The following is a 144,179-nucleotide window of genomic DNA, read 5'->3' on the forward strand; positions in this document are numbered from 1 at the left end:
CAGATCTTAATCCCATTGAGAACTTGTGGTCAATCATCAAGAGACGGGTGGACAAACAAAAACCTTCAAATTCAGACAAAATAAAAGCATTGATTTTGCAAGAATGGACTGCTATCGGTCAGGATTTGATCCAGAAGTTGATTGAGAGCATGCCAGGGAGAATTGCTGAGGTCCTGAAGAAGAAGGGTCAACACTGCAAATATTGACTTGCTGCATTAACTCATTCTAACTGTCAATATAACCTTTTGTTACTCATAATATGATTGCAATTATATTTCTGTATGTGATAAAAACATCTGACAAACACACATAAAAACCAGAGGCCAGCAGATCATGTGAAAATATATTATTTGTGTCATTCTCTAAACTTTTGGCCATGACTGTACTGACAGGGAATTTAGATTGTGAGTCCCAATGGGGACAGTGATGATATCTGTAAAGCGCTGTGGAATTAATGGTGCTAAATAAGTCAATAAATAAATCTTGTGACCAAAACTTTTTCCTGACAGGAATTCAGAGATAACGGTCAGAAACTCTCAATGCAAGTCTATGAGAGCTTCGTCCTGGTTCTCTTAGACTTAAGGCCCTTTTACATTTAGCAATGCACCAGCGATCCCGACCACGATATGACCCGGTCAGGATCGCTGGTGCATCGCTAAATGATCGCTAGTGAGCTTTCATACAGAAAGATCTCACAGCGATGCAGCAGCGACGCAGCGCACAATACTCACCTTTCACACACAGCGATCCTGACGTCCTCCCGCCCGCCTCCACGCGTCGCTCGTCATCACAGCAGGAAGCCCCAGCAGGAAGCAGACGACGAGAAATGGAGCCGAACATTCTCGCGCGATCAGCGATAACCAGCGGGGGAGCCGGTCGTTGGTAAGTATCACACATAGCGATATCGCTAGCAATATCGCTATAACGTCACAAAACCAGTGACGTTTTAGCGATATTGCTAGGGATATCGCTTAGTGTAAAACCCCCTTTAGGCTAGGGTCATTCCAGTGCATTTTCTCTCTTCCAAGAGAATCAAAGTTTGACAATGCGCTCCAATTTTCTTGGATGTGGAGAAGATGGAAAAATATATTTCTTCATCAACTCCATTCTGTCAGTCCGTGAAAATCGCATCACACTCGAATGTCATCTGAGTGCAGATCTGAATTACTGCACCATGCCCTCTCCTGCCCACCATCCATTCATCCCCCACTGTCAAAGCTTTCCGCATCTTCAGGATGCAGACAGCGTTGAATACATTGGTGGAGGAGAGAACTGCCCACCCAATCTTCCACCAATCAGCGTGTGAGACAGAGGAAGTAATGATGTAATTTCATTGCGTCAGCTGTGCGCTGCGAAGTGTTAGTGCACCGTAGGCAGGAGCAGAGTGCCAGGAGAATGGGAGCAAGTTTTTTTTTCATGTAAATGGGATGTTTGTACATACATAGGAGACTATCTGTGGGCTCATACTGTATATAGGAGGCTTTGTGGGGCTCATACTGTATATAGGAGTCTATGTGGGGGCTCATACTGTATATAGGTAGGTGATCGGCTCATGCTGTATATGGGAGGCTATGTGGGGTTCATGCTGTATATGGGAGGCTATGTGGGGCTCATGCTGTATATGGGAGGCTATGTGGGGATCATGCAGAATATGGGAGGCTATGTGGGGATCATAAATCACTATGAAATGCCAATATAATCATGAATAAAATACCACCAACAATACATAATTCACAAAGTCCACCCTAGGAAATGAAAATAACCGGGCTCCAGACCAATTGGTATTATAAAAAAATATATTTTTATTTATCAAAACATTAAAAATATATATATGAAAAGAGAGATGTACATATCAAAAAAGGGATGTCATTATCCCATGAAGTTTCTCACAACTATCCACCACCAAAGGATTTTATCACTATCAACAAAATTGTGTATGAATGCCGCTTCAAAAATTGGGTCTAATGAACAGCACCTATATATCAGTATGATACGGTAACAAGATTATGAAATGATCATACCCACATATCTCATTACTGTAATAAACTGGAATCGCCCCACATTTGATAACCTAAACTGTAACAAAGCACATATAATCCACTGTCCAAAGACATATGTGATCGCTGTTAGAATGGCAGTGACATTTTGTATCTGCGGTATACAATACCGCCAACAGAAAAGGCCCAAAAGTCGGTCTTATGTGCATGATGACAGACTCAAGGTATCATGATGGGAACCAGCCATGTAGCAGTAATCACGGAGCAGTGATCACATAATCATATGAATAAAAGCGGCCCTACCATGTGATGGATGCGGAGTCACCCGGGCGTCCCTCTGCCCCGACGCGCGTTTCGCTTTTGCTTCAACGGGAGGCACAATGAAAGGAGGGAAAATGCCCGTTTATATAATCCCCTCCCAAGCTGCAACCAATTTCAACGCTCATCTATAAATGACGCATGCCCAGTAGCTGCCATAAAGGTTAATAGTACATATAGCATAAAATAAAACAAATGACAGGCTGAACCACTGAATCATAATGATACATGCTTGTTTCCAATATTATAGCGCTATAACAAAAGAGCAAAAAACTATAAGCCTCAGATAACAACAGCACATAAATGGATTTTAAATCTCTTCTTTTTCTTTTCACATCATAGCGCTACTCTAAAAACTGATATAACACGAGTAATAAGTGGCTTATACCTGCATCTAAAGAAGATGAAAATTCATATATGACCGACATACTATAACCCATAGAAGTAAAAGGCTGCTTAATAGGGCATGCTTCAAAAATAGATTACACCCCCCACCACAACCTGGTAAAGGCAGCGCATGCGGGAGTTGAACTTGGCTCCCTATCATCAACATGAGAAGTGTTCGTGTGCTCATATGCCGACCGCCACCGATCATCACCAGATGACACAGGTAAACGGAAAGGCATAAAAGAGCATCACACCCTTCTCTGGTGAGCCAAGACCCACGCATGCGCTCTCACCAGGAAATGTTCAAATTAAAGCTCCTCCAGACTAACTGAAGACCCTATACAATTAAGGACATCATAGATGAAACCAACAGTATTCACATGGGGTATGAAATATATGAAAGATGGCACAGAATCATATCATGCTAAAAGATATAATAACGAGGATTATTTAAACAGGAAAAAGAAGTTTTCTTCAGATCTTCAATCTTCAATTAGGACACCACAATCTTCTCTTCCATTATCACACTGGAATAGTCACTCACGACGAAGAATAAACTGAAACTAAAAAATACCAGGATTAATATCAGAAAATAAAACAAAACCCACCCTAAAAATCACCCCCATGGAGTAAACACATGTGATTGGCCATAATTATAAGAAAGCATTTTCCCTCATTTCATTGTGCCTCCCGTTGAAGCAAAAGCGAAACGCGCGTCGGGGCAGAGGGACACCCGGGTGACTCCGCATCCATCACATGGTAGGGCCGCTTTTATTCATATGATTATGTGATCACTGCTCCGTGATTACTGCTACATGGCTGGTTCCCATCATGATACCTTGAGTCTGTCATCATGCACATAAGACCGACTTTTGGGCCTTTTCTGTTGGCGGTATTGTATACCGCAGATACAAAATGTCACTGCCATTCTAACAGCGATCACATATGTCTTTGGACAGTGGATTATATGTGCTTTGTTACAGTTTAGGTTATCAAATGTGGGGCGATTCCAGTTTATTACAGTAATGAGATATGTGGGTATGATCATTTCATAATCTTGTTACCGTATCATACTGATATATAGGTGCTGTTCATTAGACCCAATTTTTGAAGCGGCATTCATACACAATTTTGTTGATAGTGATAAAATCCTTTGGTGGTGGATAGTTGTGAGAAACTTCATGGGATAATGACATCCCTTTTTTGATATGTACATCTCTCTTTTCATATATGTATTTTTAATGTTTTGATAAATAAAAATATATTTTTTTATAATACCAATTGGTCTGGAGCCCGGTTATTTTCATTTCCTAGGGTGGACTTTGTGAATTATATGTGGGGATCATGCAGAATATGGGAGGCTATGTGGGGATCATGCAGAATATGGGAGGCTATGTGGGGCTCATGCTGTATATGGGAGGCTATGTGGGGATCATGCTGAATATGGGAGGCTATGTGGGGATCATGCTGAATATGGGAGGCTATGTGGGGATCATGCTGAATATGGCATGCTATGTGGAGTTCATGCTGTAAATGGGAGGCTATGTGGGGGCTCATACTGTATATAGGTAAGTGATCGGGTCATGCTGTATATGGGAGGCTATGTGGGGATCATGCTGAATATGGGAGGCTATGTGGGGCTCATGCTGTATATGGGAGGCTATGTGGGGATCATGCTGAATATGGGAGGCTATGTGGGGCTCATGCTGTAGATGGGAGGCTATGTGGGGATCATGCTGAATATGGGAGGCTATGTGGGGCTCATGCTGTATATGGGAGGCTATGTGGGGATGATGCAGAATATGGGAGGCTATGTGGGGCTCATGCTGTATATGGGAGGCTATGTGGGGATCATGCAGAATATGGGAGGCTATGTGGGGCTCATGCTGTATATGGGAGGCTATGTGGGGATCATGCTGAATATGGGAGGCTATGTGGGGCTCATGCTGTATATGGGAGGCTATGTGGGGATGATGCTGAATATGGGAGGCTATGTGGGGATCATGCTGAATATGGGATGCTATGTGGGGTTCATGCTGAATATGGAAGGCTATGTGAGGCTCATGCTGAATATGGGAGGCTATGTGGGGGCTCAAACTGTATATACAGTAGAGAGGGGATGAGCTCATGCTGTATATGGGATGCTATGTGGGGCTCACGCTGAATTTGGGAGGCTATGTGGGGCTCATACCGTAAATAGAGGAATGTCAGCTTACTTAATGTTGATCAATATTAAGTGATACAATTAAAATTAATATAAAATAATTATAATCACTATGGTAATATTAATATTGAGCAGAATTAATTTCAGCCTACTGGATTGACCAATAGTCAATAGTCAATAGTCAAGGTCTCTTATGTGGCACCTTTTGAAAATTAATAGCCCACCCCTGGTTAAAGGGGTTGTCCAGTCTAGAATGAAAAGGCTGCTATCACTCAATGAGATGCGAGAATTCATCAGTGCCTGCGCCAGGAATGGCGGTCAAGTATGCGATATGTGCACTCCCGGCCCGAGTCTGTTACGTGGGTGCTGCCGCTCAATACAAGTGTATTGAGCGAGGCTGCACCCACTAGACAGGTTCAGGCCAGGAGAGTGCATATTGCATACTTGACCACCTTTCCTGGCGCAGGCACTGGTGAATCCTCACAGCGCACAGTGCTTGCACTGGGAGGATTCACAAGTCTGCAGTTGCACACAGTGATTACAGGCTTTCATTAGAGCTTGAACAACCCCTTTAAAGGGTGTGCCATCTTGTTTTGATTAAGGCCATGTGCGCACGTTGTGGAATCTGCTGCGGATCCGCAGCATTTCAGGCTCTGTGGATCCGCAGCAGATTTAGATGCGTTGTACAGTACGATTGTTTTCAATGGTAAACTGAAAAACGCTGTGCACATGCTGCGGATTTGCTGCGGGTTCAAATCCGCAGCATGTCAATTCTTTGTGCGGAATCCGCAGCAGTTTCACACCTTCGCCATTGTAGAGGTGTGAAACCGCAGGGCTAAACCGTAGGCTAATTCGCAGGTAAACCGCAGGTCTTTTGACCTGTGGATTTACCTGCTGATTTTTCCAAAACCGTGCGGAGAAATAACCTAAAACTACATGTGCACATAGCCTAAAGGTTGTGCAACTTATTCTGATTCTTCACTTTTCATAGATCTTTGCTTGTTATCAATGAATTAAAATATTCTCATTTACATCCAATGTGTAAAAACCTAGATAGACTTATTTAGGGCTTGTTCTCACTGCCGTATAAGATGACCGAGTGCTATCTGATGTTTTATCGGATAGCACACTACTCAATGTTATACTACTGTATGTGGCAGTGCAGATCGGCATGAGAAAAAAATTGCAGCATGTTGCTACTGCATTCGAGAATCGGATCACACGCACCCATACAAGTCTATGGGTGCATGTGAAACATCGGACTGCACTCGGATGTCTTCCGAGTGCAGTCCAATTACCAATTGAGGAGATGGAGAAAATACCTTTCTTCATCTCCTCCACACTTGTTCTGCGATTCTCTCATGCAAGAGAATCCGAGCACAGTGCACTGACACTCGGCTCAAACTCTGACAGCGTTTGAGCCTAGGGTGATTTGCATAATGGGCCCGATTCTCCCGCATGAGAGTATCGATGGCTGTGTGACCACTGACCACAGTTTAAAGAAGCACACCCATCAAGGTTTTTATCCTCTTAATATATTGCAATAATCATATGATATGGCAATGTGTACTTACAATTGCTCATTTTGCCCTTCTACCCAGTTATTTCTTCTCTTTTCCATTAGTTCTGTGACATTACATGTTTAAAAACTGACTAGCTGAATTCTTCTAAGCTTTATGTAGAAACAGATCAATTTTCCCTGAATGAGTCTTGAGTCACTGCAAAGGCCCCTGGCAGTGGGGAGGAGCGGAGAGCAGCTGAGTCAAGAGTTGAGGAGGAGAATAATAAATGCAAAAACAAGAGACCTCCTGTTTTTACATAGAGCAGAAAAAAAGAGGAAAATTTGCTGAGTACTAAGGCAAAGTTAGCAATTTTAAGAACACAGTTCTATATAATATGATGGCTGCAATATATTAAGAGGATACAAACTTTGATGGGAGTGCTTCTTTAAAGGGAATCGGTCAGGACACCCACGCCAGTGTTAGTTCTTACTGCCTGGTTAGGAGTTGGAGGTGTAGTTCATCAATAGAGCTGGCGTTTGGACATTTGTTCAGGAGATTGTTACTTGGAGTTTTGTTTATGTGCACATCCTCATCCTCTATTTCTCCTTCCTTTAACGTCCTTGTGTTCCGTTCTGTTGTTTCTTCCCTGTGTTCCATTCTGTTGTTTTGTGACTGTATTTTGTGTTATTGTTATTATCATTTAACCCTGTACATTTTCAATTGTTTGGTTAGTGTTATCCTATACACTTTGGCTTCCCACCTCCCTGGGTGGGAGAGGGGACAGATAAGGGTTGATATAGGAGCATAGCAAGGCACGAGAAACCGGCGTCTTGAGAAACCGCCGTCTCTACCTTCAGGAGTAATTGGGGGACAGAGTGATAGACTATGGATCCTCTAGTTTTAGGGACCTAGTTAGCACCCACAGTCCCAAGGCACTGTGTGACAACTCCCATCAGCCATTAGGCCATTTCCTCGACATTCTTCTTTACCCCCAGTCTATCTTCTTAGTGCTTCTCTCTGCCCTCAGGTTGTCTCCTCAGTGCTCCTCTTTGTCATCAGACTTTCTCCTCAGCGCTCCTCTCTGCACTCAAGCCATATGCTCAGTAATCCTTTCTCCACTCTGGCCATCTCCTCAGCGTTCCTCTCTGACCTCAGGCTGTCTCCTCAGTTCTCCTCTCTGCCCTCACGCTGTGAACTCAGCACTTCTCTCTGTTATCAGACTTTCTCCTCAATGCTCCCCCCTCTGCCCTTAGGCCTCTTTCATACATCAGGTTTTCGCCGTCAGGCGCGATCCGACACTTTTGACAAAAACCAGATCCGGCGAAATGCAATGCCGGATCCGGTTCCCCCCCATTGACTTGCATTTGCGCCGGATGGCCATGCGTTTCATCCGGTTTTTGCCAGATCCGGCAATGTGTCGCAATCCGGCGTCTGGAAAAAACGGCTACTGTAACGTTTTTTGTCTCCGGCGAAAAAGCCGGACACGCCGGATCCGGCGTGTCCGGCTTTTTCACACAATGAAAGCCTATGAGCGCCGCAATGCGCCGGATCCGGTTTTTGGGGTCTGAGCATGCTCAGTAGCTCTGCCCACAAGACACATATATAAAAGCATGACAGTGGGACCCTCAGCCACACCCAACATGCCACCCAAGACAGCAACCAGGCGCAGGAGAAGGCAGGAGACCACTGCAGCACCATCAGCACCACCACCACCCCAAATGGAGCAGCAAAGGGAACATGCTGAACAACGGGAGGGGAGTCCAGCAGCAGATGAGAGACGGTAATTATCAAATTCCCCATTCCTCAAAACTAGGGCCATGGAATATCAAGATATTCATTGGCCCTTTGTTTCTCTTTATTCAACAGCCGCCCAAGAGATGCAGCAGCAGCAGTGGCAGCACTGGCAGCACTGGCAGCAGCAACAGCACCACCCACAGCCATGGAGTCTGGCCAGCAAGAGGACAGCACATCTTCTTCTGGGAGCCCTCCCTCGCATCGTCAGCGTTTGACGGTAAGTTTTTATTTCCAAAATCCATCATCTCTGTAATATATGTCTATTCATTGCCTTTTATTTCAAAACAGGAATCACAAGTTGAAGAGGAGCTCTCAGAAGAAGAAGGAAGGGGTGGACAGACACCTGGATTGGGCTCACAATTGGTAAGTTTTTCGCATCAAACGCAGAAACACAACATCACACTACACACAACACATAGAAAGCAATGTTCTGCAGACCACACACAGCAAACAAATGCCAACATCCAAACACATACATTTTTTTCTTTTCTTCTCTAGTCTTCCCAATTTGGTACTCGGCCAAGAGGTCCTCGCAGTGCCTCCCAGGGTCGTCGGCGACAGCAACGCGGCGTTCACCAGCGTGTAAGTATAATATTTAAGTTAAATTTTGGTACACTTTTTATTTCATGTCTTAAGTGTGGTGACTAATTTTGCTATTTTTCTATTTTACTTTAACAGCCTTCACAGCGTGCTCCCGACTCAGACGGTGAGGATGGAGGAATTGATGTTGACCAGCTCATCGATCTCGTCAGAGAAAGGGAGCCGCTATGGAATATGGCTGACCGCCGCCATGCTGACCTGATCGATACCCGACGACTCTGGGAGGAAATCTGTTCGCTCCTTGTGGCCCGCTGGGAGGACCTCGATGCTCGGGCCCAGATTAAAGAGCGTAAGTATATACAGTACCGGTTGCTTGATGTAAACCAGTGTCCTCGTGGTCCCCACGGATCATGTGTTCAGGATTTCTATTTACTATGGAAATCCTGAAAACATGACCCCTGGGGACCAGGAGGACTGGAGTTTGGGAAACACTGATGTTGTATACTAACCACTTTGTCCTTTCTCGTTTCAGTGGACAGAATTGTGAAGCGGTGGCGCTCTGTGAGGGATCGTTTCAAGAAGGAGTTCAATAAAGAGATGCAGGCCCTGAGTGGATCTGGAGGACGCAGGAGCAAGTACAAGTACGCACGAGCCCTGTCGTTCCTCCGGGATACAATGGTCACCAGAAGGTAAATATTACACAACACATGTGAAAAAAAAATGTTTAGATGTAACAATTTTTTTTCAGCCAGGGCCATGCCATGTCACTATTTTAATTGTTTTTTTTTCTCTTTATTCCACAGCACGGTGAGCAGCACTCGGGAGCCTGCACGATTGGACCCTTCTGAGGCGATCCCTGAGGAGACCGGCACCGAGGGACACTTCGACCGCCCCGGTACATCTGCACCTTCCCTGCCTTCCCACACATTCGACCCATCTGTCCCATCCACCAGCACAAGAGCATCGTGGCCGCCTACATTACATGAAGCTGCTGGTGAGGAGATCGCTTTCCCTTTACCCCACCCTTCTGCCCCTGCCACCTCTAGTACACCTGCGGGTACAGGTGTACAGGCTTTCAGCAGATCAACTCCAGCATTCTGGAGGTGAAGACACTTCTGCAAACCATGCATTCAGAAGCAAGATCTTCGCCAAACCACACCTATTTGAGGTCTGTTGTGGAGCGCATGGCAACACTATCTCCTACCCAGCAGATGCATGTAATGCATTCGTGCCACGGTGCTCTCCAGCACGTTACCTCCCACCCTCCTCCTCCCACCCCAGTAGTTCCTCCACCTGCACCCCCTCAGCCACTTTCCATCCTCCCCCTCCTATTACATCTACACCCCCTCCAGCCACTTTCCATCCTCCCCCTCCTATTACATACCAGCAACCTCCCCAGTACCAGCAACCTCCCCAGTACCAGCAACCTCCCCAGTACCAGACATCTCCCCACTTCCAGCAACCTGCCCCGTACCAAACTCCTTCCCCGTACCAAACTCCTTCCCCATACAACTTTCCATCAACATCATCTGCTCCTACAGTCCCTGCCCAACCCTCCACTCCACCGCCCACCACCTCTTCTGCCTCCCACATGTCCACCCATTCTGTAGCTTTTTCCACACCATCACCTCTAACTGTTCCTTCCCCACCACGATCCCAGTCCTCTCTCCACACTCCCATTGTCGAAGTGTCCCGCAGCCCCTCCAGCAGTATTTCCACCCCACACTACACAGATTTATGATGTGTTTTGTAATAAAAATGCCCAGTTGGTTTCAAACCTTTATTAAAAAAGTTTTTTTAACTTTAAAAACAGTTTACAAAAAAAAAAATATTTTAAATAAAAGTTAAATTATTGTTTACACTGGTTGTCTGTCATTTCTTTCTGCGGCGAAATATGTTTAAAAAAAAGGTTAAATACAGGGTATTTCAAAGGTAAAAAGGTATTCAAAACCAGGTATATAACTGTGGGTAAATTTTAGCTTTTTGCCACAGTTGTGTTCCTGGTTGTGTTTGAAGCAAAGTATTTCACCTAAAAAGTTGTGTTTATTGTTGGTGATTTCCTAACAATGTACACAACTTTTGTTAAAAGGTGAAATACTTTGCATAAAACACAACCAGGTACACACCTGTGGCCTAAAGGTAAAAATAGTAAGACCATGACAAGATAGCCAACTTTGGTTGGCAAAGGTATATACTGTTGGTACAGAAGGTACACAAGTTTGGTTAAGGGCACAAATCTTTCACACTCTGTCATCCTGCTAGTGTACTCTGCCTTGAGGTGACATAAAGTATAGTGCAAAATTGTCCCTCATTACTGAAACCGTCACAGAACTTCTAGTGGTAATGTCATGGTAATCTTGCAAGGTGGTTTCTTCAGAGGTGTCCTCAATGGAAATGGGTTCCTTGCAGATAACAAAATTGTGGAGTACCATGCAAGCTTTGATCACCTCGTCCACAGTTTCTGTCTTGAGGTTGATCGCAGTCAATAGGACCCGCCATTTGGCTGTCAGAATACCAAAGGTACAATCAACCATTCTTCTTGCTCTTGTGAGGCGGTAATTAAAAATGCGTTTTGTTCTTGACAATCCTCTGCTACCGTACGGTTTCAAAAGGTGTTCTGACAGCTGGAAGGCTTCATCCCCTACACAGACAAATGGCATAGGTGGAACAGATGTTTGCGGCAGCGGTCTAGGGGGTGGGAACTGGAAGGTGTTTCCATACAGTTTACGCCCCATGGCAGACAGTTTGAAAACTTGAGAGTCATTGGAGCGGCCATAGGCCCCAATATCAACAGCAATAAATTTGTATTCCGCGTCAGCGATGGCCATGAGGACAATTGAAAATTATTTCTTGTAATTGAAATATTCCGATCCCGATCCAGCTGGCTTTACAATGCAGATATGTTTCCCGTCCACAGCGCCCAAGCAGTTCGGAAACTGACATATCTGTTGAAACTTTTCTGAAATTTCAATCCACCTCTCTGTTGTGGGCTCTGGTAAAAACTCTTCAGCTAAGGAGTCCCACAGTGCACGGCATGTGTACTTCACTATTCCAAATATGGTGGAAATCCTGAGACTGTACTGGAAATGCAGTGACGAAAGGGATTCTCCAGTTGCAAGAAATCTGTGGGGAATTAAAAAACAATCAATTAGTTTAAAATCACAGCATTACATACCAAAAGTCAGCTCTAACACTTGGAGATACAAACTACCACCAACAAGATTGCAGTGAAAGTGTGCTCTGATGCGAGCATATCCAATAAATGTGGCTTACCTTAAAGTCACCATCAGACGCTCTGCGGGTGAAACAGAGAAGCGGCAATAGGTGTCCGATTTTCTTATGAGGTGTGCAATGCGCTCCACAAAGTAATCAAAATTCTCCATTTTCATCCGAACATATCCAAAAAATTTATCCGGGTTTCGTCTAAGGTCCATGCAGAGTGTAGAATAGACCCCACACGTCATTCTCTTGGCTGTGATGGGGTGGATCCACAAACGTCGTCTACGATGCCTGATGCGCTGCTGTCTCGCTATCTCCTTCTCCAGAACAATCACCCTCAAACGATTCGCCTTCGCTGTAAAATCCGCCAAATTCTTCAAAATATTTCCAATCACAACATCCATCTTCGCCAGTAACTTGCTCTTCTCTCCAACCTGCACTTTCTCCTTTACAACCTGTCAAAGAAGGGCTGTAGGAACACGCTATATATAGTTTTTCAGTAGCCAATCCCTTTCGGAAGGCCACAAGGGGCGATTTTAAAAACCGTATCCGGCGTAATCCGTCGAAAAACGGATCGAAAACCGGATGAACCGGATGAGACGGATCCGGTTTTGGCTGTCAAGAGCAAGACGGATCCGCCAGAAAACCGGATCCGTCACATCCGGTTTTACTAAACATTTGCCGGATCCGGCGCTCCGGCACAAAGCCGGAACGCGCCTGATGCCGAAAACCTGATGTGTGAAAGTAGCCTTAGGCTATCTCCTCAGTGTTCCTTTGTCCTCAGGCTTACTCCTCAGTGTTCCTCTCTACCTTCATAAAGTCTCCTCAGCTCTCCTCTTTGTCATTAACTTTCTACGCAGTGCTCCTTTCTGCTCTCACACTGTCTAATCAGCTTTGCGCTCTACCCTCAGGACTCCTCCTCAGCGTTCCTGTCATGCTCGCCATGTCTGTCATGTCCGCCATGTCTGTTTTGCCTCATGACCCCTGGAGCGGTGTGCACACGCATCTCATGTCTGCTATCCTGCATGTTGCCTAGAGCAGTGTGCACACTCACCTCATGACTGTTGAGCTGCGGGATGCCTGCGTTTCTGCTCTGCCTTCTGTGATCGTCTCTTCATGTCTAGAACCCCTGATCATGCTGAACCCCTGAACAGGCTGCCACGAGAAGTGGTGAGTTCTCCTTCAATGGAAGTCTTCAAACAGAGGCTGGACAGACATCTGACTGGGATGATTTAGCGAATCCAGCTTTGAGCAGGGGGGTTGGACCAGATGGCCCAGGAGGTCCCTTCCAACTCTACGATTCTATGATTCTATGTGTCCTTCCTATGTTCCAGCAGAGGCTGGTTCTGCATTCATCTCTGCATGTCTGGAACTCTGATCATGTGACCTGCCTAGGTTTCAGCACTGGTTCTGCTATCATCTCTGCATGTCTGGAATTCTGATCATGTGACCTGCCTAGGTTTCAGCACTGGTTCTGCAATCATCCCTGCATGTCTGGAATCCTGATCATGTGATTGCTCCCTGTGATTCTGGAGGTTCTGAACTGGAAGTTCTTTCCTGGTTCTGACCCGGAAGTGGAGGTGCTATGCCCTATATCAGACCGCCCCTTCCTATGCTCAGGGCCTGAGTATTTTGTTGCTTCCCTGCATGGCTGCTTGGTCTGCTGGGTCGCTCCCTCTATTCTGTGCCCTTGCACTTTTCTCTGTCGTGCGTCTCTGCACACGCTCCGTGCTCGTACTCCGTCTCTTGTCTCGTGTCTTGTCTAGTGTTTGTCCTTCGTGCTATGTTTGTCTGTGCCTTGCTTTGCCTTGTTATACTTTCTATGTTCCCTGCCTTGCCTGTTTTCGCTATGCCTTGTTCCGTACCTTGCCTTGCTCTGCCTTGTTCCTCCCTATGGTCTCAGTCTTTGCTTGCTCTGCCTCGCTCTCTCCTATGGTGCTCTGTAGTGCCCTCTGGCACACGCACCATTCCTCCTCTTTCCTATTGTGCTCTCTTGCACATTTCTAGGCTAGTCCCAAGGCTCTCCCTTGGCCCGGCTCTGGGCTTCGGCCTACGCTCCACTGCTAGCTCCGTTCTCGCTCTGATCTGACTCCGTGTTTCTCCCTATGCTTCCGTTCCTGGTTCCGTACTCTGCCTATGCTCTGCCTGGTTTCTTGTCTTGCCTTGCTCTGTTGCTTCGTGTGCCCTTTGCATTCGCCTGGCCTTCCTAGCCTCCTGTTTGTGCCTCAGCCGTGCCCACCCTAGCCGTGCCCGCCTGCTTGTGCCTCAGCCGTGCTCGTCGGTCAGTGACAGCTGTGTCACCTGCCATGCCTCAGTGGGGTTCACTGGAGTCTTGCCCGTCTGTCAGTGCCGCAGCCCGATCAGCTAGCCAGTGCCCCAGCCGTTCTCTCTGTGCTTCCTTGCACTTCACACTGTTTCTGCACTGTGCTCTGCGTGCTCTCTATAGCACGCGCAGGTCCTCGCCTGCCCTTGGCATACCTCCCCGTGCTTCTATAAAAGTACGCACAGATTTTTGCCATGTATCCTGTCGTGCCCTCTTGCACACACAGGCCCTAACCCTGTTCTCGTTCTGTGTCCCTGGCATGTCCTCGCACGCGCAGGCCACCGTCCTTGTACCTGTCCCTGGCGTGCCCTCTGCATGTGCAGGCCACTGTCCTTGTGCCTCTCTCTGGCGTGCCCTCTGCACGCGCAGGCCTCCGTCCTTGTACCTGTCCCTGGCATGCCCTCTCCACGCGCAGGCCTCTGTCTTTGTACCTGTCCCTGGCGTGCCTCTCTCCACGTGCAGGCCTCTGTCCTTGTACCTGTCCCTGGCATGCCCCTCGGCATGCGCAGGCCTCCGTCCTGTGAACCTGATCCTGGCGTGTCTCCAAGCACGCACCCTGCCTTGAACCCTGGCGTGGCTCCAAGCACGCACCCTGCCTTGAACCCTGGCTTGCCTGCCGGATTCCCGAAGCCTGCCGACTGCTGCCAGAGGTCCAGAACCAGATGACTGCAGCCTGATGTCCGGAGCTGATGTCCGAAGCCTGATGCCTGGATCCTGTCAGTCGTTGCCAGTAGTCCGGAGTCCGATACCATCGCACCCCCTCTTGGATCCTGGCGTATCTTTGCAAGCACCCTGCCTTGGACTCTGGCGTGTCTCTCGGCTCGCACCTTGTCTTGGACTCTGGCGTGCCCTAGCACGCATCCCCTCTAGGAACTCTGGTGTGATCCCTAACACGTACCCTGCCCTGGACTCTGGTATGTTTTCGTGCACATGTTATGTCTGGAACATTTGGCGTGCCCTTGCACGCACCTTGCCATGTTTCACCGTTTGTGCCCTGCACCTGATTCCCTGTTTATGCCTTGCACCTGAATAAAGTGTGAAAACATGTTTTGCTGAAGAAGCCCTGTGACTTCGTTTTATGTTTGATATCCTGTCCGTCCTGTTGCCAGACACTCAATAGTGCCTCCCTGAGCCGGCCGTCTGGTCCAGCTGCCGTGGTGGCTCACCCCCTTGGTCTTGCCCCTGACATTCCCTGTACAGGGGGTGGGTTCTCACTAGGTCAGCTCGCCCTAGGCGGGTGGGCGCCACGGCCCAGAGGGTCCACTCAAAAAGGAAAACGACTCAGCGTAAGCTGACGTTCGTCACAGTTCCTCTTTGCCATCAGGCCATTTCCTCAGAATTCCACTCTGCCTTCAGGCCTCCTTCTCAGTGTTCCTGTCTGCCCTCAGGCCATCTCCTCAGTGTTCATCTCTTCACCTTCCTCTTTGTGCTCACGCCAAGGCAAATCACAACTTTAAACATCACAATGTACCTTGGACCAAGGATGGGGAGAAGCATCTTAAATAAAGGTTATTTCTTACTAAGAAGACAACTATCAGCAACCTATTTTAAATGTTAAAGTAAAGACCTAACTGTAATGATTCTGATATACCAATTAAATTAATACCTTTGGTGAAGAAAATCGCCTTAGGCCTCTTTCACACTTCCGTTTTTTACAATCAGTCACAATCCGCCAGGTTTTGAAAAAAACGGATCCTCAAATTTTTTTTGAGGATCCGTTTTTCCCCCATTGACTTGCATTAATGGCGGATTGTGACGGATTGCTGTCCGTTGCATCCGTTTTTTTTGAGGATCCGCCAAAAATTGCTGTCCGTCACCATCCTCAAAGATTTCAAAACGGAGCTTGTAACGTTTTTTTCTCTGGCGGATCCTCCAGACACTCATTTAACCCGAAATTCTCTCTGGGTGCCGGAAAAAAAAAATCTCTCTCTCTCTCTCTCTCTCTCTCTCTCTCCGCATTTTCAGGATCCGTCTAAAAACGGATCCTGTGCCATCCGTTCACATCAGTTAACAACGGATCCGCTTGTATGACTTTTTGGTGGATTTGAACTGATGCAAAAAACTGAAGTGTGAAAGAGGCCTTAATTGTTCATCTTTAATCAGAATTTTTCTGATAATGAAATTTTGGTGCACCGGAGCGGGACTGTACATTGGATCTTCTCCTTGCCCGCCCCTTCCCCTGCTTCTGGTGTTTGAACTACAGGTCACTGATTTTTTTTAGTGACATGCCGCCTTGAAATATGTCTGGTGGGTCAACAAGCATTTATTAAAATGATGTATGAATAGATTTACGTAGGTATACTTAAAGGGGTTGTCCACTACTAGGAAAACCCCTTCTTGATCAAAATATTTGGCGCTGATAAAATAATAAAGCCTAAACTCACCTCCCATGCTGTCGTGGTTCCCACTGTGTCGCCACTCGAGGTCCTGTGGCTCTCATACGGTTTTTGTGACATGTGATGCCAGTGTCACGAGTGTGTCAGAGGCTGCAGACAGTCGCACAGCATCTAGCTGCAGAAGGTCTCTGAGGTTCGCTTTGCAGATGCCTTCCTAGTCCTTCTGACTCCTGGATACAGTGGCTACCTCCCCCCCGGCTCTAATCGACACACCAGGAATTGGGTGTTTATAGACTCGCTGTCTGCTTCGAGGAATCAGTTGTGATATTTCAATTTCGCCCTGTTGAGGCTTGGAGCTATAGCAGTCTGTATAGAGGCTGTCTTCCTCTTTGATGCTGTTGGAGGACGTCTGTGTTATCTCCCTGAGTCTAATCAAAATAAGTGTTCCCCTTGTTTGTCTATCACATTCAATGTATTTAGTTGTAGTGGAGATTGACTAGTGACCCTGTCCTTCCCTAAGCAGGGCTTATTGCCAGGGTCAAGCAGGGATTAGGTTCCTGCTTGGCGATAGGTGCAGAACCTATATAGGGACGTTTAGGGTAGACAGGTTGACTTTAGATCTGCCTAGAGGTCCTAACATTCCGCTTCCCTAGTGTTGAGTCCTCTTCCCCTCATCCCTTCGTGTTGCACTTAGTCTTCCCATACTATGCGTGACTGCCGGCGCCCAATCTGCACTGGTGTTACTGTCCCTAAAAACCAAATGTGAGATGATCAACTAAACACAGTGAACATATATGTCACTAAAGTGATCACCGCTGTAGACAGTATCAAATCAAATATTTTATATCACCGTAATATTTTATTATTGAAATTATTGAATTTATATATCTGAAAAAGTGACAATATAATTGAGTGAGAACTGGTAAAAGACATAACTTGACATGACACGACAACTAGGGTCAAGCAGAAATCCCCGCCTTAGAACAGGATAGTAGAAAAAATTAATATCAGGATCTTAGTATTAATCACCCTGCAGGATTATATACAGGAAGGCCATTATAATATAAACTATCATAAATAGATGTAAAATATACAATAGGAAAATGCCCAGACAAGCACAAAACACAATGGTAGTCAACCAACACTATTGTGTTCACTACATACAAAATTAAAGCATAGATGTGCCTATATCAACATATAGTTATACCTGCTGTCATGGTTCCTGTATGTAAGGCAGGGAGATGCTGCAATGTCCCACTCAGCTGCACCTTAACACGCGTTTCACCTGAGCGGCTTTAATTTTGTATGTTCACTATCTATGAAGCCCAGCTCCATCTTGAACTACAGTGGGGAAAAAAAGTATTTAGTCAGTCAGCAATAGTGCAAGTTCCACCACTTAAAAAGATGAGAGGCGTCTGTAATTTACATCATAGGTAGACCTCAACTATGGGAGACAAACTGAGAAAAAAAAATCCAGAAAATCACATTGTCTGTTTTTTTTTCATTTTATTTGCATATTATGGTGGAAAATAAGTATTTGGTCAGAAACAAAATTTCATCTCAATACTTTGTGATATATCCTTTGTTGGCAATGACAGAGGTCAAACGTTTTCTGTAAGTCTTCACAAGGTTGCCACACACTGTTGTTGGTATGTTGGCCCATTCCTCCATGCAGATCTCCTCTAGAGCAGTGATGTTTTTGGCTTTTCGCTTGGCAACACGGACTTTCAACTCCCTCCAAAGGTTTTCTATAGGGTTGAGATCTGGAGACTGGCTAGGCCACTCCAGGACCTTGAAATGCTTCTTACGAAGCCACTCCTTTGTTGCCCTGGCGGTGTGCTTTGGATCATTGTCATGTTGAAAGACCCAGCCACGTTTCATCTTCAATGCCCTTGCTGATGGAAGGAGGTTTGCACTCAAAATCTCACGATACATGGCCCCATTCATTCTTTCATGTACCCGGATCAGTTGTCCTGGCCCCTTTGCAGAGAAACAGCCCCAAAGCATGATGTTTCCACCACCATGCTTTACAGTAGGTATGGTGTTTGATGGATGCAACTCAGTATTCTTTTTCATCCAAACACTACAAGTTGTGTTTCTACCAAACAGTTCCAGTTTGGTTTCATCAGACCATAGGACATTCTCCCAAAACTCCTCTGGATCATCCAAATGCTCTCTAGCAAACTTCAGACGGGCCCGGACATGTACAGGCTTAAGCAGTGGGACACGTCTGGCACTGTAGGATCTGAGTCCATGGTAGCGTAGTGTGTTACTTATGGTTGGCCTTGTTACATTGGTCCTAGCTCTCTGCAGTTCATTCACTAGGTCCCCCCGCGTGGTTCTGGGATTTTTGCTCACCGTTCTTGTGATCATTCTGACCCCACGGGGTGGGATTTTGCGTGGAGCACCAGATCGAGGGAGATTATCAGTGGTCTTGTATGTCTTCCATTTTCTAATTATTGCTCCCACAGTTGATTTCTTCACTCCAAGCTGGTTGGCTATTGCAGATTCAGTCTTCCCAGCCTGGTGCAGGGCTACAATTTTGTTTCTGGTGTCCTTTGACAGCTCTTTGGTCTTCACCATAGTGGAGTTTGGAGTCAGACTGTTTGAGGGTGTGCACAGGTGTCTTTTTATACTGATAACAAGTTTAAACAGGTGCCATTACTACAGGTAATGAGTGGAGGAAAGAGGAGACTCTTAAAGAAGAAGTTACAGGTCTGTGAGAGCCAGAAATCTTGATTGCTTGTTTCTGACCAAATACTTATTTTCCACCATAATATGCAAATAAAATGAAAAAAAAAACAGACAATGTGATTTTCTGGATTTTTTTTTCTCAGTTTGTCTCCCATAGTTGAGGTCTACCTATGATGTAAATTACAGACGCCTCTCATCTTTTTAAGTGGTGGAACTTGCACTATTGCTGACTGACTAAATACTTTTTTTCCCCACTGTATATGTTCAAGTTAAATGGAAAGGTGGGACATTTAATCCTTATACAAGATAACATGAGTGTATAGTGAGTGCTGTAGTACTGGAGTGCCAACACTACGGGAGGTGAGTAAGGGCTTTATTTTTTTTATCGGGGCCAAGCGAGTGGTATTAGAAGAAGTTAGAGGACAACTTCTTTAAGGAAAAAACATGTGAAATAACCAGGGCTTGATTCTATAATAACTTAAGGGAATTGTCCACTACTTGTACAACCCTTTCTCATTCATCAAGTTTGGCACCGTTAAAATAAAAACAATTATACTCACCTTCCATGCCAATGCTGCACAACATACATTTTTTGCCACGCTTTTGACATGCTTTTGTTGTGCATTTCCCCCACTCATTAGTATGGGTGAAATACACTACAAGAATTAACATTATGCAGATTTTAATCTGCTGCCAATCCTACAAAGAAAAAATAAGCAGCATGTGCTTGAGACTTCAGGGATCTCATTCACTTTGCTTGTACTGTAAAGTTTTGCTTATTTTGCATGTACACAGAGCCTTAAGGGGGTTTTACACATAGCGATATCACTAGCAATATCGCTAAAGCGTCAACGATTTTGTGACGCAGCCGCAATATCGCTAGTGATATCGCTATGTGTGATACTTACCTCCGACCAGCTCCCCCGCTGTCTGTCGCTGATTGCGCGAGATCCCGCAGCTCCATTTCTCGTCGGGCGCTTCCTGCTGGCGCCGACGAGCGACGCGTGGACGCGGACGGGAGGATGTCAGGATCGCCGCATCTGAAAGGTAAGTAATGACCGCTGCATCGCTGCTGCATCGCTGGTGAGATCTGCCTGTGTGACAGCTCACTAGCGACCATTTAGTGATGTACCAGCGATCCTGACCGGGTCGTATCGTAGTTGGGATCGCTGGTGCATCGCTAAATGTAAAGGGGCCTTTATAGTTAAAGGGAATCTGTCACCCCATTTTCGGCCTATAAGCTGCTGCCACCGCCATCAGGGGCTTATCTAGAGCATTCTGTAATTCTGTAGATAAGCCCCAGATGTAACCTGAAAGACAAGAAAAACAAGTTAGATTATACTCACCGGGGGGCGGAGGCGGGTGCGGTGGGTGTCGCAGTCCGGCACCTCCCATCTTCTAGAGATGACGTCCTTCTTCTTACTTCTGCCAAGGCTCCTACGCAGGTGTACTTTCTCTGCCCTGTTGAGGGCAGAGTAAAGTACTGCAGTGCGCAGGCACTGGGAAAGGTCAGAGAGGTCTGGCGCCTGCGCACTGCAGTACTTTGCTCTGCCCTTGTCAGGGCAGAGCAGTGCGCCTGCGCCGGAGCCACCACGGGAAGCAAATAAGAGGACGCCATCTCTAGAAGATGGGAGGTGCCGGACCAGACTGCGACACCCATCAGACCGGACAGGACCCGGACCGCCCCTGGGTGAGTATAATCTAACTCATTTTTCTTATCTTTCAGTTTACATCGGGGGCTTATCTACAGAATTACAGAATGCTCTAGATAAGCCCCTGATGGCGGTGGCCACAGCTTATAGGCCAAAAATGGGGTGACAAATTCCCTTCAATTAGAGAAAGTCAGGGACTGAATAGTTAATAGATTATAGTCAATGAGGGGCACAGTGCTGCATATCACTTTATATTTTGACTGGTGCGTGGCTAATAATATATTAATGGTGGGGTAAATATCTGTATTCAGGGGCGCTGTGCGGGGGAGACACATGTATCTATACAATGTATGTGACCTTGTTACTTTTAAGACTGCAATGATCATCGTGACAAGTTGTGACTAGAAGATGTTGACATGAAGGTCTGACCAGATGGAGAAGAAATAGCAGAAAACGACACAGTTCAGACGCGATATCAATGGTATGCTCCTGAATGACTTGGAGTGATTATGTTATCTGTAAAATCCCTTAGGCCACATTCCCACATTTGTGTAAAATGTCCATGTGCTGCCAGATCGGATGGCACGCGGACTTGTAGAGAGTAGAGACACTGACCGATGATGATGAAAACACACCGGCGGCAATACCTCGGGGGGACCTCCATCTATCTCAACCTTCAGGCCTCATCGTCTGTCAGTATCTCTAGTATCTTTACTCTCCTTCTCAATCTATAGAAGTGCATGTCCGCACAGGGATTCCCCACATCCACGATCTGTCTGCTAGTCGGAAGCTTGCTCAAGCCCGTGCCGCAGTCTGGATGATACGTTCACAATGGTGAATATACTGCAAAGTTATTTGTATTATTTATAAATACATATTTTATTAAATATTTCTGGATAAATTATAAAGAAAAAACGACTTGTGCCTTTTTCTGTTGTTTTTATTATCAGTCTTTTCCTCTATTTCATGTTTCCAAAGGGAAATGATTGATTGAAAGACTGATCACTGAGAGACTTTTAAAATGCATTTGCAGATCACACTGTTTACAATGATATCTCAGACCAAAGAACATACAGTTATGCTCCAAAGTTTACATACCCCCGCAGAACTTTTGCTTTCTTGACCTTTTTTCATAGAATATGAATGATAGCACCAAAACTTTTCCTCCACTCCTGGTTAGTGGTTGGGTGAAGCCATTTATTGTCAAACTACTGTGTTTGCTCTTTTCAAATCATAATGACAACCCAAAACATCCAAATGACCCTGATGAAAAGTTCACATACCCTGGTGATTTTGGCCTGATAACATGCACAGAATTGACACAAATAGGTTTGAATGGCTACTAAAGGTAACCTCCTCACCTGTGACCTGTTTGCTTGTGATCAGTGTGTGCATAAAAGCAGAGTGAGGAAATAGATGACATTTGTTGGGTCTATATGTCTTCTTCACTGTCCACCTTTGTGGATCCTACAATTTTAATAGCTGACGAGATACGATACATACAAAGCATATTGTTGCAGTTTCTATAGATTTATTAAACTCCAAGCTACAAAAGAAGATTGAAAAATGCAGAATCATAAGAAAAATGCCTAAATTGAATATTACATTAATCAGATCAGATATTTCATCCTTTTTTTTGATATTCTGTTTGTCAGGATTAAGAAAGCATCTTACATGTCGATTGACAATAGTTTCCTGCTTCTAAAAAAGAGACACATAAATTGCAAGATCCTAAAATAACAGTTGCATCATTAGAGAGTTGTCCAGGAAAAAGTTGCTTCAGTGGGTAATTATTTTTCGGCGCTGGGTTTGCTGTGATTTTCATTGTCTGCTGCATGTATCTGAAGAACTTCTGCAGTACCAATGCACTCTGAAAAAGATTGTGTAAAATCAATGGATTTCATCAGGGGCCCATACTTATCCCAAAATATGTTGGTTTGGTGCCCCTCCTTTTATATTTATGTCTAGCACTTGCAGGTTAGCTCTCTTAGGGCTCATACTCACTAGCGAGAGACTTGCATGATTCTCGTGCGAGTCTCTTGCATGAAAACCTGGCACTGCTGCCGCCACTCGGCCTGGACCGTACGGCTACATGTATTTCTATGCAGCCGCACGCTCCGGTCCAAGTGCCGGCGGCAGTGCCAGGTTTTCATGCAAGAGACTCGCACGAGAATCATGCAAGTCTCTCGCAAGTGAGTATGAGCCCTTATAGTGAATGATGCTAATAATACTAGACACCTCCACATACTTAGATATTTGTTAAATGCCAACTACAACGCTTCACCTAGATACAGGGATATAAAAAGTCTACAAATGTTAAATGCCATGTCTTTGTCATGTAAAAAGAAGAATCAAGAATAATTTCAGAACTGTTGGCAGTGGATTAATTTCTGTACTGTCCAGCCATTCAACAATGAATACTGTAAGGTAGCGCTGTCATTCAAGGTTGGGGACATGCGCTTGGCAGCCAATCACATCCGGCACAGGTTTTCCATAAAACAATAACAATCCATGCGGTTTATTCAGGCATCATAAACCCACAGCAGCAACATAAAGTTCATATAAACAGCATAGCGTCCATGACAGAGCTTCCCTCTGTTAAGCCTGTAGTCATACAGGTTGTGCAATGTCCAGCACACAGGCTCTTCAGCCTCACAGTTATCTCACCCAGTCAGGGTTACCTTCTCATAGCTGCTTCAGCTCACTGCAGACAATCATTCCCATCTCCCTGGGAACTGTCAGATGCTTGCAGCCATTACTCACAGCATTCACGTGCTGTCAGGCAGGAAGTCCCATCTCCCAGCGGGACCTTCCACAACGGACCAACCGGGTCCCAGCATTTTCACATGTGACCTTCCCTGGCCACCTTATATGGTCTGTTGCCACACCCACCGGGTCACATAGCTATGACCTCATCACAGGTCCTACAAGCATTCATACATTCTTTAGTATGGTGTTCTAGACACACCCCTGGGTGGATTTGTAGGTAGCTCTCACATTGGCATGAAAGATCAGCTCTGCTGATCAGCACATAATCAAGCCTTCATCCCGAGGCTACCCACCTTGAGATACATTATGATCATTCAGCATCCTACTCCTTTCAGAACACTGGAAATGCTTATACGCCTGTCCTGGGACATCCACACAGCGCCCCCTAGCGGACACAGTGGTCACTACACCACAATACATACTGTATTAATTTAGGAACAAAGGTAGCACAGTATACAATAGATATTTCTTATTGCTTAGAATCTTAGCATCTTATCTGTCAGCTTTGAAGGGGGAAGTAAAATGTGCTCCAGCTGCACACACAGTGAGCAGGAACATCCTGGTTCTTTTTTCATAACAATGTAATATTGGCATTATAACACTATTGCTGGACACTGAAAATCATGCACTATTAAACAGTGAATAGTAGTTGATGCAATATCTACTATATAATCGTCTAATTCTGTCTGTCTGTTTGTAACGGAAATCCCGTGTCGCTGATTGGTCGTGTCCGGCCAGCCGCAACCAATCAGTGACAGGCGCAGTCCGGACTCGAAATTCGAATGACCCACGCCACCGCCAGGAGGAGGGAGAAACAGAGAGAAACTACATACATACTCTAGAATACCCGATGCGTTAGAATAGGGCCACCATCTAGTATACAATAATAAGCATTAATTCCAACACCAAATAATGACTTATCCTATTACTCCCATAGCGGTTCTGAATTCTTCAAATTTGGCTCTTGGAAGTGGCTTTGTCATAACATCAGCTATCATCTGGTCAGTCTCTGAATAAATAAACTCAATTATACTACTTTCTATTAAATCACACAGGTGTTTATGTGTAACGTCAATAGATTTGGTTCCCACATTGATCCTCTCACTGCATGCAAGATTAATGCATCCTTGGTTGCCTTCGTAAATCACCGTTGGTTGAGTTGATAGCTTACCAAAATCACATAAGAATTGGTTTAACCAAAAATACCTCTTGACTTGCGTGGGTTGCAGCGGATTGGTCTCTGTACTGTCCAGCGTTCAACAGTGAATATATATGTTTATTCAGGCACCAAGATTACACAGCTTAGAACTGGTACTCTATTTCTTGTAGTTTAGTATCTTAGTATCTTATCTGTCAGCTTGCAAAGTGAAAGTAAAATGTGCTCCTGCTACACATAATGAACCTGAACTTTACTGGTTCTTTTTTTAACAATGTATCATTGGCAATATAACATTATTGCCAGAGTTAGAAGCTCATGCACTATTAAACTGTAGTAAACAGTAGTTGATGCAATATATAGAATAATAAGCATTATGCCAACTAAAACTTTTTCCACCCTTAATATCACATATAATGTGTAGAATTCAATTGAAAAAGAAAAATAACTAAAATAATGTGGCTGAATAAATATGCACACCCTTAAGCTAATAGTTTGTTGAAATACCCTGGTAAGAGTCTATGATAGAATAGGCAATTTTTGACCACTCTTCATTGCAGTATTGCTCCAAATTTATCAGATTATGAGAGCAAATTGTGTGTACAGCGTCCTTTAAAGGTAATACACAAATTTTCAATTGGATTCACGTCGGGGCTCTGGCTGGGCCATTCTAAACCTTTTGAGCTTCTTCTGGCAAAGCCATTCTTTTCTTGATTTTGAAGTATACTTGAGGTAGTTATCTTTCGGAAAGGTGACATTCCTCTCATTGTCATCTTTTTAGCAAAGGCATAAAGGTTTTTGGAAAATTGCCTGATATTTGGAACTGTTCACAGTTCCCTTGACCTTGACTATGGTCCAGATCGAGCTGCCAAAAAACAGCCCCAATGCAAAATGCTGCCTCCACCCTGTTTCACCTAAGGTATGGTGTTCTTTAAATGATGTGCAGTATTGGGTTTAATAATAATCTTAATATAGCGCTAACATATTCCACAGCGCTTTAGAGTTTGCACATATTATCATCACTGTCCCCAATGGGGCTCACAATCTAAATTCCCTATCAGTATGTCTTTGGAATGTGGGAGGAAACCGGAGAACCCGAAGGATACCCACACAAACACTTGCAGATGTTGTCCTTGGTGGGATTTGAACCCAGGACTTTGGGCAGACTTGATGTAGGCTTTGGTAAAATATAGCCCGGCTGGAATGTTTTTCTTTGTAAGAAAAGGCTTTCCTCTTGCCACCCTACCCCAAAGGCCAGACATATGTAGAATACAGGAGATCATTGTCACATGCAATACACAACCAGTATTTGCTGTAGGCCTCGTGACAGCTTCAATTTTCTTCTTGTCTTTTTATACATTTTTGATGACTATCAAGTTCTTGGTAATTTCTAAAGCTAAAAACTGGAAACAAATGGGTTAATCTGCGCTGCTGTTGAAGAAGATTGAAGAGATGTAAAATCTAAATGTAAGCGGTTTATTCATCAGCGAATTTCAAAGTTTTACAATTTCTTCACCAAGATTGTGGCTCTTTCCTGATGAAGAAGTTGTAAAACTTTGAAAGGCAGTGACGAATAAACTGCTTACATTTGGATTCTACATCGTTTCATTCTTCTTCAATGGCAGCGCAGATTAACCGATTTGTTTCTAGTTTTTATCTTCTGAATCTCCTTGTGGGTCTGCAGCAGCCTAAAGGTACCGTTACACTTAACGATGTCCCAGCGATCCCACCAACGATCCGACGTGGATGGGATCGCTGGGACATTGTTAGCTGATCGCTGGTGAGCTGTCACATAGACAGGCCCTCCAGCGATCAGGACCAGCGAGCACGCTGGTTACCAACGTAAACATCGGGTTTCTAAGGGCTGCAGGGCCCTTAGAAACCCGATGTTTACCCTAGATACCAGCATGCACTGCAGGCAGGGCAGGAGGTGGAGGCAGAGCGGCGCAGACAGACCGGCATAGCTCTGCTGTCTGCTACTCCGGTCTGACAGACTGGAGTAGCAGATAGCAGAGCTACTCTGGTCTGTGCACCACTCTGCCTCCACCTCCCACCCTGCCTGCAGTGCACGCTGGTATCTAGGGTAAACATCGGATTTCTAAGGGCCCCGCGGCCCTTAGGAACCCGATGTTTACGTTGGTAACCAGCATGCAGCGTCGCTCATCGCTGGCTCCCGCTGCCACACACAGCGATGCGCGCTAGCCAGCGGGAGACCAGCGATGAAAGAACGTGCCAGGACGATCCAGCACGATCAGCGATACCCCGCGGGGGGGCGCGTTCGCTGCTGGATGTCACATACAGCGATCTCGCTGGAGAGATCGCTGATGTGTCACAAAATCAGCGATCTCGCCAGCGAGATCGCTGTGTGTAACGGACCCTTTAAACTCTATCAGTAGTTGTATGCACACAACCAAACCAGGTGAGCACCACTGTGCATATTATCTTAATAATTTTAACCTAGATAAGACTCAGTTTGCGCTTCTTATCCTTTCCAGTTTCTTCGCTTCACTATGTTATTGGTAATGTCACTGTTGTGCCAAATGTAAGTCACTTCTTGGTGACAGTCTTCACTGTGTTCCATGGTAAATCTAATGCCTTGAGAATGTTTTTGTACCCTACTCCTGACTGATACCTTTCAACAATGAGATCCCTTTGGTGTGTTGGAATCTCTTTAACCCCTTACTGTCCGTTGACGGGATAGTACGTCAGCGACCAGTTTCCCACCTCAAAGCCGCGACATGTCAGCTGTTTTAAACAGCTGACATGTGCCCGCAATAGGTGCGAGCGGAATCGCGATCCGCCCGCGCCTATTAACTAGTTAAATCCCACTGTCAAATGCTAACAGTGGGCATTTAACTAAAGCTTCCAGCGCAGGGCCGGAAATGAGCGCATCACGTCACGTGATCAGGGGTCAGCAATGCATTGCCATAACAGCCTGAGGTCTCCTTGAGACCTCTATGGTTGTTGATAGCAGTGAAACCCTGTGGTCGGCGCTCATAGAAATGCTGTATTTCTACTACATAGAGGTGATCTATGCATCACCTCTATGTAGCAGAGGTAATCGTGTTATGGCAGCTTCTATTCTCCTATGGAGGCTATTGAAGCATGCCAAAAGTAAAAAAAAAAAGTGTTTAAAAATATAAAAAAAATAAAAAACATTAAAGTTTAAATCACCCCCCTTTCCCCCTCAATCAAAATAAAACAATAAAAAAATCAAACCTAGACATATTTGGTATCACCGCGTTCAGAACTGCCCAATCTATCAATAAAAAAATTAACCTGATAGCTAAACAACGTAGCGAGAAAAAAAATCAAAACGCCAGAATTATGTTTTTTCGGCAGCCACAACATTGCATTAAAATGCAATAACGGGCGATCAAAAGAACGTATCTGCACAAATAGTATCCCTAAAAATGTCAACTCGGCATACAAAAAGTAAGCCCTCACCCGACTCGAGATCAGGAAAAATGGAGACGCTACGGGTCTTGGAAAATGGTGCAATTTTATTTATTTTTTTTAGCAAACTTTGAAATTTTTTTTCACCACTTAGATAAAAGAGAACCTAGACATGTTTGGTGTCTATGAACTCGTAATGACCTGGAGAATCATAATGGCAGGTCAGTTTTAGTATTTAGTGAACCTAGCAAAAAAGCCAAACAAAAAACAATTGTGGGATTGCATATTTTTTGCAATTTCACCGCACTTGCAATATTTTTCCCGCATTCGAGTACACTACATGGTAAAACCAATGGTAAGCCCACACATGGCCATATTTAAGGAAAAATAAGAAAGTTATGGCTCTGGAAATAAGAAGAGCGAAAAACGAAAATGAAAAATCGAAAAAGCTCCGGTCATTAAGGGGTTAACAACCATGGCTTTTGCAATAAAATGCAACTACGACAATGTCAGAAAAATCCTACTAAAACAGCTAAACTTTATATAAGGTAAATCAGAATCAATGTGGTGGCAGCTGTGCACTGACTACTCTTTAAAGGGATTCTGTCAGTAAGATAAACTACGGTATCTTAAACCATCTTTATTTCAGCTCCATTGTTTGTGATCTTATGGATTGTGTGTTGGGACAGCTGCCTTCTTACAGTTGCATCCTTGTATATTTTGGTATGTATGTATACCTTTTTAAGGGGAATCTGTTAGTAGGATCAACCCTCCTACACCGTCTAAATGTGCATGCAGGTCATAGGAAGCTGACTAAAATGATACCTTGATATCTGCAATTCGATGTCTTATTCCAGAAAAATCCACCTTTTTTCTTATATGTAAATGAGCTTGTTTAGGACTATGGGACAGGAACTGATGTGCATGCGAATCTGCCTCCAGAGACTTTTGTAAATAAAACGGGACTTACCAGTGTGATATGTACGTTAATGGTTTGCTTCAGCAAATGTGTTTGTAAGGAGACAAAGTTTAGTTCTACTCTTCTGTGTAGGTTATATGTCTCACACAGGTAACTCCCCCTTTTATTAAATATAAGCTCTGGAGGCAGATTCTTATGCAGATTAATATTTGGCCCGTAGTCCTGAACAGCTCATTTACATATAAAAATCCATGGATTTCTCTGGAATAAGACATTGAATTGCAAATTTCTTTTTTTCAGCTTCCTATGACCTAATGCCTATGTAGATCACTTAGGAAGGCTGATCCTACTGACAGATTCCCTTTACTATGAGTTTAAAAGTGATTGCCTAATTCTGATCACAATCACATCCACAATTACAACAGTAAGTTCACACTTAATGCAACCACATTAATATAATTTTGTTTTTATCTTCAACCTCAAAATTATTTCAGTTTTTCAATTGAACTGCTACTGCTAACAGGACTGAATAAAGGTGGAAAAATTTCTGAAATTATTTATTTTGGAGTATGATTTTTTTACGTAACAAAAACCAAGCATTTAAACAGGGAAGTTGTAGACATTTTTTCTACCCACTGTACATCATCAATGTAAATGGTAGAAAACACAAGCCTAACAGCTAATACATTTATATTTCAAATACTGTGAAAATAATTCATGAATTATGGTTGGTTACCTGGTTTGTCTTCTTCCGGAACAGGCTCTGGTCTCTGCTTGTGACTGGACCTACTACACAAAAGAAATGAGTTGCTGATCACACATGACTACATAATGGGTATAAACACTTTTTGCATGCATGACATTTTCTCTGTAGATTGTTGGGACCAATGACAGGATGACTTGAACTAGCTTTTCGGTGTCCAGTATGAGGTGTAGAAGAAAGGGCAAGCAATGGCATTGGGGGAGTTTTCCATCGTTACATATAGGATGTTACTTACTACAGTGGTCACTTATCACATAGCAAAAATCTAGTCCTATGTGACATGCACAGTTCCCCCGGAAGAAGAATTGACGAAACGCGCATCGGGGTAGATGCAGCAGTCTTGACACATCATACAGGTATTCAGCATAATGTCTGCACACTATATGTGGTTATATTGTCTTTGGCGTACTCAGAGTTAATTACAGGCGACATATTCTGTTCTTTACATGCACTTAGGCACTTTAGTATCAGGGCAGTTGTTCTGTATTATGATTAGATGGATTTTTCTCATTTATAGCTGAGTTGTTTTCAGCCTTCTTGACTAGAGAGGTGAGTGGGAAGGTTTGTTTGCCTTATTGTATATCATTACATCATATTTTTTTGATAAATGGCACTAGAACCCATGTTTTTAGGCTGACAAGCTTCTCCTTTTAATAGGAATAACTTTCCAGTTTTTTGATACTTGCCATTATGTTATAATTATCCCTGATCCCTGGGGATCATATGAATTTTTGGTGAAAACCACTGTGCTTTATAACAGTATTAACCTGCATTGAATGTGTCAATTTGCTTCTTCATTCTTCTAGTTTGACAAGTAGCATCCATTACATACTTTGTATTTATTTGAGGTATTAATAGAAAAAATCTTTTGATGGTATATTTCTACACATTCTTTGTGCTCTGGTTTTTGGGCTCTGAATAAACATGCTTTGGGATAAGCTTGGGAAGGACAGGGCATGATGCCATAGCTTGTCTAATTCACGCCGTGCTATGGCATGCCCTACATCAGAAATATTACTCCAGTCTCTGGCTGAGGTAAGATTTATGGTGGTGAACTCCTTCTAATGAATCACAGGCCTCTGACTTCAGCATGCCCTCTCATCAACATAGGTGTGACCACCACAGGTATTGATGAATCGGGCCTTAGTGAAATTTGAAAGACAAAGCTTGTACCTGTTGATATTTTTTCTCTGTAGGAACTCATCCTTCGTTAACAGACCTATGTTGTTCTGGGTATAGAGTGTTTCCCCCACAGATTCATGTTGCATATTGGCAGTAGCTGTCTGGATCATATTCATGACAAGGTCTTTTTCTGCAAGAAATTACGAAAGCATGCAAATTGGCAACTGATCTGTCTACTATTGAAGGGTTATTCCCATCTTCTTAGATGACTAATATTTCAAAGTGCTTGTAAAAACAAGCAACTTAACAATTTACTGTCATTACAATTCCCCCTTGCTCTCAGTATAAGAGATTTTTCTTTGATTGCTTACAGAATCTGTTTTGCAGCGCTTACAAGCTTTTTCCAAAAGAGCTTGCTTGCAAGCACTGCTCTAAAGCAGACCAGGAGTACTGGACTGTTAGTTCCAGAGCCACTGTGCATCTGATGTTGCCTGATATTGGTCTAAACTGTTTATCCAGCAGAAGTGTCTGCCCCCCAGTAACCAGGAAGCCAGGGGGAGGCTGAAGAGCGGTATGATCATGAACTTAGAGGATGAGGATATGACTGGGGTGGCTCAATACCCGGCACTGCCGCCGGAACTCGGGCCCGGAGTGTGCGGCTGTAGGTATTTCTATGCAGCTGAGCGCTCCGGTCCAAGTGCCGGCGACAGTGCCAGGTATTGAGATGCGAGACTCGTGCGAGTTTCTCGCAATTGTGACCCCGACCCAACCCTGAAAGCAACATCAACCTTGAATGTTTCAAAACATTAAGTCAATATTTTGATCACATTTCTTATAATTTTATTTCTTCTTATATTTAATATAACTTATCACATCACTGCATCAACTGCAAGGTAATGAAGAAGGGGCAATATACTGTATAAAGTGTAGACTATTATGCAACATTCTAAAAAAAACAAAAACAAAAATATATAATGTGGTCTCCAAAACAGTATAAACCAGAACAGAACAAACCCCTAAAAAATAACTTTTAATAGTAAATGTCTAAAATCATATCCATTTTAGAAGCACTCTCATAGATTAAAAGTTAGATCATAATTCACAGGCTCACATTTGGTGTTCTTCAGAATTCTGGCACAACTTGGAGCTTCTTTTTGATGCAAACCAATTTTACACCAATTTATCATTCATTTGCGCCAACTTTAATATTGGACTGGGATTGTTTTTAGGCGTAAAGTAATAGTCTAGAGTAAGCCAAGCAACAGTTTACCTTCTCAAGATGCAAATCTATCAGACAACGTGCCCCACTATGATAAATTTGGCACATTTCCCGACTACCTGGACTAAGAGTCCCGTTTCATTTAGCGACGCACCAGCAATCCCGACAACGATACGACCGGGTAGGGATCGCTGGTGCATCGCAAAATGATCGCTAGTGAGCTGCCAAACAGGCAGATCTCTTCAGCGACGCAGCAATGATCAGCGATCAAACACAGTGATGCATGCTGGCCATTGGGACGCCGACAATGAAAAAATGGCCAGGGACATTCCTGCACGATCAGCGATATCCAGCAGGGGGACCGGTCGCTGCTACGTGTCACATGTAGCGAGATCGCAGTTGCGTCACAAAATCGGTGACGCATTAGCGATCTCGCTATGTGAGACGGGGCCTTAAGTTTAGTCAGTCTATCTATAGGAGTACATTAGTAAATATGGGTCATTGTTTCTTAACAACCAGTAAAGGTTCAAAGTTTACAAGGTGTCGCCTTCTAAGAATGGTACCCCAAGGAAAAAACTGCAATTTTCACCGCTATAAAAAAAACAGCCGGGAGGTTAAGGGGGCAGTATGATCCTGAACTAAGAGGATGAGGATAACCCTTAAAGTAACTTCAACCTTGGATGTTTCATAACCTTAAGGAAATATTATCAGATAATCCAATATAGCAATGTGCCACCGTTAAACCACGATATTAATGAGTATTTTACATTCTATGGCGAAAAAGTGGAAGTTAGTAGACCAACACATCGTTTACATTTTGGCAGAGGGAATCTCTATAGTCTCTAAGGTAGAATGTCGCGCTGAACCTGATACTTAATTTTTACTAATAGAACATTAACAATCAACAATGTAGAACAGCTGAACTAAAAATAGGCCGAACTAGATGGACATAAGGTCTTCCTTCAGCCTTCAAAACTAAGTTACTATGTTACTATGTTATTCTACTGAAAAATACATGTAATAATATAGTAACATGCCTTTTGTTGTAACTGAACAAATAAAAAAGTAGTGTAGTATAGTTTTACTATTAATTCTCCTGTGATTGCTCTTACCCCTCTGGCCAGCTGACAGGAGCCACTGTTGGATGGCAGACAGAGAATCAGTTTGCAGGATCTGGCAAAGCAACTCCAATATCTATTAACAGAAAAGAGACGTGTTACAATCCTCGGTCAGCGTGACCTGTTTATCATTGGAAATACTGACGATCGATCCAGTTTGTGGGGACATAGCTTCAATAGATCATCTCTTTTTGGTGTAAAGTTCAGATGAGTGACTGGAAAATTTAGGGTCATGCAGAGCCACAAGAACTTTGGGCCAAATATGATCTACATCTAAAATCAACAGGGCTCCATTATCTTACAGATTAGTAAAATGCTGACATATCAAATGACATTTGTCTCTGCATTTCTTAGAACTTGCCAGAAGTTCTTGATCTTGTAAATTAGCACTTGTATTCTTTTCTTTGGCAATACTGGCTCTTTTTGTCTTTCGAGATGCCTGTCGTGTCATAGTTCTTGCAGATGCAGGTATGATACGTCCAGTTTCTGCAGAGTACTGCGTAGATCTTCGTGGCTCTTCTACCTAAGCAATGAATTGGAATTATTACATTAGGAAATTAATTTTACTTCTGCATCCTGTTGTGCATTTGTGTCTGGACATGGTATTGCAAGTATGACTATTTTTTGCTTTTTCATGTATTCTATTCATCTTTTTTTGCACTTTTTTATGCAGGATGGGCACTTCAGTGATGGCTGGGTAATGTGTGGTATCTGGCGTGTCGGTGAACATACCGTATATTATTGGCAGCCCAAGGCTGAGCCATTCCTTTGCTTCCCCAAAGCAAAGGAATGGCTCAGAGACTAAGGTAACAGGACCCCTAATGTACATCCAGCCTTTCCTTCCGATGAGTTATGTAGCAAACTCTAATTACCACTTCCACTAGAATTGTTACCTATTTTTCACAAAAAAATGTAATCAAATGGAAAAAATGTGATGTACTTTAGGGATGTGACCTAACAGGGAGTGCAAGTTCAAAGTTAGATAAAGAATCAATCATTTTTTGCTGACCATTTACACAATACAAGGTGAAAAATAGCGATATTCATCCCTGACATCCTTAATTTTAAATGTAGAACCCAAGGGTAGTCAATGAAACTAATAAAGTGTAACTATAATCGGGGCCGTTTGGTTTCAATTAAGGTGTCCAGCATTTGGCAAATACCCTAATGGAAAATAAATAGACCTCCATTATAAATAAATTGATAAGTCTGATGGTTTTTGCGCCCGTCATGCAACAAATACGGCTTTCTCAAAACTGATGAGTGTTTTGGAGATAAATTCCAGTTTTGGTGACATATTCATGTAGCGATGGTTGTTCTGGTGCTGTAGTCATGTAGTTATGATGATTTTGATGATATATTCATTAGCAAAACCATCATCAGTACATGAATACATGCCATAATCTCATCTGTTATGAATGAGTCACCGAAGGAGGAAAAAACAAAAATACAACCTAAGTCCAGAAAACCGGAGAGGTTGGTAGCTATCGGATTGCAGACCCCTAATCCTATCCACAACAACTAACAGTAGCCATGGGGGGTTCCTACGATGCCCTAGACCCCTCGATCACAGCCGGAGAACTAAATAGGCCTAAAGAAAGAAAGGGGAAATCTAAACTGCCCCAGAGCAGACCCCAAAGCAATAGGCAGCCCCCAACATATAATGACGGTGAAGCAAGATGAAAACACTAACACAGATAGAAAGATAGGTTGAGCAAACGATGGGGCCCAAGCTAACTAAAAAGGACAGGATAGAAAAGCTGCTGTCTGCAATCCGCAAAAAATCCTACCAAAAAATGTCCCAACCGTCTGATAGGAAAAACAGGTCCTGAAGTCGCTAGGACTTCAAAAAGACTATATCAGCACTCAGGTAAATTCTGAAGACAGAGCAAAGAGACAAACCGATCAGAGACAAAAATGGAACTCAGCACATCCCTGACCGGGGATGGCTGAACTCCAAAAAACAAGGTAAACAGAACAAAACTAATAAGTTCAATAGCAGAGCAAAAACTTATCTTTGGGAAGCAGGAATCAGACTGGTCTCCAAGAATCCAGCAGAGAAATCACCAGCGACTCAGAAGGGCGTCGGCTGCCTTATATCCAGTCAGAATTTCCTGTTACCCAGTCATCATCTACCAGATCAGGTGTTTGGTAATCAGCCTCACTACCTTCCTTCACCAGAAGAGGGAGTTCATCAGACATCGACGGTGAAGGGGAAAATGAACTCACAACACTCATCATCATCAGTACATAATTGAAGCATCAGAGCTATTAATAGTACATGAATATGGCACCAGAAATATAATCAGTAAATAAATACATCATCAGAACAACCATCAGTACATACATTTCACCAGAAACACCATCAGTACATGAATACATCACCAGAACTACAATCAGTACATGAATGCATCACTAGATCCACCATCAGTACATGAATACATCAACAGACAGACCATCAATACTTGACTTTGTCACCTGAACTACCATCAGTAAATTAAGATGTCACCAGACCCACCAGAAGTACATGAATATATACCATATATACTCGTGTATTAGCCAAGATTTTCAGCACTTTTTTTGTGCTGAAAACGCCCCCCTCGGCTTTTACACGAGAAATCTAGCGGGGGAGGGGGCTTCCAGAAGACATCAATACTCACCCTCCATCGCTGTTTCTTCATCACTACATCTCTGTCCCCGTGCTGGCAGCTCCATCCTGTGTTCAGCGGTCACATGTTACCGCTCATTAAGGTAATGAATATGCATGCGTCTCCACTCCCATAGGTGTGGAGCGCATATTCATTACCTTAATGAGTGGTACTGATATTGTATATATATGTGTATATATATATATATATATATATATATATATATATATATATATATATGAACAACGACAAAGCAAAGTCCAGCAATAACGTGAGCAATCCAGGATGCTGTTAAAAAAATGTTTCTTTTTATTCATAAATCCATTAAAATGCAATGGTCCAAGCAGTTCAAAACAGCAATAACGCAGGAAAGTCGTGCAGATAGGACTACGCGTTTCAGCGGTAGAACCCGCCTTCTTCACGGTCCAGAATCTAATCTGCTTTCCAAACATGGAACCTTATATATATCCCACTCCCATCAGGGTAATTATAAACATATGTGAGAGACTTAAAAACATGTGCTATAAAAGCAGATCAAACATATAAACTATCCACGTATTGATCAGTATACAACATGCATAAACTAAACTAATTCATTTAACTCTGAATTATTACATCTATTACAGGTGGGAATTAGTATGGATGCTATTTCAGACTTAAAAAATTTATTTTTTGTGAAACACTGATTGTCCCAATATACCACTCACTCCCTAAAGTTCATAAAGAGGTTTTTCCTCCCCCTCTCAGACCTATCGTGTCTGGGATCGGATCATTTAGTGAGAAACTAGGGGAGTGGGTTGATTTTTATCTTCAACCTTTAGTGCCATTAACACCAAGTCATCTTAAAGATTCCAAAAGTATAATACAGATTATGGAAAAATTTCATTGGCAATCTGATTATGTGTGGTTATCTTGCGATGTGGTGGGGTTTTATCCTTCTATCCCCCATCACGTCGCGTTACGATGCATCACATATTATTTGTCCAGATACAGTAATTATGAGGATTCCATTCAGAGGTTTATTGTCTCCTCAATTCAATTTCTTTTAAGCCACAACTAATTTGTGTTTGATGAGAGATATTTCCTCCAGACACAGGGTGTGAGCATGGGTGCCAAGTTTTCACCTTCCCTAGCTAAGGCTGGTTTCACATTTGCGTTTTTTAGCGCTGGAAAAAAACGCTAACCTGCGCATGCGTTTTTTCCCCTATCTTTAACATGGGTGCGCATACTTGCGCGCTTGTAAGCGCATGTATGCGATTTTCATGCGCTGCGTTTTTTTGGGGTGTGCGATTGGATTTTCCAGACGCATCATGTTGCATTTTTTGGCCCTGCAAAAAAGCGCATGCGCACATATGCGCACGTTTTGCGCTAAAAATGGCCATTATAGCCTATGGATGCGCATATGTGCGCACTGGCATGCTCATGTAAGCGTTTTTTTGCATATGCGTTTTTTTTTTTTAACCATGGAATTTAGGGGTTTGAGTTAGAGTTAGGGTTAGTTAAGGGGGTTTAGGGTTAGGGTTAGGGTCAGGGTCAGGGTTAGGGTTGGGTTTTGGGTCAGGGTTAGGGTTTAGTATGGTTTGGTTAAGGGTTAGGGTCAGGGTTAGGGTCAGGATTAGGGTTAAGTATGGTTTTGTTAAGGGTTAGGGTCAGGGTTAGGGTTAGGGTTAGGGTTAGGGTCAGGGTTAGGGTTAGGGTTAGGGTCAGGGTTAGGGTTAGGGTCAGGGTTAGGGTTAAGTATGGTTTTGTTAAGGATTAGGGTCAGGGTTAGGGGCAGGATTAGGGTTAAGTATGGTTTTGTTAAGGGTTAGGGTTAGGGTTAGGGTTAGGGTTAGGGTTAGGGTCAGGGTTAGGGTTAGGGTTAGGGTTAAGTATGGTTTTGTTAAGGATTAGGGTCAGGGTTAGGGTCAGGATTAGGGTTAAGTATGGTTTTGTTAAGGGTTAGGGTTAGGGTTAGGGTTAGGGTTAGGGTTAGGGTCAGGGTTAGGGTTAGGGTTAGGGTTAAGTATGGTTTTGTTAAGGGTTAGGGTCAGGGTTAGGGTTAGGGTTAGGGTCAGGGTTAGGGTTAGGGTTAGGGTTAGGGTCAGGGTTAGGGTTAGGGTTAGGGTCAGGGTTAGGGTTAGGGTTAGGGTTAGGGTCAGGGTTAGGGTCAGGGTTAGGGTTAGGGTCAGGGTTAGGGTTAGGGTTAGGGTTAGTTAGGGTTTAGGGTTTGGGTTAGGGTTAAGTATGATTTGTTTAAGGGTTAGGGTCAGGGTTAGGGTTAGGGTTAGGGTCAGGGTTAGGGTTAGGGTTAGGGTCAGGGTTAGGGTTAGTAAAGTCATGGTTTGGGTAGTGTGAGGGGCCACCTAAAAATGTTGGAAAAAAACGCATACGCGGTAAAAACGCGCTAAAAACGCATACAAACGCATAAAAACGCTGCGTTTTTTTCATGCATGCTCATAAAAATGCTTGAAAAAAACGCAGCAGTTGTATGCTTATGTATGCGTTTTTTCAATGCGTTTTTTTGCGGGAAAAACGCGCTGCAAAAAAAAGCAAGTGTGAAACTAGCCTAACCTGGTTATGTCTGTGTGGGAAGAAAATTATATCTTTAATATTGATAACCCATACAAGGATAATATTGTTTGGCTGGGGAGATTTATTGATGATCTGATATTTGTCTGGAGGGGTAGTCTCTCGTCTGCAAAAAGTTTCTTTTCTTATTTGGATTTGAATGATTTCAATCTAAAATTTACTAGTAGTGGTCATGAGGTATCAATTAACTTCTTGGATTTGAAACTGACCGCAGATCTGGACAATGATGGGGTTCTGATATCTCCCTATAAAAAATCCATTGCATGCAATAGTATTTTAATGGCTTCCTCTAATCACCCCAAACATGTCATTCAGAATATTCCTGTGGGGGAGCTTATTAGACTAAAAAGGAATACTACATCTAGTGACAAATTGGAGGAAGGAATTGAAATGACCTGTAATAATTTAAAAAAAGGGGGTATCCTAATTGGTCCTTGGACAGAGCCAGGAAAATGGTAGCAGGCATGGATAGGGTTAAGCTGTTGGAATCTACTGAGAAAAAAAGACAGTTTGACTCTAAAAAATCTAGGGTGGTTTTCAGTACCAATTATAGTCCTCAGTTTAATTCTATTGTTAAAATCATCAAAAAATATCTTCCCTTGTTATCTCAGAATGATATTTTGAAAAATATTGTGGGAAATAATGATATTGCCTTTGTAGCAAGAAGAGCCCCGACTTTAGCGACATTATTATCACCCAGCATGTTCAAAGATCCGGATAAAATTTCCCCTAGCAATTGGTTAAAAACAACAGGATTTTTTAAATGCGGTGCCAATATCTGTAAGTGCTGCGGTTTTGCTAATAAATCTAAAACATTTACATCTATCTCCAATAAAAAACAGTTTAATGTTTGTTCTTTTATAAACTGCAATACGGAGAATGTAGTGTATCTAATTAATTGCAATATATGCCGCATGCAATATGTAGGTTGCACGATGAACCCCCTTAAAACTAGAATCCGCAAACACCTATCAGACGCTAGTAATTTGCCTATGGTTGGTGCATCAGTAGTATCCCGACATTTTTCAAAAAAACATAATGGGGATTTACGCGGTTTCTCCTTTATGGGCATAGAGCATGTAAAAAAAACATTGAGAGGGGGAGATTTTCATAAAAAAGTGCTTGCAAGAGAAAGTAGGTGGATATTTGAGTTGGGGACTCGCATGCCACAGGGCTTTAATAACCGCCTGGATATCATTATGCACTATTGATATATTTGTATTATATAATGCTGGTTAATATTATTATTCTATGTTTTTGTACCACTGGGGCTATGTGCACACGGTGCCGATTCTGCTGTGGAATTTTCCGCGTAGATTTTGCTAAATCTTTAGGGTAAGATGATCTGCGTTTTGCCTGCAGATTTGTCGCAGATTTGGTGCAGCTTTTGTGCGGATTTCCCTGCAGTTTCCGCCTGCAGATTTCTATAATGGAGCAGGTGGAGAGCTGCAGCAGAGCCGCACAGGAGAAGCGATATGCTGCTTCTTTTATTCTGCACCAGATCTGCGCAGAAAAATCTGCAGCATGTGCACAGCCTTTTTTGTTCTACATAGCCTTAAATGGTACTGTGCATCACGTGCTGTTGTGTTGTTTTTCTGCTGCGGTTCTGCAGGGCCAAATCTGCTGCGGAACTGCACGGAGTCTGCTCTGTGTGCACAGGGCCTTAAATCTTATGGTCAGGTTATTGGACATTCCTAATGTACTTTTCTCCAATATGTTGAATTCTTTCCTTATAATCTTTATGCATGTTGTATACTGATCAATATGTGGATAGTTTATATGTTTGATCTGCTTTTATAGCACATGTTTTTAAGTCTCTCACATATGTTTATAATTACCCTGATGGGAGTGGGATGTATATAAGGTTCCATGTTTGGAAAGCAGATTAGATTCTGGACCGTGAAGAAGGCGGGTTCTACCGCTGAAACGCGTAGTCCTATCTGCACGACTTTCCTGCGTTATTGCTCTTTTGAACTGCTTGGACCATTGCATTTTAATGGATTTATGAATAAAAAGAAAAAATTTTTAACAGCATCCTGGATTGCTCACGTTATTGCTGGACTTTGCTTTGTCGTTGTTCACATTTGTATGGATGGACTCCTACATCCAGATCCGGGCACAACGGAGTTAACCAGGTCAGCTGAGGTTCCAGGTGGTTCACAGGAGTGAGCTGGTCTACATTGTTGGATATATATATATATATATACACTGTATATATTTATATATATAATATTTTTTTGTGTGTGTGCATCCTTATACATATACTTGATTGGGTAGAATGAAGCCCAATCTATGGTCAGCAATGAGTGGAACAGGCTACCATGAGAGGTGTTGAGTTCTCCTTTAATGGAAGTCTTCAAACAGAGGCTGGTCAGATATCTGTCTGAGATGGTTTAGTGAATCAAGCATTGAGCAGGGGGTTGGACACAATGACCGTGAAGGTCCCTTCCAAATCTAACATTCTATGATACCTAAAAGGCTACGAGTCTGATTACAGTCGCAAAAGCTTGTATCTAATGCGGGCCTTTTTGGAATGGGTTTTATATATGTCTCCATCTATTTTATGTCAGAGTCAGGCACAACTGATGACAATATCTAGGTGTGTCCCTTCCAGCACTTGACTTTTCATGGAGCCAGATTAAAAAACAACATTCAACACAACAACCGATGCACCAGGTGTCATGATTCCAAGGAAAATAAGTTATAGCATCAGCTTCTTTCCAGTATGAAGCCTGACAATTAATCTCATAAAATGACACTTTTATAACTTGTTGTCTAAGTTAATCAACAAGAGGCATATGAGCAGCACTGGAGAAAGATTAGGTAACTAATATTCAGTATAGGTCAAAAGGTTGGACACATGTGTTCCTGTCATGATTTTCCTTATTCTTATTGGAATGTGTATGTAAGGAGGTGGCAAGGAACCTCATGTGCCTCCTCTCCCTTAGACACTGTTCGGACAATAATGGGTGGCACCCTGACATTGTATTAATGTTAATCTACTGTGTGGTTTACGAATGTTTTATTATTGTGTGTACTGTAATGTGTAATGTCTAAAGTGTCATATGTATATGCAAATAATTAGTTCAGGGATAGGAAGAGTTAACCATGGGCTGTTCCAACATGCTGACAAGGAAGGAATTTCCTGTTCCTGCAGCAGAGTCGGGCAGGCTTGCCCAAGGCAGGACGCTCGTCTGGGGGACACAAGCTGCCAAGGACTGTCGGGCAGTGTGGACGGGTCCTGGTGTTGAGGACCAACCCCAGAAGGACTGGATGGGAGCTGTGTAGACCGTGAATTGTCACCAAGTTGCAGGGACAGAGTAGGAAGCATTGTATTGTTCTAGTAAAGTTTTCCCATTGGAACAGACTGAGGTCTGTGGTGTTTTTCTGCAAGCTCATCCCCAGCGGCAGGAGTACACCTATGATGGAGGTAACTGACCATACCACAGGACTGGGATATGACTACCACCTCGTGCCACATTGTTACACTGTTACAAGCCCTGCAGCTACAGAACTAGCGAAGAAGAAGCTGCCGCCTCCCCAACAGAGTGTGAGGAAATGGGTGGAGCAGCCAGAAGTAACTCCACCACAAACGGGTGGAGCACGAGAGAGAGAATCGACGTGTCAGGAGAGAGGACGTCATTATCGGACAATATGCAGAGACAGAGTATGTCCTTCTGCGGTGGCATCAGACACCAAGACAGGAAGCGATCTGTGGCCCGGGCAGAGACGGGCCTGTGCTTGGAGGCCTGGTGGATGAATGAGTGGGAGGAGTGGCGCCCTTTCCAAAAAGGCAGGCTGTGGAGGATGAGGAGATCGCGGGACTGGGGGAATCAGAACTGAAACCGGAAAATGCCCGGAAGACCTTGGAGGCTGTCCTGAGAGTGGTCGTCACGACCATGGTTACCAGCTACCGCAGCCGAACGAGAAAATCCTTACCATTACATACTGCCAGTAAGTAACAGCAAGAGCATTACTCTTATATCTGGTACACTTATGTTTATTGTGGCAGCTGCATTACTAGCACTTTAGCATTAGCACTTTAGCACTGAATACACACATGCTGCTATTAAAAATTGGCACACAATTGTGTGGTTTGCCAACAGTGGCATTTATTCTTATATACACGTATACCTCTGATTGTATGCGCTGTTGCCACTCCATGCTCTTTGGTATGAAAATAGCCCCCCCTTTTTGGCTCAAGTAGCCTGTTGATGCATGTATATCTTGACTAAATGTTTTTGAATACATTTGGATTTTTGCACTGAATATTGGTCTATTGTAATCCGAGTGCTATTTTTACTGGTTAAATAAGTTTACATTTGATCCCCTTTTTCCTGCTACGGTAGTACTATTCTGTATTATTTTTTAAGATTTATTTGTGAATAAAAATATTGTTTTGGCATAAGATACTCCGTCTTTTTTCCTATTTTTCTTGCTTTAATTAGCTTGTATGGGTTTTGTATGCAAAATGAGCACAAATGTAAGCATAGCATAAATAAATTTTTGTGAAACAAATTAGTATATTTGTTAAACCTTAGATTCTTCAAAGTACCCCCTTGCACTCTGATCACAGCTTTACACATCCTTGGCATTCTCTCAAGCAGCTTTAGCAGGTAGTCACCTGGAATGGCTTTCCAACAAACGTCAAGGAGTTTGCAAAGGTGCTGAGCATTTGTAGGCTGCGCTGCCTTCACTTCGCATCCAACTCATCCCAAAGCATGTCTCATGGGTGAAAGTGCAGGTCATGTCATCAGATGTAGCAGTCAATCCCTCTCCTTCTTAGTCACCTAGACCTTACATATTCTGGAGGTGCTTTAGGTCATTGAACAGAAATGCTGGTCACACTAAATCAGCTTGTCTGTAAAGGATTCAGGTATGGATCCTAGTTCTCATTAGAAATGGAACCAGGGACACAATTGTGACAGTTCTTACACATTTGCTCATAATGCTGTCACCATATACAATTACGTCTTAACTTAATGTTAACTGTCACTTTAAGAAAGAATAGTTTTACCCAATTCTTGCAATGCAGCATAAGTAATACCTCTTGCTTCTCTGTCTTTTTGTCTGTCGTGCAGACTTTTGCTGCAAGTTCTTTCAGCTCATCCCGCCATGCTTCAGACATGGAACCTGCGTTACAGGAGATTAAAGAGTGATGGATTTACTGCTGTGATTCCTACATGAAATTAGGGGGCTGGTGCTGTCCGTGATTTTCATGGACCCATAGACTTGTGTGGTTAATTTTGATCTGTGACTCGGATCATAAAGGCCATGTGCACAAATTCAGCATTTGGTGAGTTTTTTACCTCAGTATTTGTAAGTCAAAACCAGGAGTGGAACAATCAGAGGAAAAGCATCATAGAAACATTTGCACCACTTCTGCATTTTTCACCCACTCCTTGCTTTGGCTTACAAATACTGTTGTAAAAAACTCACCTAATACTGAATGTGTGCATGGGGCCAAACAGACAAGTCTTCATGATTTTCTGTAGACCACTCAGTGTGTAAAATACAGTCATGGCCAAAAGTGTTGGCACTCTTGAAATTGTTCCAGAAAATTATTTCAATCGCACATGTTTTTGTAATACACACGATTATATCCTATGTATGTAGTGGAACAACACAAAAATAGTGAAAAAAGGCAAATTTCACACAAAATCTCAAAAATAGGTCAGGCAAAATTGTTGGCACCCTCAACTTAATATTTTGTTGCACGCCCTTTGGAATAAATAACTGCAATCAGTCGCTTCCTGTAACTGTGAATAAGCTTCTTAGGCTAGTTTCACACTAGCGGTCGTGGGCGCAGCGCAGGGCTGCCACTAAGCCCCGCCCCTGGCCATGCCCCCTCCAGTCAGTTCCTCCTCTGATCACATGAGGCTGCATGCGATCAGCGTATCCTATATTTAGCGTTGGATGCGCTGGCCTGATTTTGCTGGCGCTGCGCCCAGAGCACAAAAATGCAACACGGCTCGTTTTTGTGCTCTGGGCGCAGCGCCAGCAAAATCAGACCAGCGCATGTTTAGCACATGATCAGCGTATCCAATGCTAAATATAGGATACGCTGATCGCAAGCAGCCTCATGCGATCAGAGGAGGAACTGACCGGAGAGGACGCGGCCGGGGGCGGGGCTTAGTGGCGGCCCTGCGCAGTGCCCACGAACGCTAGTGTGAAACTAGCCTTACACCTCTCAACTGGAATTTTGAACCGTTCTTGTTTTGCAAACTACTCCAGGTCTCATATTTGAAGGCGCTTTTGCCCAACAGCAATTTTAAGATATCTCCAGAGGTGATTTAAATCTGGACACATTGCTGCCACTTCAGAACTCTCAAGTGATTTGTGTCCATACATTTCTGGGTGCTTCTTGAACTATGTTTGGGGTCATTGTCATGCTGGAAGACCATACCTAGGATGAAAACCCAGCTTTATGACACTGGGCATTACATTGCAACCCTAAATTCTTTGAAGATCTTCAGATTTCATGATGCCTTGCACACGGTCAAAGCACCTAGAGCCAGAGGCAGCAAAACATCCCCAAAACATCTTTGAACCTCCACCATATTTGACTGTATGTATAGTTCTTTTCTTTTTAGGCCTCATTTCATTTTTGATAAACGTAGAATGATGTGCTTTACCAAAAAGCTCTATCTTTGTCTCATTTATCCACAAGATACATTAACAGAAATGTTTTTGCTTACTGTCATACATTTTGGCAAACTGCAGGCTAGGTCCTTATGGGTCTCCTGCAATAGAGTTTCACTTTATTCAAATGTCGACGGATAGTTCATGTTGACACTGATGTACTCTGAGCTTGCAGGAACTTCATTGGGGCTACTTTTCCACCATCCGGACCATCCTTCATTTCTATCTTTCATCAATTTTTCTCTGCCATCCACATCCAGGGAGATTAGTTACAGTGCCATGGGTTGTAATCTTCTTGATTATGTGGCGCACCTTGGACAAAAGAACATCATGATCTCTTGAGATGGACTTGGAACTTTGATTTTGTTGATATTTTTCAACAATTTGGGTTCTCAAATCCTCAGACATTTCTCTTTTCCTCTTTCTGTTTGTTCTCCATGCTTAGTGTGGAACATAACAGACACAATGCAAAGATTGTGTCAATTTTATCTGGTTTCAGGTGTGCTTTTCATATTGCCCACACTTGTTACTTTCCACAGGTGAGTTTGAATGAGCATCACATGCTTGGAACAAATTTGTTTAGCCACAATTTTGGAAAGGTGGCAACAATGTCCAGTCTTGTGTGAAAATATATCCAATTTGTTTTTTTTTTTTCTGTTTTTTTTTTTTTTGCACTGTTCCAATACATACAAAGGAAATAAATGTATTTAACAAAACGCGTAATTGCAATAATTTTGTGGGAGAAATACTTTATTTTCTGAAACAATTTCAAGGGTGGCAACACTTTTGGCTATGACTGTACATGTGAACAGCCTTGTAGATTAAGTGAAAAACACTGATAGAATAGGTAAATAACTCACGGACATCTGAATTAGGTCTTAACATAAAGTGTAGTGGAGTACAATCAAAGCCAAATATTTCGGCTTTCTGTGCGTTACAGAATGAAATTTAGCAGGGCAATGAAGAGACATTGGATTGTATCATAATTATGACAATTTCTAGTCTAGGTTATGGTAAAGCTGTAGGCCCATCCACTTCTCTTTTTATTGTTACAAGTGGCAAAAAATTAGAGCCATCAAAATGTTGCAATATTTCTTGCGCAAAATGTGGCTTTTGACAAAATCTTCTCGGCATGAGTATATCTATAAATCTCCTCTGTCTATAATGTTTAGTTGTTAGACAAGATTAGTAATTTAGTGCTACATCTGGACCTTCTGCCTTCCTAATCTATTTCACTATAGGACTGTATGACAACTGTTATTTTTTGTCTAGTAATTTTTTTTTAAAGAAATGCATTAGTGAACAGTGGAGAAAATCTCTGTATCCAATGGATACAATAAACATATAGATGGCCAGTGTGGCCCTTAGATCCGAGGACTTGGAGGTTGTACAGAGCCATAATAATTTCATATTACGAGGGGCGCCTGAAAACTTCGAGGCCCACCCATGAAATCTTTTTTGCATGGTCTTGTTTTGCAATGCAATATGTTATTTAGTTAGTTGAATGGTCTCATCAGCAATCTGGATTTATTTTGATTTTTTTTGTTTCTGTTACAGCATTTTAAAGTTGGATCGCAAGGCTGAAATATGGAAATGGAGAAGTTGGCAAAGTTCACACATCGGCTGCTGCAATTCACTCCTGTGGTTTCCAGCTGCTTCAGCACCCACCCTATTCCCCTGATTTGGCTCCCTCGGACTATCACCTATTCCCACAGATGAAAAAGCACCTTGGTGGAAGGTGGAATTGCAGCCATTGCAACAGCCAATGTGTGAACTTTGCCATCTTCTCCATTTCCATATTTCAGCCTTGCGACCCAACTTTAAAGTGCTGTAACGGAAACAAAAAAAATCTAAATAAATCCAGATTGATCATGAGACCATTCAACTAACTAAATAGCAAATTGCATTGCAAAACAAGACCATGCAAAAAAGATTTCATGGGTGGGCCTCGAAGTTTTCAGGCACCCCTCGTATGTATAATCAGTTTCTGAGACCTGTGCCGAGGGCAGGCTAAGTAGCTAAAAGCTTTGTTGTCTCTTGTCCTCTAAAAAGTTTGGATTGGACAATTTGCTCCCAGAAAAAATTGCGTTTTTGTCATGTATCTATAATATAACGGTGTAAGCGTCACTCTGTCCGAAGCCTTTATAGACTGCGCAAGCGCGACGCACCTGCGCAGTCTGGCTCCAGACAGAATGAGGCAGCCAGCGGTGAGGAGTGTATGGCGCTGGAGATGGCGGTACCGTACACACTGCATCTCTGACGCCATACTTACATACCTGACCGGGAGGAGCGTTGCTGCCGCTCTTCTCTTCGGCCGGAGACCGGAGCAGGAGTGCGGCCAGAATCGCGCATGCGCATAGCGCGATCCGGCGCCATTTTCCTGGAGACACATTTGCAGTGTGTCTTCAGCAATATGGCGCCGGACAGCGCTATGGGCATGTGCGTGCTCCGGCACCAGACTCCTCCCCCGGCCTCCAGCAGAGCAGAACGTGACAGCGCTGGAGCACAGGAAAGAAGGGTGAGTATAATTTTTTTTTTGTATGTGTGCAGTTTAATAAGGGTGAGGGGGACCATACATATCAGGATAAGGGGGGGTGAGATGACCGTGCATACCAGGATTGGAGGGTGAGGGGACCATGCATACCATGAAAAGGGGGGTGAGGGGACCGTGCATACCACGAAAAGGAGGGTGAGGGGACCGTGCATACCACGAAAAGGAGGGTGAGGGGACCGTGCATACCACGAAAAGGAGGGTGAGGGGACCGTGCATACCACAAAAAGGGGGGTGAGGGGACCGTGCATACCACGAAAAGGAGGGTGAGGGGACCGTGCATACCACGAAAAGGAGGGTGAGGGGACCGTGCATACCACGAAAAGGAGGGTGAGGGGACCGTGCATACCACGAAAAGGGGGGTGAGGGGACTGTGAATACCCTGAAAAGGGGTGTGAGGGGACCGTGCATACTACGAAAAGGGAAGTGAGGGGACCGTGCATACCACGAAAAGGGGAGTGAGGGGACAGTGCATACCAGGAAAAGGGGGGTGAGGGGACCGTGAATACCACAAACAGGGGGGTGAGGGGACCGTGCATACCACGAAAAGGGAAGTGAGGGGACCATGCATACCATGAAAAGGGGAGTGAGGGGACCATGAATACCACGAAAAGGTGAGTGAGGGGACCGTGCATACCAGGAAAAGGGGGGTGAGGGGACCATGCATACCACAAAAAGGGGGGTGAGGGGACCATGCATACCAGGAAAAGGTGAGTGAGGGAACTGTGCATACCAGGAAAAGGGTTGTGAGGGGACCGTGCATACCACGAAAAGGGGGTGAGGGGACCGTGCATACCACGAAAAGGGGGGTGAGAGGACCATGCATACCAGGATAGGGGGGCTGAGAGGACCATGCATACCAAGATACGGGAGTGAGAGGACCATACATACCAGGGTTGGGGGGTGAGGGGACCATGCATACCAGAATTGGGGGGTGAGGGGACCATGAATTCCAGGAAAGGGGGGTGAGGGGACCATGCATACCAAGAAAGGGGGGTGAGAGGGACCATGTATACCAGGATAGGGGGTGAGGGGACCATGCATACCAGGATTGGGGGGTGAGGGACCATGCATACCAGGATTGGGGGGTGAGGGGACCATGCATACCAAGATTGGGGAGTGAGGGGACCATGTATACCAGGATTGGGGGTGAGGGGGCCATGCATACCAGGATTGGGATGAGGGGTGCCATGCATACCAGGATAGGAGGAGGGAGTCCTCCTGGATGGAGAAAGAAAAATGTTGTGAAGAAGAAACGGAGAGTGGTGGTCATGGGGGATTCCCTGTTGAGAGGAACAGAGGCCGCTATCTGCAGACCGGATATAACTTCAAGAGAAATGTGCTGTCTTCCAGGTGCAAAACTTAAGGATGTGTCTGACAGGATATCAGGACTCTTCAGACCTACAGATGACTACCCATTCCTGCTAATACATGTGGGGACAAATGACACAGCAAGAAACGACCTGGAAACCATCTGCAGTGACTTTGTTAAACTTAGGCAAGAAAGTGAAAGAACTCGAAGCGCAGGTGGTCTTCTCTTCCATCCTCCCAGTGGATGGCCATGGAACAAGCAGGTGGAATAAGATTCTGTAGGTGAACAACTGGCTACGTCGATGGTGCCGTCAGCAAGGATTTGGATATCTGGATCACGGAGTGAACTACTTATACGATGGACTACTTGCTAGAGATGGGGTGCACCTTACGAAGACTGGAAAGTATGTATTTGGAAGTCGCCTTGCTACACTTGTAAGGAGAGCTTTAAACTAGAACAACATGGGAAGGGAAGCAAAAGACCAGAAAAAGCCATACACCTGACAAATGCTATTGAGAACTCTGCTATTAGAAGTGGAAAGGAAGAACAAAGACGAAAGAATCTAATTAATAAAAATATTGGAGAAAGAGAAACCAATCACAAACTAAAATGTTTCTATACTAATGCACAAAGCATGGGCAACAAACAAGGAGAATTGGAACTACTAACACAGGAAAAGAAATATGATGTCATTGGAATCACTGAGACTTGGTGGGACGATACACATGATTGGAATACAAGACTAGAAGGATACAACTTATTTGCAAGAAACAGACTTGATAAACAAGGAGGAGGTGTCGCATTGTATGTTAGAAATGCGTATATCTGCACAGAGATTGAAGCTTCAGAGACTGGGAGTTCTGTGGAAACTGTTTGGGTAAGAATACAAGGACAGAACAATGGAAAGGACACCATTGTAGGCATTTACTACAGGCCGCCTGTGCAAGCTGAAGATATGGATGAACTCTTTATGCATCAAATGGCCACGTTCTCCAAAAAATGACATAGTTGTCATGGGAGATTTCAACTATCCAGACATTTGTTGGGAATCTCTCTCAGGCAAAACTAACAGGTCAAGGAAATTCTTATCCTCTCTTGCTGACAACTTTATCTTCCAAAAGGTAAAGGAGAAAACAAGGGGAACTGCTACCTTGGATCTAATCCTTATAAACAGAGAGGAAATGGTTGAGGAGGTAAAAGTGGCTGGGACCCTAGGAGGTAGCGACCATGCTATTTTAGAATTTTGGATAACTAGAGGCGGAAGACCTGTGAAGACTCAGACGTCAAGGTTAGATTTCAGAAAGGCAGATTTTAAGGGATTCAGAAAGAGAATTGGAGGGATCCAATGGCTGGATATCCTTAAAGACAAAAATGTCCAGGAAGGATGGGAAATCTTGAAAAATGAAATTCTCAAAGCACAGTTGTTAACAATTCCGAAAAGAGGGAAGAATAGGAAGCATTTAAGGAAACCAGGATGGATGAACACAGAACTTAAGCACATGCTAAAAAGGACGAAAAAAATGTTTATAAAATGGAAAGAGGGAGGCATATCTAAAGAAGAATATAATGCTGTCTGCAGAACCTGCAGGGCACAAATCAGATTATCTAAAGCTGAAAATGAATTGAGGCTTGCAAGAGATGTCAAAAGCAATAATAAAGGATTTTGGGGATATGTCAAAAGTAAAAGAAAAGTCAAAGATGCTATAGGATTTTTACAGGATGAAAATGATGAAATGGTAAGACAGGATGTTGAGAAGGCTGAACTTTTAAATTCCTATTTTGCATCTGTTTTCTCTCAGAAAGGAAATGTAACATCAACTGTTATTCACTGTCCTATTAAGGGAATAGAAGAATCCAGGATATCTATAAACAGAAAGATAGTGAGGAAACACTTAGCTAACCTAAATGAATTCAAGTCTCCAGGTCCAGATGAATTACACCCCAGAGTACTGAAGGAGATAGCAGAAGAAATTTTTGAACCCCTCTCCATAATCTTTGAAAATTCTTGGAGAACAGGAGAAGTGCCAGAAGACTGGAGAAGAGCAAATGTTGTTCCTATCTTCAAAAAGGGGAAGAAGGTGGACCCAGGCAACTATAGCTGGTGAGTCTGACTTCTATACCAGGAAAGATCTTTGAACAAATTATTAAACAACATGTATGTCAATACCTGGATAAGAATGAAGTGATTAAACAGAGTCAGCATGGGTTTGTAACTAATAAGTCATGTCAGACTAATTTAATTTCCTTCTATGACGGTATTACTGATTGGGTGGATCAAGGAAATGCTGTAGATCTAGTATATCTTGACTTCAGCAAAGCATTTGACAAAGTCTCTCATACAATCCTTATTGAAAAAATGACTAAGTATGGAATGGACAAGGCAACTGTTAGGTGGATTCATAACTGGCTTAGTGATCGGACCCAAAGAGTGGTCGTAAATGGCTGCACATCCAGTTGGAAGAATGTCTCAAGTGGGGTACCACAGGGCTCTGTCCTGGGCCCTGTATTGTTGAACATCTTTATCAATGATTTAGATGAAGGAATTGAGGGTAAACTGATTAAATTTGCTGATGACACAAAGCTAGGAGGGATAGCTAATACTAGAGAAGAGAGAGAGAGGATTCAAAAAGATTTAAATAAACTGGAGAAGTGGGCAGCAACTAACAGAATGGTTTTTAACAGGGAGAAATGCAAAGTACTACATCTGGGCAATAAAAATGAAAAAAGCATATATAGAATGGGAGGAATAGGGCTAAGTGACAGCACATGTGAAAAAGACTTGGGTATACTAATAGATCACAGACTGAATATGAGTCAACAGTGTGATGCAGCAGCAAAAAAGGCAAATGCAATTCTAGGATGTATTAACAGAAGCATACAGTCTAGATCACGTGAAGTAATTATTTCTCTCTACTCCTCTTTGGTCAGACCTCATCTGGAATATTGTGTCCAATTTTGGGCACCACATTTTAAAAAAGACATCAACAAACTGGAGCAAGTTCAGAAAAGAGCGACCAGAATGGTGACCGGTCTGCAAACCCTGTCTTATGAGGAAAGGTTGCAGGATTTGGGAATGTTTAGTTTGCAAAAGAGAAGACTGAGAGGAGACTTAATAGCTGTCTACAAATATCTAAAGGGCTGTCACATTGTAGAAGGATCAACTTTATTCTCATTTGCACAAGGAAAGACTAGAAGCAATGGGATGAAGCTGAATGGGAGGAGACACAGATTAGATATTAGAAAAAACTTTTTGACAGTTAGAGTGATCAATGAGTGGAACAGGCTGCCACGAGAAGTGGTGAGTTCTCCTTCAATGGAAGTCTTCAAACAGAGGCTGGACAGACATCTAACTGGGATGATTTAGCGAATCCTGCTTTGAGCAGGGGGTTGGACCAGATGGCCCAGGAGGTCCCTTCCAACTCTACCATTCTATGATTCTATGATTCTATGAGTACCATGCATGCCAAGATTGGGGGGGTGAGGGGACCATGTATACCAGGATTGGGGGGTGAGGGGACCATGTATACCAGGATAGGGGAGTGAGGGGACCATGTATACCAGGATTGGGGGGTGAGGGGGCCATGCATACCAGGATTGGGATGAGGGGTGCCATGCATACCAGGATAGGAGGAGGGAGTACCATGCATGCCAAGATTGGGGGGTGAGGGGACCATGTATACCAGGATTGGGGGGTAAGGGGACCATGTATACCAGGAAAGGGGTGTGGGGGGACCATGCATACCAGGATAGGGGGATGAGGGGACCATGAATCATAGAATTGTAGAGTTGGAAGGGACCTCCTGGGCCATCTGGTCCAACCCCCTGCTCAAAGCAGGATTCGCTAAATCATCCCAGACAGATGTCTGTCCAGCCTCTGTTTGAAGACTTCCATTGAAGGAGAACTCACCACTTCTCATGGCAGCCTGTTCCACTCATTGATCACACTGTCAAAAAGTTTTTTGTTATATCTAATCTGTGTCTCCTCCCATTCAGTTTCATCCCATTGCTTCTAGTCTTTCCTTGTGCAAATGAGAATAAAGATGATCCTTCCACAATGTGACAGCCGTTGAGATATTTGTTTACAACTATTAAGTCTCCTCTCAGTCTTCTCTTTTTCAAGCTAAACATTCCCAAATCATGCAACCTTTCCTCATAAGACAGGGTTTGCAGACCGGTCACCATTCTGGTCGATCTTTTCTGAACTTGCTCCAGTTTGTTGATGTCTTTTTTAAAATGTGGCCCCCAAAACTGGACACAGTATTCCAGATGAGGTCTGACCAAAGAGAAGTAGAGGGCAATAATGACTGCACGTGATCTAGACAGTATGCTTCTGTTAATACATCCTAGAATTGCATTTGCCTTTTTTGCTGCTGCATCACACTGTTGACTCATATTCAGTCTGTGATCTATTAGTATACCCAAGTCTTTTTCACATGTGCTGTTGCTTAGCCTTATTCCTCCCATTCTGTATATGCTTTTTTCATTTTTATTGCCCAGATGTAGTACTTTGCATTTTTCCCTGTTAAAAACCATTCTGTTAGTTGCTGCCCACTGCTCCAGTTTATTTATATCTTTTTGAATCCTCTCTCTCTTCTCTAGTATTAGCTATCCATCCTAGCTTTGTGTCATCAGCAAATTTAATCAGTTTACCCTCAATTCCTTAATCTAAATCGTTGATAAAGATGTTGAATAATACAGGGCCCAGGACAGAGCCATGTGGTACCCCACTTGAAGACATTCTTCTAACTGGATGTGCAGCCATTTACGACCACTCTTTGGGACCGATCACTAAACAAGTTATGAATCCACCTAACAATTGCCTTGTCCAGTCCATACCTAGTCATTTTTTCAATAAGGATTGTGTGAGATACTTTGTCAAATGCTTTGCTGAAGTCAAGATATACTATATTTACAACATTTCCCTGATCCACCCAATCCATGATTCCGTCATAGAAGGAAATTAAGTTAGTCTGACATGACTTATTAGTTACAAATCCATGCTGACTCTGTTTAATCACTTCATTCTTATCCAGGTACTGACATACGTGTTGTTTAATAATTTGTTCAAAGATCTTTCCTGGTATAGAAGTCAAACTCACCGGTCTATAGTTGCCTGGGTCCACCTTCTTCCCCTTTTTGAAGATAGGAACAACATTTGCTCTTCTCCAGTCTTCTGGACTTCTCCTGTTCTCCAAGAATTTTCAAAGATTATGGAGAAGGGTTCAAAAATTTCTTCTGCTATTTCCTTCTGTACTCTGGGGTGTAATTCATCTGGACCTGGAGACTTGAATTCATTTAGGTTAGCTAAGTGTTTCCTCACTATCTTTCTGTTTAGATATCCTGGATTCTTCTATTCCCTTAATAGCACAGTGAAGAACAGTTGATGTTACATTTCCTTTCTGAGAGAAAACAGATGCAAAATAGGAATTTAAAAGTTCTGCCTTCTCAACATCCTGTCTTATCATTTCATCATTTTCATCCTGTAAAAATCCTATAGCATCTTTGACTTTTCTTTTACTTTTGACTAGAGTTGAGCGATACCGTCCGATACTTCAAAGTATCGTATCGGATGGTATCGGCCGATCTTTAAAAAAAGTATCGGTATCGCCGATTCCGATACCGGAAGTCCCATTCAAGTCTATGGGACTTCCGGTATCGGAATAAGAAAAACCCTTTCCTGCCCTTGTACAGCCTCTCTGGGGTCTGTACGGGCCTTTCGGGGGGCTGTGCCGGCCTGCCAGGGGGTCTGTGCAGGCTCCGGTGGTCTGTGCCGGCCTGCCGGTGGTCTGTGCAGGCTCCGGGGGGCTGTGCCGGCCTGCCGGGGGGCTGTGCCGGCCTGCCGGGGGGCTGTGCCAGCCTGCCGGGGGGCTGTGCAGGCTCCGGGGGGCTGTGCCGGCCTGCCGGGGGGCTGTGCCGGCCTGCCGGGGGGCTGTGCAGGCTCCGGGGGTCTGTGCAGGCATCGTCCGATGGGACTACAAGTCCCATCGGGCGATGCCTGCTACCATGACAGTGATTGACACATTAGCCAATGATGGGACAGTAGTAGTCCCATCATCCGGCTAATGTGTTAAATGTAAAAAAAAAAAAAAAAAATTACATGCTACATACATACAACATGCATACTACATACATGCTACATTCATACTACATAAATACTACATGCAACATACATACTACATATATACTACATGCATGCTACATACATACTGCATGCTACATACATACCACATATATACTACATACATACTACATGCATGCTACATACATACTGCATGCTACATGCATACCACATATATACTACATACATGCTACATGCATGCTACATGCTACATACATAACACATATATACTACATGCATGCTACATACATACTACATGCTACATACTACATATATACTACATGCATGCTACATACTACATGCTACATACATACTACATATATACTACATGCATGCTACATACATACTGCATGCTACATGCATGCTACATACATACTACATACATACTACATGCTACATACATACTACATACATACTACATACATACTACATACATGCTACATGCATGCTACATGCATGCTACATACATACCACATACATAACACATATATACTACATGCATGCTACATACATACTACATGCTACATACATACCATATACATACTACATGCATGCTACATACATACTACATGCTACATACATACTACATATATACTACATGCATGCTACATACATACTACATGCTACATACATACTACATATATACTACATGCATGCTACATACTACATGCTACATACATACTACATATATACTACATGCATGCTACATACATACTACATGCATGCTACATACATACTACATGCTACATACATACCACATACATACTACATATATACTACATGCATGCTACATACATACTGCATGCTACATGCATGCTACATACATACTACATACATACTACATGCTACATACATACCACATATATACTACATACATACAATACATTCATACAATACATACATAGACATACAGTACATATAACATAGAGTAACATACTTACCAATACTTGTCACATTGTTCCCCGAAGCCATTGTCTTTTCCGGAATAAATATTAACATAACAAACCACAAAAATACTCACCCACGATCCGAAGCAGTCCACGAGTGTGTCCCACGACGATCTTGGGTAGAGAACTGCAGCATCAGCTGTTGCTGCCGTTCTCTACGGGCTGCAGGAATCCAATGACGGAAGGTAGGTATCCTTCCGCACTGTATTCCTCCGCCACTTAAAAAAAAAAAAAGTCCCTAGTCTCACTTTATGCCATTGCTGTGTGGGAAATTCCCACGCAGCAATGGCATAAAGTGAGACTAGGGACTTTTTTTTTTTAAGTGGCGGAGGAATACAGTGCGGAAGGATACCTACCTTCCGTCATTGGATTCCTGCAGCCCGTAGAGAACGGCAGCATCATCTGATGCTGCAGTTCTCTACCCAAGATCGTCGTGGGACACACTCGTGGACTGCTTTGGATCGTGGGTGAGTATTTTTGTGGTTTGTTATGTTAATATTTATTCCGGAAAAGACAATGGCTTCGGGGAACAATGTGACAAGTATTGGTAAGTATGTTACTCTATGTTATATGTACTGTATGTCTATGTATGTATTGTATGAATGTATTGTATGTATGTAGTATATATGTGGTATGTATGTAGCATGTAGTATGTATGTAGTATGTATGTAGCATGCATGTAGCATGTAGTATGTATGTAGCATGCATGTAGTATATATGTAGTATGTATGTAGCATGCATGTAGTATGTAGTATGTATGTGGTATGTATGTAGCATGTAGTATGTATGTAGCATGCATGTAGTATATATGTAGTATGTATGTAGCATGTAGTATGTATGTAGTATGTATGTAGTATGTATGTGGTATGTATGTAGCATGTAGTATGTATGTAGCATGCATGTAGTATATATGTAGTATGTAGTATGTATGTGGTATGTATGTAGTATGTATGTAGTATGTATGTAGTATGTATGTAGCATGTAGCATGTATGTAGCATGCATGTAGTATGTATGTAGCATGCATGTAGTATGTATGTAGTATGTATGTAGTATGTATGTAGCATGCAGTATGTATGTAGCATGTATGTAGTATGTATGTAGTATATATGTAGTATGTATGTAGCATGTAGTATGTATGTAGCATGCATGTAGTATGTATGTAGCATGTAGTATGTATGTAGCATGCATGTAGTATGTATGTAGCATGTATGTAGTATGTATGTAGTATATATGTAGTATGTATGTAGCATGTAGTATGTATGTAGCATGTATGTAGTATGTATGTAGTATATATGTAGTATGTATGTAGCATGTAGTATGTATGTAGCATGCATGTAGTATGTATGTAGTATTTTTTTTTTTTTTTTTTAACATTTAACACATTAGCCGGATGATGGGACTACTACTGTCCCATCATTGGCTAATGTGTCAATCACTGTCATGGTAGCAGGCATCGCCCGATGGGACTTGTAGTCCCATCGGACGATGCTTGCACAGACCCCCGGACATCAGCACAGCCCCCCGGCAGGCCGGTACAGACCCCCACAGGGTGCACAGACCACCGGCAGGCCGGCACAGCCCCCCGGCAGGCCGGTACAGACCCCCACAGGGTGCACAGACCACCGGCAGGCCGGCACAGCCCCCCGGCAGGCCGGTACAGACCCCCACAGGGTGCACAGACCACCGGCAGGCCGGCACAGCCCCCCGGCAGGCCGGTACAGACCCCGGGCAGTCCACACAGCCCCCCGGCAGGCCGGCAGAGACCCCCGGAAGGCCCGAAATGACGGCGCATCATGATGCGCACACACCGCGCATCATGATGACATCAGTCTGTCAATCAACTTTGAACTTCCGATTCCGATGCCGAATTCCGATATTGAAAAAATATCGGAAGTCGGTATCGGAATTCCGATACAGCAAGTATCGGCCGATACCCGATACTTGCGGTATCGGAATGCTCAACACTACTTTTGACATGTCCCCAAAATCCTTTATTATTGCTTTTGATGTCTCTTGCAAGCCTCAATTCATTGTCAGCTTTAGATAATCTGATTTGTGCACTGCAGGTTCTGCAAACAGCATTATATTCTTCTTTAGATATGCCTCCTTTTTTCCATTTTATAAACATTTCTTTCTTCCTTTTTAGTATGTGCTTAAGTTCTGTGTTCATCCATTCTGGTTTCCTTAAATGCTTCCTATTCTTCCCTCTTTTTGGAATTGTTAACAATTGTGCTTTGAGAATTTCATTTTTCAAGATTTCCCATCCTTCCTGGACATTTTTGTCTTTAAGGATATCCAGCCATTGGATCCCTCCAATTCTTTTTCTGAATCACTGAAAATCTGAAATCTAACCTTGACGTCTGAGTCTTCACCGGTCTTCCTCCTCTAGTTATCCAAAATTTAAAATAGCATGGTCGCTACCTCCTAGGGTCCCAGCCACTTTTATCTCCTCAACCATTTCCTCCCTGTTTTATAAAGATTAGATCCAAGGTAGCAGTTCCCTTTGTTTTCTCCCCTACCTTTTGGAAGATAAAGTTGTCAGCAAGAGAGGATAAGAATTTCCTTGACCTGTTTAGTTTTGCCTGAGAGAGATTCCCAACAAATGTCTGGATAGTTGAAATCTCCCATGACAACTATGTCATATTTTTTGGAGAACTTGGCCATTTGATGCATAAAGAGTTCATCCATATCTCCAGCTTGCACAGGCGGCCTGTAGTAAATGCCTACAATGGTGTCCTTTCCATTTTTCTGTCCTTGTATTCTTACCAAAACAGTTTCCACAGAACTCCCAGTCTCTGAAGCTTCAATCTCTGTGCAGATATACATGTTTCTAACATACAATGCGACACCTCCTCCTCGTTTATCAAGTCTGTTTCTTGCAAATAAGTTGTATCCTTCTAGCCTTGTATTCCAATCATGTGTATCGTCCCACCAAGTTTCAGTGACTCCAATGACATCATATTTCTTTTCCTGTGTTAGTAGTTCCAATTCTCCTTGTTTGTTGCCCATGCTTTGTGCATTTGTATAGAAACATTTTAATGATTGGTTTCTCTTTCTCCAATATTTTTATTATTTAAATTCTTTTGTCTTTGTTCTTCCTTTCCACTTCTAATAGCAGAGTTCTCAATAGCATTTGCCAGGTGTATGGCTTTTTCTGGCCTTTTGCTTCCCTTCCCACATTGTTCTAGTTTAAAGCTCTCCTTATGAGTGTAGCAAGACGACTTCCAAATACATGTTTTCCAGTCTTCGTAAGGTGCACCCCATCTCTAGCAAGTAGTCCATCGTATAGGTAATTCACTCCGTGATCCAGATATCCAAATCCTTGCTGACGGCACCATCGACGTAGCCAGTTGTTCACCTACAGAATCTTATTCCACCTGCTTGTTCCATGGCCATCCACTGGGAGGATGGAAGAGAAGACCACCTGCGCTTCGAGTTCTTTCACTTTCTTGCCTAAGTTTAACAAAGTCACTGCAGATGGTTTCCAGGTCGTTTCTTGCTGTGTCATTTGTCCCCACATGTATTAGCAGGAATGGGTAGTCATCTGTAGGTCTGAAGAGTCCTGATATCCTGTCAGACACATCCTTAAGTTTTGCACCTGGTAGACAGCACATTTCTCTTGAGGTTTTATCCGGTCTGCAGATAGCAGCCTCTGTTCCTCTCAACAGGGAATCCCCCATGACCACCACTCTCCGTTTCTTCTTCACAACATTTTTCTTTCTCCATCCAGGAGGATTCTGAAGGCGTACAAGGTTGCTGTTTGTGGGCAAAGTCTTATCCTGATGTATTTCTTAATCGTTCTCCTGCGTGAGAGCCTGGTACTGAATGCCTCCCGATCCTCCTGCTTCTCTGGGTCACATGCTTCCATTCCTCTGTTTCTTCAGGTGCACTTCGAATTTCTTCTCTTTCTGTAACATGAAAAGATAATTCTGCTCTGTCTAAGAACTCTTCACCTTCCTTAATGATCTTCAACGTAGCTAACCTCTCTTCGAGATTTTGCAACTTTTCCTCCAACAGGGACACAAGCTTGCATTTGTGGCATGTGAAGTTTGGCTTTTCCACTGGTAAGTCTGTGAACATGTAGCAAGAAATGCAGCTCACCAAATGGCTCCTGTTCGCTTACATATTGTTATAGTTATAGAGATTTCAAAACGATGAAAAATTAGCCAAAACCGCGGTGGGCGCGCGGTTTACCGATTTCCTCTTTTCAGCTGCAACGGCCAAATCCAGTGATCCTTGAGCTCGCGGAGACTCTTCACTTATCCCAGAAGGCACTGGGAATATGCAAATGATCTCCTCAGGACTCTTCCCCTTCACGAAAGGGGGGTGAGGGGACCGTGCATACCACGAAAGGGGAGTGAGGGGACCATGCATACCAGGATGAGGAATGGGGTGCCATGCATACCAGGACTGGGGGGGTGAGGGTACCATGCATACCAGGATAGGGATGAGAGGTGCCATGCATACCAGGATAGGAGAAGGGCAGCACATACCAGGATGGGAGACCATATACCAATAAAAATGTTCGCCACCCGGGCGTAGAACGGGTTCATAGCTAGTGTTTATATAAAGGGTTAAAGTCACTAATATTTTTTTTTTTAAAACAAATGCAATCTAATATTTACAATGAAAAATATTACAATTTCTTAACATATCATACCTGCCCCAAGATATGGAACTATGTTACCATGTGGATCTCCTATAGGTATGCTGGGTACACCGAGGAGATTGGTTGGAAGTTTGCCCTTTATCATGGGATGAGGGTAGAGCGGAGAAGTTACATTCCACTCATCGTTGACAATGCATATGGGAATTCCATTGAGACCTGGCAGGAAAACCATACAGAAATATAGTGAAAACTGTTTAACAATATACGGTCTATGGATTCACTGTCATCTAGCTGTAACATTATGCCTTGTACCACTAGAGGGAAGCAGTGAATAAACATGTACAGTATAAATGCTTATGGAAAATGATCAAAATACTTGGCATCACTTAGAATACTGAGAATATGAAAACTGTGCATTTAGTATACAAGGAACAAGTCTGCTATTTTACCATGGAGGTAGACATGCAAAAGCTCTCTGCCATCAGCTGTTATTGCAGGGGGAGACAATGGGTATAAATGAGAACGAACATGACTCTACTTTGTTACCATTGTAAAAAACAGACCGTAAAGAGCTCATGAGCAAAAACAGTATATGGGCCCTTAGCAGTCCAATAGTCCTTCATAATGCACCATTTTATGTGTCTATGACAGAAGCTCCTTGCTGCTTTGTAGGTAATAGAGGACCCCCTTACCTCTTGGGCCCCTGTGCGGCTGCACCAATGGCCTGTCTGGCCCTGATTCTAACCATTTTTGCAACCTGGTGTTTGAATAAAATCTAAATGTCTATCGTCCAATTTCTAATTTACACTCTATGATAGAACTAAGCCTGCCAGAACATACCTTGAATATGTGTAACACGATGAGGATGAGGGTTATGCCTGGAAAAGAATGAGTGTTGACTGAGGTTACCAAACCGAGAGATGCTTTTTGTTGGGGGTCTCATTGCTTCATCACTGAAACGCAATGGTGTATTCTGTGCAAGGTTTTCCAGTTTTCCAGCCAAATCAGTAATGTCTTGGCTTTGGAATGTGCTAGGTGCTGGATTCTTTACATGCTCCATCTTTTCCTTTGCTGTAATGTGGTTATTGCTATAATGTAAAACAAGAGGAAAATTCAGTGACGTGCCATCACTATGGTATTGTAAACCACTGCACCAAGCACAACTGCTAATACAATCATATGGGTACAGCTGTGTATTGATGATCCCCTGAATGTACTGAATGTACATACAATATATACATGTATATACGTAAAGGTCAGAGTGTATGTATCAAGCCATGCCCACTCCACATATCCACATAACCCCAGCCACTGGCAGATGGAGAGCGGGGTTGCAGAGGAAACGTGCGGGACGCGGGTGGAGAGCGGAGCTAAGAGGGAGAGAGCAGGACACAGATGGAGAGCGATGCTGCGGAGGAATAGAGCGGGACAAGGCATGGAGAGTGAGGCTGTGGAGGAAGATAGCAGGGCTGTGGAGGGAGAGCAGAACACAGGTGGAGAGCGGGGCTGCGGATGGATAGAATGGGATGGCACATGGAGAGCGGGGCTGCGGAGGGAGAGAGAGGGACGGCGAGTGGAGAGTGAGGCTGCGGAAGGAGAGAGCATGATGGCGGGTAGTGAGCGGGACTTTTAAGGGAGAAAGCGGAACGCGGGTGGAGAGCTGGGCTGCTGAGGGAGAGAGCGGGATGGCCAGTGAAGACAGGGGCTGTGGTGGGAAAGAGCGGGATGGTGAGTGGAGAATGGGGCTGCGGAGGGAGAGAGCAGGACGGTTCATTGGAGACAGGGGTTGCTGAGGGAGAGACCGTGGCTGTGGAGGGAGAATGCGGGATGGCAATTGGAGAGTGGGGCTGCGGAAGGAGAGAGCATGACGGAGGATGGAAAGCTGGGCTGTGGAGGGAGACAGCGGGGCTGCCGAGCGAAAGCGGGGATGCTGAGGGAGAGAGCGGGATGGCCAGTGGAGACAGAGCCTGTGGAGGGAGAGAGCGAGACGGTGGATGGAGAGCGGGGCTGCAGAGGGAGAATGTGGGACACTGGGTAGAGAGCGGGGCTGTGGAGGGAGATAGTGGGATGGCAGTTAGTTACTATGCCCGTGCAACGCCGGGCTCTTCAGCTAGTGTGTGTACATATATATATAATGTGGCTTGCGAAAGTATTAACCTCTTTGGCATTTTTCAAGTTTTGTTACCTCACAACCTGGAATTTCACTGTAAAGACCATGCTTTCAATTGTGATCAACTTGTTTTCTTTAAATTGTGAAAGAACAAATAGGATAGCATTTTTGAAAACTTTTGTGTGCACAACTATTCATCCCCCTAAAGTCAGCACTTTGTAGAGCCTCTTTATGTGGCAATTACAGCTGCAAGTTGCTTTGGATAAGTCTCTATGAGCTTTCCACATCTTGCCTCTAGGATTTTTGCACATACCTTGAGGCAAAACTGCTCCAGCTCCTTCAAGTTAGATGTTTCCTCTATTGAACAGCAATCTTCAAGTCTGAACACAGATACTCAATTGGATTAAGGTCTGGGCTTTGACTAGGCCACTCCAAGACATTTACAAATTTCCACTTAAAACACTCAAGTGTTGCTTTAGCAGTGTGATTTGGGTCATTCTCTTGGAAGGTTAACCTTTGTCCCAGTCTCAAATCACTCTCAGACTGAAACAGGTTTTGCTCAATATGCTTGTATTTTGCACTATCCATCTTCCCCTCGACTCAGACCATTTTGCTTGCGCCTGCTTCCGAAAAATATCCCCACAGCATGATGCTGCCACCACCATGTTTCACTGTGGGGATGGTGTTCTTGGGGTGATGAGCTGTGTTTGTTTGCCACAGCTCCTTGGTCTTCATGGTGTTGTTTGGTTAGTGGTGCCTCTTGCTTAAAGGTGTTGCAGCCTCTATGGCCTTTCAGAAAAGGTGTGTATATACCGACAGCCCATGTGATACTTAGATTGCACACATGTAGTATTCCTTTCACTAAGCATTTGACTTATGAAGGTAATTGCTTGCATCAGAAATTTTTAGGGGCTTTATAGCAAAATGGGTGAATATATATGCACATGCCAATTTTTTATTATTTGATCCCATGAATTTAATTTATGCCTATATTTTTCTCACTTCACTTCCCAAGCTTAGACTATTTAATGCAAAATAAACAAAACAAAATAGAGTTGCTGCAGGTTTGACACTGCATATTTATGTTACAGCAGTTACAGAATAATGGAAGGGATTTCAAGAGATCCTATTTCCATTATGCGTCCACAGACGCCTGCAGATCACCTGCAGACACTGACATGTGGCACATCTATTCAGACCCCAGCATGTCAATTTCTCTTGTGGATTTATTGTGTTCAATAGAGCATGTGCTGCATCCAAAGTGCTGCTAGTTCCGGATCGTGGGCACCCGGCCTTAGAGTTAATGCTAATGGAAACGCATAATCACCAAAAAGAGGTGAGTATAAGATTTTTTTAGTCCTTTCCCGGTGTAACAGGCCAAATTAACCCCACCATCCAGATTAAACCCGGTTATATTTTGGAACAGGCCAGAGCATACCCCAGGGGATAAACAGTCCTAGGCCAAACCATACCCGGGAGTGTAAAATAACCTAGGGCAAACTATACCCCTCCAGGCTACAACATGCCCCTCTATTTTATGAGCCCTTGCAAATTAGATGATAGTTTTTATTCTCCCTCACCCAGCATGACATTGATTGTCCTATTAACCTGAGTCCCGGAGTTAAACTACCCAAGATCCAGACTATACAACCTGTCCGGTCCTGAGAGACAAGCCATGAAAGATTTTACTGCTGAGAGTCTTGAGAAGGGACATATCTTCACACATGGTAGTAGGGTTCTTTTTTGTGAAAAAGAAAGATAGCGGTCTGCGTCCCTGTTTAGATTTCCGGGAATTGAATCTAATTATGATCCAAGATCCATAGCCCTTCCTCTGATTCCAAATTTATTCAAAGAGGTGGTGGGAGCTAAAGTTTTCTCCAAATTGGATTTAAGAGGTGTCTATAACCTTGTTAGAATCAGGGAATGGAAAACGGCGTTCAATAACCCTGAGGGACATTTTGAGAGTCTCGTAATGCCTTTTGATCTGACCAATGCACCAGCGGTGTTCCAGCATTTCATAAATTATATTTTTCAGCATTTGGTGGGCAGATTTGTGGTGGTCTATCTGGATAATATTTTGTATTATTTACTTGAATTGGAGACACATCGGGGGCATGTGAGACAGGTGCTTCAGATATTAAGGGCTAACAATCTTTATGCTAAACTAGATAAATGTGCTTTTGCCATCCAGGAGGTGCAGTTTTGGAGGTATCTGTTGTCATCGTTGGGTTTTTGGATGGATCCGTAGAAGGTTCGTGCTGTACTCAATTGGAACTGTCCCGAGAATCTGAAGGCATTACAGCATTTTCTGGGTTTTACAGATTTTTACCAGAAGTTTATTCAAAAGTATTCAGTAATGGTGAAACCCCTTACTGACATGACAAGGAAGGGGTCTGATTTTTCTAAATGGTCGGATGCTACTCAGCAGGCTTTTTCCTCCTTAAAGAGTTGCTTTGACACTGCAACTATACTCAGTCAGCCTGATGTTTCTCAACCTTTTATCGCAGAAGTGGATGCATTGGAGGTGAGGGTGGGGGCTATGTTGTCTCAGGGTCCATCCCTTGGTAAATGGCATCCATGTGCCTTCTTTTGTAAAAAATTATCCTCGGCCGTGAGAAATTATAACGTGGGTAATAGGGAGCTTTAGGCGATTAAATTGTGGTTCGAGGAGTGGCAACATTGGTTAGAGGGGGCAGTCCATCATATTACAGTTATCACAGACCACAAGAACCTGTCATATCTTCAGTCAGGCAAAACGTCTCAACCCTAGACCAGCTAGGTGGTCCCTGTTCTTTACTAGATTTAATTTTGAGGTATCTTACCGTCCAAGAGTTAAAAATACCAAGTTGGATGCTTTTTCCCGGAGCTTCCTTGATGGTAGTGACCATGAGGACCCTATCCCAATTTTGCAGTAGGGGTAGTCATTTCAGCTTTATACCCTGACTCACCTGGAGTGTGAGGTCTTGGAGGATCAGGGGAACGCCCCTGCCTCCTGCCCTTTAGGGAGGTTATTTGTGCCATCTGATTTGTGCCATAAAGTAATTAGTGAACATCATAACTCATGTGAGGCAGTGACTGGTGTCATAGGTAGGAATCGCTGTTTGTGCTCCCCAGGATGTGCACGGAGGCATATTGAGGTCAAGGGGGGGCATTGCAGTCGCAGGTGTAGCTGTGATTGCAATGGTGGAGCAGTGACCGATGTCACAGTTAGGGGTCACTGTGTGTTCTCCCCAGGATGTGCAAGGATGCATATGAAGGCCATAGGAGTGCATGGCAGTCATGGGCGTAGCGGTGATTGCAATGCAGACTAGAAATAATTAAAATAAGTACTAGTCTTGTACATGCTAGTGTTCAAGGCAGATGTAGGGAAACCTGCTCTGGGATGTTGTATTGTGAAACAGACTGCAGGATGGTAGACATGCAGTTCGTTTCATTCCAAGCCCGGGTTTTCTATATGGCTGAAGGCCACAGGTCTTTCTTTGTTAAAAGCCCTGCAGGAAAGGGTTTAGATGTGTCAGGTGTAATGTCAGTGTGAGTCTGGTGTTCGGCGGGAGTGCAGAGAAGGACGCCCTGCAGAGGTGCGTGAAGCAACACCGGCAAACGGAGCCGAACAGCCAAGGCAGCTGAAGGTCTGGCACCCACAATGTACACAGCGGTGCAGACGTCCACGGCAACAGGTCAAAGGACTGGAAAGTTGGATATGATTCCCGGCTGCGATCCGGAGGATATCATGGACTGCGTTGTGCTGTGAGTAAAGAGACCTTAACATGGTGGTGTAGTCGCCCACGTTAACTGGTCAGAGGAAGACTGGTGTATTTAATGACTCCGAACTGAAGGATATTGTGTATTGTGTGAAAGCTGTGAGTAAGAGACATTGACACGGCAGTGCAGTTGCCCACGGTCACAGGTCAATGGGAGGTCCAGCGTGTTTAGGGACTGTAATCTAAAGGATTCCATGTGTTTTGTAGTGCTGTGAAATGGACAGTAACATTATCTTCACTTGTGTGCATTGGACATTTAATGCTGTGAAGTAACGCATTAAAGGGAACCTGTCACCCCCCTGGGCGTTTTTAACTAAAAGAGCCACCTTCGGCAGCACTAAGGCTGCATTCTGTGAAGGTGGCTCTTCTGTTTCTGACCCCCATTAACACCAAAATATAGACTTTTATAAATCGTTCCTCATACATGCATTCTGTCATAGAGGTATGGAGTGTCACTGCCTCCCAGCTGTCCATCAACCCCCCTCTACAGCGTCCCTGTACCGCCTCCTTCTTTTGTATTTGTCGCCGTTACATGTTGTTGGGCGCCTGCGCTGTGACAACAGTTCTCGGGCATGCCCAGTGCGTGCTGCCCGGGAGCTGAAATCAGGCTATCACGCCGGAGTCCCCAGATCCCGCCCCGCAGTGTTATGAAGTATTCACACTGCAGGGCTGGGAATCTTGGGACACAGAAACACGCAGTCACGAAAGGTTGATGGCAGGTCCCGGGCAACGGGCACTGCGCATGCCCGAGAACTGTTGTCACAGCGCAGGCACCCGATAACATGTAACGGTGGCAAATACAAAAGAAAGAGGCGGTGCAGGGACCCAGCAGTTACCTCCACCTTCTGCTGCTAATTAACACACTTGAAGCTTTAAATACAATCTGTCTCTGTCTTGTTGGAAGTACAAGCAGACAGCTAGTGTCTTCTCAGAGGACTCTTGAGGGATTGCTGGCATGACATCTCGGTGGTCTTCTCAAGTTAAGTGTATCCCTTCATTTGTCCACCTTCTCTGTCTTCAGTTGTAGTGGGGGCTGACTAATGCTTACCCCGTGTCCCTTCCCTATCCAGGGCCTATCGCTATGGTCAAGCATGTATTAGGTTCCTGCTTGGCGATAGGTACAGAACCTATATAGGGACGCTTAGGGCTGACAGGATAATTTTAGATCTGCCTAGGGGTCTCCACTCCCCCTTCCTTAGTGATTGGGCTCCCCACTTCCTATCCCCATTGTTGTGGACTTACTTCTTCCTCACCCAGCATGAAAAACAGGTGAGACAAAACAGGGATTAGCCAATATAGGAACTAGAGACTAAGCTACTAAGAACCTAAGATCAGGCAAGGAATGGAGGATAGTCACCTGATATATCACCTGCTGGCAAGTGATAGGACGGGGAAGCAGATCTCTGCAGGACAGAATGAATACAAATTCCTGCAGCGTTCGGCTGTGTCCCCTTGACAGAGCTAGAAGTATAGCACAAGGCAGCTCAGAACTATGGTCTGGTACTGGGTGGAACAGAGTGAAACACATGGTGAGTAGGGCAGCACTTAGAAGCCGTGCGAGTAGCTGGCGTAACACAGAGTATGCTGAGGATAGGTTATAGATGGCCTTGCAAGTCAATGTTAGTATTTTGATCTGGATTCTCTAGACAGTGGAGAGCCAGTGGAAGAATTGTCAGGAAATTAGTGAAGGACAAATGGATTATTTAGTCAGCAGAGTTAAGTTAAGGATGAGATGGAGGAGTGCAAAAATGAAAGATGAAAGGCCACAGAAGAAGATTTTGCAGGAGTCTAGTCAGTTGATGATGAGGGCATGCACAAACATTTTTATTAGTTCGAAGGACAGAGCAGATTCAAAAGATTACAGTGAGGCAGATGACTTGAAAGGCAAAGGGAATTCTGGAGAACTTAAAGAAGATTATCAAGTGTAATGGGTATTTTGAGCGAGGTAGTAGAAAGATGATGAATTCCTTTTTAAACATGTTGAGTTTAAGAAAGCATGATGAGAAGAAAGAGATATAACTGATTGGCAGACTGAAATTCTGGACAGGAGGGATGTGACATCTAAAGACCTGGCCTCCCACTTTACAGAAAAAATAGATAATATCCATCAGGAAATCTGCTCCCAACAACCAAGTGCTGTGACTCCCATCCCTTCCTGCATCTCCTCTGGCTCACTTTCCACATTTGATCCCATCACAGAAGAAGTCTACAGATTCCTCTCTTCCTCTCGTCCGACTACATGCACTACCGACCCCATTCCCTCACATCTCCTCCAGTCTCTCTCTCCAGTCGTCACAACTCACCTAACTGCAATCTTTAATCTCTCCCTCTCCTCGGGCATTTTCTCATCCTCCTTCAAACATGCCATCGTTACTCCATTACTAAAGAAACCCGCTCTCGACCCATCCTGCACAAACAACTACAGATCAGTCTCCAATCTCCCCTTCATCTCTAAACTTTTGAAGCACTTAGTTTACTCCCACCTTACCCGCTCCCTCTCCACTCACTCCCTTCTAGACCCTTCACAGTCCGGCTTCCACCCCCTACATTTGACTGACCAATGACCAATGACCTTCTGACAGCAAAGCGTAACGGTGACCACTCTCTGCTCATTCTTCTTGACCTATCTGCAGCTTTCGACACTGTTGACCACCATCTCCTACTCTCTAGGCTCCAGTCACTGGGCATTAAGGACACTGTTCTCTCCTGGTTCTCTTCCTATCTTTCTGACCGCTCCTTCCGTGTTTTGTTCTCTGGCTCCATGTCATCTCCTCTTCCTCTCGCTGTCGGGGTACCTCAAGGCTCAGTCCCTGGCCCCCTTCTCTTCTCTCTCTACACGGCCCCAATTGGACAAACCATCAGCATATTTGGCTTTCAGTACCATCTTTATGCTGATGACACACAACTATAAACGTCATCCCCCGACCTTACCCCCACTGTACTACAGAATGCCAGTGACTGTCTGTCCGCAGTCTCCAACATAATGTCCACTCTCTATCTGAAACTCAACCTCTCCAAAACTAAACTTCTTCTGCTCCTGCCTTCTACTAACCTCCCTAAATCTGACATTTCCCTCTCCGTGGGTGGCACCACAATAACACCCCGGCAGCAGGCACGCTGTCTGGGTGTCATGTTTGACACCAATCTCTCCTTCACATCCCATATACAATCTCTTGCCCGCTATTGCCGCTTACACCTAAAGAACATCTCTAGAATCTGCGCTTTTCTCACCATGGAGCAATAAAAACCCTCACTGTAGCATTGATCCACTCCCGCCTGGACTACTGCAACGCTCTATTAATTGGCCTCCCCGCTACTCAACTATCCCCTCTCCAGTCCATACTTAATGCAGCAGCCAGGGTCATCTATCTGGCTAATCAGTACTCAGACACGTCCGCTCTTCACCAGTCCTTGCATTGGCTGCCCATTCATTATAGGATCCAATTCAAAGTACTTGTTCTCACCCACAAAGCCTAACCGACCGCTGCGCTCTGCAAACGACTTTCGACTAACCTCTGCACTAATCCGTACCTCCCACTACCAACTCCAAGACATCTCCCATGCTGTGCCAATCCTCTGGAATGCTCTACCCCAAGAAATTAGGACTATCCACAATTTACATAGTTTCAGACGCTCCTTCAAAACACATTTGTTCAGAGCGGGGCCTATCACGTTCACTAATCATAGTCATTCTATGTGTAAGTGTGCGTGTGTAGCCTATCCATCGCTCACTCCCTCAAGATGGCTGGACCATCATTGTAAGTACACCATTGTTAATACACACCTGTACTTTGTATCTCCCCCACCTCATTGTAGATTGTAAGCTCTCACGAGCAGGGTCGTCTTATTTTGCTTTAATTAATGTATTGTTAATGTTGTTATTTATGACTTGTGTTTTGAAACTGTTAAACTGTAAAGCACTGCGGAATATGTTGGCGCTACATAAATAAAGATTATTATTAGAAAGGTAAATTTGAGTGTACCCAGCGTGATAGGTTATCACTCAGCTCGCTCCACCAGTCAGCAGCCACCTCACAGATGCAATCCTGGGGCTCCTGAAGATCAGATACTTGTATAGAGTTCTAGGTTGAAAACTAGAAAACCCTTGGACTCTGCTATGATGAGTGGCTTGAGTGGCTAGTACAAAGTCTGACTGTGGAAGCCCACTGTACTTTGTTACAATGACCAATCTTATTCACATTATGTTATAATAACCACTCATTTTACTTTACAAGGAGACACTGATAGTGGAAAAATAAGTAAAACAAGTAAATTGTCATCTAGAGATAGTATGAAGTATAATACTTAAGTTGATGATGAGCAGTTGATGTCCAACTCAAGTGAGGTGTTAGCTGCTGTCTTCTATCCAATCTTTTAATTGATTATGAATCATCACATCAAGCAGGCAATCTCAGCAGGAATATTAACCTTATGAATTATTCATCTGGAAGATTATAGAGCACTGCATTTAAATCTATACAGTCATTTTATGAATGACCTCAGCAGGTAATAAACCTAATTCAATATCTGTTTATTGGCATAGAACATTACTAAGGCTGTAAGGTAATATTTTTTGAAAAAGATGTCAAACTATGCATAATTAAAGGGTAATGGCAGAAATGATTACAGGTTTTATTTATAGATGTACAAACAGACTGAAATCAATGTTTAATAACCTCACTAATAATGTCATCTTCACAATAGTGCAAGCATGTCCAAGGTATTTTGTTATATATAAAGCAAAACTGCAGCAAACGTGGTTATGGTACCCAGGTAGAAGGGCTCTTCAATGAGACCACTAGTGTACACCATCCCAATCTTGGAAAGAACTGGCTCTAGCAAAGACATGGGGTTAATCTGCGGGCTAATAGTGTTCTGAACTGCACTTAAACCCCAGCTGCATGGAGGAAATTAACTTTATTCCTCCTGGTAGCATACGGGTTTCAGTAAAAGAGGCGGCACAGGTTCAGTCACTGCTCTGCGAATAGAGAGCGGCGGTTGTAATTACAACCACCGCATTGAAGGACAGCAATTCAACATTAGAGCCGTCTGTCAGTCAGTGCCGGGGCGCAGTTACAGCTGCTGCTCCCTATACACGGAGTGGTGACTGTCATGTCGGACACTGTTCACACCAGGGTGTCCGGCAGACAGCGGTAATACCCTGTTGGGTATTCTGTTCCAGTCGGGATAGGGTTAACCAGGTTGTCATGCTGACTGAGGGCTGGGCCACGCCCTTGGTCTTTAAATAGTTCGTCCTGACTATGGGCGTCGCCGACTATAGCTTTAGCCTAGTGCTAGCAATACCGGTCAGCAGTGGTGGTGTTGGAGCATCTGATATCTGGTGCAGTATATCCCTCAGTGGTTCTTTCTCCAATCTGTTATATATATTTTTGGTTGCCCTTGCACATTATTGTATTCCCTTGTGTATTAACTGTGTGGTGTTTCTTTTACCCCTGTCCATACGTATTTGTGGGGTCTGGTGTCTGGTCCCCTCACTGGGTGGAGGGTGGTGGGTTCAGCTTAGGGCTGGACAGGAGACAGGGACAGGGTGGAGGCTCAGGCAGGCACACCTTCAGTGTAAACCCTGGGTAGAGGGACAGACACGGTTCCCCTAGTCTGAGGGACATCGCAGGGGTCCCGGGGTTTTTGCCTAAAGTAACCTAGGCATACCATGACATTATAGTCGGCCCAAATAATAAAGTGAGAAGAAAAAAAAAAAAAAAAAGGTATAGATAGGGAATATAGGGGTTACTTACTATGGATCCTATACTTTCCCTAACCAAGCAGCTGGAGGCTCTATCCATACAGGTCACTGAACTCAGGGGGGCGGTCCAGCAACAAGGCCTGTCAGCTCCTGCAGTACCTGCTGAGGCTGCAGCCAGGGCAGCTGAGCCCAAGTTTCCCCTTCCTGAACGATTTGCTGGTGATCGTGGTAAGTTCACGGTGTTTCGTGAATCATGCAAATTGTATTTCCGTATGCGTCCACATTCCTCAGGTAATGAGGCTCAACGCGTGGGCTTGGTGATTTCTTTGCTGAGTGGTGACCCACAGGCCTGGGCCTTTTCACTCCCTTCAGACTCACAGGCATTTGAATCTGTAGATTTTTTTTTCTCTGCTCTGGGTTTGATCTATGACGATCCGGATAGATTAAACTTAGCAGAGTCTAAGATACGCTCACTGCTACAGGGTGATCGACCAGCTGAGGATTACTGCACGGAATTCCGGCGCTGGGCGGTGGACACGCAGTGGAATGACCCTGCGCTTAAAAGTCAATTTTTGCATGGGGTTTCTGGAAGGGTTAAACAGACTCTCCTAATGTACGAGACTCCCGCCTCTCTGGAGGCTGCGATGGCACTTGTAGTACGCATAGACCGACGTCTCCGTCAGGGGGCGCTGGTTTCGTTGCCTCCGGGAGGTGGGGGAGTGGTCGGTGAGGTTGCCGCGGGTGAATCCGTGGAACCCATGCAGATCGCTGGTATAGCACAGTCACCGAGTAACAAGCCTAAACGTCCTTGGCACAGAAGGCAGGGGCTCTGTTTTTTTTGTGGCAAAGGAGGACATTTTATTAACGCTTGCCCCCTGGTACCTAAGAAGGGCGCGCCGGCGGAAAACTGATAGGCTCAGAGGGTTTGGAGGAGTCTAGTCTGAGCTTTTGTGTATCCTCCGTCATGGTTTCCCAGTGTATGCTCCCTGCTAGGGTGGTACTTGGGGGGCAAATGCTCTCTATTACAGTATTTATTGATAGTGGCTCAGCTGCCAATCTCATTGATGAGAGGTTCGCGCATACAGCGGGATTTCCGGTGGAGAAATTGCCGAACCCCATCCGGGTGGTTACCATCAATGCTTCCCCGTTGTCTCAAGGGGAGATCACAGAGTGTGTGTTGGATATACAACTCCACATCGGAGTATTACACTCAGAGCGGGTAACTTGTAAGGTGCTTAGTAACTTACCGGCTCAGATGGTTCTGGGCTTTCCATGGTTGTCAATGCATAATCCTGTTATTGATTGGAAGACCCAGGACATAATTCAGTGGAGCAGGGAGTGTCAGGAGAGGTGCCTGGCTACATGTATTTCCGCTTTGACCCCCAGTATCCCGGAGCCGTTGCTGGATTATGCGGATGTATTTTCTGAGAAGGGTTGTTCGGAACTACCACCGCATCGCCCCTATGACTGTGCTATTAGGTTGAAACCAGGGGCCAAGTTACCTAAAGCTAGAATGTTTAATATCTCAGGTCCCGAGAGGCTAGCTCTCAAGGAATACATTGCGGATAGCCTGAGCAAGGGTCATATTAGACCTTCCTCTTCTCCTCTGGCTGCTGGCTTCTTCTTTGTTAAAAAGAAGGATGGCGGGTTACGCCCGTGTCTGGATTTCAGAGAACTCAACCAGATTACGGTCCGTGATCCTTACCCTATGCCACTTATACCCGATTTATTCAACCAAGTGGTTGGTGCCAGGTGGTTCTCCAAACTGGACCTCAGGGGGGCGTACAATCTTATAAGAGTCCGTCAGGGGGATGAGTGGAAGACAGCGTTCAATACCCCTGAGGGTCACTTTGAGAGTTTGGTAATGCCGTTTGGGTTGACTATGGCACCGGCGGTCTTTCAACACTTCATTAATGATGTCTTCTCTCAGTTGTTGGGGAGGTTTGTTATAATTTATCTTGACGACATCCTCATTTTCTCTCGCGACCATGATACACATATAGAGCATGTTAGACAGGTTCTGCAGTTGCTCAGAGAGAACAGGCTCTATGTTAAGCTTGAAAAATGTGTGTTTTTCGTACAGGAGCTACCGTTCTTGGGTTATATAATCTCCGCCTCAGGTTTTAAGATGGACACCGCAAAGGTGCAGGCGGTACTACATTGGGATCGGCCTGATAATCTTAAGGCGCTTCAGCGATTTCTTGGCTTCTCCAATTACTATAGGAAATTTATTAAGAACTTCTCTATGATTGCCAAACCACTGACTGACATGACTAAGAAGGGTACCGACTTTTCTGACTGGTCTGAGCCTACGGTACAGGCGTTTGAATTCCTCAAGAATAGTTTTGCCTCAGCGCCCATTCTGGTGCAGCCCGATGTCTCCTTACCGTTTGTCGTGGAGGTGGATGCGTCGGAGGTTGGAGTGGGGGCTGTACTGTCTCAGGGCCCTTCTTGGGCCAAGTTGCATCCGTGTGCCTTCTTCTCCAAGAAGCTGTCGCCTGCGGAGCGTAATTATGATATTGGCAACAGGGAACTATTGGCCATCAAATTGGCATTTGAGGAGTGGCGACACTTCTTGGAGGGGGCTGTTCATCAGATTACTGTGATAACCGACCATAAGAATTTGCTTTATTTAGAATCTGCTAAGCGCCTGTCCTCCAGACAGGCTCGCTGGGCATTATTCTTCACCCGGTTCAACTTCATTGTTACCTATCGACCTGGGTCGAAGAATGTTAAGGCAGACGCTTTATCCAGGTGTTTTCCTGGTGGAGAGTTATGTGAAGAGCCGGTGCCTATTCTCCAAAAGGGTGTGGTGGTATCTGCCATCACGACAGAGATTGAGGCTGAGATTGCCGAGGCTCAGGAGGTGGTACCGCCGGGGTTACCTGCTAATAAATCTTTTGTGCCGCTACATCTACGCTCTAGAGTGTTGGGCGAACATCACGACACAGTACTGGCAGGTCATCCAGGGGTTAAGAGCACTCTGGAACTGGTATCGCGTCGTTTTTGGTGGCCTAAAATCCGGCAGGATGTGGCCTCATATGTGGCTGCCTGTACCACGTGCGCACGGGCCAAGACTCCTCGTTCCCGTCCCGCTGGTAGCTTGCAGCCTCTCGGGGTGCCCAGTAAGCCATGGACTGAGATTTCCATGGATTTTATTACTGACTTGCCCGCCTCGGCAGGGAACTCTGTCATTTTGGTAATTGTTGATAGGTTCTCCAAAATGTCACATTTCGTTGCTTTACCGTCTTTGCCCAATGCTAAGACTCTTGCTCAGATATTTATTCGCGAGGTGGTCAGACTTCATGGTGTCCCGTCTGACATTGTGTCTGATCGAGGTACGCAGTTTGTGGCAAAGTTTTGGAGAGCTTTTTGTTCTCGCCTTGGAATCAAATTATCTCATTCATCGGCTTTCCACCCTCAGTCGAATGGACAGACTGAGCGGATGAACAAAAACCTGGAGCAATACTTGCGCTGCTTTATTTCCGACAATCAGGAAGAGTGGTCAGCGTTTCTTCCTCTGGCAGAATTCGCAATAAACAACCATTGCCAGGAATCGTCTGGGGAATCTCCTTTTTTTTGTGTGTATGGTCAACATCCTCAATTTTGCACCTTGCGTCAGGGGTGCTCAGTTGGCGTCCCTGAAGAGGACCAGTTGGGAGCTCAATTGTCGTCTGTTTGGAGGAGAGTCAAGCAGCGCTTGTTGAAGGTGGGTTCCAGGTACAAACGGGTGGCTGACTGCAGACGTGTGCCAGGTCCAGACCTGTGTGTGGGTGATTGGGTGTGGTTATCTACTAGGAACATTAAGCTCAAGATACCGTCACTTAAGTTGGGTCCCAGGTTCATTGGCCCATTTAGAATCTCCGCAGTGATCAACCCAGTGGCATTTCGTTTGGAGTTGCCGGCTGTGTATAAGATTCATAATGTATTTCACAAAGCATTGCTAAAGAAGGTCGTGGGTTTGGTGGATGGTTCCCCCGGGCCACCACCTCCCGTCTTGGTGGATGGCGCGTTGGAATTTGAGGTGTCCAAAGTGGTGGACTCTAGGGTTGTGCGTCGCACTCTACAGTACCTGGTCCACTGGCGTGGCTATGGTCCTGAGGAGAGGACATGGGTGCCGGCCTCTGACATTCATGCTGATCGACTGGTTACTATGTTCCATCGTCGCCATCCGGACAAGCCAGGTCCTCGACATGGTGAGGTTCCGGAGGTCCCTCGTAGAAGGCGGGGTACTGTCATGTCGGACACTGTTCACACCAGGGTGTCCGGCAGACAGCGGTAATACCCTGTTGGGTATTCTGTTCCAGTCGGGATAGGGTTAACCAGGTTGTCATGCTGACTGAGGGCTGGGCCACGCCCTTGGTCTTTAAATAGTTCGTCCTGACTATGGGCGTCGCCGACTATAGCTTTAGCCTAGTGCTAGCAATACCGGTCAGCAGTGGTGGTGTTGGAGCGTCTGATATCTGGTGCAGTATATCCCTCAGTGGTTCTTTCTCCAATCTGTTATATATATTTTTGGTTGCCCTTGCACATTATTGTATTGTATTCCCTTGTGTATTAACTGTGTGGTGTTTCTTTTACCCCTGTCCATACGTATTTGTGGGGTCTGGTGTCTGGTCCCCTCACTGGGTGGAGGGTGGTGGGTTCAGCTTAGGGCTGGACAGGAGACAGGGACAGGGTGGAGGCTCAGGCAGGCACACCTTCAGTGTAAACCCTGGGTAGAGGGACAGACAGGGTTCCCCTAGTCTGAGGGACATCGCAGGGGTCCCGGGGTTTTTGCCTAAAGTAACCTAGGCATACCATGACAGTGACTCAACTCACACCAGTGCCACCCCCATGACTGAAACCTGAACGTTACTGGGAGGAAGAGAGTTAAAGGGAACCCATCATCAGAAAATCCACTATTAAGCTACAGATATGTGGTTAATCTGCAGGTTAATAAAGAAACCACTGAAGCACAAAGCGGAGAAGAACATGACTCTGGGAGGGGTGGGCACTTTAACTCCTGCAGCTTTGTTGGTATAGCGATGTAGATTTTAAGCGAGAGTGATGTTGCTCTAAGAGAAAGGAACTGTCATGATCCAGGACGGGGTTTAGCTTTGGACCGTCCTGGTCAGACAGGGGGTTAATTGTTTCTGCCTCTCTCTGGCAGAGGGCGGCTATTTAATGCTCACTGGACCTAGGTCCAGTGTCAGTTATACTCCTGTCCTCGGCTGAGTTAAGTGACCTCTTGTATACGTGTGCCTTGTGCCTGATAACTTGTTGCTTGTTTGGTTGTGATCCGATTCTGTCCCTGTTACGAGTTCTGCCTGACCCTCTTGTACTGCACCACCCTCTCGTGTATGACTCTCTGCTTGTGACTCGACTGCTCTCTGCTCGTCCCTTTTGTACCACACCGCCCTCTTGTGTATGACCTTTGGCTTCGTCTGACCTCCTGTCTGCCTATTCCTCCTGTACCTTGTTTGCCCGTACCGTGTATGACCTCCGGTTGGCCCGAGTGTTCTACCATCCCAGTAAGCAGGACGCTAAGCCCCGCCCCCTTGAGGTCACATGACCGTAGGTCCTGTGCCTGCTTGCTAAAACTACAGCGTTCAGGTCCTGTGCATCAGTACTTTCCAGCTGTTCCGGTCCCCGAGGCCCCTACAGTACGGGTGAGTCCCTGCGCAGCGAAGGCTGTACGCCGACGCTGTTAGGATCCTGACAGGAGCATAGTATGTCTGTACCTGGTGTGCTACTGTGATGAGTATGGGGCTTATATAGAGTCTCTCTCCCTCTTTCGCTCACCGGATGAACTGGAGGAAACATTACCCGCCTTCCCGCCCTGTTATAATCACTGTCCTAAAATATTTTCTTTAATTATTGCTTGTATAATAATGAATGATTTATTGTATGTATTTAATTAGCCATTGTATATCTTGTACCAGGTCCAATTTTATCATGGCTTTAAAGAGTTAACATTAGCATTAACCTCTAAGCCCATGGGGAGGGCAATCCTTCAGCCATGGTTCCCTAGAGGTTTCCTCCACAGGGGTTTTTTCCTCTCCTGAGCGCTGTAGGATGACTCTTTGTGAGTCTGAGGTTTGCCAAGTTTAGTCCCCTTAATGCTTTTGCAGGAACTTCTACTTTATAAGTTTCAAAACTGATTTATTAAAAAAAAGGGCTAAAAGTGTCAAATGTGATTTGGAATGAATAACCCGGGAGTCAGGTGGAAGTTGCAGACAAGTTAAGGTGGACTCATTTTAACTAATAGAGGATGTAAAACCTCATGGTGGTGAACCGGCTCAGTTTTGGTGGCCAGCCTCAAGGACGTTGTAATGGTAACATCAATCAGGGGTGGACACAGTGGTTAAGCACAGGAGTGAGGATAATAGGGTCATTGGTGCCCTGAAAGTTTACTGGCTCTGCTTGAATGGCAAGCCAGTGCGCGCCGCGCCTTTATAGCTGTCTGTCCTGGTGCTGTAGGTCACACAGCTGGGGGTATCACAGTAATTGTGAATCCCAATATACTAACACTTCGCCTGACTCTTACTGTGATTGTTTTAATCCTGTGATTTAAATAAAGCTGTGGCCATTTTGTCAACCAAAATAATGTGTTTTGTGTATTTATCCCAGTGCCTAGGCTTACTGTAGTTTTTTGCTTTTTAGATGGAGTGGGTGTCCGTCCTGTATCCAAAAGTCATGTTATTAACCTGCCTGGCACCCGCACTTAGTCGAACGTTGCTGGGACAAAATTTACTTTATTCCTGCAGGTGGGGGGCTTCGGTCCTGGTGCAGTCACAGCTCTGATTATACAGAGCGTTGACTGTAACTGCACCCCAGTCCTGCCTAATACTGGTTTCGGGGTCGTGGTAACAGCAGCTGTTCTTCATAATCAGAGCGGTGACTGAACCAGTGCCAGCTCCACCCCCATGACTGAACACTGACTGCTGCAGGGGGAAATAAAGTTAATTTTCTCCCTGCAGCACCAGGCTTAGTGTAGTCGCCGGGCAGGTTAATAATACTACTAACCTGCAGATTAACACCATATCTGCAGGTTAATAGCATTTTGTCACTTGATAGGTTCCCTAAAATGCTGACTGAAGGCAAATATCTCCTAAGACCTACCTTAATATCTAGGATATTTTCAGGAGCCACTAGGGTGTATTCAGTATTCATTTTATTGTTTCAGAAATCTGCAACTAATGATAGATCAACACCACTGCGCATAGCCATTGGTTACACCCACTTACAGACCCATTTAGAGATTAATTTATCGCTATGGATGGCAATTAGTGATGAGCGAGTATGCTTGTTACTTGAGATTTCCCGAGCATGCTTGGGTGATCTCCAAGTGTTTGGATGTGCTCGGAGATTTCGTTTCTGTCGCCGTAGCTGCATGATTTGTGGCTGCTAGACAGCCTGAATACATGTGGGGATTGCCTGTTTGTTAGAAAATCACCACATGTATTCAGGCTGTTTAGCAGCCACAAATCATGCAGCTACAGCGACAGAAACGAAATCTCCGAGCACATCCAAATACTCGATCACCCGAGCATGCTCGGGAAATCGCGAATAACGAGTATACTCCCTTATCACTAATTGCAATGCTTCTTACTGCATTGGCAAAACGCACTCTAAAACCAACCACTTGTTTATTGGTCTGATGTCTACATTACAAATATTTTTCTTTAATGCTTTTTATAAGCAAAAATTTAAGCCCATGCATATGGTATCATGCATATGAACTTCTATGGTCCATTATGTCCCTCCATATAGTTCCGATTTTTTCCAGAATTATATAGAAGTTTTTTCTACAGAATTTTATATAAATCTAACAGGAAAAATGTTGCCTGTTTCATCAGATGTGACATTATATGCCCTAGCTGCTCACAGAATTGCGGTTCCTCTGCTCTGCCTCTGTGTATATAGGTCTGGTGTATGGTCACAGATCGGTATTGACCTTACATTTTTTTCATGTGTTGCTAAGCACAATTAAAATAGTTGGAAACTCCATATATTTTGTTAGTACTCACTGGGTATGACGCAGAACAGGCTGAGGATCATTTGTCTCACCTGGCATTTTAATGTCCTATAAAAAAAGATTATTGCATTATATTAATTTCATCACTTATTGGCTATATAGGAGAAGCTGACGACCATGCAGAAACACATTATTTATAGCAGCAAGAAGAAATTGTTAATGGGTCGCCCTCCCAGGGCTGAGGGGTACTTGGTACCGGGCCGGTCTATCAGAGGGGATTGTCACAGCAGTGGTGACCCGGTCCGTGGCCCTTGGCGCCCATATAAAAGGGGTTGAGTTGGTAATAAAATTTATAAGTGATTCGTGACGCCACCTGTGGTGTTCGGCAAGGGAGATGTTAAGCCGACGCTGCAAGCAGATCCTCTGGGACTGATGATATGGCGCAGCAAAGATGTTATAGCTCCCCACAGGTGAAGCTGTAGTCCCAGGGCAGTGTAGATAAGGGTTGCAGGAATGGTGCAGTGTAGGCACAGAGATGTAGCGGTGCCAGGTGTGTGGCGCAGGAATGAGTGGAGGACACCAGGGCATGTAGTTCCAAAGCTTTACTTACAGTCTGTTGAACAAACAGGTGCCTGCCTCCGTGCCGTGTCCTCCGGGTCAGGGACTCAGTCAACCTCCAGGCCAGATGGAATACTCCTTTCCAACACTCTGCCAACATGTGCCTTTCTGAACGTCTCCTCTTTTAGCGCCTTTAAGTGAAGTACTCCTAGTACTGAGTTACACTGGAGTTCCTCCTGTCCGATGTTCTTATGAACTCTACATGTACGGCAGACAGCTGTAGCCTGCTTCGGGGACTCCTTGCTACTAAGTCCCGCCTCACTATCCAGTTGCTGTTGTGCCCCCAAGTCTTGTGTGGGAATAAAGCGGTCACTACTTCTATTCCTCCGGTGTCTGCTGCAGGACCATTAGTATCCATACAACCTCAGTGACCGGGCCCCAGCCTTGCACTTAGAACTTTTAGGAAGGGTTCTCTTCTAACCCACGTCCTCTGTTCTCTTTTACTCCTCACGTTCTGTACTAATCTTTCTTTCTATGGAAAATCAGGATTTCAGTCTATGTCGCTCTCTCTCTCTTCCTTTCCTGTGCCAGCAGACCCAGGTCACTGGGATCTGCTGCAGCACTTCCATCTATCCCTCTCTCTGGGGATCTTCTTCTCTCACTGCTTACTGACTGACCACTCAACAACTGACTGACCACTCTAAACTCTTCCTGCTCTCTGTAATGTAAACTTAGCTCCACCCACCACCCAGCACGTTTCATGTTCCAAGCAGGGAGTCACCAATGGGTGCTTTGCTACACTCCAAGCAGGGAGCCACCGAAGGTGCTTTGCTACACTACTTTGTGGTGTGGGGTGCAGGTGTTGGAGTGTGGTCAGGAGTCTCCACCTTACCTAGATGGTGGGGCACCACACCTCAGGAGGAGGTGAAGTACCTCTGTGGCAACTGAGCCTCAGGGGCGCCACATTAACAACAAAGTTCTGTATGAACAGATAGACTGTACGATGCTGAGAGCCCGGGCCGTGGATCAGAGACTCTCATACAACGCCAAAGACAGAATAGTGATACCCCCTTCAGGCCATGTACTAGGCACAGTCTGGCACAATATATTAGCTTTACTGGAGTATTTCCTGAGAAGATATCCTTTTCTGTTTTTATTCTATGTTTAATCATTTTGGCTTCATAAAATTAATTTTACTCAGTTCATCAATATATCAATAAAGTGTGAAGTTGTTGGTCTACGATATTTTTTTCTACAATGCTAATTGTTCCCCAACTTAATATAGTTGCATATAGTTACAGTATATAAGTTGAAAAAAGGCACTGTTCATCAAGTTCATCCTTTCTCCATCACTTATAAATTCTCTATGGCTAGATTATTTATAATTAGTGATGAGTGAGTATACTCGTCGCTCAGGTTTTCCCGAGCATGCTCAGGTGATCGCTGAGTATTCTGGCATGTTCAGAGATTTAGTTTCTGCTGCCGCAGCTGCATGACGGGCTGAATACATGTGTGGAATTCCTAAAAAACAGGCAATCCTCACATGTATTAAGCCTGTCTAGCAGCTGCAAATCATGCAGCTGCATCGACAAACACTAAATCTCTGAGCACGCCAAAATACTCAGAGATCACCCGAGCATGCTCAGGAAAACCCAAGCAACGAGTATACTCACTCATCACTATTTATAATCATCAATGCTATTTGCTGTGAAAAACACGTTCAGCCCTTTGTTAAATGTTGATATAATACTTGCCATTATTACCTTTTTGGGAAGTGAATTCCACAGTCTGACTGCTCTTACTGTAAAGAACCCTTTCCTATTTATCTGCCATAATCTCCTTTACTCCACATGTAATGAGTACTCCCTGGTCTTTCGAAGATCTTTGGAAGAAATGTCATGCCCCAGTCCTTTGTATTGAACACGTTTGTATTTCTAAATGTAAATGACATAGCCTCTTAGGCTTCCTTTCTCTAAGTTAAAAAAAGCCCAATTTGCAGGCTGCCCTGTAACTGCAGTAACACGCCATAGTTTCAACAATTGGTAAGTTGTGCAATAATTGCATATTCACACTGCCTCAGTTTGTTAGAGCATTGTAGTGACAAGTTTATAGGAGGGCCATCAGAATGTAGATATGCCCTCCTGAGGTGGAACTAGGCAGATTTAGGTTCTCTGACAGAAGGCCAAAGGCAAGTGTAAAATACACAGGATATTTTACAGAGGAGATTTTCAGAAAGAGTCTTAGAGTTGAACATTATTTAAATAAACTATACATAATAACTAGCAAATCTTCTAAGGGTGCATCTGCGTACATCTCACCCCACACTCAACTCCGCATGATTCCGTCAGGTTTCACTCATGCAGGTCTAGCCAGGCGCGAAAGGTAAACACTCCGCCCGCTACTCATACTCCTCTCTGCGCTCCCCTCAATAATAGAGGGGATGTCTCATTCACATAGAAGGCTCCTTGTCTTTGGGTCTGCTCCTCGGTAGACCACACGAGTCAGCCCCCAAATAGTGTCCTTGCTGCTTTTACTCTGGCCTCAGATATCTACATTACAGACTAGATTCGACAGTTTAGCTGCCACCTGAATTAACAGCTTCAATGACTGACTCCAAATAGTGGGAAATCATGACTTACCGTAAATACGCTCAACCACATCACATGCTCTGTGCAAAAACAGTATACTTCACAAACGCAACATACATGGCTAATTTACATACATACACAGTCGTTCAGAACCACCCCATTGATACCCTGGGATACTATCTGGGGCCACATTTTTTATTTGCACATTTTAAATGTATCTAATACAATATAAGAATAAGAGCCGATATAGCACACAGAATAACAGTAAGCTATATTAGTGGGGGTCCTTACCAACTGATTAGCAGAGGAGTAACCTTCCTACAAGTTACTGGAGTTAAAATGGAGCCCTGGGCACATCACATTTAGCTTCACCTTCCACCTTACCCTCTATTGTTGAGCTGAATGTGGACTCAAAATGTATTTCTGCTCTACTCTCAGGCTATTGGTAGGCGCTTATCAGTAACTGTACCCCTAGGAAACAGGTGCCTCTTTTTCATCCTATATACAGTAACCAGTAGAACAAGACAACAGAAATCCATGAAACATGAACATTGGCATAAACCTAAGTAAAACTGAAGCTACTGAAGGTAAAATGTTAGATGAAAGTAACTTTGTGTGACCTAGTGGTACCAGCCATGAATTAATGTGAATTGCTGGCTAAAATCAAATAACTTGGAAGCCACTTATGTATTAATTGACACTTGTCAAGAAAAATGTCTTATATTGTACTAGTGTACAAATGTCTAAATGTCTTAATGTCTCTAAATGTATAAATGTCTTATATTGTACTGTACACTAGTGCACGCTCTTATCTCCCGCCTCGACTACTGCTACCTCCTACTCTCTGGCCTCCCCTCTAGCACTCTGGCACCGCTCTAGTCCATCCTACACTCTGCTGCCCGACTAATCCACCTGTCTCCCCGCTACTCCCCAGCCTCCCCCCTATGCCAGGCCCTTCACTGGCTTCCTATCGCCCAGAGGATCCAATTCAAGACCCTAACCATGACATACAAAGCCATCCACAACCAGTCTCCTCCATACATCTGTGATATGGTCTCTAGGTACCTACCCGCACGCAACACATCAGACTCTCACCATCAACGGAAACCTTCAAGAAGAACCTGAAGACCCACCTGTTCCGGCAAGCCTACAGCCTGCAATGATCCTTGGTCTACTGAACCACCACACGACCTGCTCTACCCCCTCCTACTGTATTCTCACGCATCCCTGTAGACTGTGAGCCCTCGCGGGCAGGGTCCCCTCTCCTTATGTATTTGTGCGTCCCTTGTCTTACACTTGCTTATTTTGCTTATTATTCTTGTATATATTACACTTGTCTATAATTCCCCTTTTGACATGTAAAGCGCCATGGAATAAATGGCGCTATATAAATGCATAATAATAATATTTTACAGCGTACCTCACCTGCTCGTACTGCTCAGTCCTAAAAGAAAAGTCTCACGTACTATACTTAAACACACCTTGAAAAGTTTGGCAACTGCTCTAATTTTATATACACAAGTGTTGCATGTACAGATTTGGAGAACCTGTTCAAGATACTGTAAGTGGGAAATGTTCCTCATTTATCAGTGTCGTGTTACTAGTAGGAACACAATGGATGATACTGGCACATAAATAACAGACTGGGATTATCTTATTATTTCACACTTCAACATATTAAGGCTAACAACATAGTGTTTGCTATAATATAGGTCAGTAAATTTAGGGACAGCAAATGCATATTAGCAACAATGGCACAAAGGATAAAGGTGCATAAGAAAATATCATGGTGGTTTATGACACCCCACATTTTCTGGGTTGATCATTGCTTTAGCCATTCCTTGTAAAAAGCAAGAATATTATGCCATGATTTCTGTGTCCATGGGATGGCACACTAATGCACAAATTAGGAAAAGGAGGAATGAGGCCAATCCTTCGTCCATGTACCAATAACACAACTGATAGCAATATTGCTATTAAAAAGTTCTGTGTCAAGGATAAGAGCCGGGGTGGTTGCACAGATTCCAGCACTGTTACCAGTTTGTCACAGATGACACCAGAGAGATCACCCAGATCCCACCGCTGCCACCAGTTTGTCAGGGGAATGCAACTGCGCTGCCTCCACTTGTCAAGGCAATTACGCAATTGACTGATAAGTGATGCACAAAGCCGCGTCTGCTTCCACCACTAGGCCAGTTATTGGGGAACTCACTGTGAGTGTATGGTATACACCTATTCCAACACATGGAATATACAAGAATATATATATATACTAGCTGAAGAGCCCGGCACTGCCCGGGCACAGTAACTAACTACGGTTAGTTATAACAAATTATAATGATTATATCTCTATGTATAAAGCTTAGTGTATAGCCCTGCCCACTCCACATAGCCACATTCACTATAATATCCCACATCATCCTGTCAGCCAGAGCTACCGGACTACTACCCTTAATATCCCACATTGTCCCATCAGCCAGAGCCACCGGACTACTACCCCTAATATCCCACATTGTCCCATCAGCCAGAGCCACCGGACTACTACCCCTAATATCCCATATCGTCCAATCAGCCAGAGCCACCGAATTACTAATAACCCACATCATCCCGTTAAAGCCACCAGACTACTACCCCTAATATCCCTCATCATCCCATCAGCCAGAGCCACCAGACAACTACCACTAATATCCGACATCATCCCGTCACATCCGCCGGACTACTACCCCTAATATCCCACATCATTCCATTAGCCAGAGCCACCGGACAACTACCACTAATATCCCACATCATCCCGTCACATCTGCCGGACTACTACCCCTAATATCACACATCGTCCCATCAGCCAGAGCCACTGGACTACTAATAACCCACATCATCCCGTTAAAGCCACCAGACTACTACCCCTAATATCCCTCATTATCCCATCAGCCATAGCCACCGGACAACTATCACTAATATCCCACATCATCCCTTCACAGACGCCAAACTACTACCCCTAATATCCCACATCATCCCGTCAGAGCCACCGGACTACTACCCCTAATATCCCACATCATCCCGTCAGCCAGAGCCACCAGACTACTACCCCGACTATCGAATATCATCCCATCAGCCAGAGCCACTGGACTACTACCCCTAATATCCCACATAATCCCGTCAGCCAGAGCCACGCGACTACTCCCCCTAATATGCCACATCATCCCGTCAGCCAGAGCCACCGGACTACTACCCCTAATATTACAAATCATCCCGTCAGCCTGGGGTCAGAACCAGAGCGCTGAGTGGAACGGTCCTAACTTACATAGCGGGGATCCGTTTAAGAGAGGCCTAGTGTCAGAACCAGAGCGCTGAGTGGATTTGCCCTGACATCCATACCAATAATCCCTTTTATAGAAGCCTGGGGTGAGAATCAGAGCGCTGAGGGATTTACCCTAACTTCCATACCGGAGATCCCTTTAAGAAAGCCTGTAATCAGAACCAGAGTGCTGTGTGGATTTGCCCTGACTTGCATACCAATGACCCCTTTAATAGAACCCTGGGGTCAGAATCAGAGCACTGAGGGATTTGCCCTAACTTCCGTACTGGAGAACCCTTTAAGAGAGCCTGGGGTCAGTACCAGAGCATTTGACGGCAATTGCCCTGACTTCCATATTGAGGGTCCTTTTAAGAGAGGACTGGGGTCAGTACCAAAGTGCAGATTGGATTTGCCCTCATTTCCATATCGGGGATCCCTTTAAGAGAGACCTTGGGTCAGAACCAGAGCCCTGAGTGGATTTGCCCTAACTTTCATACCGGGGATCCCTTTAAGAAAGCCTGGGATCAGAACCAGAGCGCTGGATGGATTTGCCCTGACTTGCATACCAATGTTCCCTTTAATAGAACCCTGGGATCAGAATCAGAGCGCTGAGGGATTCTCCCTAACTTCCATACAGGAGATCCCTTTAAGAGAGCCTGGGGTCAGTACCAGAGCATTTAAAGGCAATTGCCCTGACTTCCATACCGTGGATCCCTTTAAGAGAGGCATGGGGTCAGAACCAAAGCACTGGATGGATTTGCCCTGCCTTCCATACCGAAGATCCCTTTAAGAAAGGCCTGGAGTCAGTACCAAAACGCTGAGTGGATTTGCCCTAACTTGCATACCAATGATTCACGGGAGTAGGGGATTAATTTCTGTCATGTGCTCTGTGCTCCTTTCTGGGGGGGCAGACCAATGGCTGGGAGCTTATGTTCCCGGGGATCCGGGGATGCTAGATTTCTCACACCATGTGAGTGTCTTCTGAGGTGTTGTCAAGTGGGAAAACTTGCTCATAGCAACCAATCACAGCTCAGCTTCTTTTAACCAGCTCTGGTGAAATGAGAGATGCTTAGTGATTGGTTGCAGGGAAAACTGCTGCTCATAGCAACCAATTACAGCTCAGCTTCTTTTGAACAGCTCTGGTGAAATGAAATATGCTTCGTGATTGGTTGGTGATACACACACACACATACATACATACATACATACATACATTCAGTTTTATATAGAGAGATATATATACTGTACCTCAGTACGGTCACTGCGAACTCCACAACAACAAAGAGAGGAACTACCCATCGTTTATATGGGCCGATTGGACACCCGTTGAAGGTAGCGTATGCTTTCAGAGGAACAGTTTACAAAGCAAGAGGAACAAAGCTATTACATTTTAAATATTTATTCCAGAAAGGTAGGCAGTCTTTCTAAAGAATATACACAGATGACACAAAATGGGAACAAAACAATATGACATCCCCAATTTTCAGGATATCTTCACCCTTGGAGGCCTCAAACAGTAGATATTGTTGTCTTGTTCCTTATCGCGATGTTATCTTTATATTCATCCCTGACCACTGGCTCTGAAAGGTCTATGAAAGATTATTTGATCAGAGGAAGCTTATGCCTGGGACGCATACTTCTCCTTCTCTACTTAAACTAATCTCAGACTTTTTTTTCTTCTCAGCAGTTCCCTGCTGTAGTTAACTAGTCACTGCCAGGGGCCCTACTTCAATGGAGACTGGAGTGTCAGCTTTCTCTCTTTCTTACTTCCCCAGTTTTAATTAGTTTTTCTTTTCCCCATATATTCGATACGAGATGTCTGTATGGATTTTAATAATTCTCTACGACATACTGTTATAGCTTAAAGTAATAGAGGGCTGATGCAAAAGTTTGGGCATCCTTGGAGATTTGTGTGCTCAGATAACTTTGACCAAGGTTTCAGACCATAATTAGCCTGTTAGGGTTATGGCTTGTTCACTATCATCAAGGCCAGGTGATGGAAATTTCCAAGCTTTATAAAAATCCAGCCTCCTTTAACGTTGTGCCAAAAAAGCAGCCATGGGTTATTATTTTAAGATGCCTTTTTCTCAGTTTGAAATGTAATTAAGAAATAGCAGTTAACAGTAACAGTGGAGGCCAAGATAAGGTCTGCAAGACCAAGAAAAATTTCAGTTAGAGTTGCTCATGGGATTTCTAGAGAGGCAAATCAGAACCTGACTTCACTTCAAAAGACCGTCAGAGAGATTTAGAAGACTCTGGAGTTGTGGTCCATTGTTCTACTGTTCAGAAACACCTGCACCAATATGGCCTTCATGGAAGAGTCAGAGTCATCAAAAGAAAACCTCTACTGCATCCTCACCATAAAATTCAGCGTCAGAACTATGCAAAAGAACATCTGAACAAGCCTGATGCATTTTGGAAGCAAGTCCTTTTGACCATTGAGTTTAAAATAGAACTCTTTGGCCACAATGATCAAAGGTGCTGAAAAAAAAAGAGTACAAAATTTCAGGAAAAGATCATCTTGACAGCCATGAATCATGGGGGTAGATCAATCATGCTTTGGGGTTGTTTGTGTTGCAGCCAATGGCACGGGTATCATTTCACGTGTAGAGAGAAGAATGAATTCAATGACATTTTAACAAATTCTTGATGCAAACATAAAACCATATGTAAAAAAGCTGAAGTTGAAAAGAGGATGGCTTCTACAAAGGGATAATGATACTAAACACATGTCAAATTCCACAATAGAATACCTCAAAAAGCACAAGCTGAAGGTTTTACAATGGCCATCACAATCCCCTTATCTGAACATTATTGAAAATCTGTGGCTAGACCTCAAAAGAGCAGTGCATGCAAGACAACCCAGGAATGAAAATCCCTCAAACAAGAATTGAAAGGCTCTTGTCTGTTGTCTGGCTACAAAAAAGTGTTTACAAGCTGTGATACTTGCAAAAAGAGGTACTACTAGGTACTAACCATGAAGGGTAGTAAAATTTTTGCATTAGCCCATTTTCCTTTTGTGTTATTTTTAAAATGTAAAATATGAAAATATATATTTTTATGCCTAAAATGCTAAGGGAATGTGTCATCTTTAACTTTAGGCCTATTAGAGGTAATTTCATCTTCAACTTGCTTAACTGTTCTCAATAACATTAATTTTGACTGTGGGTGCCACTGTATAACATCAAGAACCATAAATTACACATTCAATATTGGTTTATTCCTTATTTTTTTTAATTTTACTTACCAGTGTTAAGATAACATCATGTAAAACAGTTTGATTCACCTGTTATGTGTTGCTATGCAGATGTCCTATGAATATAGTTGAATGGGACTTGCTTGTTCAGACTTCTGCAAAACACAGAACAATACCTTTTAATTTGGGCGACGTTACCATAGAACCACGCCTGGAGAGCACAACACTATTAAGTCAGAGGCACAGAGGATAACACAGGACCCTGAACATCATGACGGACAATGAAACATTTCTGTTCCTCTCCTTACACAATTTTCCACTGTACATGTGTATTTCTGGAACCATGTCCTGTGGTCTGATGAGATCAAGATAAACTTATTTGATTCAGATGTTGTCAAGCATGTGTGGTGTCAACTAGGTGAGGAGTACAAAGACAAGTCTATCTTGCCTACAGTCAAGCATGTTGGTGGGAGTGTCATGGTTTGTGGCTGCATGAGTGCAGCCAGCTGTGGGGAGCTACAATTCATTGAGGAAGTCATGAATGCCAACATGTACTGTGACATACTGAAGTAGAGCATGATCCCCTCCTTTCGGGATCATTTTGAACTCACTTTTGGGATATACTGTACATCATGTATACACCCCAAATTAATATTCCTCATCCACATTCTCACACAAATATTTCTCTAGGTTTTTTGTGCAAATAACTAATTTTTCTTATCTAATATTTTTTTCTTATTTGTCATGATGACTTTAAAACTTAATGCCATATGTCTCCCTGCACTGCATCGTAATGCACCTATGAGCCATTCATTTGAAGGACATTCCTTGGAATTACTGTATGAAGATCTCCTCCATTATCTTAATACAGCACACTGAACTAGCCCCATTACTCCCAGAATCCTTTCTATCCCTCATTCCCAAATCATGTCATCAATTGAAAAAATAGGACTATGCACAGATACATATCGTAAAAAATACATCATTGTTAGGCGCCGGTTCCTGTCGCTGCTCAGCGGGAATCCCGAGCCTTACTTCCGGCAGTCTCCCATTCCTCTCCAGCCACAGAGGAGGTTGCTCAGCAAACTCATCGGTCCCAGCGCTCTGCCCAGACCAGCTCCGTGGGTTTGCTTGCTGCTGCAACCTCTGGCAAAGCTATGGCAATGCATGCTGCTCAGCAGCGAGATTCTCCAGGGACTAAGTCCTCATGTCGGACCACTGAGCATGCCCATGGAGTAATCTCCCATTGGAGATCGAAGGTCACGTGCTCAGGTCCTGCTCATGTTCGGATTGGCTCATCCGAGAAGGCAGGAAGGTCCCGGACGCTTGCGGCTATAAAATCTAGGATAGACTGTATTTTCAGACTATAAGGAGTGAGTGGTGTATGCACATATGAATGTCTCTGGTGACTGACTCATTATGAAACCCCTACCCTTGGTACGCATGTGTTGTGCAGCCTAGCCTGCTAGCGCCCAGGCTTAGGCGTAGGTAGGTCAGAGTCTGAGTCAGGCATTAGTCATCATCAGTGACTCGGCACGCCTCAGTGACTGTGCTCCACACTCCATAGCCAGCATCTATAGTGTCGCTCGTGGCAGCGACGTCACGCGCTCAGTGGGCCTAGAAGGACTCTAACCCCGTGTCCTTGGGGTAGAGTTCTGTGGCCACTTGCTGTGCGCTCTTTGGCTGGGCTCTGTGAGTTAAACAGGCTCCGGCATCCACGTTCAGCGGCTGCGCGGCTCTGTTCACAATGGGTGACGTAACCCACGTGTGACTGTTTTACGCCGCTCTATTCTTCCGCCATTTTCTAGCAGCAGTGTACCACCTCTGCACGGTGGACCCCAGGCTGCGAACGCACCTACTACTACTTTATAGTTTGGTGCATTCCGCCAGCCCTAACAATCGTGAACTATGGTAAATTTACATTAAGACACGTTATGTACCTTAAAAAAGAACAGGTAGTACAGCACTCAACCTTCCACATTTTATAAAAAAAGAAGTGTTATTATATTGAAACCTTTCAAAATAACACAATAAAAACAAAACATCCTGCCAATAGTAAACTTTACTCGCCTTCGCATTCTGAATCATCATGTATGCATTAAATTAGTCTAATGTGTCTGAGGGCGAAGGACCTATTGTATGGAAAACCACTGATAATGCATCTTTATACTACAACACATGAGATTAGAAGTTGGTTCTGCTCTAGTGAAATCTCATCATAGCTGCATAGTTACATGTATTCAGCTGTTTATTAAGTATTCATTGTTAGTGGATGCTTCATGCATTTCTCTATCTGACTATCCTCTCAGTCCATGTGTCAAGTAAGACAATGCTACAAGCGGCTGTATTGTGCTGATGCTGAATGCTCTGTTGAACAGGTTGAAACATTTGTAATGCAGGATTTGTTTCTTGCTCCCAGAGTTTTTCGTTCTATGGAGTGTTGATAAAGAAATGGTCTCCTAATTAGAGTTGAGCGATACCGTCCGATACTTCAAAGTATCGTATCGGATGGTATCGGACGATCTTTAAAAAAAGTATCGGTATCGCCGATTCCGATACCGGAAGTCCCATTCAAGTCTATGGGATCTCCGGTATCGGAATAAGAAAAACCCTTTCCTGCCCTTGTACAGCCTCTCTGGGGTCTGTACGGGCCTTTCGGGGGGCTGTGCCGGCCTGCCAGGGGGTCTGTGCAGGCTCCGGTGGTCTGTGCCGGCCTGCCGGTGGTCTGTGCAGGCTCCGGGGGGCTGTGCCGGCCTGCCGGGGGGCTGTGCCGGCCTGCCGGGGGGCTGTGCAGGCTCCGGGGGGCTGTGCCGGCCTGCCGGGGGGCTGTGCCGGCCTGCCGGGGGGCTGTGCAGGCTCCGGGGGTCTGTGCAGGCATCGTCCGATGGGACTACAAGTCCCATCGGGCGATGCCTGCTACCATGACAGTGATTGACACATTAGCCAATGATGGGACAGTAGTAGTCCCATCATCCGGCTAATGTGTTAAATGTAAAAAAAAAAAAAAAAAAAAAATACATGCTACATACATACAACATGCATACTACATACATGCTACATTCATACTACATACTACATACATGCTACATTCATACTACATAAATACTACATGCAACATACATACTACATATATACTACATGCATGCTACATACATACTGCATGCTACATACATACCACATATATACTACATACATACTACATGCATGCTACATGCTACATACATACCATATACATACTACATGCATGCTACATACATACTACATGCTACATACATACCATATACATACTACATGCATGCTACATACATACTACATGCATGCTACATACATACTACATGCTACATATATACTACATGCATGCTACATACATACTACATGCTACATACATACTACATATATACTACATGCATGCTACATACTGCATGCTACATACATACTACATATATACTACATGCATGCTACATACTACATGCTACATACATACTACATATATACTACATGCATGCTACATACATACTACATGCATGCTACATGCTACATACATACCACATACATACTACATATATACTACATGCATGCTACATACATACTGCATGCTACATGCATGCTACATACATACTACATACATACTACATGCTACATACATACCACATATATACTACATACATACAATACATTCATACAATACATACATAGACATACAGTACATATAACATAGAGTAACATACTTACCAATACTTGTCACATTGTTCCCCGAAGCCATTGTCTTTTCCGGAATAAATATTAACATAACAAACCACAAAAATACTCACCCACGATCCGAAGCAGTCCACGAGTGTGTCCCACGACGATCTTGGGTAGAGAACTGCAGCATCAGCTGTTGCTGCCGTTCTCTACGGGCTGCAGGAATCCAATGACGGAAGGTAGGTATCCTTCCGCACTGTATTCCTCCGCCACTTAAAAAAAAAAAAGTCCCTAGTCTCACTTTATGCCATTGCTGTGTGGGAAATTCCCACGCAGCAATGGCATAAAGTGAGACTAGGGACTTTTTTTTTTTTTAAGTGGCGGAGGAATACAGTGCGGAAGGATACCTACCTTCCGTCATTGGATTCCTGCAGCCCGTAGAGAACGGCAGCATCATCTGATGCTGCAGTTCTCTACCCAAGATCGTCATGGGACACACTCGTGGACTGCTTCGGATCGTGGGTGAGTATTTTTGTGGTTTGTTATGTTAATATTTATTACGGAAAAGACAATGGCTTCGGGGAACAATGTGACAAGTATTGGTAAGTATGTTACTCTATGTTATATGTACTGTATGTCTATGTATGTATTGTATGAATGTATTGTATGTATGTAGTATATATGTGGTATGTATGTAGCATGTAGTATGTATGTAGTATGTATGTAGCATGCATGTAGCATGCATGTAGTATATATGTAGTATGTATGTAGCATGCATGTAGTATATATGTAGCATGTATGTAGTATGTATGTGGTATGTATGTAGCATGTAGTATGTATGTAGCATGCATGTAGTATATATGTAGTATGTATGTAGCATGTAGTATGTATGTAGTATGTATGTAGTATGTATGTGGTATGTATGTAGCATGTAGTATGTATGTAGCATGCATGTAGTATATATGTAGTATGTATGTAGTATGTATGTGGTATGTATGTAGCATGTAGTATGTATGTAGCATGCATGTAGCATGCATGTAGTATGTATGTAGCATGCATGTAGTATGTATGTAGCATGCATGTAGTATGTATGTAGTATGCATGTAGTATGTATGTAGTATGTATGTAGTATGTATGTAGCATGCAGTATGTATGTAGCATGTATGTAGTATGTATGTAGTATATATGTAGTATGTATGTAGCATGTAGTATGTATGTAGCATGCATGTAGCATGCATGTAGTATGTATGTAGCATGCATGTAGTATGTATGTAGCATGCATGTAGTATGTATGTAGCATGCATGTAGTATGTATGTAGTATGTATGTAGTATGTATGTAGCATGCAGTATGTATGTAGCATGTATGTAGTATGTATGTAGTATGTATGTAGCATGTAGTATGTATGTAGCATGCATGTAGTATGTATGTAGCATGCATGTAGTATGTATGTAGCATGCATGTAGTATGTATGTAGTATATATGTAGTATGTATGTAGCATGTAGTATGTATGTAGCATGCATGTAGTATGTATGTAGTATTTTTTTTTTTTTTTTTAACATTTAACACATTAGCCGGATGATGGGACTACTACTGTCCCATCATTGGCTAATGTGTCAATCACTGTCATGGTAGCAGGCATCGCCCGATGGGACTTGTAGTCCCATCGGACGATGCTTGCACAGACCCCCGGACATCAGCACAGCCCCCCGGCAGGCCGGCACAGCCCCCCGGCAGGCCGGTACAGACCCCCACAGGGTGCACAGACCACCGGCAGGCCGGCACAGCCCCCCGGCAGGCCGGTACAGACCCCCACAGGGTGCACAGACCACCGGCAGGCCGGCACAGCCCCCCGGCAGGCCGGTACAGACCCCCACAGGGTGCACAGACCACCGGCAGGCCGGCACAGCCCCCCGGCAGGCCGGTACAGACCCCGGGCAGTCCACACAGCCCCCCGGCAGGCCGGCACAGCCCCCCGGCAGGCCGGCAGAGACCCCCGGAAGGCCCGAAATGACGGCGCATCATGATGCGCACACACCGCGCATCATGATGACGTCAGTCTGTCAATCAACTTTGAACTTCCGATTCCGATGCCGAATTCCGATATTGAAAAAATATCGGAAGTCGGTATCGGAATTCCGATACAGCAAGTATCGGCCGATACCCGATACTTGCGGTATCGGAATGCTCAACACTACTCCTAATCCATGGCTTCAGCAGCCCTTTATGGTTTCAAGGGCTGAACTTCAGTCATCAAGATAATCATGTCTTTAGCTGAAGTAGACTTGACAATCAGCTGATTACTGGCATTTGGAACATCGGCGAACTGCTAATTTCCTGAAATTGAAGTTGCAGAAAGCAATACAATTCCCCTGCAATGGAAAACCAGTATTACATGCTGGCAATGTAATATATGGCCAGGTGAAGTCTGCAATCTACAAATTTCTTGAAGAGCCCATAGATCAGAAACCTTGAAACTTAGTTGACAATTTATCAAAATTTTAATAATTGTGGACCAATTATTGAATATTTTGCAAGCAGAGACCATTCTGGAATTCTTTGTGATTTCAATATGGCACATAATATAAGGGTGGTTTCACATTAGCAGCGGAGGCATGGCAGGGGGCGGGGCTTAGCGGCGGCCGTGCGCAGGTTGACGCTGTGGCCTTAAACGCTAATGTGAAACCACCCTAACTTTGAAAATAACATGTAGAACTGCTATTATAGTGATGATCAGCCTAGGTTGTAAAAATCACTGTGAATCCAAGAGAGCCAACACCATCACTGATCATCTTATTCCCTTCTGTCAGAGTTATCCCTCCTATGTTACTATGTATATATTGCTGAATTATAGTGTTTCTGATTAATGTCTGAGGTACTGCTACATAGAAATATGTATTATCGCCAGACTTTAATGGTATTGCCACATGTATGTGTTACCATTGTGTATTGTATAATATTATGTGTCTGTTGTCTATGTATAGTTAGGGTAAGTTAGAGCATTCTTCTTGGGACATTAGAAGGGGGCACTCTTAGTACATAGTTCCCCTATAGACTGGGTAGATGTAATTATGTTGCGGGTCACTAGATAAAGGGCATACTAGTGGGGCCGGATAGGATGTTCATAGAGGGTTAAGGCCCCATCACACACGAGATCGCTGATTTTGTGACGCCACAGCGATCTCGCCAGCAAGATCGCTGTGTGTGACGGGGATCAGCGACCGGCCCACCCGCTGGTTATTGCTGATTGTGCTCGATCGGCCTGGGCCATTTTCAATCACTGGTCTCCCGCTGGCCAGCACGCATCACTGCATGTGGCAGCGAGAGACCAGCGATCAGCGACACTGGTTTCTAATGTAAACAGCGGGTATCCAGGAGCCGTTATGGCCTGGGAAGTTCCCGGGTGAAGCTGAATCTGGAGATGCAGGTATGCCGAGAAGAAGAGTATTAATTCATGAAGGGAAGGACTGGACACAGCTGCTACAGTAATACAGTTCACAACTACAGTCCAGTCCCTCCCTTACACTTGGCGTAGTCGGCAGAATGTCCACACAGTGCAGCGAGGGAATGCTGCAAGTGATGAACTTGTGAGAGATGAAGTTTGGCAGGATGTGGTTGCCTTGCCATGTGGAGAACTCGCTGAAAGAAATGATGAAAATGTATGTGCGACTGCTGTCCCCCTTGAAGATGACCAGGAAAAGGAGCCAGAAGTTGCTGTTGACAAAGAAACACTGAATTTGCCTACTACTAACCGGACTTGACTACTGCATTGAATTTGACTGATTGGAGAGGAAAAACTAACACCTTCACTGGGACCAAGATGGCGGCGATGAGAATGGCGGGAAATGGCAGGGAAGAAGTAAACAACAAAAACCGCATCCTTCATGCGCATTGTTGTCACTCTTTGGCACCAAAACTTGACTGTCAGTATGCCTGGGTCCGCCCCTGGTGGGAGCAGATGAAGAGAAGGAAACCTCGCCCTTTGCAACTGATCAGCAATGGAGGGGAGGGACGGCTGGAGGGGGTCCCACCCTGTGACGGGCAGGACTCTGAAGAAAACCCTGGAAGACACTGTGCAGCGCCATCTTGTAACCATGAACCGGCCAGTAATACAGGTCACGACTACAGTCCTGTCCATCCCTTATACATCTGTCACCAGTTCTTGCAGCGGCCAAATGTATGCAGTGTATGGAATGGACCAACACAGTTCTGTTCTCTCTATATTGGCTGCTGCCAGATACTGCAGATCTGCTTCTGTTACTTGAATATATCTGGTCTACAGTCCCCAGCATCAGTAAATTAACAGTGTGAAAAAGCTGAAGTCTTCCACTTTATAGGTTAATTACATCCAGCTGCTGTTGTACCTGGTAACAGCTGGTCAGTGGGGTCCGACCATCTATAGAGATATCATAAATATAATAGTAGCAGAAAACCCTTTTAAAATTGGGTATAATTTGTGATGGTCCATTTAAGTAGTTTAGTGTGAATTTTTTTTAGGGTATCATTTTTTATTAGATAATTTATGCCAAGTCACATATTAAAAAATGATAGAAATACTCATGCATAGACCACCAACAGTAATAAAGTAGTACCCTAATTCCAGAGAATACTAGAAATAATCTAATGCTACACCATGAAAAGTAGTGAAGTATCTAGAGAAATCTTCATAATCTGAAGTCATTAATTATTGATTGACCTGAAGTGCCAGACTTTATTTAGCAATGAAATACTCATGTCTTAAGGGGGTTTTACACATAGCGATATCGCTAGCAATATCGCTAAAACGTCACTGATTTTGTGACGTTATAGCGATATCGCTAGCGATATCGCTATGTGTGATACTTACCTCCGACCCGCTCCCCCGGTGTCCGTCGCTGATCGTGCGAGATTAGGCGGCTCCATTTCTCGTCGTCTGCTTCCTGCTGGGCTTCCTGCTGTGTGAGACGAGCGACGCTGGACGCGGGTGGGAGGACGTCAGGATCGCCTCGTCTGACAGGTGAGTATCGTGCGCTGCATCGCTGCTGCATCGCTGTGAGATCTTTCTGTATGAAAGCTCACTAGCGATCATTTAGCGATGCACCAGCAATCCTGACCGGGTCGTATCGCTGGTCGGATCGCTGGTGCATCGCTAAATGTAAAAGGGCCTTTAATCCATAGAATAAGTTTTGTAATTAAAACCAACAAATCACTTAAATTGTGATCTAAACTTACTGGAGTTTCTTCTAACTAATGGACTTTACAACCTACAACTAAACAATATAAAAAAAATATACAGTATATATATATATATATATATATATATAAAAAATATTTTAGCTAATTTCCATATGGAAAATCAGTGTACCACTGGATACAGAGATACATATATCAAATAATTTACATTTATTTTTAATTTAGATTGTTTCATGTTCATGATTAATTGATGAATGGAAACATATTGCCATTTTATATCAGACTATTACTATTGATGTTTTTTGCCTTACGTTGCTAGTGTAGAGCTCTTTGTATCATATCGGTTCAATGCCTTTAGCGCTGAACTGTTTCTCAGTTGTCAATTTTCACACAAATTAATTCCTGTAATGTGTTTTAAGCTTATACTATCTTCGGGAACTTATGTTTGTCAAGAGTAATTCTTATTTGTGTAGGATTATCTGCCGTGAGGTTGAGAAAACAACTATGTCATTAAAGCAAATAGAGAAGCAAATACAATGGACATATACCAATTAAAATATAAGGGCAATGCCTGTCCAAAACAAGGAGGGTGGTAATATACACATTGCTGTATGTAGAGTACAGTATAGAGTTACTTACTATAATTTGATAACTATATTGTAATAAATGAAAAATAATGCATCTATCCATAAATGGTACACTTTTATCAGAGTCATCGACAAATGCACCAAAAATGGAGTATCCCAAACTGGACTTGTGAGTCATTTGAAAAATTTCTCATCCGATCATTGAAATATGGGTGGAAGACTTTCTATTAACACTTCTAGGTACGTCTGTTAATTTTAAGCTAGTGACTATATGTTGCTCAGAGAACATGAATATTAATGCTAGAATGATGAGGGCTCATTTCGTGATGTTGGGTGGTAACGTTCCTTTCTACACGAATGAGATACAGACATAGGTCCATATGAATGTAGCCCACGTCTACTTTTGAGAGTTAAGTTAGTAAATCTGGTCCATATAAACAGTGATACCAAATAACAGCTGTAAATCTTACCTTTGCTTCTGGATACATTATGAAGTGTCAGATTAGAGTGATATGTTCTTTGTTAGTTCCCCAAAAAATCTATTACACCCATAATTTGCTATAATTTGTTACAAAAGTGTTGCAAAAAGTTAGTCTTGTTTTGTAACCCCGGATTAGGTGTAAGTATAGGAATACTATGTCTAATTACCTGTAAATATCCGGCTAAGCAGCTATTAGCATTGCATGTGACATATGAGAAGCCTTGTGCCTTCTCCCAGCTGCATGTAGATGCCTCCTCTCCGGCAGGGGCCTGGCCGGACTCGTACGGTCACCTCTATAGAGCTGTGTTTGCATTCATGTCTCCCTCTTATTGAGACTATGTTGCTTGGATACAATTTTCTTGACAACAACAGGACAACCCCCTCCTCCCCATCAAGTGCCAGCGACATGCGCTTTGACTTTGGCAAATTTCCTTTTTTAACCCTATAATTGTTTATTCATCCAATACTTTTACCAATGCAGTAACCATCTGGTATTGTCATCTAATAAGAGTCTAAAAGACGATCAGGTCGTAGAACTTGTATTCTGAGCAAATACTGACAGTCCAGCTTTTATCATTTACCAACTCAACTAAAAAGTCTCAATTGTCCAGCGTCCCACAAGGTTTTACCCAAGGCAAACATTACATTTTAAGTGATTACATGCACATCTTGTTTGAGTTTGACTAGTGACATAAAGAATGTTATAGTCACTTATGAATTAAACATATTTCAATTATTGTATTATTATTATGACCATTAACCCACAGTCAAATCCACAATATTATATCATACTATGTAATTTCCAGAGAAATAATAGGAAGATACAAGTGAGGGGACAATTAAGAAATATTGCTTGACTAATGGTGAGAATGACCATTCATCTTCTGACAGTCAGATTCACAGAGAATCAAGTTTGAGTCAAATTTCCTGAAATTTGCAGTTTCACGCAAATTTAAACATTGTGAGATTCAATTGGCAGTTGGAAAAAAAAACTTGCCTGGATCCATTTCCCACACTGCTGACGTTTAAGAGAGTTGGCCAACGTCATTTTACTTTGCAACGCAAGCTATGATATCTTTACGGATTATCATACTTTGATCTCCCTTCCATCTCCAGAGTCACAGGATAAGTCTCTCTCCTGTACAGAGTAAAGCCCCCGTCACACACAGCGATCCCACTAGCGAGATCGCTACTGAGTCACAAGTTTTGTGATGCAACAGCGATCTCACCAGCGAGATCGCTGTGTGCGACACTTACCAGCGACCGGCCCCCCTGCCGGGTATCGCTGACCGTGCTGGAATGGCCAGGACATGTTTTTTAATTGCTGGTCTCCCGCTGGCCAGCACACATCGCTGCGTGTGGCAGGCGGGAGACCAGCGATCAGCGAGTAGGCGTTGGTATCTAAAGCACACACCGGGTTTCTAAGCGGCGTGCAGCGCTTATAATCCTGATGTGTACCTTAGTTACCAGTGCGCTGGTGCAGGGAGCTGGTAACCAAGGTACACATCGGGTTTCTAAGAGCCGCGCGCCGCTTAGAAACCCGATGTGTACCTTGGTTACTAGCTCCCTGCACCAGCGCACTGGTAACTAAGGTACACAGTGGGTAACTAAGCGACGTGCCCGTGTGTCGCTGGTGCTGAACGCTGGTGAAGCTGCCTGTTTGGCAGCTCACAGCAATCATGTAACGACACACCAGCAATCCTGACAAGGTCATATCGTTGTCGGGATCGCTGGTGCGTCGCTATGTATGACGGGGCCCTAAGTTCTTATAGTCAGCATGGTCCTCTTAGTCTCCTCTCCCCCAAGTACACATCACTAATGTTCTAAGTAAATATATTTCTACAGGTGCTATTGAATTGAAATTCTCACCAGATGTGAGTAGCAACCCATCCAATCCACACAGGCAAATATATCAAACCGTAGATGTCCATAAATGATGTGTAAAGGGCCCTTTACACAAAGCGAGATCGCTAGTGATATCGCTAAAGCGTCACCGATTTTGTGATGCAACAGTGATATCGCTAGCGATCTCGCTTTGTGTGACACGTATCTGCAACCAGCCCCCCCGCTGGATAACGCTGATCGCGCTCGAATGTCCTGGGCCATTTTTTCCTCGTTGGCGTCCTGCTGGCGTCGACTAGTGACGCATGGACGCAGGTGGAAGTCGTCATCATCTCTGCGGTCTGATAGGTAAGAGCGACCGCCGATGGATCGCTTATCTCTGCTGCGTCTGTTTGGCAGCTCATTAGCGACCATTTGGCGATGCACCAGCGATCCTGACCAGGTCGTATCATTGTCCGGATCGCTGGTGCATCGCTAAATGTAACGGAACCCTAATAATGAGAAATGACACAGGGAAAAAGTATAGGATAGACGAGGAAAGAGTGGTGCAAAAAGCCATGGAAAGTCATGACACCAGCTAAAATCTATCAGTAATTAGAAAGCACCTGATAGCGGTATAAAGACCATAAACTAATTACATGGCTACATCTGTCTTTTAAGGCGTATTAAATATCCAAGAAGTATCATTTCTCCTTGCGGAGAATGACATGCTAAGCATGTCGAGATGAAAAGACTTAAAGCAGCAATGCTCCTCTGGGAAATATGGTAATTATGCAAATTGTCTCTTCAGAGAGGAAGAGGACTAGAACTCTAGTGCCACCTATTGGAAGTAGCAATCCAAAAAGTCAATATCAACCTTTTAACGAGCCTTGATACATGACTTAGGATAAAAGCCAAGCCAGAATCTCAAGTTGCAGACACTGTGTTTCGGGGTACTGCCCCTCATCAGTGCAAAGTGTGAGATCTGGTTTGGCTGTGAGAGAGGTGTCTGACCGATATCCAAGAAGTATCATTTCTCCTTGCAGAGAACGCCATGCTAAGCATGTCAAGATGAGGAGACTTAAAGCCGCAATGCTCCCCTGGGAAATATGCTAATTATGAAAATTGTCTCTTCAGAGAGGAAGAGGAATAGAACTCTAGTGCCACCTATTGGAAGTAGCAATCCTAAAAGCCAAGCCAGAATCTCAATTTGCAGACACTGTGTTTCGGGGTACTGCTTATTAAAGATAGCCATATTGTGTAGGAAAAGTTTACAGTATACAATGATACTCATCTTCTCAACCTTCTTTTGTCACATATCCAAAGCACCTTGACTAATCGAAAAGGCATGCACTACCTGTGAACCAGTCCTGCCCTGTCAGCTAATAGCATGACCCCTGAGGTGTGACTGAGGTCCCTGATCTGGCTTCACCCTCTCCTCCCACTACTTTTCATCCTGCGGCATCTTTGGGCAACCACAGTGTCAGGAGAGGACAATGACAGAAGAGGACCTCTGTGGAAGAACAATACATGGGCCCTTTGCAATCCAATAGCTCATCATAATACACAGTCCCACCTGCTTTGGAGGTGGAAGAGGGCTTCCTTACCTCTTTTGCCCTGTGCCGCTTCCCTGATTGCCCCAATGGTATGTTTGCCATATAATTAGTTTAGAAGTGGTGATCCAGCTGTCAGGTTCCCTTTAAACGTAATGTATTGTTTTGAAAACCCATTATCAGATATGTTACATTCATGAAAATAGAAGTTGGTAGAGAACCTCCTCTTCCATTTTTTCCAGACCCTCATCTTCCATCTCGCTCTGATGGACCTGGAATGCCCACACTTCGCATGGACATCCTTTTGTTTACAATCAGTTCTTTGTAATGCTTATTTTTCCTGAAGGGATATTGAATGGTTCCTACTAGATACCTCCTCCATTGTACAGCTACTGACTGGCTCGCAGCAGACTAAAGCTGGCCATACATATTCGATAGCTGTCGACTGTAAGCTATCTCTTGTGATTTCTCCATACACTTAAACAATTGGCTGAACTACCAAGTCCAGCTGCACCTTGAATGGTACTCTGCAGCTTTTAAGTGTTTACATCTAAGTGGTTACATCCGGCAGATGTGTGATGCAAATAAAAGTTGATTTGTGGGGGTGAAGAGTGACCCCTCACTGATCTGATATTAATGACCTATCAAAAGGATACGTTATCAATATATTGTTCCTGGACAACCCATTAATGTTGAGGTGAGTTAACGCTTAAGGGACATCAATAACTAGAAGAGATTGTCCAAAGTGGTCAGCAACTTTATCACAGTTGCCACACGCGCCCACCCTGAGAGTCTATTGAAAGGGGCTTTCCTCTTTCAGAAAACTACAGAGTCTACAGACTCTATTAGCATTAAAAATGCAAGCAGCAAATTACTTACACTCCCTGGGTCCAGTACGGTACACCCACTGCTGCTTCGAACTCTAATGTCTGGCCACAGCAGTGATGTCACATCGACAGCACTGCAACCAATCACAGAGCTCATTGGCTCTGCCAAAGTAGATGGAACAAACTGGTGAACTCAGTGATTGCATGCAGTGCTGTTCATGTTACCACTGCACCTAAACAACACAGACCAGGGCAGAGGTAGGAACACAGCACTGGACTGGGGGAGGTTAATTAAAGTATTGTGTGTTTTTTTTATTGCTAACTGAGCATGTGGACAAAAGTTTTCGGAAAGGTGACAATCTCTTTAAACCCTTAATCCCGGAGGTATTTTTGTTTTTGCGTTTTTGTTTTTTGTTCCCCTTCTTCCCAAAGCCATAACTTTTTATTTTTCGGTCATTATGGCCATGAGGGTTTGTTTTTTGCGGGACAAGTTGTACTTTTGAAAGCCACCATTGATTTTAACATATCGTGTACTAGAAAACGGGAAAAAAATTCCAAGTGCGGGGAAATTGCAAAAAAAGTTGTTTTTTGTTTGTTTTTTACCAAATGCTAAATTTTCACTAAATGCTAAAACTGACCTACAATTCTGATTCTCCAGATCATTATGAGTTCATAGACACCAAACATGTATAGATTATTTTTTATCTAAGTGGTGAAAAAAAAAATCCATAGTTGGTTAAAAAAAAAAAATTGTGCCATTTTCCGATAGCCATAGCATCTCCATTTTTCGTGATCTCGAGTTGGGTGAGGGCTTATTTTTTGTGTGCCAAGCTGATGTTTATAATTATACCATTTTGGTGCAGATACGATCTTTTCTGTTATTGCATTTTAATGCAATGTTGGGGCGATAAAAAACCCCCGTAATTCTGGGGTTTTGAATTTTTTCTCGTTACCCCGTTTAGCAATTGGGTTAATTCTTTTTTTATATTGATAGATCAGGCGATTCTGAACTTGTTGATAGCAAATATGTGTATGTTTTTTTTTTATTGTTTTATTTTGAATGGGGTGAAAGGGGGGTGATTTAACATGTTGTTATTATTTTTTTTTAATATTTTTAAAAACTTTTTTTTACTTTTGGCATGCTTCAATAGTCTCCATGGGAGACTAGAAGTTGCAATAACCCAATCGACTCTGCTACATAGAGGTGATGCTCACTTTCTATGAGCACAACCAATGGGCGCTCATAGAAAGTGAGCATCATATCTATGTAGCAGAGTCGATTGGGTTATTGCAACTTCTAGTCTCCCATGGAGACTATTGAAGCATGCCAAAAGTAAAAAAAATGTTTTTAAAAATATTAAAATAAAAATAATAATAACATTTTAAATCACCCCCCTTTCACCCCATTCAAAATAAAACAATTAAAAAAAAAACAGCTGACATGTGCCAAAAAAGATGTGGGCTCAGCGCCAGTGCCCATATCAAAGGGAGGGAGTTAAGCATGAAATTGGAGATCACAGCATTTATGTGCCCATTCACTCTCTATAAGGCCTTATTCACCCGTCCGTGTCTAAACACGTACGTTAACAAATGGTACTGGTGTCATCAGTATTTTCTATGTGCATCCATTATTACTATCAGTGTGTCATAAGTATTTTTGATGGATTGATAAATAAATAAGTTACAAATCTTCTATTCTATGCAATGTTATACACACAGATGTCATCTATGTGGTGTACAAGGTCACAGACCCAAAGACTTGTATTGGCCCTCTTCATCCATATACCTGGAAAAACTGGCATATCTTCATGAGTTTTACATTTATACATGTCCATGAAAAAGAACACAGAGTTTGACAGTGGCATTTAACTAGTTAACACTCGCGGGTGGATCGCGATTCCTGCCCGAGACTGTTAGAGGCACATGTCAGCGGTTCAAAACAGCTGACATGTGCCAGAGAAGATGTGGGCTCAGCGCTGGAGCTCACATCAAAGGGAGGGAGTTAAGCATGAAATCGGAGATCACAGCATTTATGTGCCCATTCGCTCTCTACAAGGCCTCATTCACCCATCCGTGCCTAAACAAGTACGTTAACAAATGGTACCGGTGTCATCAGTGTTTTCGATGTGCGTCCATTTTTACTATCAGTGTATCATCAGTATTTTTCATGGATTGATAAATAAATAAATTACAAATCTTCTATTCTATGCAATGTTATACACACAGATGTCATCTATGTGGTATACAAGTTCACAGACCCAAAGACTTGTATTAGCCCTCTTCATCCATGTACCAGGAAAAAAACTGGCATATCTTCATGAGTTTTACATTTATACATGGTCCATGAAAAAGAACACAGATATCATAGATTATAATGGGTACGTGTTGTATCCATGAAAAAATTAGATACATCACATTTGTGCAACATGGACATCTTATTGAGTAGTATCTGAACTACATCAGTCCCATCTGGCGATGCCTGCTACCATGACAGTGATTGACACATTAGCCAATGATGGGACAGTAGTAGTCCCATCATCCGGCTAATGTGTTAAATGTTAAAAAAAAAAAAAAAACTACATATATACTACATGCATGCTACATACATACTACATGCTACATACATACCACATATATACTACATGCATGCTACATGCTACATACATACTACATATATACTACATGCATGCTACATACATACTACATGCTACATACATACTACATACATACTACATATATGCTACATACATACTACATGCTACATACATACTACATACATACTGCATGCTACATACATACTACATACATACTACATATATACTACATGCATGCTACATACATACTACATGCCACATACATACTACATATATGCTACATACATACTACATGCTACATACATACTACATACATACTGCATGCTACATACATACTACATACATACTACATATATACTACATGCATGCTACATACATACTACATGCTACATACATACTACATGCTACATACATACTACATATATACTACATGCATGCTACATACATACTACATGCTACATACATACCACATATATACTACATGCATGCTACATGCTACATACATACCACATATATACTACATGCATGCTACATGCTACATACATACTACATACAGTATATACTACATGCATGCTACATGCTACATACATACCACATATATACTACATGCATGCTACATACATACTACATGCTACATACATACCACATATATACTACATGCATGCTACATACATACCATATATATACTACATGCATGCTACATGCTACATACATACCACATATATACTACATGCATGCTACATACATACTACATACATACTACATATATACTACATGCATGCTACATACATACTACATGCTACATGCATGCTACATACATACTACATGCTACATACATACTACATACATACTACATATATACTACATGCATGCTACATACATACTACATGCTACATACATACCATATATATACTACATGCATGCTACATGCTACATACATACCACATATATACTACATGCATGCTACATACATACTACATACATACTACATATATACTACATGCATGCTACATACATACTACATGCTACATACATACTACATACATACTACATGCATGCTACATACAATACATTCATACAATACATGCATAGACATACAGTACATATAACATAGAGTAACATACTTACCAATACTTGTCACATTGTTCCCCGAAGTCATTGTCTTTTACGGAATAAATATTAACATAACAAACCACAAAAATACTCACCCATGATCCAAAGCAGTCCACGAGTGTGTCCCACGACGATCTTGGGTAGAGAACTGCAGCATCAGCTGATGCTGCCGCTCTCTACGGGCTGCAGGAATCCAATGACGGAAGGTAGGTATCCTTCCGCACTGTATTCCTCCGCCACTGTAAAAAAAAAAATAGTCCCTAGTCTCACTTTTGACATTGCTGTGTGAGAAAGTTCCCACGCAGCTTTTGCCATAAAGTGAGACTAGGGACATTTTTTTTTTAAGTGGCGGAGGAATACAGTGCGGAAGGATACCTACCTTCCGTCATTGGATTCCTGCAGCCCGTAGAGAGCGGCAGCATCAGCTGATGCTGCAGTTCTCTACCCAAGATCGTCGTGGGACACACTCGTGGACTGCTTCGGATCATGGGTGAGTATTTTTGTGGTTTGTTATGTTAATATTTATTCCGTAAAAGACAATGGCTTCGGGGAACAATGTGACAAGTATTGGTAAGTATGTTACTCTATGTTATATGTACTGTATGTCTATGTATGTATTGTATGAATGTATTGTAAGTAGCATGCATGTAGTATGTATGTAGTATGTATGTAGCATGTATGTAGTATGTATGTAGCATGTAGTATATATGTAGCATGCATGTAGTATGTATGTAGTATTTATGTAGCATGTAGTATGTATGTAGTATGTATGTAGCATGTAGTATGTATGTAGCATGCATGTAGTATGTATGTAGTATATATGTGGTATGTATGTAGCATGTAGTATGTATGTAGCATGTAGTATGTATGTAGCATGCATGTAGTATATATGTAGTATGTATGTAGCATGTAGTATGTATGTAGCATGCATGTAGTATATATGTAGTATGTATGTAGTATGTATGTAGCATGTAGTATGTATGTAGTATGTATGTAGCATGTAGTATGTATGTAGCATGTAGTATGTATGTAGCATGTAGTATGTATGTAGCATGCATGTAGTATGTATGTAGTATATATGTAGCATGTAGTATGTATGTAGCATGCATGTAGTATATATGTAGTATGTATGTAGTATGTATGTAGCATGCATGTAGTATATATGTGGTATGTATGTAGCATGTAGCATATATATGGTATGTATGTAGCATGTAGTATGTATGTAGCATGTAGTATGTATGTAGCATGCATGTAGTATATATGTAGTATGTATGTAGTATGTATGTAGCATGTATGTAGCATGCATGTAGTATGTATGTAGTATGTATGTAGCATGTAGTATGTATGTAGCATGCATGTAGTATATATGTAGTATGTATGTAGCATGCATGTAGTATGTATGTAGTATGTATGCAGCATGTAGTATGTATGTAGCATGCATGTAGTATATATGTAGTATGTATGTAGCATGTAGCATGCATGTAGTATATATGTGGTATGTATGTAGCATGTAGTATGTATGTAGCATGCATGTAGTATGTATGTAGTATTTTTTTTTTTTTTTTTTTTTTAACATTTAACACATTAGCCGGATGATGGGACTACTACTGTCCGATCATTGGCTAATGTGTCAATCACTGTCATGGTAGCAGGCATCGCCCGATGGGACTTGTAGTCCCATCGGACGATGCCTGCACAGACCCCCGGACATCAGCACAGCCCCCCGGCAGGCCGGCACAGCCCCCCACAGGGTGCACAGACCACCGGCAGGCCGGCACAGCCCCCCGGCAGGCCGGTACAGACCCCGGGCAGTCCACACAGCCCCCTGGCAGGCCGGCACAGCCCCCCGGCAGGCCGGCAGAGACCCCCGGAAGGCTCGAAATGACGGCGCATCATGATGCGCACACACCGCGCATCATGATGACGTCATTTCGGCTGTCAATCAACTTTGAACTTCCGATTCCGATGCCCGATATTGAAAAAATATCGGATGTCGGTATCGGAATTCCGATACAGCAAGTATCGGCCGATACCCGATACTTGCGGTATCGGAATGCTCAACACTAGCTTTGAGGTAATATAGTGTATTGTGCTGTGGGTTCCATCATACTGTCTGTGCAGGATGTGGGGGCTAAAATGCCATGAAGGGTGCTGGAGAGGCATCATACTGCATGTGGGGGAGAGCTGTAAGAGCATCAGACTGTGGGGTTGGGGAAGACATTATTTCATGTGTTGTGGACAGTGGGGACATGATACTTTGTGTAGAGGGCTGTACTAGCCATTATAATGTGTGGGTACATGTGGGGGCATCATACCATGTAAGGGGACGGTGGGGCATCGTACTGTTGGAGGCACTCTGGGGGGGGCATCATAATTTGTGTGGTGGGGACTATGGATACTTCATACTGTGTTGGGGAGACTGTCAGTTCATCATACTGTGGAGCTGGCTGTGGAGCTATAGTGTCTTCTATAATCTATAATATAACCAGCTAAGCATCACTCTGTCCGAAGCCTTTGTAGACTGCTCAAGCGTGGCGCGCCTGCACAGTCTGGCTCCAGACAGAATGAGGCAGCGCGGTGAGGAGTGTGTATGGCATCGGAGATGGCGGTATGCATACACACTGCATACCGCTATGTCAAGCGCCATACTTACATACTTACCTGACCGGGAGGAGCGTTGCCGCGGCGCTTCTTTTCGGCCGGAGACCGGGGCAGGAGTGCGGCCGGAATCGCGCATGCGCATAGCGCGATCCAGCGCCATTTTACTGAAGGCACATTAGCAGTGTGTCTTCAGCAATATGGCGCCGACAGCGCTATGGGCATGTGCGTACTCCGGCACCAGACTCCTCCCCCGGCCTCCAGCAGAACGTGACAGGCAGCGCTGGAGCACAGGGAAGAAGGGTGAGTATTTTTTTTTTTTTGTATGTGTGTAGTTTAATAGGGGTGTGGGGGACCATACATATCAGGATAAGGGGGGGTGAGGGGACCATGCATACCAGGATGGGAGTGAGGGGACCACGCATACCACGAAAGGAGGGTGAGGGGACCACGCATACCATGAAAGGAGAGTGAGGGGACCACGCATACCAGGATTGGGGGGTGAGGGGACCATGCATACCAGGATAGGGGGATGAGGTGACCATGCATACCACGAAAGGGGGGTGAGGGGACCATGTATGCCACGAAAGAGGGGTGAGGGGACCATGCATACCACGAAAGGGGAGTGAGGGGACCATGCATACCACAAAAGGAGGGTGAGGGGACCATGCATACCAGGATTGGGGGTGAGGGGACCATGCATATCAGGATAAGGGGGGTGAGGGGACCATGCATACCATGAAAGGGGGGTGAGGGGACAATGCATACCACGAAAGGGGGGTGGGGGGACCACGCATACCAGGAAAGGGGGTGAGGGGACCACGCATACCATGAAAGGGGGGTGAGGGGACCATGCATACCATGAAAGGGGAGTGAGGGGACCATGCATACCACAAAAGGGGGGTGAGGGGACCATGCATACCATGAAAAGGGGGGTGAGGGGACCATGTATGCCAGGATTGGGGGGCGAGGGGACCATGCATACCAGGATAGGGGGGTGAGGGGTAGCATGCATACCTGGATTGGGGGGTGAGGGGATCATGTATACCAGGATGGGGGGGTGAGAGGACCATGCATACCAGGATAGGGGGGGTGAGAGGACAATGCATACTAGGATAGGGGGGTGAGAGGACCATACATACCAGGATAGGGAGGGGTGAGAGGACCATGCATACCAGGATAGGGCGGGTGAGAGGATCATGCATACCAGGATAGGGTTGTGAGAGGACCATGCATACCAGGATTGGGTGGTGAGGGGGCCATGCATACCAGGATAGGGGGGGTGAGGGGACTATGCATACCACGAAAGGGGGGTGAGGAGACCATGCATACCACAAAAAGGGGGGTAAAGGGACCATGTACACCAGGATTGGGGGGGCGAGGGGACCATGCATACCAGGATTGGGAGGCGAGAGGACCATGCATACCAGGATAGGGGGGTGAGAGGGCCATGCATACCACGAAAGGGGGGTGAGGGGACCATGCATATTAGGATTGGGGGGTGAGGGGGCCATGCATACCAGGATAGGGGGGATGAGGGGACCATACATACCAGGATGAGGAATAGGGTGCCATGCTTACCAGGATTGGGGGGGTGAGGGTACCATGCATACCAGGATAGGGATGAGGGGTGCCATGCACACCAGGATAGAAGGGGGGCAGCACATACCAGGATGGGAGACCATATACCGATAAAAATGCCCGCCACCCGGGCATAGAACGGGTTCATAGCTAGTATACTATATGGGGGGCTAAGCAAGCCATCATTCTATGTGTGCAGACTCTGGTATGTTCTGTGAGGGCATAATATTGTGAGTTTGAGCTTGTGGGGTTAACAACATACTTTGTAATCAGCTGTGGATGACCTCATACTGCGTGTGGATAGCTAGGACAGCTTCATCCTTTGTGTGTGGACTTTCGGGGCATTTTACAGTGTGTGGGCTTGTGAAGACCATTTTACTGTGGTTTGGGGAGTCTGTGAGGAGGTCGTCATACAGTGTGGTCTATGGATGGGAAAGACTGTGGAGGCATCATTCTATGTGTGAGGGCATCAAATTGTGTGTCGGGATGTGGGAGCCATCACACTGTTTACAGGAGATGTGCGGGCATCATACTGGGTTGGGGTTAACTGTGGGGTCATCATACTCTTTGCCGGTACTTTGTAAACCATTATACTGTGTAAAGGGCTTGCGGTGGCATCATACTGTGTATTGGATGTTGTGGGGGCATCACACTGTGTGTAGAATAGAGCTGGGGGCCATCATACATTAAGTGAAGGCTGTGGGGCAATCATACTGTGTAGGGTGCTGTGGAGGGATCATACTATGTATAGGGAGCTATGCACCATCATACAGAGTGGGGGGCTGTGGATGTATCAACCTGTTTTGGGGAGACTGTGGAGGATTTATACTGTGTAGAGGAGAGCTGTGTGCAGGCTGTGGAGGCATTATACTTAGTTTATAGGGCTGTGGTAGCGATCATTCTGGCTGGGGAGCTGTGATAGCATAAAACTGTGTGGGAGGTTGTGGGGGCATCACACTCTGTGCGTACCCTAGTATATGTGAATGACATCATATTGTATGGGTGAGACTGAGGACAATCTTACTCTGTGTGGGACTTTGTGGGCATATACTGTGTGTGGGGGCTGTGGTGGAACCATCATATTGTGTGTGAGATCGTGGGGTCATCATATTTTGTATGAGGGCTGTGGGGCATCATTCTGTGTGTGTGGGGGTGCATGGGGATACTGTATATGAGATTGTGGGAATATGATACTGTATTTAGTGGGCTGCCAGGACAAATAATTTGTGTGAAGGCTGTGGGGACCATCATACTGTGTCTGTGAGGCATCGGGAGGAATCATATTGTTTGTCAGGAGGCTAACGGGGCATCATATTGTGTGTAAAACTGTGGGGACATTATAATGTGGGCAGTGGCTGTGGGGAAAGGTGTATGGTAGACCGTGTATGAGGGAGCTATTTGCACCATTATATTATGTTTTGAGGTATTGTGGCCAATCATATTGTGTGGGGGGCTAACGTAATAATTGGGAGATCTCTCATCCATCATAATGTGTGTGTGGGCTATGGTGGCACTGTACTGTGTGTGAGCATATCATGCTATCTGGGAAGCTGTAGAGTGCATTATATTGTGTCAGAGGCTGTAGGGGATACTGTGTGGAGACATCATACTGTGCATATGGGGCTGTGGGGGTATCATGTTGTGTGGGGGGCTGTAGGGCCACAAAACTGTGTACGGGTCTAAGAGGGCATCATACTGTATGTGGGCACTGAGGTGATATCGTACTATTTAGAGGGGACTGTGGGGCATCACATTTTTTGTGAGGATTCTGTAAGGCTATATTCTGTGTGTGGAGGGCTGTTGAGGTCATTACACTTTGTCAGGCAATGCGGACATCATACTATATGGAGGCTCTAGGGGCATCATACTGTGTGTGGAAGGCTGTTGGGGTATCATTCTGTGTGTGGTGGGAATGGGGAGGGGCTGTCAAGGTATCATACTGTGTTGGGTGCAGTTCAGGGGAATAATACTGTATGTGAGGCTCTGGGATATCATACTGTGGAAGCAACAAACTGTAGGTGGGGGACTGTGGAACTTCATCCTATGTGTGGGAAGCTGTGGAAGCTTCATAGTGAATTGGGGTATTATACTGCGTGGTGAGTGTAGGTGCATCATTCTGTGAGTGTTGGCTCAGAGAATAACATACTGTTGTTGGTGGGCTGGGGGCATCTTACCGTGTGTGTAATGTTTTGGGGACATATAGTTTGGGGAAGTTGTGGGAGCGACATACTGTGTTAATGGTGCTTTGAGGGCATCATAATGTTTAGTGGGTCGCTGTGGGAAATATCATACTGCAAAGATCTCTTTAGCACCGGGGTCCCCAATCTGTGTCACCAGGGCTCACATGTCAAGGATGTGTGGCTCATGGCTGTCTGCCAGCTTGGAACATTAGCATTAGATCTGGATTTGCATATACTTGCATGGAAACAGGGGAGAAAAGTAAATATTTTAAGTTAGAGATAGGATGATACCAGTAGTCAGACCATAAGTTGGACTCAAGTTTGGTGAGTGTACATGATAGAGGAATACTGAATGGGGGTAAACCGGAACCCTTGGATGTAATTGTACTGACTATATGGGAGGAGGCACAAGGTCTCAGTTTTCATTCTGTAGGGAAGTATTGGCTGTCTTCACACCAGCCATGGTGGGTTTTGAGCGTGGGAGAGGGGTGGTAGTGGAGGTATTATACTGTTTGAGAGTACTGTGGAGGCATCACACTGTGTGTGGGGCTGTGGGAATATCATTCTGTGGGGGGGTGGAGGCTTCATACCATGTTGTGGCCACTGTGGTGGCCTATAGTGTGTGTGGGGGACTTTAGTTGTTGCTTTGAAACATCTTGCTGTGGAGGTGGCACTGTGGTGACCCCAATGTGTTTGGGGGACTGTGGGAGAATCATTGTGTGGTGGGGCAGGAGCAGCATACTGTGTTGGGGTCAGTATGCTATGTTGGGGGGCACAGTGGGACATTTTTCTGTCTTGAGGCACTGCTGCAACATCATACTGTGTGTGGGTGGTACTATGGTGGCAAATTGTATGGGAGAATTCAATGTGGGAGTATGATACTGGGTGTGTAGGTAGTGTGACATTTTGGAGGCATCATACTATGTGGGGACTATGGAAATTTAATTGTTGTGGGTGAGAACACTATGGGCTTTCAGCAGTGGCATAAATACATTTCTCCGTCCAGTTGTTTAAAAATTGGGAGGTATGCCCTTTTGTGACTTTGTTTATGCTCCATGATCTTGCCTACTCTACCAAATAATCATTTTTTTTTGGGGGGGGAGGTGTTGGCCCAATTAGAAAACTTGCTGTTGAGCCCTAAGATTTCTATGTAGCCTATACTTTTAAAGAATAGACAATTTAAAAGCATATTGAGAGTCTCAAATATTTATGAGGGTATTCTGACTTTCTGATTGCAGATGTTGAGGAAAAGAAGGAGAGGGCTTTTGTATTTCAATATGTCCAATCATCTTGTTTTCAAAGAGCTAAACCAGCACTAGAGGACACTCAATGCTACTGAGCGTCCATGATTGATTGTGGAGCTAAGAATGCATTTATATTATGGGGTGTGGATTGTGGAGTGTAATGGATAATGGTTGGAAGAACAAGCAACAGACAGCTATCAAAGTGTCTAGCCAGCATTGTGAACACAGAATGAGTAATACATTTAGGCTGTGGGCCTGCTCAGTGGTTTACTGACTTCTCTATAACTTGTGAGAGATGCAATGACTCTGGACATAACACCTGCATTCCCCAATACTATGTTCTCTAACAGCAATGATTTTAGGAATGAATATCTCCATCAAACAACATCTGATGGAATGCTCCAAGTTTTACAGAAGCCATAATCAACAATTTACTTTGCAGAATTACTGGATAGTTGGGTGGTATCCACTGCTGTTGCGGGAATGGCCTATTGAGTGTAAGTCAGAATGAAAAAATAAAGACTTGAAAAAAAAGGACAACTCAATAACCTTTTTCCTGGTATGATTCAAAATGTCCTTTAATGTTTGACCTCAAGGTTTATATGTAACTAAAGTAAATGAAATACATACAGAATATGCAATAGAATATGTTGTGTGTTTAATAACGTCTACATTCAAGTTATGTTATAATGTCTGCTTTCAAGGTATGTGACTGACGTCAATTAGTTTCCAGCAGGGGAGAAAGTACTGAATGCATTCTTGATTTACATATTCTGAGCGCAAGTGAATCTATATTGTTAATATGTTAATCTGACCATATAAATGTGGAGCAGAATCATGCATACCCTGAGCACAGGTTCACATCCGTCTTGTGTTATTTCACCTTTTTAAAAAAACACTGAATAGTGTATTGACAAAAGCAACACCACTAAAAAAAACCTGATAAATCTCCAAGCTATGTAACGCGAAACTTCAAAATAGCGTTCTACCGAAAGTTCCTCATTATTTGCTTTACTTACAGTGCATTATATTCTGTATACAAAGCAAAATAAAATGTTCCTACAATAATCTTGTTCTTCTGCTCTCTCCTGGGCAAGCAGCCACTAACCATAAACCTGGTGCATAAAGCAGACAAACAAGAGGCGAGATGACTATTCCTTTATAAAATATAACTATCAATCTCAGGGGCGGACACTGACAGATGGGGCCCCTGTGCAAGAAATGTGCCCGGGTCCCCCATCCTTTTATGGCGACAAAGCTACATACAGTATATATACTGTACATTTATATCCACACACATACATACTGTATATATATATGATTTACATAGTCTCCTTTATTATGTATATTGCCGTCCCTTATTATACAGTGCCCTCTCTTGTTATGTACAGTACCATCCCTTACATATTGGATTATATAGAGTCCTGTTTTTTATTACATACCGTCCTGTCTTGTTAGCTGTATAATGCAATGATGGCTGATGGAGCATGCTCCTTTTCTAATGGAGGAACTGATGGACTGGTCATCTGGTCACTGGCTCCTCCATCAGCAGTCATTTTATATCTAACAAGAGAGTGAACTATGTAATAAAAGAGGGTGCTGTGAATAACAAAAATAACAAGAATACACTATGTAAGAAAAAGCACTGTACATAAAAGCAGAGGAAGCTATATGATATGGGACGGCACTATATACTGTATAACTAGAGAAGATGGTATGTAATAAGGGATGGTGTTATACATAATAAAAGAGGAAACTATGTAACTAAGGATGGTGTTATACAGAATTAGTGAGTACACTATATACTAAGGGACTGTGTTAGACATAATAAGCAATAGTCATGTCTTCCTCCACCTCCCCGTTCCTAAGTCCATTATACAGTAAGTTCCCGTTCCTCCCATCCCAATCCCCCATACCCGTCAATGTCGTACTCCCCCCGCATCCCATTATTGTCCACTCTCCCACCCCATCATTGCCCAATCCCCCACGTCCATCATTTACTCCTCCCCCACCACCCCCATTATTGCCCTTTCCACCACCACCATTATTGTCCTTTTATTATTATTATACATTTATATAGCGCAATTTATTCCATGGCGCTTTACATTGGAAAAGGGGAAATATAGACAAGTACAATAAACATGTGCAAGACAAGGGACACACAAGTACAGAAGGAGAGAGGATCCTGCCCGCAAGGGCTCACAATCTACAGGGATGGGTGAGGATACACTAGGAGAGGGTAGACCTGGTTGTGCGGTGGTTCAGTAGACCGAGGATCATTGCAGGATGTAGGCTTGTCGGAACAGGTGGGTCTTCAGGTTCTTCTTGAAGGTTTCCATAGTAGAGAAGGAGATCTTGAGAGGATCGAAGGTTGCGGGTGCGTAGGTACCGGGATACCATGTCACAGATGTATGGAGGTGACAGGTTGTGGATGGCTTTGTATGTCATGGTTAGGGTTTTGAACTGGAGCCTCTGGACAATAGGAAGCTAGTGAAGGGCCTCGCATGGGAGAGGCTGGGGAATAGCGAGGAGACAGGTGGATTAGTCGGGAAGCAGAGTGTAGGATGGACTGGTGTGGTGCCAGAGTGCTGGAGGGGAGGCCAGAGAGTAGGAGGTTGCAGTAGTCGAGGTAGGAGATGATAAGGGCATGCACTAGTGTTTTTGTGGTTTCATGGTGGAGGAATGCGCGGATCTGGGAAATATTTTTGAATTTGAAGAGGCAGGAGGAGGCAAGGGCTTGGATATGTGGTTTGAAAGAGAGGGCAGAGTCGAGGATCACTCCAAGGCACCGAGCGTGTGGGACTGGGGAAAGCGAGTAGCCATTGACATTGATGGATAGGTCTGGTGGAGGGGTAGAGTGGGGGAAAGATGATGAATTCTGTTTTGTCCATGTTCAGTTTGAGAAAGTGAGCAGAAAAGAAGGCTGAAATAGCAGACACAATGTGGGATTTGGGTCAGTAAGGAGGTGAGGTGGTACTGCAAGCCATTGGATTCTATGAGCTGTCCCAGGCCGAAGGTGTAGATGGAGAAGAGTAGGGGTCCGAGGACTGAGCCTTGAGGAACACCGACGAGGCGAGGTGAGGAGGTGGTGTGTGAGAGGGAGACACTAAATGTTCGGTCTGTTAGGTATAATGATATCCAGGATAGGGCCAATTCTGTGATGCCAAGACATGAGAAAATCTGTAGCAGGAGGAATGGTCCATTGTGTCGAAGGCAGAAGACAGGTCCAGGAGAAGAAGGACAGAGTAGTGTCGCTTGCTCTTGGCGGTTAGTAGGTCGTTAGTGACTTTAGTTAGGGCAGTTTCAGTTGTTTGATGCGGTCGGAAGCCAGATTGTAACCGGTCAAAGAGGGAACAGGAGGAGAGATGGGAGGACAGTTCAAGATATACATGCTGTTCCAGTAGTTTTGAGGCATAAGGGAGAAGAGATATCGGGCGATAGTTAGACATAGAGGATTGGTCGAGGGAGGGCTTTTTGAGGATGGGTGTGATTGAGGCATGTTTGAACGATGAGGGAAAGACACCATTTGCAAGAGAAAGGTTGAAGAGGTGTGTTAGAGTTGGGATGAAGACTGTGGCAAAGTTAGGGATGAGGTGGGAAGGGAGCGGGTCAATCGCACAAGTGGTGAGGTGTGTTCTTGACAGGAGGGTGGAGAGCTGATCTTCTGTCATGGTGGAGAAGCTGTTTTTGGAAAAACAGGGCTGAGCGGCTAACAGGGGCATTGGGGGGGGCTGTGGGCCAAAGCTTTATCTGATCGTATCGATCTTCTGCTTAAAGAAGGAGGCAAAGTCTTCAGCAGAAATGAGAAGAGATGGAGGAGGTGCTGTGGGACGGAGTAGAAAATTGAAAGTGTTGAAAAGCTGTTTAGGGTTGTGAGACAGTGAGGATATGAGGGATGCAAAGTAAGCTTGTTTTGCGTCAGAGAGCGTGTACTTGAAGTTGGCAAGGGACTGCTTGTATGCGTTGAAGTGCCCGGTAGAACGGGTTCTCTTCCATCTCCGCTCAGTAGCCCGAGAAACCTGTCTCAGTTCTTTGGTCAGGCTGGTCAGCCAGGGCTGCCTATTGATTGTACGAGTTTTGCTCTGTATGAGGGGGGCAGCTGAATCAAGTGTTGCTGTTATTGTGGTGTTATAAAAGGTGGCAGCAGCATCTGTGTCATGAAGGGAAGCTATGTCTGTGAGAGGGAGAAGGGACTCAGAGAGTGATTGTAAATTGAGGAGTTTAAGATTTCTGCGAGGGTGAGCAAGTTTGTGGAGTGGGGGTTGCGCCGTTGGAGAGGAGAGGGAAGAGAATGTCAGTAGGTTGTGGTTGGACAGGGGGAGGGGTGAGTTAGTGAAATTAGTGAGGGAACAGAGACGGTGAGGATAAGGTCCAGCGTGTGACTATCTTTGTGAGTGGCCACAGAGGACCATTGAGTGAGGCCTTTCCACCACCACCATCATTACATTCTCCCCCAACAACCCATCATTGCCCTTTGCACCACCTCCAGCACTGCTTTCTCCCCTACCACCCCATCATTGCCCTCTCCATCACTCCCATCATTGCCCTTTCCACCACCTCCATCATTGCCTTCTCCTCCACCACCTCCATCATTGCCTCCTTCCCCACCCCTACCATCTTTGTCTTTTCCACTACCACCATCATTGCCTTCTCCCCCACCTCCATCATTGCTTTCTCCCCCACCCCTATCATTGCCCTTCCCACCACCTCCATCATTTCCTCCTCCCCACCATCCCCATCATTGCCCTTTACACCACCAACTGTTAAATATTATATTAGTTATGGATATATATTAGTTATGGAGTTGTATTCTTATCACACTCAGTTCTGTACATTGCTTTAGCTGACAACGACATAGGCTATTTTTGTAAGCATGGCTCATGGTACAGGACAACTCCATATATACCGAGATCACGTGCTTCAAGAGACGTATATAATTCATGGCTAACTGTAGAGGTTGCTGGTTCCTTCCCTCACCATCATGAGACACAGACGCAAGATGTCATAACTGAACAGCTGGTATGTTACTTTGCTACAAAGAAGCCTAAGAGAGACAGAGGCCATTTGCCATGTGGGATCTCAGAGAAAGAAGATGACAAGCTTTTGCAATGAACTAATGGACAATTTCTCGTTCACCTATTTTTATGTTTTTCTGTAATAATCTTTTCTTTGATGGAAGAATCCAAATAAATCACTATATTTTTATCTGGTAACTAGTCCTGAGTATTTTACAGGATAAGCATTATTTTACATTGGAGAGCCAGCCAGATCTGAATTTTTGTACTTTTTTTTGCGGATTTCCCTCAACTTGCCCAAAAGGGGGATTGAACTTTGCTAACGTCAGTCATATGTGCAAGTTATCAGGAACTCTACTACTCACAAGAATCAGACAGAACCTAGAAGTGATGACTAAGAATTGCCAGATAGATTTAGAAGTACTACAAGTGCCAAAGTGCCAGACGTGCTGAAGCCAGACGTGTGAAGACAAGAGCCCAGCGTTGTCCATCAAAGGAACAAGCTGAGACATTTCAAGGTAAGAGAAATGGATGTCATTAATTCTCTTGCTAAGCAGAGTAAATTGAAATTTAAGTCTGTAGACAAGTCTAATCAAGAAGTATTATGGCTTAGATTATATGCAGAGTGCGAAATGGCGAATCAGAAGTTAGATTCTAAGTTTTTCAACAGAGAAAGAGATAAATTAAAAAATATTCTACAGATGGTAGATATATTTCATAGATCTGTGTCAGAGAAATCCAAAAATGATTGTTGTGATGTTCTCGAGATTGACTGTAATCAAGTGTCCGTAGCAGCCATTGAAGGTGACCTTGCAGACGTGGAACAAAATGGAGAAGTAGGAGGAGATTTCAGAACTGACGTAGATGACGTACAAGGGAAAGACGTACCACTAAAAATAGACGACTCACAGGCCCAAATCCGAAGTAACGTAAGGAAGAATTTGATAAAAATATGCAAAATCATTCCTGCATATGATAACAAAATCCATGTTTGTAGAAACTCTGAGGTTTTTGAAAGTTGTGTTGATAAATTTGATTTATCTAACGAGGAGAAGAATCAGTTGTTCAAAATGTGGATTCCTGTAACCTTTGCTAGGAGATTGACTTTAAAGTTATCTGGTGAAAAACATGATAATTTATCTGATAAGGACAGATTACAAATTCTCATTTTTTGTTCATCAAATGAAAATCATCCAGATATTGATATTCTTCAAAAATTAAGGATTGGTCGGAAGGAATGTACTTTCACGTTTATGTCCATATATGAACGTCTGTACAAAATGCTGAGTGAGAATGTCAAAACACCATCCCTCATAAGGAGTATTGTAAGCAAATTTTGGTTTTTAAATCCTGCATCTCGTGTTATTGCGTCACAAAAAGATTCTTTATTGGAATGTGCGCAATCTCTTGATTTTGCCAGAAAACACGAGAATGGTGAAAGGAAAGTAAATTGTGCTAATTTTGTGAAGACAGGCAGAGTAAAATCTTATCAGAAGCCGGTATTAGCAAAGCCTTCTAAAATGAGTTTTCCCCAAAATCAAATCTATGAAGAACGAAGAAAATCACATGTTTGTTATAAGCCATATGGAATGATGCAAAGGATCACCGAAAAGACACAAATTGAGTTAAGAAAAATTATGAGTTTTGATCTTTCTTCTGTAAAAAAAGATGGCCGAATTTGACAGACAGAAGCAGGTGGTGAGTGACATCATGGCCTGTAAACTGAATACTCTGCTCCAAGAATCTATCAGCTTCAAAATGGCAAGAACCTTTCAGGATATTTTTTGCAGAGAAATAAGTATGGGTGTAGGAATTGGCTAGAAAAAGTAATTATATATATTGTGTAAAAGTGTTATGCAATGTATTAATTAGTTATATGTAATTATTATATAGAGTATAATCCTGTAGTTCTATGGTTTGTGGGTATATACATATTCATACAGTATATAGTGTTTGTAGAAGTAGAGATTGTAGAATTGTATTTTTTTAGTGAAACTCCAGTAATATTTAGAATTATGAATATGATATTAACCTTATCTTTTATTTTTCCTTAGAATTTTCATTTCAAAGCAGGACTCAATCGGAAAAAATTCTCTTACAAGGATTTCTGCCTTTATTTACACAGGAAGTTGCAATAATTGCATGATGTCTTATATTTAACACTTAAAAGGAAATAACTAACTGCATTTTAAATGTGTTCTGTGTGTGCCTTTACTGCATGGCTTGAATGACTACCACAGCATGTGGAATTTGAACTTGGTTCTAAAAATAGGTAAACCAGTATACTACGTCCCTGTTCTTTAGGAAAATAATTTTTAAGGGGGTCTCAACTTTTGCAAACCAATGGAATTTTTTTTCAGGCCTAAATGTTAAGTATAGCTATACAACATATATTTATGTCATGTGTATTTGGGGAATATTCAAAGAAATATTAAGACTAAATTTAAATAGTTTACAATGCATTGATAATTAGGATAATTTGGGTTAAAATACGTGTATTCATCACACCTTCGTATGTGAGGTATTTGGTTTAAACTTAAATATGTGACACAGTCTGAGTGACAGTGACTGAGTGTATGAGCAGCTGCTGAGTGAGTAATGTGATACGTTTGTATGTGAGGCCTCAGGATTCTGAATGCAAGAAAAAAAAAACTGTCTTTAGGAGAAATATGCAGATCAGTTAAATTATTAGAATATTAGGATATATAATGAAATTATAATGAAATATTATCTATACAACATATATTTCTATATTTCTATAGTAATTATTATTTCTTGATTTAGTTAATTGTGGATAAGTGCAATTGCACATCAAAATGGTTTATGAAGAAAATCTACATTTAAATTAATTTTTCCAAAGGATAATTTTATGATATTCAAATTAGTTTTAATGGTTACACATCTTCAGACAAATAATGGTATAAGCAAGTATAATATTTACATAACTTATAAATTAATTATTTTTAATTTTGGTTTTGATAAATGAATTATTTCATAAAGCAATATATTTTGGTATTAAGGGGGAAAATATGTTTTTGATCCTGACTACATCATCACATTTGATTAATACCTCTTCTTCACACATTTTAATAGAAAAGAAATATTAATAAGATACAATGGTATAAGTATTGGGTATAATAACATTAAGTATTATAAAGAGTCATTTCTTTACACTAAGAGGAGTATTACATGCAAAGTTGCATAATTTGAATATTTTGGTAACACAAGTTTATGACAATTATGAAATAATCCGGATCATGGAAATATTAAGGGTATATGTTACTGAAGACATAACTACTCTGCATCAACATAAAGGCCTTATTCTTATTTTTATTTTTATTCTTATTCTTATTTTTAATTTTCAATTTTTTAATCTATTTTTATTATAATTCTTAAATTTTTATTTTTTTCTTTCATCAATATTTAGTAAAGTAATATCTACTGAGAATATTGCTTCATTAAATATAGCAATGATATGGTTCTATTACAAAGGAAAATGTTTCAGTTCTGAGTTATATGCAACAATTCTTTTATTCATTCATTCGCTCACTCATATATTCTTATTTTGGTTCATGGCTATACATTACTACATATTATTGATATAATACATATATTCCTTATTAATAAAGATGAAAACACTGGTTACATAAAACACAGTGACACCTATGGGTTGAAAAAGGTAATTACACCTATGACATAAAAAATGTTCTATCACATGGGGAAAAAAAATATGGATAATAATGTATTATCACTTATTATTGGTTTATTATTTCAAACATTGAAATCCATATATGGTACAAATTCTGATAGTAATTAAATGGATATTACTGATTGCTATGGTACGCTGTGATATTATAGGATAGGAAAATTACCAGATTTGGTATAGAAAAGGGAATGAAGACTTCAAGCAAGATACTGAAATTACGTTAATAAAGACTTTTTGTATTAAAATTGATTCTTATCAGTTGCAAGAAGAAGAATGCCGCGATCCAGAAGTCCCAGAAGGTAACAAAGCTATGATTTCTGAGAAATGAACTGTGTTAATTACAAGTGCAGTATCCACCACTGACAGCCACAAGTGCAGTATCCACCACTGACAGCCACAAGTGCAGTATCCACCACTGACAGCCACAAGTGCAGTATCCACCACTGACAGTCACAATTAAAGTGTCTAACCTGACAACCAGAGGACGATGATCCTATGATGCTGAGATGAACTGTGTTATCACGTTCTTACCAAGTTCCAGAGGTTTCCAATCACCTGTAAAGCTTCAATGAAGGCTGGTGAACAATAAGGTAGTTGTCAGGAAGCTACAACCCTGACATGTGTCCTGTGCATTAGGACAAGGACTGGTTATGGTGCTATGTTTAACAAGGAAGAGTCATTTTAACCCTCGCTTTGCTGACCAAAGACGTCACACCTGTTCAAAGATCAGTACCGATGGAGGATTCCAGAATATCCAAGGCGAGCCAATGTAAGCCTAGGTTTTTAAAGATGACACTGCACAGATATTAAAGCTGCATTTCATCTATAGACTTTGTTTCTTATTAACATTTGAATTTATGGACTTTGATTTGATACACAACACGATTTCTACAACATCTATATGCTATAGAAAAACTGTGTTTTTAAAAGAACCAAGAAGAAGACAGAAGACATCAAAATAAAGACCAGATGACACTAGATGATGATGACTGGACCTGAGATGCTTCAATTTAGATTTAGGGAAGTATAATTATACATATTGTATATGAATATTGTTCATGGCTTATCATAACATGAATTCACATCAATTATGTCATTGAGTACTTATAACGGTAATCTGATATTATTATTATTGATATTAAATTATTTTGTCAAAGAAGAAGAAAAGAGGAAAAAAGATCTTGTTATATTTTGAGGGTTCCAATTAATGTCTGTCTCCCTCAAAAGGGGGAATTGTTAAATATTATATTAGTTATGGATATATATTAGTTATGGAGTTGTATTCTTATCACACTCAGTTCTGTACATTGCTTTAGCTGACAACGACATAGGCTATTTTTGTAAGCATGGCTCATGGTACAGGACAACTCCATATATACCGAGATCACGTGCTTCAAGAGACGTATATAATTCATGGCTAACTGTAGAGGTCGCTGGTTCCTTCCCTCACCATCATGAGACACAGACGCAAGATGTCATAACTGAACAGCTGGTATGTTACTTTACTACAAAGAAGCCTAAGAGAGACAGACGCCATTTGCCATGTGGGATCTCAGAGAAAGAAGATGACAAGCTTTTGCAATGAACTAATGGACAATTTCTCTTTCACCTATTTTTATGTTTTTCTGTAATAATCTTTTCTTTGATGGAAGAATCCAAATAAATCACTATATTTTTATCTGGTAACTAGTCCTGAGTATTTTACAGGATAAGCATTATTTTACACCAACATCCTTGCCTATTCCACCCACCTCCATCATTTCCTCCCCCTCCATCTCCATTATTGCCTTTTCCACCACCTCCATCATTGCCTTCTCCCCCACCACCATCATTGCCCATTCCAACAAGTCCATCAATTCCTCCTCCCCCACCATCCCCATCATTGCCCTCTCCATTACCCCATCATTGCCTTCTCCCCATTACCCCCATCATTGCCCTCTCCTCCACCTGCACACACACAGACACACAGAGCACCATTCCTGTTATGAATGAGTCACCGAGGAGGAAAAAACAAAAAGCAAGCTAAGCCCAGAAAACCAGAGAGGTTGGTAACTAGCGGATTGCAGACCCCTGATCCTATCCACAACAACTAGCAGTAGCCGTGGAGCGTGCCTACGGTGGTCCTAGACGCCTCGTCACGGCCATAGAACTAAATAAGCCTAAAGAAAGAAAGGGAAAATCTAAACTGCCCCAGAGTAGACCCCAAAGCAATAGACAGCCCCCAACATGTATTGTCGGTGAAAGAAGTTAAAAACACAGACACAGATAGAAAGATAGGCTGAGCAAACAATGGGCCCTCACTAACTAGAAAGGACAGGAAAGAAAAGAAAAGCTGCTGTCTACAATCACGCAAAAAACTCTGCCAAAAAAAATGTCCAACATGTCTGATAGAAAAAGGCCCTGAAGTCGCTAGACTTCAAATCACTATATCAGCACTCAGGTATATTCTGAAGACAGAGCAAAAGAGATCAACTGATCAGAGACAAAATGGGGATTCAGCCCAGTCCCAGCCAGGGCTGGCTGAACACAAAAAATAAGTAAACCAGACAAAATTCATATGAACAATAGCAGAGAAAACTTAGCTTTAGGAAGGCAGGAACCAAACTGGAAACCAGAAGCCACAGTCAGGAAAAATCACCAGCAAGAAACTAGGGAGTCTGCTGCTTTAAATCCAATCAGAAACTCCTGATGTCCAATCGCAGTCCTCTTCCTCAGGTGGCCAGTCTCTGCCATTTAGATCAGCTTCATTACCTCCCTTCACCAACAGAGGGAGTCCAGATAGAGAACTCACTACTCCTCTGTCAGCACAGCCAGCTCCATAACCCTCACCAGAAGCCAGAGGCAAACCCGAAAATGAGCTCACAACACATTCCACTCTCTGCACATTCCCCTGCAGTGCTATGCATGCACGTACACACATATCACTCATCTCTACACACACACACAACACACATACACTCACTGGCCACTTTATTAGGTACACCTGTCCAACTGTGTGTTAAGACTTAATTTCTAATCAGCCAATCACATGGCGGCAACTCAGTGCATTTAGGCATGTAGACATGGTCAAGACAATCTCCTGCAGTTCAAACCGAGCATCAGTATGGGGAAGAAAGGTGATTTGAGTGCCTTTGAACGTGGCATGATTGTTGGTGCCAGAAGGGCTGGTCTGAGTATTTCAGAAACTGCTGATCTACTGGGATTTTCACGCACAACCATCTCTAGGGTTTACAGAGAATGGTCCGAAAAAGAAAAAAAATCCAGTGAGCGGCAGTTCTGTGGCCGGAAATGCCTTGTTGATGCCAGAGGTCAGAGGAGAATGGGCAGACTGGTTCGAGCTGATAGAAAGGCAACAGTGACTCAAATTGCCACCCGTTACAACCAAGGTAGGCAGAAGAGCATCTCTGAACGCACAGTGCGTCGAACTTTGAGGCAGATGGGCTACAGCAGCAGAAGACCACACTGGGTACCACTCCTCTCAGCTAAGAACAGGAAACTGAGGCTACAATTTGCACAAGCTCATCGAAATTGGCCAGTAGAAGATTGGAAAAACGTTGCCTGGTCTGATGAGTCTCGATTTCTGCTGCGACATTCGGATGGTAGGGTCAGAATTTGGCGTAAACAACATGAAAGCATGGATCCATCCTGCCTTGTATCAACGGTTCAGGCTGGTGGTGGTGGTGTCATGGTGTGGGGAATTTTTTCTTGGCACTCTTTGGGCCCCTTGGTACCAATTGAGCATCGTTGCAACGCCACAGCCTACCTGAGTATTGTTGCTGACCATGTCCATCCCTTTATGACCACAATGTACCCAACATCTGATGGCTACTTTCAGCAGGATAATGCGCCATGTCATAAAGCTCGAATCATCTCAGATTGGTTTCTTGAACATGACAATGAGTTCACTGTACTCAAATGGCCTCCTCAGTCACCAGATCTCAATCCAATAGAGCATCTTTGGGATGTGGTGGAACGGGAGATTCGCATCAGGGATGTGCAGCCGACAAATCTGCGCCAACTGTGTGATGCCATCATGTCAATATGGTCCAAAATCTCTGAGGAATGCTTCCAGCACCTTGTTGAATCTCTGCCACGAAGAATTGAGGCAGTTCTGAAGGCAAAAGGTGGTCCAACCCGTTACTAGCATGGTGTACCTAATAAAGTGGCCAGTGAGTGTATATACAAAAAACACTCACACACCTCTGACCTCTCTGCACGCTCTCCAGCAGCTGAAGCATCATGTCGCCGGCCTGGCATCTTCCTCTTTCTGGCACTGCCGGCCGCTGAATGATTACGTAATCTACCGGCACTGCTGTCTGTGTGAGAGGAAGCGAGCATCGGCAGGAAGCATGACAGATCCCTTCCCTGCCCACCGCACATGAGGGCAATCTGGCCAGGGGCCCCCCGGAGCTTCAGAGCCTGATAAACAGGCCAGATTGCCCTCATTATTAGCTGCCCTGAAGGGGCCCCCCTCCACCTCAGGGCCCCATTGCAGCTGCACAGACTGCACATGTGGTATGTCCGCCCATGATCAAACTAGTTGTGGAGCAAATGCAGGATTTCTAAATGAATAAAGGAGAGGAATACCATGCATAGACAAATGGATTTGTTACACTGGAGTTATTAGTGTACTCACTTGCGCAACTGCAGGTGATAGGATGTTAGATGCATCTACTGCACATGAGATGAGATAGGTTGATCGATTGTGTAGGTTAGAGATGAGTAGCAAAATTATTAACTGATGCTGCTTGTAAGAAGCACAGTACCTGCAGGGTATTTGGTACTTAATATGTCAATTCTGGTAGCGCGCTTCGCTGTAGATCCACTGAGTAGAAATGGGGCCGTAGGTTTATCAAGACTTAAGATGTCAAGCGTATGTTAACCGTGGTCGGGCCTTTAATGTTTAAATCAACATTGATGATATGGAAATGCTGAGGATCTGAAATATAGGAACAAGACCATGGTCAGGAGTGTTTTTCAAAGGGTTCTCTTAGGTACCAATCATTATAGTGGCATTGGCGATGCAGTGTGTTATAATTCTGGGGGATTGTAAGTTGAAACAGGCTGAGGTAAGCTATTGATGCTGATAAGCCACTCCCAAAGTTCACATCGATAGTGCTGAGAGGCCGCTTGCAGAGATAGCGGGGGATGCCATCAGCTGTGGTGAATTGAGGGCTGCCGGTGGGAAAGGAGAAATGCCGGTGCCTCGCATGGCACCCGCCCTCCCAGCTTTGTGACGTCACACTTAGCTCCGCCCCTGCTTTCGCACCCGAACCTTAGCTTTGCTTCCGATTGGAACTGTCTAAGGGCTTGTATTTTACATAGCAATCTGATTGTTTTAGTTACACCAATTTGGCATATATACCACAATTTTGCATCTTTTTAAGGAGACATGGTGACTAAGACCATCAAAATTCTAGTCTTTTGTGTTTATTTTCTTTTTAGTGAATATCTTAGGGATTAATTACTTTCATATTTTGATAAATCAAACTAACAGATATGGTGATACCAAATATATGGGTTTTTTTAAACTTTAAATGATAATTTTTGTTTTTTTCAGTCTCTTTAAGGCTGGTTTCACATTAGCGCTTTTTAAGCGCACGCACGGCCGGGGGTAGCTCCGCCCCCGAGCCGGCTCTCTGCCCGGCGTGCCCGCCCCTTGCTTGTAGCGCCGCCTCCTAGCGCACAGCGGCGCCTGCGATCGGCGCACCCTATCTTTAGCATAGGGTGCGCAGATCGTGCGCAGGCCGTGCGCTAGTTGCGCTTTGACCTGCGCTGCGCACTTTTGATGGTGCGCCGTGCGCGCCAAAATCCGAAAAGTTTGATTTTGGCGCGCACGGCGCACTGTCAAAAGTGCGCAGCGCAGGTCAAAGCGCAACTAGCGCACGGCCTGCGCACGATCTGCGCACCCTATGCTAAAGATAGGGTGCGCCGATCGCAGGCGCCGCTGTGCGCTAGGAGGCGGCGCTACAAGCAAGGGGCAGGCACGCCGGGCAGAGAGCCGGCTCGGGGGCGGAGCTACCCCCGGCCGTGCGTGCGCTTAAAAAGCGCTAATGTGAAACCAGCCTAAGCGACTTGAACTTGTGATAATCTGATTTCTTCTACTATATATTACAATACAGTGCATCAGCAACATCTCCATTTACGTGCTGCTGTCAGAGCTGCTCAGCTTGCTGCTGTTAGAGACAGATGCTGCTGGCTACACAACATAGCCGTCATCTACTACTATTGTGCTCATGAGTCCCCTCCACACATGGTGACCACAGCACTGACATACATGTAAGTCATTTTGCGTTATAGGGATTAATGAGTACTAGCAAGCAGATCTGGATCACAACATGTAATTTGTCTATCTTCTTTGGGCCACGTTAGTACATACAGGTGCTTCTCACAAAATTAGAATATTATCAAAAAGTTAATTTATTTCACTTCTTCAATGCAAAAAGTGAAACTCATATATTATATAGTCATTACAAATAGAGTGATCTATTTCAAGTGTTTATTTCTGTTAATGTTGATGATTATGACTTACAGCCAGTGAAAATCCCAAAGTGATTATCTCAGTAAATTAGAATACTTTATAACACCAGCTTGAAAATGATTTTAAAATCCAAAATGTTGGTCTACAGAAATGTATGTTCAGTAAATGCACTCAATACTTGGTCGGAGCTCCGTTTGCATCAATTACTGCATCAATGCGGCGTGACATAGAGGCAATCAGCATGTGGCACTGCTGAGGTGTTATGGAAGCCCAGGTTGCTTTGATAGCAGCTTTCAGCTCGTCTGCATTGTTGGGTGTGGTGTTGCTCATCTTCCTCTTGACAATATCCCATAGATTCTCTATGGGGTTAAGGTCAGGCAAGTTTGCTGGCCAATCAAGCACAGTGATACTGTTGAAATAATTTTACTTTTTGATAATATTCTAATTTTGTGAGAAGCACCTGTAGCAGATTTTTCACCAACAAATATATTTGTTTTTGTCTTATGCAGTGGTTTCAAATGGACTCTGTGACCACAAAATGACTGTTCAAATCAAGTATAGGTGCTCAGTGTGTCATGGCGGGGCCATTTAAAATCACTTTCCCACCTGCTTATTTTCTATCTATCTCCATCCTTTTCTGACTCTATGAACCCAGACCTGTCAATCAAAGAAGAAGTGAGTGGAAGCAGAGGTAAAATAAGCAGGTGGGAAGGTGTATATAAGTCATTGGTCCTGCCTTGATGCACTGAGCCCGGATACTTGGTTTCAACAGTCATTCTGTGCTGACAGAGTTCCATAAGTTTTCTAACTGGTGTTGTATGGCAGATTTCAGAGAACCTAATTCACACTTAATGGAAAAAATAATACTCCTAAAAGCCAATGAAAAATCATTAATAAGAATCGCCATCTGTCATGTGCGTTTTATAATATGTGTGAGAGACTGACTATGGTTTATGACCTTCCCAACATTTTATACAGTTCCTTTAAGAGAAATAAAGTGGAAATTTGTCAGAAGTGAACAGAAGGTAAAATTGCAAACTTAAAAATTAACCTCACTTCCTTTTTTTATAAATAGGAAATACCAGTAATAAAATAAAACAAATGTTTATATGCAGTGGGGAAAATAAGAATTTGATACACTGACAATTTTGCAAGTTTTCACGCCTACAAAGAATGGAGAGATTTGTAAGGTTTATCGTAGGTACGCTTCAACTGTGAGACAGATTCTTAAAAATAAATACAGAAAATCACATTGTATGATTTTTACATAATTAATTAATTTTCATTTTATTGCGTGAAATAAATATTTGATACAATAGTAAAACAGAACTTAATATTTTTTGCAGAAACCTTTGTTTGCAATTACAGAGGTCAGACGTTTCCTGTAGTTTTTAAAGGGAATCTGTCACCTCATTTTTGGCCTATAAGATGCGGCCACTGCCATAAGGGGCTTATCTACAGCATTCTGTAATGCTGTAGATAAGCCCCCAATGTAACCTGAAAGATAAGTAAAACAAGTTATATTATACTCACCGGGAGGCGTGGTACAGTGTGGTGGGTGTCACGGTCTGGTCCGGCACCTCCCATCTTCTAGCGATGACGTCCTCCTTCTTACTTCTGCTGCAGCTCCTGCGCAGGTGTACTTTATCTGCCCTGTTGAGGGCAGAGTAAAGTACTGCAGTGCGCAGGCGCCGGACCTCTCTGACCTACAGAATGCGATAAGCCCCTGATGGCGGTAGCCGCATCTTATAGGCCAAAAGTGAGGTGACAGATTCCCTTTAACTAAGTTTCCTCACACTGCAACAGGGATTTTGGCCCACTCCTCTATACAGATCTTCTCCAGATCTTTCAGGTTTTGAGGCTGTCGCTGAGTAACACTGAGTTTCAGATCCCTTCAAAAAAATTCTATTGGTTTCAAGTCTGGAGACTGGCTAGCCTACTCTAGGACATTAAAATGCACTTTTTAGTTGCACTGGCTGTGTGTTTTGGGCCATTGTCATGCTGGAAGACCCAGCCACTATCCATCTTCAAAGCTATTACTAAGAGAAGGAGGTTGTTGGCCAAAATCTTGCAATACATGACCCCATCCATCCTTGCTTCAATACGATGCAGTCGTCCTGTCTCCTTTGCAGAAAAGCACCCCCAAGTTATGATGTTTCCCCCACCATGCATCATGGTTGGGACTGTGTTCTTGGGGTTGTACTTGTTAGGCGTCGGGTTCATGCCATTGCACAGCAGGAAATCCAGGGCCTTGCACTCGGCAGTCTCCCATTCTCCTTCGGTGCCCAGACCAGCTGCTGCCACCTCTGGTTCAGGTATGACAATGCACCCTGGCCAGCAGCAAAAGACTCCAGAATCTAAGTCCTTCCGTCCCTCCACTGAGCATGCACATGGGACGATTCCCCATTGGGGATCGAGAGTCACATGCTCAGGTTCTTCTCCAGTTCTGATTGGTCCTTCAGGGGGATCTGGAAGGTCCCGGAAGGTCTCGGCTATAAAAGACTCGCATGACCGCTCAGCCATGCACTAGTATAGACTCTAGTTGCTATATGTGTGGATGATGACAGATGCATGTACCTGGTGAATGACTTATTAAGATTCCCCTCCCTTGGATATTACGCATGTGGATAGGGTATTAGTATTAGAGTCAGCGCCAGTCAGTGGCTAAGCTATAGGCCACAGTGCACAACAGTCCACAGCACTAGCGTCCGATGGTGTCGCCTACTATAGGGCACTATCGTACCGCGGCAGTCACTGTTGCTCCACTGCAGTCAGCCTCAGTTAGCGGCGTTCGCGGTTGCGCCGCTGCATGCTCAGTAGGTCTAGAGGGACGTTGGCCTTGTGTCCTTGGGCCCAAGTCCTGTGACCATATACTGAGCGTTCATCTCCCCGAGCTCTGTAAGCTTGAACAGGCTCGGTATTTGTGTTTAGCGGTTCGGCGGCTCTGTGAAGCAACAGAGTTCGCCCTGTGCACACTGGGTGACGTTTAACCTGCGTGTGTTCAGCCATAATACTGCCATATTGAGCATCTGCCATTAATTAGCAGCAGTGTACCACCTCTGCACGGTTGACCCCGGGCTGTGAATGCACCTACTATTATTTTATAATTTGGTGCGTTCTGCCAGCCCTAACATTATACTAGCGCCAGGGTCTGACTAGTAATGGCGTATAAACAGCAGCTACTGCAGCACATTCGGCAGCTGGGGGGGCATGTTGGCGGCTCTCGAGCGTTCAACCTCAGCTGTGAATGCTACTGCAGCCACTGCTCAGGCAGCCACAGAGGCTGTCTCCCGTGTCCCCACTTCCTTCCCTGCACCGATGTTATACCACCTCCCACTGCCCGAGAAGTTCACGGGCGATAGTGCCTCCTGTAGGGGATTCATGAGCCAGTGTGCTATTCAGCTAGAGCTGCTGGCCATGCGATTTCCTTCTGAGCGGGCTAAGGTCGGATTCATTGTTTCTCTTCTGGCTGGCAGGGCTCTGGAGTGGGCCACCCCACTGGAGCGGGGTGACCCCACGGTTCAAAGATCCTCTCAGTTCCTAGGCTCTCTGGGGCAGGTCTTTCTGGGACCACGGGTCACACACGATACCGCGCTCCAGCTATTGGCTCTGACACAGGGTTCATCCCCGGTCAACCAATATGCCATTCATTTTCGGACACTGGCTTCCGAGTTGGAATGGTCAGATAAGACCCTCATACCAATCTTTTGGAGGGGTTTGGCTGACCACGTTAAGGATGCTCTGGCCACTCGGGAGGTTCCCGACACTCTGGAGGAGCTCATTACCATCTCCACCAGTATAAATCTCCGCTTAGAGCGAGGGTTGGAGCGCTCCCAGTCCAGACAGAGGGTTAGGTTGGCTCCAACTTTCTCTAAACCTCTGGAGCCATACAATCGAGTGTCTGAGTCGTTGGTGGTTATGGAGGTGCCTTACATGGGCTCTAAGTTCCGCCCAGCTCGAACCTCCATGGTTCGCGCTCACTGCCGACATTCTGGTCACTTTGCCAGTAGGTGCCCACAGCGCTCGGAGAAACGCCCGCATCTAGTGGCAACAGCAGGAGGACTACCAGACAGCACACCATTTTCCACCAAGCTAACCTTCAAGGGGGTGCTGGAGTTCGGCTCCTCCACTCTGGCGGCGGAGGTTTGTGTAGATTCTGGAGCAGAGGGTAATTTTATGTCCTCAGCCTTCGCTCTGCAGCATGCAATCCCCTTGGTTATGCTACCTCAGCCGGTCACCATCAGAGTGGGGAATGGCTCGACATTACCCTCGCAGATTACCCATCAGACTGCTCCATTAAGACTCTCTCTGTCTCCGTCCCATCACGAGACAGTGTCCCCCCTTTTTTTGCCCGAGTGTATCGATCAGGTTCTCCTGGGAGTTCCCTGTGTTGTGAGTTCATTTTCCCCTTCACTACTGAGGCCCGAGGAACTCCCTCTTCTGGTGAAGAAAGGTAGTGAGCCTGATTGTCAAACACCTGGGGCTGATGATGAGGACTGGCTGAGTGGAGTTAATGACTGGATATAAGGCTGCCAACGCCCTTCTGGCCTGCGGGTGATTTCTCTGTGGACTTCTAGGAAACCAGTCTGATTCCTGCTCATCTAAAGCTAAGATTTCTGCTTTGCCTTTTTGCATTAGTGTTTTGTTTTCCTTGCTTTTCTGGATTCTGCCATTCCCTGCTGGGGTGAGCTGAATCTCCTTTTGCCTGTTGCTCTGTCTTCAGAATATTCCTGAGTACTGACATAGCCTTTTTTGAAGCCTAGCGTCTTCAGGGCCTTTTTTACTGTCAGTTTGTTGGCTCTTATTTTCATAGGGTTTTTCACGGATTGCAGACAGCAGCCTTCCTGTCCTTTCCTATCTAAGCTAGCTTGGGCCCCATCTTTGCTCAGTCTATCTTTCTGTCTGTGTTTTGTTCTTTCTTCTTGCTTCACCGTCATTATATGTGGGGGGCTGCCTTTTGCTTTGGGGTCTGCTCTGGGGCAGTTTAGATTTCCCTTTCTGTCTTTAGGCTATGTAGTCCTCCGGCTGTGATCGAGGGGCCTAGGGCATCGTAGGAGCCCCCCACGGCTACTGCTAGTTGTGTTGATAGGTTCAGGGGTCTGCAATCCGATAGCTGCCAACTTCTCTGGTTTTCTGGACTTAGCTAGCATTTCTATTTTTGCCTCCTACGGTGACTCAATCATAACAGAATCACCCGCCATACCGCAGATCCTAGGGTACTCAATTGCAGGAAAGAATTGTATAAAAAAAAAAAAAAAAGTGTGTATATTTTTTCCTCTATATCTCTGAGGCCGTAAGGGGAATTTTTTTTCTCTCAATGGAGATAAAGCAATTGTCTGATCGTGTGGAGCAGCTCGCTGCGGAAGTGCGGGGAATTTCCGCCTACCTTGCTCATTCACATACTGCTGAACCAAAGATTCCTACACCTGATGTATTTTTTGGGGATCGGTCTAAATTTTTGAATTTCAAAAATAATTGTAAATTATTTTTTGCCTTGAAGCCTAACTCGTCAGGGAGCTCCGCGCAGCAGGTTAAAATTGACATCTCTTTGCTGCGTGGCGATCCCCAGGATTGGGCGTTTTCTTTGAAACCAGATGATCCTATTCTGACTAATGTGAACGCATTTTTTCAGGCCTTGGGGTTGTTGTATGACGAACCTAATGCCATTGATCAGGCTGAAAAGACCCTGCTGGCATTGAACCAGGGTCGTGATTCTGCAGAATTGTACTGTCAAAAATTCCGAAAGTGGGCAGTACTTACTACCTGGAATGATAATGCCTTGGCTGCTCTCTTTCGGAAGGGGTTGTCAGAAGCCGTAAAGGATACTATGGTGGGATTTCCTTTTCCCTCTGGTCTTGACGATTCTATGTCTTTAGCCATTCAGGTTGATCGGCGTTTGCGCGAACGCAGAGCTGCACGAGAGGTGTTGCCACCTGTTGAACAAATGTCTGAACCTATGCAATGTGATAGAGTTTTTTCCAGAGAGCAGCGTCAGGAGTTCAGAAGGCGTAATAAGTTGTGTTTTTTCTGTGGAGATGCCTCGCATATTATTTCTGTCTGTCCTAAACGCGAGAAACATCTTGCACACACGTTTTCTGTTGGTGGTGTTCAACCTAAGTTTCTTCTGGCTATTACTCTGATCTGCTCCCTGTCCACATTTTCCGCCAAGGCTTTTGTGGATTCGGGAGCAGCTCTAAACCTAATGGACTTGGATTTTGCTAAACGTTGTGGATTTCCGATGACACCTCTGCAGATGCCTATCCCTTTGAGGGGGATTGATGCTACTCCTTTGGCTAAAAATAAACCTCAGTTTTGGACCCAGGTGGTAATGCGGGTCGCCCCAGACCATCAAGAAAATTGCAGGTTTTTGGTGTTACATAATCTGCATGATACTATTGTTCTGGGGTTTCCCTGGTTACAAATTCATAATCCAGTTTTGGATTGGAAATCTGTGTCTGTGGTGAGTTGGGGTTGTCGGAGTGCCTTTAGTGAGGCTCCGGTGTTTTCCACCTCTCCTCAATCGCATGATGTTCCTGATTATTTGGCGGACTTTTATGATGTATTTAGTGAGAATGAGTCTGCGTCTCTGCCTCCTCATAGGAGTTATGGCTGTGCAATTGAACTGAGCCCGGGGTGTAAATTTCCCAAGGGTCGGCTCTTCAATTTATCTGTACCCGAGCACGAGGCTATGCGATCCTATATTAAGGAGGCGTTGGAGAAGGGTAATATATTAGACCATCCTCGTCACCCTTAGGTGCCGGTTTTTTTTTTGTAGCCAAAAAGGATGGATCATTAAGACCTTGTATTGATTATCGTGCTCTCAACAAAATTACTGTTAAATATCAGTATCCGTTACCCCTGATTTCTGATCTATTCTCCAGAGTTAAAGGTGCTTGCTGGTTTACCAAGCTTGACCTCAGGGGGGCGTATAATCTTATTCGCATTAAGCATGGGGATGAATGGAAGACGGCGTTTAATACTCCGGAGGGACATTTTGAGTACCTGGTGATGCCTTTTGGGCTCACTAATGCCCCTTCTGTCTTCCAGTGCTTCATGAACGATATTTTCCGAGATTTTGTCGATAAATTTTTGATTATCTATCTGGATGATATTTTGATCTGCTCCAAGGATTGGGATTCTCATGTGGAACATATTCGGACTGTGTTCCGGATCTTGAGGGAGAATTCCCTGTATGTCAAAGGATCTAAATGCCTTTTTGGAGTACAGAGGATTTCTTTTTTGGGATTTATTTTGTCCCCGTCAACTATTGAAATGGACCCAGCCAAGGTACAGGCCATTTACGATTGGGTTCAGCCCACTTCTTTGAAGGCCCTCCAGAAGTTTTTGGGTTTTGCTAATTTTTATCGGAAATTTATAGCAAAATTTTCTAGTATTGCCAAGCCATTGACTGATTTGACTAAGAAGGGTGCTGATGTGTTAAATTGGTCTCCAGAGGCTGTTTCTTCCTTTCAGGAGCTGAAGCGAAGATTCACCTCCGCCCCGGTTTTGCGGCAACCTGATGTCTCACTTCCGTTCCAGGTAGAGGTGGATGCTTCTGAGATTGGTGCAGGAGCTGTTTTGTCCCAAAAGGATCCTGTAACATCTAAAATGAATCCCTGTGCTTTCTTTTCCCGAAAGTTCTCTCCATCTGAACGTAAATATGATGTGGGGAATCGGGAACTGTTAGCCATGAAATGGGTTTTTGAGGAGTGGAGACATTGGTTGGAGGGAGCTAAGCATCAAGTCGTGGTCCTCACTGACCACAAGAATTTGATTTACCTAGAGTCAGCTAAGCGCTTGACCCCTAGACAGGCTAGGTGGGCCTTGTTTTTTACACGTTTTGATTTTGTGGTTTCTTTTCTTCCTGGAACTAAGAATGTCAAGGCTGACGCCCTCTCTAGGAGCTTCTTTGCTGATTCTCCTGTGGTGACCAAGCCTGCTACTATCTTAGGCGAAGGGGTAGTTCTTTCTGCATCTCGCCCGATTTGAGACATGCTCTGGAAGAGTTCCAGGAGGACAAACCTGAGCATTGTCCCAGTGGAAAGTTGTATGTTCCTGACCAGTGGAAGAAGAGAGTGATGTCTGAAGTTCATTGCTCTGCTTTGGCTGGTCATCCAGGTATTTTTGGTACTAGAGATCTGGTGAGTCAGTCTTTTTGGTGGCCCTCCTTGTCTCGTGATGTCAGGAATTTTGTGCAGTCCTGTGGGACGTGCTCCCGGTCTAAATCGTGTTCTTGCTCTAGTGGGTTGTTGATGCCTTTGCCTGTCCCCTAGAGGCCATGGACCCATATTTCAATGGATTTCATCTCTGATATGCCTGTCTCTCAAAGGATGACTGTTATTTGGGTGATTTGTGATAGGTTCTCTAAGATGGTTCCTCTTGTACCACTCCCTAAGTTGCCGTCTTCCTCTGAATTGGTGCCCCTGTTTTTACAACAGGTGGTTCGCTTGCACGGGATTCCTGAGAACATTGTATCTGACAGAGGAGTCCAGTTTGTGTCTAGATTTTGGAGAACTTTCTGTTCCAAGCTGGGAATTCAGTTGTCCTTCTCCTCTGCTTTTCACCCTCAGACCAATGGGCAGACAGAGAGAACAAACCAGACCTTGGAGTCATATTTGAGATGTTTTATTTCTGCTGATCAGGATGATTGGGTTTCATTTTTGCCCTTGGCCGAATTTGCTTTAAATAATAGAGCTAATTCTGCCACTTTGATGTCACCTTTTTTTTGTAACTTTGGGTTTCATCCTCGATTTTCTTCAGGGCAGGTGGAGCCCTCTGCCTGCCCAGGTGTTGACACTGTGGTGGAGAGAATGCACCAGATCTGGGACCAAGTGGTGGATAAGTTATCTCTCTCCTAGGAAAAGGCCCAGCGGTTTTCCAACCGACATAGGACCATTGGTCCCCAGTTTAAGATTGGTGATATGGTGTGGTTATCATCAAAAAATATTGCTATGAAGGTGGCTTCTCCTAAGTTTAAGCCTAGATTTATTGGACCTTACAAGATTTTGGAGATTATTAATCCGGTCTCTTTTTGTTTGGCTCTTCCTGTCACATTTAAAATCCATAATGTGTTACATAAATCTTTGTTGAAGAGGTTTGTTGAACCTGTTGTTCCGGGGGTTGCACCTCCAGACCCTGTATTGGTTGAAGGTAACATGGAATATGAGGTAGAGAAAGTACTGGATTCCCGTCTGGCTAGACGGAGACTCCAGTATTTGGTTAAGTGGAAGGGTTATGGTCAGGAGGATAATTCCTGGGTCTCTGCCTCTGATATTCATGCCAAAAGATTGGTGCGTGCCTTTCATCGGGCTCACCCTGATCGCCCTGGTGGCGTGGTTGAGGGTTCGGTGACCCCCTCCTCAAGGGGGAGGTACTGTTGTGAGTTCATTTTCCCCTTCACTACTGAGGCCCGAGGAACTCCCTCTTCTGGTGAAGAAAGGTAGTGAGCCTGATTGTCAAACACCTGGGGCTGATGATGAGGACTGGCTGAGTGGAGTTAATGACTGGATATAAGGCTGCCGACGCCCTTCTGGCCTGCGGGTGATTTCTCTGTGGACTTCTAGGAAACCAGTCTGATTCCTGCTCATCTAAAGTTAAGATTTCTGCTTTGCCTTTTTGCATTAGTGTTTTGTTTTCCTTGCTTTTCTGGATTCTGCCATTCCCTGCTGGGGTGAGCTGAATCTCCTTTTGCCTGTTGCTCTGTCTTCAGAATATTCCTGAGTACTGACATAGCCTCTTTTGAAGCCTAGCGTCTTCAGGGCCTTTTTTACTGTCAGTTTGTTGGCTCTTATTTTCATAGGGTTTTTCACGGATTGCAGACAGCAGCCTTCCTGTCCTTTCCTATCTAAGCTAGCTTGGGCCCCATCTTTGCTCAGTCTATCTTTCTGTCTGTGTTTTGTTCTTTCTTCTTGCTTCACCGTCATTATATGTGGGGGGCTGCCTTTTGCTTTGGGGTCTGCTCTGGGGCAGTTTAGATTTCCCTTTCTGTCTTTAGGCTATGTAGTCCTCCGGCTGTGATCGAGGGGCCTAGGGCATCGTAGGAGCCCCCCACGGCTACTGCTAGTTGTGTTGATAGGTTCAGGGGTCTGCAATCCGATAGCTGCCAACTTCTCTGGTTTTCTGGACTTAGCTAGCATTTCTATTTTTGCCTCCTACGGTGACTCAATCATAACACCCTGGTTGCGTTGCCATTCTCCCCATATTGAGTGGTCCTCGGGGAAAATTCTTAGTTGGAGTAAGTCCTGTGAGGGTAGATGTCTGAGCAACTGCATTCAGGTTGCCGCCACTGCGGCTCCCGCAGATCTCTCTTCACTCCCTAAACACTATCAGCAGTACGCTGATGTGTTCTCCAAGAGAGCGGTAGAGACTCTCCCGCCGCACCGCCCCTACGACTGTCCTATAGACCTCTTGCCTGGTACAGAGCCTCCCCGGGGTCGTGTATATCCCTTGTATCTCCCGGAGACTGAGGCCATGTCACAGAATCTGGCCAGGGGATTTATTAGGAAGTCGGTGTCACCAGCAGGGGCGGGATTCTTCTTTGTGCAGAAGAGCGGTGAATTGTGGCCTTGCATCAATTACAGGGGTCTTAACGCCATCACCGTTAAGAATAATTACCCTCTGCCCCTGATATCGGAGCTGTTCGATAGGTTGCGGGGAGCAATAGTATTTACGAAACTCGATCTGCGGGGAGCCTACAACCTGATACGCATACGTGAGGGAGACAAGTGGAAGACATCTTTTAATACCAGGGATGGCCATTATGAGTATCTGGTCATGCCCTTTGGCCTATGTAATGCCCCGGCCATCTTCCAAGACTTCGTAAACGATATCTTTCGAGATATGCTTTCTTCTTCTGTGGTGGTCTATCTGGATGATATTCTCATCTTTTCTACAGATTTGGAGTCCCACTGGAGAGAGGGTGCAAAGTCTTCGATCTCCTACGAGCAAATGCCCTATATGCCAAGTTGGAGAAGTGCGTGTTTGAGCAGGAGTTGTGGCCTTTCCTGGGCTATATCATCTCAGCTCAAGGGTTGGCCATGGATCCTGCCAAACTGCAGGCGGTAATTGATTGGCAGGAGCCTCACTCCCTTAAAGCGGTGCAGCGCTTTATGGGATTTATTAACTATTACTGCCAATTCATCCCGCACTTCTCGACTTTGGTAGCTCCCTTGGTTGCCCTCACCAAGAAGAGAGCGAATCCTAAATTGTGATCTGAGGAGGTATCTAAGGCCTTCCTCTCCATCAAGTCACTTCGCTAGTGCTCCCATTTTACATCGCTCCAATGTGGATAAGCCGTTTATTTTAGAGGTGGATGCCTCGTCCGTCGGTGCTGGAGCAGGCCTGTTCCAAAAGGATGCTCAAGGTCGGAAGCATCCTTGCTTCTTCTTTTCCAAGACCTTCTCACCGGCGGAGAGGAACTATTCCATTGGGGACAGGGAGCTGCTAGCCATGAAATTGGCCTTTTCTGAATGGAGACACCTCCTGGAAGGGGCTCGCTATCCCTTCCAAGTTTACACTGACCACAAAATTTGGTCTATCTCCAAACCGCTCAGTGGTTAAATTCTCGCCAAGCTCGATGGTCTCTCTTCTCTCGGTTCCACTTCACCCTACATTTCCTTTCCGGTGAGAAGAATGTCCGAGCCGATCCGTTCTCTCGATCCGTGGTATCAGCGGAGGAGGAGGAGCCTCGGTTAATCGTATCATCGGAGAGTCTGAGGACAGTGGCTCCGGTTGCCCTTGAGTCTGTACCCCGGGCAAGACTTTTGTCCCTGTCCGTTTGCGTCTGGAGGTCCTCTTGGGCTCACGCGTCCAGGGAGATGGACACTTTGGTACCAAGCGGACAGTTGAGCTTCTGGCAAGGACGCACTGGTGACCGCATATGGCTCGTGACGTCAAAGACTACATACAGGCATGCGTCTCCTGCGCCAAGAATAAGCCTTCCCGGCAACGACCTGTTGGGTTACTCTACCCCTTACCGGTGGCGGACAGGCCCTGGGAGATGGTTAGCATGGACTTTGTGGTGGGTCAACCCAAGTCCAGTGGCAGCAGTTATTTGGGTCATCACCGACCATTTTTCTAAAATGGTGCACTTGGTGCCTCTCTCTCGGCTACCTTCTGCATGGGGGTTTAGCAGTGCTGTTCGTCATGCATGTTTTCCGCTTGAACGGCATGCCTGACAAGATTGTCAGTGACCGGGGTCCCCAGTTTGCATCTCACTTCTGGAGAGAGCTCTGTCGCTTGCTCAGTATTGAACTGAATCTCTCAGCCTATCATCCCAAGACAAACGCGTTGGTAGAGAGGGCCAACCAGACCCTGGTCACATATCTCCGACATTTTGTCTTGGCCAGGCAGGATGACTAGGCATCTTTGTTGCCGTGGGCAGAGTTCGCCTTGAACAACACGGTGGCCGATTCCACCGGCCAGACCCCATTCTGCCTTAACTACGGCCAACATCCTCGTGTCCCTGTGCCCATGCCTGTGTCATCCACCGACTCTAGGGTGGCAGACTGGGCGGTGGAGGCACGTGATATTTGGGATCACACCCAGGATGCCATTCGGGCCTCTAAGGAGACAATGAGGTCTTCCGCGGATGCACATCAGCGTCCTGTTCCAACCTTCTCCCCTGGCGACTCAGTGTGACTCTCTGCCCATAACATCAGGCTGTGTTATGAATGAGTCACCGGAGGAGGAAAAAACAAAAATGCAAGCTAATTCCAGAAAACCGGAGAGGTTGGTAGCTAGCGGATTGCAGACTCCTGATCCTATTCACGACAACTAACAGTAGCTGTGGAGCGTTTCTACGGTGGTCCTAGACTCCTCTTCACAGCCAGAGAACTAAATAAGCCTAAAGAAAGAAAGGGGAAATCTAAACTGCCCCAGAACAGACCCCAAAGCAATAGACAGCCCCCAACATGTATTGTCGGTGAAAACAGATGAAAACACAAACACAGACAGGCAGAGCAAACGATGGGGCCCAACTAACTAGATAGGAAAGGACAGAAAAGATGCTGACTGCAATCAGCAAAAACCCTACCAAAAATGTCCCAACACGTCTGATAGGAAAAACGGCCCTGAAGTCACTAGACTTCAAAATCCCTATATCAGCACTCCGATATATTCTGAAGACAGAGCAAAAGAGATTTAACCGATCAGGGACAAAAAATGGAAATTCAGCAGCGCCCCAGCCGGACTGGCAGAACACAAAACTAAGCAAATTAGACAAAATCTCATGGAACAATAACAGAGCAAAACTTAGCTTTAGAAGACAGGAACTGAACTGGAGGCCAGAGCTCAGAGCAGAGAAATCACCAGCAACCCTACAGGGCGTCGGCTGTCATATATCCACTCAGAGATTCTGGATGTCCAATCGCAATCCACCTGTTCAGGTGACAGATTTCTCCCATCCAAATCAGTTTCACCACCTCCTTTCACCAGCAGAGGGAGTTCATCGGATATCAAAGGTGAACGAGAAAATGAGCTCACAACAAGGCTGTGAGTCGAGTCCACTAAGTTTGCTCCTCACTACATTGGTCCCTTCAAAGTCCTCAAGCGGATCAGCTCTGTGGTCTATCGTTTGGCTCCTC

General features: G+C 44.0%; 1 protein-coding gene across 8 annotated transcripts; it reads right to left on the minus strand.

Moving 5' to 3' along the window:
• Positions 1–22,437: 22,437 nt before the first annotated feature.
• TBATA (thymus, brain and testes associated) lies at positions 22,438–100,222 on the minus strand. 8 transcript variants are annotated; one of them, XM_073574889.1, is made up of 12 exons: positions 100,051–100,220; positions 90,050–90,114; positions 80,375–80,430; positions 70,964–71,102; positions 61,628–61,875; positions 60,839–61,003; positions 43,655–43,740; positions 33,750–33,911; positions 33,383–33,464; positions 31,103–31,241; positions 29,903–29,955; positions 22,438–22,796 (listed from the first exon to the last, which is right to left on the minus strand). In XM_073574889.1, exons 5-12 carry the CDS (start codon positions 61,845–61,847, stop codon positions 22,717–22,719), a joined length of 987 nt encoding a protein of 328 aa, XP_073430990.1. In that variant the 5' UTR covers positions 61,848–61,875; positions 70,964–71,102; positions 80,375–80,430; positions 90,050–90,114; positions 100,051–100,220; the 3' UTR covers positions 22,438–22,716. The 8 variants fall into 8 exon arrangements, with proteins under 8 accessions (XP_073430990.1, XP_073430989.1, XP_073430986.1 ...); XM_073574888.1 differs by lacking the exon at positions 70,964–71,102 and having other exon boundaries at positions 29,903–29,952; positions 100,051–100,222; XM_073574885.1 differs by lacking the exon at positions 70,964–71,102 and having other exon boundaries at positions 100,051–100,221.
• Between the last annotated feature and the right edge of the window lie 43,957 nt (positions 100,223–144,179).

The sequence above is a fragment of the Dendrobates tinctorius genome, unplaced genomic scaffold (assembly GCF_039654945.1).
Source record: "Dendrobates tinctorius isolate UK_male_01 unplaced genomic scaffold, ASM3965494v1 ptg000040l, whole genome shotgun sequence".
NCBI lineage: Eukaryota > Metazoa > Chordata > Amphibia > Anura > Dendrobatidae > Dendrobates > Dendrobates tinctorius.

What these genes read in the sequence shown, in the direction of transcription:
- TBATA (XM_073574887.1), bottom strand. Translation starts at nt 80,421, where the DNA reads ATGCCAGGTGAGACAAATGATCCTCAGCCTGTTCTGCGTCATACCCA. An exon ending in AAAAGACAGAGAAGCAAGAG is followed by an intron (nt 33,912 to 43,654) that starts GTATTACTTATG and finishes TTCATTGCTTAG; the next exon opens with GTAGAAGAGCCACGAAGATC. An exon ending in TACAAGATCAAGAACTTCTG is followed by an intron (nt 33,465 to 33,749) that starts GCAAGTTCTAAG and finishes TTCTGTTAATAG; the next exon opens with ATATTGGAGTTGCTTTGCCA.